At 36.8% G+C, this 144,179-nt stretch overlaps 1 long non-coding RNA gene across 2 annotated transcripts, besides 4 other annotated features; it reads left to right on the top strand.

Annotated features, from left to right (window-relative positions):
* Positions 30,536-30,830: an enhancer, noted in NCBI's record as "tiled region #14654; K562 Activating DNase unmatched - State 6:EnhF". NCBI's record gives its function as "activates a minimal TATA promoter and a strong SV40 promoter by Sharpr-MPRA in K562 cells {active_cell/tissue: K562}" and the evidence as "EXISTENCE:reporter gene assay evidence [ECO:0000049][PMID:27701403]".
* Positions 45,803-46,003: a silencer, noted in NCBI's record as "peak1870 fragment used in MPRA reporter construct". NCBI's record gives its function as "represses an SCP1 promoter by STARR-seq MPRAs in K562 erythroleukemia cells {active_cell/tissue: K562}" and the evidence as "EXISTENCE:reporter gene assay evidence [ECO:0000049][PMID:32103011]".
* Positions 45,923-85,893, top strand: LOC124902978 (uncharacterized). 2 transcript variants are annotated; one of them, XR_007063396.1, is made up of 2 exons: positions 45,923-46,152; positions 82,628-85,893. It is a non-coding gene; the product is annotated as an uncharacterized LOC124902978 (long non-coding RNA). The 2 variants fall into 2 exon arrangements; XR_007063397.1 differs by lacking the exon at positions 45,923-46,152 and adding an exon at positions 79,182-80,116.
* Positions 76,091-76,190: an enhancer, noted in NCBI's record as "active region_6702". NCBI's record gives its function as "activates an Ori minimal core promoter by ATAC-STARR-seq in GM12878 lymphoblastoid cells {active_cell/tissue: GM12878}" and the evidence as "EXISTENCE:reporter gene assay evidence [ECO:0000049][PMID:35858748]".
* Positions 81,456-81,515: an enhancer, noted in NCBI's record as "active region_6701". NCBI's record gives its function as "activates an Ori minimal core promoter by ATAC-STARR-seq in GM12878 lymphoblastoid cells {active_cell/tissue: GM12878}" and the evidence as "EXISTENCE:reporter gene assay evidence [ECO:0000049][PMID:35858748]".
* Positions 85,894-144,179: the final 58,286 nt, after the last annotated feature.

Raw genomic sequence — 144,179 nt, 5'->3', positions numbered from 1 at the left:
AGACATGGACTGGCAGATTGGATAAAGAGCCAAGACCCATCGGTGTGCTGTATTCAGGAGACCCATCTCACATGGAAAGACTAACATAGGCTCAAGATAAAGGGATGGAGGAAGATTTACCAAGCAAATGGAAAGCAAAACAAACAAACAAACAAACAAACAAAAAACAGGTGTTGCACTTCTAGTCTCTGATAAAACAGACTTTATACGAACAAAGATCAAAAGAGACAAAAAAGGCCATTACCTAATGGTAAAGGGATCAATGCAATGAGAAGAGCCAACTATATGCACCCAATACAGGAGCACCCAGATTCATAAAGCAAGTTCTTAGAGACCTACAAAGAGACTTAAACTTTAACACCCCATTTTCAATATTAGACAGATCAATGAAACAGAAAAATAACAAGGATATTCAGGATTTGAACTCAGTTCTGGACCAAGTGGACCTAATAACCCCTTTAACACCCCAGTGTCAATATTAGACAGATCAACCAGTCAGATAATTAACAAGGGTATTCAGGACTTGAACTCAGCTCTGGACCAAGTGGACCAAATAGACATCTACAGAACACTCCACCCCAAATCAACAGAATATACATTCTTCTCAGCACTACATCACACTTATTTTAAAATTGACCACATAATTGGAAGTAAAACACTCTTCAGCAAATGCAAAAGAACAGAAATCATAACAAACAGTCTCTCAGGCCACAGTGCAATCAAATTAGAATTCAGGATTAAGAAACTCACTCAAAACTGCACAACTACACGGAAACTGAACAACCAGCTCCTGAATGACTTCTGGGTAAATAACAAAGTTAAGGCAGAAATAAAGAAGTTCTTTGAACCCAATGAGAACAAAGACACAACATGCTAGAATCTCTGGGACACAGCTAAAGCAGTGTTTAGAGGGAAATTTATAACACTAAATGCCCATAGAAGAAAGCGGGAAAGATCAAAAATCAATACCCTAATATCACAATAATAAGAACTAGAGAAGCAAGAGCAAACAAATTCAAAAGCTAGCAGAAGACAAGAAATAACTAAGATCAGAGCAGAACTGAAGGAGATAGATACACAAAACACCCTTCAAAAATCAATGAATCCAGGAGCTTGTTTCTTGAAAATATTAACGAAATAGATTGACCACTAGCCAGACTACTGAAGAAGAAAAGAGAAAAGGATCAAATAGACACAATAAAAAATGACAAAGGGGAGATCACCAGTGATGCCACGGAAATACAAACTACCATCAGAGAATACTGTAAACACCTCTATGCAAATAAACTAGAAAATCTAGAAGAAATGAATAAATTCCTGGACACATGCACCCTCCCAAGACTAAACTAGAAAGAAGTTGAATCCCTGAACAGACTAATAACAAGTTCTGAAATTGAGGCAGTAATTAGTAGACTACCAACCAAAAAAAGCCTGGGAGCAGGTGAATTCACAGCCAAATTCTACCAGAGGTACAAAGAGCAGCTGGTACCATTCCTTCTGAAACTATTTCAAACAATAGAAAAAGAGGTACTTCTCCCTAACTCATTAAAAAAAAAATCAGGCCAATATCCCTGATGAACATCGATGTGAATATCCTCAATAAAATACTGGCAAACTGAATCCAGTAGCATGTCAAAAAGCTTATCCACTACAATCAAGTCAGCTTCATCCCTGGGATGCAAGGATGTTTCAAGATATGCAAATCAATAAATGTAATCCATCACATAAACAGAACCAGTGACAAAAACTACATGGTTATCCCAATAAATGCAGAAAAGGCCTTTGACAAAATTCAACACCCCTTCATGCTGAAAACTCTCAATCAACTAGGTACTGATGGAATGTATCTCAAAATATTAAGAGCTATTTATGACAAACCCACAGCCAATATCATACTGAATGGGCAAAAGCTGGAAGCATTCCCTTTGAAAATTGGGACAAGACAAGGATGCCCTCACTCACCACTGCTATTCAACATAGTATTGAAAGTTCTGGCCAGGGCAGTCAGGCAAGAGAAAGAAATGAAGGGTATTCAAATAGGAAGAGAGGAAGTCAAATTGTCTCTGTTTGCAGATGACATGATTGTATATTTAGAAAACCTCATCTTCTCAGCCCCAAATCTTATTAAGCTGATATGCAACTTCTGATTACTAAGCTGAAAGCAAAGTATCAGGATAAAAAATCAATGTGCAAAAATCGCAAGCATTCCTATACACCAATAATAGACAAATGGAGAGCTAAATCATGAGTGAACTCCCATTCACAATTGCTACAATGAGAATAAAATACCTAGGAATACAACTTACAAGGGATGTGAAGGACCTCTTTAAGGAGAACTACAAACCACTGCTCAAAGAAATAAGAGAGGGCACAAATAAATGGAAAAAATATTCTATGCTCATAGATGGGAAGACTCAATATCATGAAAATGGCCATACTACCCAAAGTAATTTATAGATTCAATGCTATCTGCATCAAGCTACCATTGACTTTCTTCACAGAATTTGAAAAAACTACCTTAAATTTCATATAGAACCAAAAAAGAGCCTGTGTAGCCTAAGCAAAAAGAGCAAAGCTGGAGACATCACACTGTCTGACTTCAAACTATACTACAAGGTTACAGTAGCCAAAACATCCTGGTACTGGTACCAAAACAGATATATAGACCAATGGAACAGAACAGAGGCCTCAGGAATAATGCCACACATCTAAAACCATCTAATTTTTGACAAACCTGACAAAAATAAGCAATGAGGAAAGGATTCTCTATTAATAAATGGTGTTAGGAAAACTGGCTAGCCATATGCAGAAAACTGAAACTGGACCCTTCCTTACACCTTATACAATAGATGCATAATCTATCCTGAGTGTATTAAAGACTTAAATGTAAGATGGATTAAAGACTTAAACATAAGACCTAAAACCTTACAAACCCTAAAAGAAAACCTAGGCAATACCATTCAGGACATAGGCATGGGCAAAGACTTCATGGCTAAAACACTAAAAGCAATGGCAACAGAAGCCAAAATTGACAAATGAGAGCTAATTAAACTAAAGAGCTTCTGCACAGCAAAAGAAACTGTCATCAGAGTGAACAGGCAACCTACAAAATGGGAGAAAACTTTTGCAATCTATCCATATGACAAAGGGCTAATATCCAGAATCTACAAGGAACTTGAACAAATTTACAAGAAAAAAACAAACAACCCCATCAAAAAGTGGGCAAAGGATATAAACAGACACTTCTCAAAAGAAGACATTTATGTGGCCAACGAAATTATGAAAAAAAAAAAAAGCTCTTCATCACTGGTCATTACAGAAATGCAAACCAAAACCACAATGAGATCCCATCTCACACCAGTTAGAATGGTGATCATTAAAAAGTCAGGAAACAATAGATGCTGGAGAGGATGTGGAGAAATGGGAATGCTTTTACGCTGAAAAGGATGTGGAGAAATGGGAATGCTTTTACGCTGAAAGGGATGTGGAGAAATGGGAATGCTTTCACATTTTTGGTGGGAGTGTAAATTAGTTCAACCATTGTGGAAGACAGTGTGACAATTCCTCAAGGATCTAGAACCAGAAATACCATTTGACCCAGCAAACCCATTACTGGATATGTACCCAAAGGATTACAAATTTTTCTGCTATAAAGGCACATGCCCACGTATGTCTATTGCAGCACTATTCACAATAGCAAAGACTTGGAACCACCCAAATGCCCATCAATGACAGACTGGATAAAGAAGATGTGGCACAAATACACCATGGAATGCTATGCAGCCATAAAATAGGATGAGTTCATGTCCTTTGCAGGGACATGGATGAAGCTGGAAACCATCATTCTCAACAAACTAACACATAACAGAGAACCAAACAGCACGTGTTCTCACTCATAAGTGGGAGTTGAACAATGAGAACAGGACACAGTGAGGGGAACATCACACACAGGGGCCTGTCGGGGGATTGGGGGCTAGTGGGGGATAGCATTAGGAAAAATACCTAATGAGATGATGGGTTGATGGGTGCAGCAAACCACCATGGCACATGTATACCTATGTAACAAACCTGCATGTTCTGCACATGTACACCAGAACTTAAAGTGTAATAAAAAATACGATTGCTGGTATCATTATAAGAGAAAAGAAAGATGTGAGATAAACAGACACAGGGGAGAGCCAAGTGAAGATGGAGGCAGGGGTTTGAGTGATATGTCTGTAAGCCAAAGAATGCGAGGAATTGCCAGAACCACCAGAAGCTAGGAGAGGTGCAGGGAATAGATTCTCCCTTGGACCTTTCAGAGGGAACCAACTCCACTGATGTCTTGATTTCAGACGTTTGACCTCCCAAACTGTGAGAATAAATTTTTGTTATTTTACTTCATGCAGTTTTAGGTAATTTGTTACAGCAGCTCTAGGAAACTAATACAGTGGGTGGTTTCTTTTTTTTTAAGGGGATATCACTACCAGATAACAGTTTGTAATTTCTACAAACAAGGAAATTATTCTACAAAACCATAAGATAACCATCAAAATCAGGAAATTAACATTGATACACACCATTATTATCTAATCCATTCAAATTTCACCAGTCATCCCAAAAATATCCTCAAGGGTAAAGAATCCAGTTCAGAATCACACTCTGCATTTCAGTGATGTGTCTCCTGAGGCTTCTAAATCTAGAACAGTTCCTCAGCCTTTCTTTGACTTTAATGACCTTGACACTTTTGAAGATTGCAGGCTAGGTGTTTTGTAGAATAACCCTAAATTTGGGGTTTCCAGTGTTTCCTTATTACATTCAGCTTATGCATCTTTGGCAAGAATGTTACAGAAAGGTTGTGCTCTTCTCATTACATCCTATTGGATAACGCACAATTCAATTTGTCCTATGTACAATCTTGTTCTCTAATCACTTGGTTAAGAGGGTTTCTGCCACAGTTCTCCAAAATTAGTAAAATTACTGATTTCCCTTTGTCATTAATAAGTATTCTATAGAGAATTACTTTAAGTCTATAGATATCCTGTCCCCCATTAAAGAATATATACTCATGGTTTCCTATTTTATTCAAGATTCATAATCCATGACTTTTATTTTATGTTCAAATTGTCTTCCATTTGGCCAGTGTGAGGCCCTTAATACTGGCTTCTCTTTCCTTTTAATGTGTCCACATGGTTCTATCAGCACTTTCTTTCTGGCACAAAAAGATGTTCCAGAATCATTTTGCTGATTCCCTACCCTAGCCTTGGAATCAGCCAAATGATGGAGAATGGTATAGGGATCTGAGTTCTAGGAATCCTTGAGGTTATTGATGTAGAGCTACTCCTGGGCCCTCCCAACACACACGTGCACACACACTCACATTAACATTTATATTTATACTATATACTACAGATGTATCTTCATCTATTTATATAGATTGAAAACCATGAGTTTGCACTGATATCTCTAATTCCAATCTAACAAAGCAAAGCTCCTTTTACCTTCTAGTTGTTTTTATTTTTCTTTTCCATACTTGGAATTTCCTTTTCCAAAGTTGAGAGATATAGTTTCTATTATCTTCATACATTTACTTATTTGCTCAATCTTTTAGTAACTAATCTCCCACAACTGCTGTCACTCTCTTCCCCCATGTATATACTCTTCACTGCTTTCCTGTACCAGACCCCCTCCCACCCTGTGTGTACACTCTGCTCATCTGCCTGGGCTCTGACATTCCTTATTGGGGAACTTTCTCACCTTGATCTCCTCACCTTGTTTGGGCTGGGCTGCTCTCTTGCAAGGACACTCCCTTACCCTGCCTGGGTCCTGACACTTCAGGTCAGCCTGCCCTGATCTCTTGCATAGATACCCTCCATAGTCTCCCCAGACTTCAATACCCCATATCAGCTCACCTCTATGTATGGACCTCGTCTTTACACTACCAGAGTTTTGACATACCTGTATTGAGTTGCCTCACCATGAGAATGCCTTCCTTACCCCACCTGGGGACTGACCATTCCCATCAAGCATAACACTTCTGTGCAAACTCTGGCACTGTGTGTCCAGGCACTCCCCCTATAGACACCACCTTAAATTGCTCACACTCTGATACCCTGTTCTGGGCTGCCTTCCTGGGTGATGCCCTCCTCAGCCTGCTAGGGCTCTACACCTTGCACAGGTTGTCCCTCCACAGGGAAGCCCTCCTCACCCACTTGCCCTCTGCAATGTTGGGCCATTGCAGTTACCCCAACTCTGGCATAGATGTCTGCCTTGAGCAACCCCACTAATGGCTTTGGGACTGAACTTACCATGAAGGAAGGATAAGGGAAGGAGAAGATGAAGAAGAAGGAGAGTCTGCTCTGTTAAAGATTAAAAACCTAGAAATTCAATTTGAAATGTTGAGATAAGTGTAATAGAATGAAAGGTGATCATTTTAATCTTCTCTTCCATTATTTATCTGGGAAGTAAAGGGAGTTTAGAAGAGCACTTGGGAATCTGCATTTTGTTCCTCTACCATGATTGCAATGTCTTTGTGTGGGGTGCAAAGAGGCTAGGGATTCCTCAGCATATTTACACTTTGGAGTCTATATATTTACAGTACTTAAAAAAAATTTTTTTTTTTAGACACAGAGTCTTGCTCTGTCACCCAGGCATAGCTCACTGCGGCCTTGAACTCCTGGGCTCAAACAATCCTCCAGCCACAGCCTCCTGAATGCCACAGCTGGGACTACAGGCATGTGCCACCATGCCCAGCCAGTTTCTATTTAATCAAGAATAATAAGAGAGAACTGTTTGGTAAAGCCATTATTTCTCTATACTCCATGATATTGCTATTTTAGATAGTTCTACTTTTTACTTTTCTTTGCCACAGACATGCACTTGATGCTCAGGGTCCTGTTCAGTTCTCAATGGTGTACCATATTGAACACTGACTTCATAGCTCTTTTTAGTTTATGTTTCTATAGTCAGCCATTGTAGGCCAAACCATAACTATTGGTCTGGAGTGGCTGAGATCAAAGAAACTTCCAACATTAGCTATATACTATGCCAACTTGAATTGAGGGAGATCTGTTAGGGTAGGCAAAAGCAATCATTAATTGTACCCAACCATGATCCAGTGGCAGAACAAAGACTATGGTTCCCGAAAATTAAAAAAAAAGCAATAAGCGATGAGCAAAAACAAACACATACATACATATGCGTATGCACACACACACAGACACACACACACACACACACAAAAAAAACTTTAAGAAAGGATCATCCTAGCCTTATGACACAGACTTCACACAGAGAGGCCTATATATTCCAAGCCAAACAAATAAAACTTAAAGAAATCTAGAGGTTCTTCTCTAAATCAGTGTTTTCAGTCTTTTTAAAAACTTTTTAAAAAATGTATCTCAACTAATACTCAGTCTATATTTCAAAATGTATAAGCATTTTTTCTTTTCTAAAACGTAATATTAAACTATGTATTAAATATATTTTTTTCTAATCTCATAAGCCTCTTGGTTATGAGACTTCTATCCCACCTTACACGCTCCATAACCCCTGGTAGTTTCTCCATCTGCTGAAAATCAGTGCTCTGGTTATCAAGTGGAAAACAGTATCAAATTACTTATATTCTTCAGCAATGATATTTGCATATTAATTGAAAGTTAATGATTAGGATTATTTAAGAAAGAAGTGAAAAATTTCAAATGCAAATTATTTAACCACATGTGAACTTCCAAGGGAGCTATAAATATATATTTATAAATATATATTTAAGAGCTATATGTACATACACGTATATATATAATTATATATCTAAGAGCTATATGTATAATAGTATACATATATACTATTATACATATATATATACAATCTTGAATTACCAGTGCCTTCTCAGATCAGCAAGTGTAATAATTACATGACTCTTATTTATACTTGGTTTGCCAGAGGGTGCCTAAGTCTCTCACAATCTCTTATTTCCAACACAGGAACTTTTGTTTTTGTTTTTGCTTTTAACTCTTAATTTATTTCTATTCTCACTAATCCCTATAGCTATTCTGGATCTTATTCCTTCTTTCAATCCTTCAATTACACCACTCCCTACCTCACTATCACCTAAAGACTTAATTTCTTACTTCATCTTGAAAATAGAGGCTGTCAGGCATTAACACCACGGTAGGCAGAAAAATGTCTCCCCAGAGATGTCCATAGCTTAATCCCTAGAACTGGTGCATATGTTGTCTCAAATGGCAGCAAAAGGAGTTTTGCAGATGTGATTAAGGGTGTAAACCCTGATATGGAGAGATTATCCTGGATTATCTAGGTGGGCTCAATCAAACCACTTGAGTCTTTAAAAGGAGACCTTTCCTGGAGGCAGCCAGAGAAATGCCACAATAGAAGATGTAGAAGAGATCTGAAGCATAATAAGTACTTGCCCTGCCATTTCTGACTTTGAAGCTGAAAGAAGGGGGCCACAAGGCAAGAAATACAACATTCTTCAGAAGCTGGAGTTGATTCTCAGCTGACAGCCAGGAAGAAAACCATTACTTCAGTCATAGAACTGCAAGACTGAATTCTGCTAACACTCCGAATAAGTAAGAGAGGATTCTGTCCTAGGGTCTCAAGAGAGAAACACAGCCCTGCCAACACCTTGATTTTGGACCTGTGAAATTGGAGCAGGGGAACCAGATGAGCCCATTGGATTTCTGACCCACAGAACTGTGAGATAACATGTTTGTATTGCCTAAGCCACTAAATTTGTTATGGTAGTAATAGGAAATAAACACTTAATTCTATCGCCTATGTTTTTGGTTTCATGCTTGACTATTTCAAGACAACATTCAGGGTAAGAAATATTATTTGATATCTACTCCTTTCTAGTTAATATCCAATAAAAATTATCTCTTCCTTTTCAGCTCTAATATTCTGGTTGAATACTTTACTTCAGCTTCTAAAACTCAATGGGGCTTTCTTAAAATTAATTTTCTTTATCTTATCTTAAGGACCTTTGTGAAAAGAAACATTGCAATGTTTCTGAGACTCATTTTTGGATAATCACAGAGTTCCAACTCTCTTCCCTTAAAATCTGTATGATTTCAACTAGTTCATCGAGCTGCACTCACTAGGGCTCAAACAGAAGGCAACTTTATTGTTTCTTACCATCCCCATTAAAGTCGCTCTGTTGGTTTATTCTTTTGCACTCATGGGTAAACTCTCCAGAAGCTGCCATAGCTTTTAAAAACACCGTCATATGTGAAAGCATAATTTCCTTTTTTTCCCCTAATGTAATCAGATATTGGTACCTTCTGGGTGAGCTAGATGACCAAATGCTTCTTTTATGGGGTGCCTCCGTGGGTCCCTTAGAGATCTTCTCTCTCAGATGTTCAGTTGCTATACTATACCACTCGTATTTCCTTTAGCTATCCAGATATGATTGCTCTCAAACCTCCGGACTCTGGCAATGTATCCTATTCCACTAGGGTTCAGCCCTCTAGGTGGTCTTCTTGGGTAAAACCTGTCAAGAGGGCTTATGGCAGTCTACCTACCATGGGTCATCTCTGGGCCATAAAAAAGATATACCTGTGCTCCACCATGCAGGGAGGCTCACCTTGCTCCTACTCAAATTTTTCCCCTTCCATTAATTTTTGGCAAAACTTGCCAATTGTTCAACTTTTCCAGATGGAAGTCAAGCTCTAGTCTCTGTGTTTTTTCTGAACTTCAGAGCTCATGGGCTAAGACTTTGAGTGGCCCTCTTGAAGTCTGCCTACTTTGACCTTCTTAATGGATGAAATTCAAATATCCAAGAACATGGGCAACTCTTTCTTGAAATAACCGTTACTCTCTGTTATGGACTGAATGTGTGGGTCACTGCAAACTTTATATGTTGAAGCCCTAATTCCCAATATAATGGTATTTGGAGGTGTGGGTCTTTTGAGGGTGTAGATGAGGTCACATAGGTGAGACCTCCATGATGAGGTGAATGCCATTATAAAAAGAAGAAAGAGGCCGGACACAGTGGCTCATGCCTGTAATCCCAGCACTTTGGGAGGCCGAGGCGGTCAGATCACGAGGTCATGAGATCGAGATCAGCCTGACCAACATGGTGAAACCCCGTCTCTACTAAAAATACAAAAGTTGGCTGGGCGTGGTGGCACACACCTGTAAACCCAGCTACTCAGGAGGCTGAAGCAGGAGAATTGCTTGAACCTGGGTAACAGAGGTTGCAGTGAGCCGAGATTGTGCCACTGCACCCCAGCCTGGTGATGGAGCAAGACTCCATCTCAAAAAAAAAAAAAAAAAAAAAAAAAGAAGAAGAAGAAAGAGAGAGCTCTTCCTGCATGCACACACCAGGGAAAGGCCATGCAAAAACATAACTAGGAAGAAGACCCTCATCAAGAACCTAACTGTGGTGGCACCCTGATCTCCGGCTTCCAGCCTTCAGAACCATGAGAAATAAATGTTTGTTACTTTAGTCACGCAGTCTATTGTAATGTGTTGTAACAGCCAGATCTAAGACACCCTCCCATCCCTTACCTCCTACTGAATTATTCTTTGATACAATCTGAACCAACACTGGCAGAACATTTTTTTTTTTTTTGCCACTTCCTTTATAAATGGCCCATCTTGCCTTAACCGTGGGAGTACTTGGCACTTACTGTTCTCAGCTTTGGGATCTTGGCCTAACTTCCCTGTGACAGTTAATTTTAGATGTCAACTCGACTGGATTAAGGAATACCTAGAGAACTGTTGAAGCATTATTTCTGGATATGTCTGTGAGGGTGTTTCCAGAGGAGATAGGTGTGTGTGATTGTGAACTGAGTAGGGAAGATTCACCCTTAATGTGGGGAGGCACCATCCAATCAGCTAGGGGCCTGATAGAACAAAAAAGGCAGAGGAAATATGATTTTTCTCTCTTTTTGTCTCCTGGAGCTGAGACATCCTTCTCCTCCTACTCTTGGACATCACCAGAACCTGAGGCTCTCTGACCTTTGGACTTCAGTGCTTCTCCATACTCGGGTTCTTGGGTCTTTGGCCTCAAACTGAGTTACAGCATTGCTTGTTCCAGGGCATTCAGACTTGGACTGAGCCACGCTACCAGCATCGTGGATCTCCAGCTTGCAGAGGGCCTATTGTAGAACATTTCTGGCTCCATAATTGCATGAACGAATTCCCCCAATAAATCCCCTCTCACTGATCTATCTATCTATTCACCCATCCTATTGGTTCTTTCTTTCTTGAGAACTCTGGCTAATAACACTTCCAAATGGGAAGATCCATAATTTGATATCCTGTTAACATTTCACCAAATGCTCTGTTTCTATAATAATGTCTTGAAAAATGAAAGTTGAAGTTCCTCTGAAATTAACGTGAGTTCTAGCATTCTAAAAGTGAACAATTAGAAAGTATCCATCCATTGCCTAATCTTGCCATTTAGTTTTATTCAAGGAAGAGAACACACAAGACTATTTCCTGAGGGAGGCTTCCAGAGAAAGTTCTGCTGTCTGAGGGTTACTATTTAAGTAAACTCTTAAGTAACTATGAATTGTTTTAAAATCCAATGGATTAGAGAAAAGCTTGATGAAATCACTCTTCCAAATACATGGAATTTGCTACTGTTAGCTTAACAATTTTTCATTTTCAATACATATCTCATCCAAATAAAGGAGGTTTAAATCTTCAGTAGTTCTTTACCCAGATGCATGCTTTATGAGATCAGTGAATTGCTAAAGAAAACAGATGATTCATGTATAATATACATGTAGAACTTTATCCTGCTGAGAAATCAAAAGGGATTTACTACTTGAAAGACTCATAAGATGAAATTTTATTATAAAAGATGATGTATGTCATTACAAAACATGTTACATGAGGTCCCATACATGAGGGATGACTACAAAATTGCTTAAACCAAGTGTTCTTTATTAGAAGCTTAAAAAGCACAAAGTTGGCGCAGGCAATAAATAAAAATTAGAGGTTGGCTGTCACCCAGGAATACCTAGCTCAATGGCTGTGTCTTGAAACAAGATGTAAATAAAAGTAATTGCTAAAGCAAAATTCTATATTAGACACAGCTTTCCCACTAGACTTATACTATAAAATTGGAGATTATTTCTTCAGGTGAGAGAAATATGTCTAAATTATGCTTATTAATAATACTTCTTAAGATATGCAGCTTGAGCTAAAGAAAGAAATCATTGGTCCCAATGATATGATGCAAAGTGAAATATATAATCTAAAATAAAATGAATATATTCAAAATTAGGCATAATCAGGCAAGACAGAAGTAATCACACAGTATAGAGTACTTTGATGGTAGCAGATTCAAAGGCTTTTTAATTTGTCCAAATTTCAAAACTTGACTTACTGTCTGTCTCATGTCCAATTTCCTTAAGAGTCAAGGACCAATAATGTTTATCTGATAAATAATTTTATGCTAAAATGTCAATGATTGATTACAGCTTTATATCATTTTTATTTTGCATGATACCTTTGTAGGGTTTATTTTTCAGTTCTTTAAGTCCCTTCTGTAAAGATTATCACTGAATAATAAAAAAATTTAGTCACTTACCATGGAAGCTGGAAAGGAAGATGTTTTAGGGAAATGGTCCTTGGAGTAGGATACAGAGTATGCTTTCTTTGGAACACCCACTCTACTTGTGAGACCTTGGGTGATAAGAGTGATTAGAGTATAGACTCTAGAGTCAGAATGCATAAGTTCAAGTCCTCACTCTCCTACTCACTAGCTGTGTAAATGCAAAAGCTATTTCTCTCTGTGTCTCTGTTAAGGTAAAAAAGTGCCTACCACATAGAGTTCTTGTGAATACACAGTAATGTGATCTAAATGGTACCTAACCCATTCTGAGCACTATCTGCAGTCACCATTAAAATAATAATAACTATTATTATTATCAAATGAGACAATAACATGTAAGGGGCTTTGAACAGATGAATGCATAGTGAGCACATAAAAAGCTTCTGAGCTCCTCCTTTGTATGTATGTTTATGTTTATATTTGTACACATAGCCTGGTTCCTATTTAAGCATGTTTAATGAAGAGTCAGGTTTCCTAAGGGTTATCATAATTTTTCTACTATTTTAATCATTTATTTATTTAAAAAATTTACAGAACACTCAGCATATGCCAGGCACTATGCTAGCTATTAAGAATACAAGGATATTTCTTATCAACAACAGGAAAAGGGGTAAAGAGAAAAAGAGTGTCACAGAATGACAAAAAAAATCCCATAAAAAAGTGAAAAGTAAAAACAGGAAATCAAATACTACGTGTTCTCACTTATAAGTGGGAACCAAAGATTGAGTATACAAGGACATAAAGATAGAAACCATAGAAACTGGAGACAGTCAGAGCAGGGAGAGTGGGAGAGGGATGTAGGCTGACAAACTAACTATTGGGTACTATGTTCACTACCTGGGTGACGGGGTCCATACCCCAAACCTCAGCATAACATAATATACCCATGTAGCAAACCTGTACATATACCCCTGAATCTAAAATTTTAAATAAAGAAAAAGAAAAGCAGTGAGTAATAAATGATCTGCAATAACCATTTCTGAGCAAAGCTGCCCCGAGAATGAAAAAGAATTTGAAAGCTCAGACAGTACAATAAATTTTATTTAAAACATTAAAATATGTCCACTATATAAAAATAGGAAAGACCTAGGTATATGTGTAAGCAGGAGAGAAGAAACTGGCTGAGAGAGAGTACAGATGCCCCAAAAGAAGGAGAATGATTAAAGAAGGAATTTGCTTCAGGAATTCAGGAGAAAACATTAAGAAGGGCCACACACACACACACACACACACACACACACAAAATGCCAGAGAGATATTGAGATAAGACTGGAAGAAACGCACAAGTTGGACCCAGCTTGAAAGATCTCACTCAGCTAAATGCTGAGTGAGTATATGCTACGAGTTAAGATTAAATTTCAAGTAGAGGAAAGGAATCTGAAATGGCCTTCTAGGGAAGCCTAGCTGAGAGAAAAGAGCGATGAACTGAGAGTCCGGGGCTCTCAGTTCTAACTTGAATTTAGCGGATGGCTCTTGATTAGCCATTTACATTCCTCAAATGTAAAATTCAAGTATTGAACTCTGAGTCCTCGATACCCTGCCAACTTCAGAATACTACACAAATGATGATTAGAAGATTGCCACAAAACAGCAACATTTTAGTTGAAGTTGATCAGTGTGAAGTGGCAATAAATAAACGAGGACCAAAAATAAAAGTGCTTATCAGCTAATTTGAAGTTCCTATATAAATTGCTTACGGATCTTTGATGAGTTCGTAAAACTCATTTGTCCAGCTGTTTCTGAGTGAGGCCAGAAATCCTTTATAAACTCCATTTATCCTGGTAGGGTGCTGACCGATGCTGCACTGATAGTAGATGAGCAGGCAGAGTGATCCAGAAAATGCAGAATATCATTTTAGAAGACTGGCTTACATGTATGAGAGTCACATCTCACTTCCGGAAGGCATGTAATGTATGATGCCTGTATCATCTCAGTTATCTCATCTTCATTGGAGCCGTAGTACCCACAACTACCTTTTTGTTGGCAAGTGAAGAAAAATGCCCAGATTTATGAAGGATGTCACCATCAATTGATACAATTAGTTAGTGAAAAAGTCCTGGTTTGTAAATAATTATGGTCAGATATAGTGCTGTGGATATATGGGATAGTAGAAAATAAAAATCTGAAAAATAGTGGTTTATTTCTCATTCATGTAAAACAAATCCAGTGGTAGGCTTTTCAGGGAAGGATAGAAGCTTCACATTGTGAGGGACCCAGGCTCCTATCTTCCTGCTCTATTAGATCCAGTGGGGATCAGCTGGGGGTTCTCCTCCCTCCAAGCTTCACACAAGAATGCAGGCTGGCAAAGTCTCCACTGTCTGGAATGTAGATGGTTCCTGGGGCTAGAGAACAGAGCACAAGTTACTTCTATGCATTTCCACTGGCCCCTGGTAGTCACATGGCCACATCTAATTTTAAGGGGACAGGGAAATGCAATCTCATCATGTGCTTCGATGGAGAAGAACCAGAATATCTGTGAACAAGCCTATTGACTACCAGAGAGACCTTCCTTAGAGAACCAGTTAACTAAAATTATGAATCCAGATTTTAAAGGAACATATAAATGACTACCCAGGAAATAATCACGGTAAAGGCAAGGGGAAATCATCCAAAGGCAAAATAGGCTCTTCAGAATCACTATCTAATTATTAGTTTAAAATGCATATTTCTTGACATTAGCTCAAGTGAGTCTGATTCTGTTGGTTTGGAATGTGGCCTAGAACTCTTCCTTTAACAAACATGCCTACAGATCCTCAGGTGCTTAACCCACTTTGAGTAAAACTGCCTAATAGGAATTAGAACAGCTAAAATTAATTAACTAAAAAATGCAGACCAAACCAAATACTAATTCAAGGCATTTTTAATATGATGAAGATTTAGTTGCTTTCAACATTGTGAGATGAAAAATTAGTTTTTTCAATTATCCAAACCGATCATACATTCAGATAGGGAAATAATTCTGACTTATTCAATATTTAAAGAGATAGTTAGAAACATTTATCCTTTCTTGCTGGCCAAATTACTAACTACAGAAGATAGAAAGTGGTTATAAACACTAGCTTTGGTATTAGCAGACCCATATTTGAATCACAGATTTGTTTGAATTTGGGCATATTTATCCCTTATCTGAGGCTTAGTTTCCTCAAAACAAGGCTAACATTGCTTTCCTTACAGTTTTGCTTTGAGAATTAAATGAAATAATACCTGTGAAATACTTAGTACAAGCACTTGGTTAGTGCAACTAAAGAAGAAGAATAATTAATTTAATTATAAATTTAAAAGCTTCTTTCAATGGTTATTGTCAACCTATTGGATAATCTAAAGATTCTCTGAGTGCTAGTATAAAATAAATTCATGTTATTTAATCCAATATTGCCAGTTTAAATAAATTTCTGTGCTGCATACAAAAGCTTTAGAATAATTTAATTAACTTAGAATAATGAACTACTTTTTTAGGTGAAAGAGAAGATGCTCAACACAGAATAACATTAGACTGCAAAAATTCCTTTGTTAGGTAAACATTTTCCTTATAGAAGTATTCTTCTGATCTAAGTGCTTGCAAAATCCATGGTAAGCACAAATGTATATCATATTGCTGAGCAAATCTACATTACGGGTGAAAGGAAATAAAAGCTCTGAGTACTTTTTCAAGGTGTAAAACAGAGTCAGGTGTCAGCACAAGTAAGTAAATGCAGTTCCTGTCTGGGCAAGTGATGAATTGAATCAAGAACCGTGTAATCAAAGTGAACACTGATAATACTGCTGTTGTATGTGTATCCATAGAGGCTCCACCCTATGTGCTGGTATCAAATCTACATCAGATGGCAAGAGAAAAACATTAAGAACTTGAAGCACAGCCAGTGCTGCTGCAACAAAGCTTAATGGCCGCCTTCCCACTGTGCTCAGCTGGTCATCTCCTAACAATGGTCGATAACAAAACCCAGATACCTCACCAGCTACTGTCCACTAAGCTAAAAAGGGCTGTCTATGAAGCAGTCAGATGAAATTCTATAAAAAGTCACTGAAGGAGAAACTTCAATAGTGCCACACAGATTGTTGTTGACTGTGGGGAGACAATCACAGCTGACATAAGAGCCAACCATAGGTGCGTGTAGTGTTTTGACAGTAATTAGAGATGAAGAGCTCACTTCCAGGAGAAGCTGTATGCAACCAGTGAGGCAAGAAAAACAGCAGAGGTGAATTTATAGAGAAGCAAATGAAGCTTGCGCTGGCATCTTTCAAGGCACCAGCAAGGGAGCTAGCACTGGGTTCATATGGTCATTTGTTTTTGTAACATTTTCAAAATTATAATATTTTAACAGCAATTGGTTGGGATCACAGTCTCTTTCCAATCCACTTTAGCCTTCCTCACATTTCGCCTTGTGTGGAGAGTGTGAGAGTAGTCATGGGCATTTCTGAGATCCAAGTACGGGGAAGCTGAGTTACAGATACATTTAGTTTGGCTTTAGCGAGATATATTTGTCACTTCTGTCTATAATTAAGTTCTCCCTATCTGTCCTGGTTCAGGAAAACCAGGAATACTCCTACTTGCTGTTGGGTAGACTTACCCAGAGTCTTAACATAAAGGTGTTTCCATTATAAACATGTTCCTTCCACAGAGATTGGAAGAATGTAGGTAGTGGAGGGAAAGGAGACTAGTTCTCTTGAAAATTCTTCCTGTTTGTTAGATATGCATAATTTTAAATGGAAGATTCGCTTCTTTAAAATTTCCAATCAAAATGGAAGTTCTGTGGTTTGGGGATTATATTTAAAAATGTAAGGAATAAAATTATAAAAGCATCATACACTTTTACGAGAATTGCAAGAAGTAGACTTTATCAGAATTCCTGTGATTTTAAAGCCCAAGCATGTACTAACAATATCAAACAATATGTCTGTTTATAAAATCTCAGGTTTTTTTAATTAAAAAATTGCATCGACCATACTATACAGGGAAACAAATCTTTCTAATATCTCTCTACCAAATATTATAAAGCATATCATGTGAAGAAACAAAGAATTTATAATTATAACATGTAGAGAAATAAGTTTTATAGCTGTTACAGGTAATTAATAAAAATATTTGTTATATTTTGTAATTTCTTTCTTGTTCTAAATATTCATTGTGTGCCTAATTTTGTATTTTTAGTTTTGTATTATTTTATTTTGAAAGGGCTCCCTTCAAGAATTCATTGACTATTGCTATCAGTGTTTCCAATCTTTTAAAATTTCTGTTCCCGCTATTGGTCTATTAATAGCCTGGTCTCCATATGGTGAGTAATGCCAGTTTTCCTAAGAGGAATATTTACATATGTATAAATACTCTGTATTATGTATCATTATATATCTTGGAAATTTTACCAAAGTACAAGGTATATATTGAAAAATGCATAGATCATAATGATACACCATGTAAATTTTCACAAGTTCCACAAACTGAACATATTCATTTAACCAGCTCCCAGTAGAAAATTAGCAGAATCTCAGATTATCCTGTGGTGCTCCCTTAAGTCCCTCCACTCCCAACCAGCGGATAGCCACTATCATGACTTCTAATGCCATAGATGAATTTTGTCTCTTTCTGAACTTTGCATAAATAAATCACACAATGCATACTCACTTGTGTCTGGCTTCCTACTCTTAACACTGTGTTTGTGAGATTCGTCTATATTGTTGTGTGTAGTTGTAGTTTGTTTAGTCTTGTAGCTGTATAGCATTCCATTGTATAACTTATAATTTATTTATGGGTTGTACTATTGATGAACATTTGAGTAGTCTTCAGTTTGGAACTACCACATATGGTGCTGTTATGAATACTTTTGCACAGGTATGTGAACACATGTACACATTGCAGTTGGTATATATACAGTACTGAATTACTGGCTTATAAATATCATTAAATTTTAAAAACAAAATTAATTGCCACAAGCATATTATTGTATCTTTGAATTTTAAACCAAATTAAAAATTCTATGAGTTGTTGAATATTATAATTGTACTATTAAGTTTAAATTGTACTGTGACTATAGCTATAAGACGATGCCCATGGTACTTTGAATGGCAACACTAGCAAAATAATATTCTAAGGAAGAGGGACAGGTTTTGGGGGACAACTAGCAGTGTCTGTAGCATAATATAGACTACAAATTGATTACTATATCACCCATGAATTTAGCTCAGACTCAAACACAAATTTAGTTCTTTAAAAATAGAAAGTCCATTTATCTGTAAATGGGGCCTGATTTTAAAAATTTTAAAATAAAAATAAAAACTGTGAGTCCATTAAACCTCTTTTTCTTTATAAATTAACCAGTCTCAGGTATGTCTTTATCAGCAGCAGGAAAAAGGACTAATACACTACACAAGAATTTTTTTTCCTGGCACAAAAAAGCCTGAATTGTGAGCCAAAAGATGAAAACTGTTAAGGAGACATAGAGGGGAATCAAAGAAATGTGGGGATGATTATGGAAGGAATTTACCCTTATTACTTCAAAATAAACAAATTATCTTTTCATACCCAATTTGTCTGCTGCTCTGTAAGTCAAATTAAAAGCATCAGAAAGGTGAGGACATTTAGTCTATTTTACATATAGGAAGTGCTCAATATATGTTTGTAGAATAAATAAATGGTATCTAATTTATTTCTAATGTTTCTGTAACTTCAAGATTAAAACAATCTGTAGATTAGAATCTCAAGATCTCTGCTTGCATATTTCTCATTCCTTTGTCTGCAACAGTCTTTGTTTCTTGATCTTTCTGTTTCCCTGCCTTCATCTTAATTTAACCACTATAAAGTTTGTCTTTATTCCAAGTTCATTTTGTATCTTTTGGCATCTCTTGATTGTCTTTTTCTATTTCAGGTCATCTATACTCACAAGTTAGACTAGTATGCTTCCTTGTTATAGTTTCCAAACCTATAAACACAGACTGATCCCTCTTTCTAAACCTCAGTCCCACATATGAAACTGTTTGCAATGGATATTTACATGTTGGAGTCCTGTGATCACTTCAACCTGACCCTTTAATATCTCCCTAAAATTTGTTGATCTGCTAAATTCCCTTTTATAGTCTTGAGTACTACCACAATCCTAGTAACCTAAGCTCTAAACCTTGGAAACCTCCTTACCTTGGCCTTTGTTAGCATTTGATTTAGGAATATTTTGCGTGTAGCCCTATGTGTTTAGAATTAGAGATTTGTAATTATAGTATATCTTTTTTCTACTTCTTAAAATTTACAGTAAAGAAATGTCACCCTCTCAAAATGTCTGCAAAAATGTGGGAGCATATTTAACCATACCCCCTGAATCATGTATTGACCTATCCTTGTGGCATATGTCCCCAGTACCAAAGGCCACTGATAATTCCTTTGGAAAGCGAACTCCATTTCGGTCATTGGAAAATAATATTTTGACAAAGACCGAGGAATTGTCCTCACATATCAAACCCTGCCTAGGAATGTCAGTATTGAAAAACACTTTATATTAGAGCTTTGTTAGAAAATCTGTAGCCAGTTCATTAAATCACTCCTCAAATTCTTGGCCATAGCCCCCCAAAGCAATTGCTTATTTTCCTCCTCTCACTTCTACCCTTTTTCCACTGCATCTTCTAATCCCCTCACTCGCGTACTTGCATTCCTTACATAAACTCTACTTGACTCTGGTGTATGAAATTGTGCTGCATTTGGTTTGTTATTAACTTGAGAGTTTTTATTATTTCTGACTGATTGGACAATTTAACACAAGAATTATCTGTTTTTTGAAGGTTTCAGTGAATCTACTCATAAGACTCTGAGCTTGCTCCCTTTTTATGTATTCTGATGCTATATTGTTTCAGTTAATTAAATTTTTTGTAGTTGAATATAATTTATTGCCAATTTTGTCCAGTGTTTCTTGTCTTCCTATGAAGACAAGCTATCTTGGAAGCTATCAGTTTTCCTCTGAGTGTCACTATCAGACACATAATCTACAGCCCCTTAGATCCTGCCTCCCAGACCTCTGGCTTTCAACACAGAGTCCATAATCAAATGTCTCAAGAAGAAAGAAGTTCCACTGAGTGGAAAATAATTATATTCTGAATGGGTCTCCTGTATACAGCATATAATTGAATTTTTTACTTTTTAAATTTTGTTTAATTTACTTTGAGAGTCGTTTTTTACTTGGGAATTTCATTTATTCACATTTATTGTAGTCCCTAATACTATACTTTTTATCCTACCATCTTACACTTCACATTTTACACAATTTCTTTTTTTCTCCCCATCCTCATCCTTTTTTTTTTTTTGTATTTTTTTGGGCCTTCTTTTTTTATTCCTAACTTCTGCTGACTGAAACGCATTTTACATGCTCCTTTTTCACTTTTAGTGGTTTGGAAGTTCTAAATGCTTAAATAATTCAAATTATTTTCATTGTGTGTCTTAATTTCTTAAGATATAAACGCAAACTTTGTTTTTCAGTGAAATAGACACATAATAACTATTTTCCCTCTTCTGAAAAAGAAACATCATTAACATGCCTTTATTTTGCCTCTTCTCCCATCTCTCACTTTTTTTTTAATTACTAGACTTTATGTTTAAGAGCAGTTTTATCTTTACAAAAAATTTTGTTCCCATATATCAACTAAACCACCCCCCACAGTTTCCATGTATCATTTTGTAATTATGCTTATTCATTATTTATTTTATGAAATGCCCTTTTTCTAGGAATTCATTTTGTAATAAACTACACTGAAATTGATGTCCAAATTGTCAATAATTGCTTAGGGTTAATAATAAAATCCACTGATTTTTTGAAATTCATATGCAGGAATGTATACAATATATACCATGTCTTCTTTTTGGATTAATTTTGAAACTGATTTTGAGTTCATCAAATACATCTTGTCTAATTTTTTTCTTGAAAATGCACGTGAAAAATCTGTGGCTTTTCATGCCCAATAAAATTCTTATGTTACCCAAATATCTGCAGAAAAATTGGCTGGGTATAGTGTCATAGTTATAAATCTTTTTTTCCTTCAGGACATTGACGCCGTTATTGCATTTCTTCTAGAAATTATTGTGAAGAATGAAAAGTACTGATTCTTAGCTATTTGCTTTATTTTTTTTGCTATGGAATCTTTAAAAATGTAATGCTTATTCTTGAAATTCAAAGGTTTCGCCAGGATGTGTCTGAATATACATGTATTTCAGTATTCCTGTTGAGTACATCAAAGAATTTCCATTTCAATACTTGGATCTTTCTTCAGCTCAGGAAATTTTTTTTCATTAGTTATTTCTACCTCCATGTTTTATTCTTTCCTCATTTTTTCCATTCTTTTAGATGCTTATTAAATTTCCTGGCACTGTTCTCCATGGCTCTTAATTTATTTATTTTTAATATTTTCTATCTCTTTGCCTTCTATAGGTTCTGGACTTTATCATCCACATTATTAATATGACCTTCAGCTCTATCAGTTTTGTTTTTGGTTTTTGTTTGTTTGTTTGTTTGTTTTTGCCTTTGATATAAGGTTTTCTTTTTTTAAATTATACTTTAAGTTCTGGGATACATGTGAAGAACAGACAGGATTGTTACATAGGTATACATGTGCCATGGTGGTTTGCTGCACCCATCAACCGGTCATCTACATTAGATATTTCTCCTAATGCTATCCCTCCCCTTGTCTTCCACCCCCCGACAGGCCCCAGTGTGTGATGTTTCCCTCCATGTGCCCATGTGTTCTCATTGTTCAACTCCCACTTATGAGTGTGAATATGCGGTGTTTGGTTTTCTGTTCCTGTGTTAGTTTGCTGAGAATAATAGTTTACAGCTTCATCCATGCCCCTGCAAAGGACAGGAACTCATCCTTTCTTATGGCTGCATAGCATTCCATGGTGTATATGTGTCACATTTTCTTTATCCAGTCTAAGATTGATGGGCATTTGGATTGGTTCCAAGTCTTTGCTATTGTGAATAGTGCCGCAATAAACACATGTGTGCATGTGTCTTTATAGCACAATAATTTATAATCATTTGGATATATACCAAGTAATGGGATTGCCAGGTCAAATGGTATTTCAGGCCTAGATACTTAAGGAATTGCTACACTGTCTTCTACAATGATTGAACTAATTTACACTCCCACCAACAGTGTAAAAGCATTCCTATTTCTCCACATCTTCTCCAGCATCTGTTGTTTTCTGACTTTTTAATGATCACCATTCTAACTGGTGTGAGATGGTATCCCATTGCGGTTTTGATTTGCATTTCTCAAATGACCAGTGATGATGAGCTTTTTAAAATATGTTTGTTGGTTGCATAAATGTCTTCTTTTGAAAAGTGTCTGTTAATATACTTTGTCCACTTTCTGATGGGGTTTTTTTTTTCTTGTAAATTTGTTTAATTTCCTTGTAGATTCTGGATATTAGTCCTTTGTCAGATGCACAGATTGCAAAAATATTCTCCCATTCTGCAGGTTGCCTGTTCACTCTGATGATAGTTTCTTTCGCTGTGCAGAAGTTCTTTAGTTTAATTAGATCCCATTTGCTGATTTTGACTTTTGTTGCCATTGCTTTTGGTGTTTTAGTCATGAAGTCTTTGCCTATGCCTATGTCCTGAATGGTATTGCCTAGGTTTTCTTCTAGGGTTGTTATGGTTTTAGGTCTTATGTTTAAGTCTTTAATCCATCTTGAATTAATTTTGTATAAAGTATTTTGTATAAGTGTAAGGAAGGGGTCCAGTTTCAGTTTTCTGCATACGGCTAGCCAGTTTTCCCAACACCATTTATTAAATAGAGAATGTTTCCCCATTAATTATTTCTGTCAGGTTTGTCAAAGAACAGATGGTTGTAGATGTGTGGTGTTATTCCTGAGGCCTCTGTTCTGTTTTATTGGTCTATACATATATTTTTTGGTACCAGTACCATGCTGTTTTGGTTACTGTAGCCTTGTAGTATAGTTTGAAGTCAGGTAGCGTGATGCCTCCAGCTTGGTTGTTTTTGCTTAGGATTGTCTTGGCTATACAGGCTCTTTTTTGGTTCCATATGAAATTTAAAGTAGTTTTTTTCAAATTCTGTGAAGAAAGTCAATGGTAGCTTGATGGAAATAGCATTGAATCTATAAATTACTTTGTGCAGTATGGCCATTTTCATGATGTTGATTCTTCCTATCCACGAGCATGGAATGTTTTTCCACTCGTTTGTGTCCTCTCTTATTTCCTTGAGCAGTGGTTTGTAGTTCTCCTCGAAGAGGTACTTCACATCCCTTCTAAGTTGTATTCCCAGGTATTCTGTTCTCATTGTAGCAATTGTGAACGAGAGTTCACTCATGATTTGGCTCTCTGTCTATTATTGGTGTATAGGAATATGTGTGAATTTTGCACATTGATTTTGTGTCCTGATACTTTGCTGAAGTTGCTTATCAGCTTAAGGAGTTTTTGGGTTGAGACAATGGGGTTTTCTAAATATACAATCATCTTATCTGCAAACAGACAATTTGACTTCTTCTCTTCCTATTTGAACACTCTTTATTTTTTTTGCTTGCCTGATTGCCCTGGCCAGAACTTCCAATACTATGTTGAATAGGAGTAGTGAGAGAGGGCATCCTTATCTTGTGCCAATTTTCAAAGGGAATGCTTCCAGCTTTTGCCCATTCAGTATGATATCGGCTGTGGGTTTGTCATAAATAACTCTGATTAATTTGAGATGTGTTACATCAATGGTTAGCTTATTGAGTGTTTTTTGCATGAAGGGGTGTTGAATTCTATCAAAGGCCTTTTCTGCATCTATTGAGATAATCATGTGGTTTTTATCATTGGTTCTGTTTATGTGATGATGGATTATGATTATTGATTTGCTTATGTTGAACCAGCCTTGCATCCCAGGGATGAAGCCAACTTGATCATCATGGATAAGCTTTTTGATGTGCTGCTGGATTTGGTTTGCCAGTATTTTATTGAGAGGGTTTTTGCATCAGTATTCATCAGGTATATTGGCCTGAAATTTTGTTGTTGTTGTCGTTGTGTCCATGCTAGGCTTTGTTATCAGGATAATGCTGACCTCATAAAATGAGTTAGGTAGGAGACATTCTTTTTCTATTGTTTGGAATAGATTTAGAAGGAATAGTACAAGCTCTTCTTTGTACCTCTGGTAGGATTCGGCTGTCAATCTGTCTGGTCTGGGGCTTTTCTTGGTTGGTAGGCTATTAATTACTGCTTCAATTTCAGAACTTGTTATTGGTCTATTCAGGGATTTGACTTCTTCCTAGTTTAGTCTTGGGAAGGTGTATGTGTCCAGGAATTTATTCATTTCTTCTAGATTTTCTAGTTTATTTGCATAGAGGTGTTTATAGCACCTGATGATAGTTTTTATTTCTGTGGGATCAGTGGTGATCTCCCCTTTTATTGTGTCTATTTGATTCTTTTTTCATTTCTTCTTTAGTAGTCTGGATAGTGGTCTATCTATTTTGTTAAGCTGTTCAAAAAACCACCTCCTGGATTTATTGACTTTTTAAAGGTTTTTTTGTGTCTCTATCTCCTTCAGTTCTGCTCTGATCTTAATTATTTCTTGTCTTCTGCTAGCTTTTGAATTTGTTTGCTGTTGCTTCTCTAGATCTTTTAATTGTGATGTTAGGTTGTCGATTTTAGGTCTTTTCCACTTTCTCCTATGGGCATTTAGTGCTATAAATTTCTCTCTAAGCACTGCTTTAGATGTGTCCCAGAGATTTTGGTACGTTGTGTCTTTGTTCTCACTGGGTTCAAATAACTTATTTATTTCTGCCTTAATTTTTTTATTTACCCAGTAGTCATTCAGGAGCAGGTTGTTCAGTTTCCATGTAGTTGTGTGGTTTTGAGTGAGTTTCTTAATCCTGAACTCTAATTTGATTGCACTGTGGCCTGAAAGACTGTTATGATTTCTGTTCTTTTGCATTTGCTGAAGAGTGTTTTACTTCCAATTATGTGGTCAATTTCAGAATAAGTGCAATGTTTACTGAGAAGAATGTATAGTCTGTTGATTTGGGGTGGAGAGTTCTGCATATGTCTATTAGGTTTGCATGGTCCAGAGCTGAGATCAGGTCCTGAATATCCTTGTTAATTTTCCATTTCGTTGTTCTGTCTAATATTGACAGTGGGGTGTTAAAGTCTCCCACTATTATTGTGTGGGAGTCTAAGTCTTTTTGTAGGTCTCTAAGAACTTGCTTTATGAATCTGGGTGCTCCTGTATTGGGTGCATATATATTTCGAATAGTTAGTTCTTCTTATTGCATTGATCCCTTTACCATTATGTAATGCCCTTCTTTGTCTTTTTTGATCTTTGTTGGTTTAAGTCTGTTTTATCAGAGACAAGGATTGCAACCCCTTTTTTTGTTGTTCTTTTCCATTTGCTTGGTAAATCTTCCTCCATCCCTTTATTTTGAGCCTATGTTTGTCTTTGCACGTGAGATGGGTCTCTTGAATACAGCACACCAATGGGTCTTGACTCTTTAGCCAATTTACAAGTGTGTGTCTTTTAATTGGGGCATTCAGCCTGTTTACATTTAAGGTTAATATTGTTATGTGTGAATTTGATCCTGTCATTATGATGTTAGCAGGTTATTTTGCCCATTAGTTGATGCAGTTTCTTCATAGCGTGGATTGTCTTTACAATTTGGTATGTTTTTGCAGTGGCTGGTAACGGTTGTTCCTTTCCATGTTTAGTGCTTCCTTCAGGAGCTCTTGTAGGGCAGGCCTGGTGGTGACAAAATCTCTCAGCATTTGCTTTTCTGTAAAGGATTTCATTTCTCCTTCGCTTATGAAGCTTAGTTTGTCTGGATATGAAATTTTGGGCTGAAAATTATTTTCTTTAAGAATGTTGAATATTGGCCCCACTCTCTTCTGGCTTGTAGGGTTTCTGCAGAGAGATCTGCTGCTAGTCTGATGGGCTTCCCTTTGTGGGTAATTCAACCTTTCTCTTTGGCTGCCCTTAACATTTTTTCCTTCATTTCAACCTTGGTGAATCTGAGAATTATGTGTCTTGGGGTTGCTCTTCTTGAGGAGTATCTTTCTGGTGTTCCCTGTATTTCCTGAATTTGAATGTTGGCCTGTCTTGCTAGGTTGGGGAAGTTCTCCTGGATAATATCCTGAAGAGTGTTTTCCAACTTGGTTCCATTCTCCCTGTCACTTTCAGGTACACCAACCAAACGTAGATTTGGTCTTTTCACATAATGTCATATTTCTTGGAGGCTTTGTTCATTCCTTTTCATTCTTTTTTCTCTAATCTTGTCTTCCTGCTTTATTTCATTAAGTTGATCTTCAATCTTTGATATCCTTTCTTCTGTTTGATTGATTCAGCTATTGATACTTGTGTATGTTTCACCAAGTTCTTGTGCTGTGTTTTTCAGCTCCATCAGGTCATTTATGTTCTTCTCTAAACTGGTTATTCTAGTTAGGAATTCCTCTAACCTTTTATCAAGGTTCTTAGCTTCCTTGCCTTTGGTTAGAACAGGCTCCTTTAACTCTGAGTTTGTTATTACCCACCTTCTGAAGCCTACTTCTGTCAATTCGTCAAACTCATTCTCCATTCAGTTTTGTTCCCTTGCTGGCAAGGAGTTGTGATCCTTTGGAGGAAAATAGGCATACTCTGGTTTTTGGAATTTTCAGCCTTTTTGTGCTGGTTTTTCCTCATCTTCCTGGATTTATCTACCTATGGTCTTTGCTGTTGGTGATGTTCAGATGGAGTTTTTGCGTGGTCATCCTTTTCGTTGATGTTGATTCTATTGCTTTCTGTTTGTTAGTTTTCTTTCTAACAGGACCCTCTTTTGCAGGTCTGCTGGAGTTTGCAGAAGGTCCACTCCAGACCCTGTTTGCCTGGGTATCACCAGCAGAGGCTGCAGAACAGCAAAGATTGCTGCCTGCTCCTTCCTTTGGAAGCTTTGTCCCAGAGGGACACCTGCCAGATGCCAGCCGGAGCTCTCCTGTATGAGGTGTCTGTTGACCCCTCCCGGGAGGTGTCTCCCAGTCAGGAGGCCTGGGGGTCAAGACTGCCTTGAGAAGGCAGTCTGTCTCTTAGCAGAGCTCAAGCACTGTGCTGGGAGATCCGCTGCCCTCTTCAGAGCTGGCAGGCAGGAACGTTTAGCCTGCTGAAGCTGTGCCCACAGCCGCCCCTTTCCCTAGGTGCTCTGTCCCAGGGAGATGGGAGTTTTATCTATAAGCCTCTGACTGGGGCTACTCCCTTTCTTTCAGAGATGCCCTGCCCAGAGAGGAGCAATCTAGAGAGGCAGTCTGGCTACAGTGGCTTTGAGGTACTAGAGTGTGCTCCACCCAGTTTGAACTTCCTGGTGGCTTTGTCTACACTTTGAGGTGAAAACCACATACTCAAGCCTCAATAATGGTGGATGCCCCTACCCCCACCAAGCTCATGCATCCCAGGTTGACTTCAGACTGCTGTGCTGTCAGTGAGAATTTCAAGCCAGTGGATCTTAGCTTCCTGGGGTCCATGGGGGTGGGATCCACTGAGCAAGACCACTTGGCTCCCTGGCTTTAGCCCCATTTCCAGGGGGAGTGAACGGTTCTGTTTCACTGGCATTTCAGGAACCACTGGGATATAAAAAAAACCTCCTGCAGCTAGCTCGGTGTCTGCCCAAACAGCCATCAGTTTTGTGCTTGAAACCCAAGGCCATGGTGGTGTAGGCACCTGAGGGAATCTCCTGGTGTGTGAGTTGCAAAGACCATGGAAAAAGCACAGTGTCTGGGCCAGATAGCACAGTTCCTCATGGCACAATCCCTCATGATTTCCCTTGGCTAGGGGAGGGGGTTCACCAACCTCTTGTGCTTCCCAGGTGAGTCAATGCCCCACCTGGCTTCTGCTCGCCCTCTGTGGGCTGCACCCACTGTCTAACCAGTCCCAGTGAGATGAACCAGGTACCTCAGTTGGAAATGCAGAAATCACCTGCCTTCTGCGTTGGTTTTCACTGGGAGCTGCAGACCAAAGCTGTTCCTATTCGGCCATCTTGCCTGAGAATTCTCTATCAGTTGTTTTTTCACCTATATGTATATGTATGTGTTGTGTACTTATTTTTTTTTGGCAATCATATTTTATTTTCTAAGAACTCTACTTTAAATTCTCTTATTGTATCTTTTTTTCCTGGCAGCTTGTACTTGACTCATGGCTTTTAAAGCCTCTTCAGTCTGTCTAAGAATGAATTAAAATGTTTAAATTTTCTATAGCTGAGCTGTTCTATTGGATTTTCTTTAATGCTGTTGCCTTTTCCTAAGTTATTTTGTTCTTATAGATTTGCAAATGGAAGACTGGGTTGATTAGTTACCTACATGGGTTTTCTTAGAAGTTTTATATGTCTGATTCTTTACCAGCCCATCCCCCAAAATAATGAGAAATCTGGTTAGACTCTGAAGTTGAAAGGGCAATATTATGCTGGCTGATGGGCTCATGGGCAGAAAGCTGGCAAGGAAGGCAGGACTTCTCTCATATGCTGAGATATGAAAGGAAATAGAACATTACAGTGTATTTCACTGCAGTGTTGAGCCATTTATTCTCTCCCGCCCTTATTCCATATCTGTGTGGGTTTAAAGTCACCCAGGATCTGCATCATTTTGTTTTTAGCACCAAGGTCATGTTGAGATTTTACCAACTGTCTTAGCCCAGCAGATTTTCTGCTTTGTTTTGAAAGCTATCATTAGGTTTATACTCAGAGGCAAACATTTCAGCCAGCTGCCCTACATAGAACTGATCTAGTTTTCCACAATCCTTTAAACGAATTATTACACTCCTCGTCCTATGACGAGTTTCTATTCTTAGGCTCCTTTAGTCTGACATGAATTCTGCAACTCTCCCTGTGCTTATTTCAGGTTTCTCAGCTTTGATTTTTTCTTTGTCAGTCAGAGTCCTGAACTTTCTCTAGTCTGCTGCTTCAGCCTTTTACTTTTAAGCAGTATGGTAGATTTTGAAAAATATATCTCTTCTGTTGTTTCAAGAAATGTTGGTGCTTCCAGAAGTCTATTTCAGTTTCTTGTGTTCACCACACAAAATAATTTGGAAGCAAGACCACAGTGAAAGTATAGAAACTCTATTGCAGAGTGAAAGCAAGTACACACTCAAGAGAGGAGTGCATGCATGCTCAAAAGAATGAGCCGCATGCCATGTGGTCAGGGCTCATGTATTATATGGATAAGCATGATGAAGGCACAGAATATTCTATAATTAGGGGAGGGGCTTTCCAGGAAATGGGTGAGCAACACCTGGAATGGGGGTACCACCCTTTTCTTAACTAAATATGGTTAATTAGAAAGTGTCATGGCATCAGGTGCATGATAGGAGTGGGAGGCTTCCCCACAGAAATGTTATGGTAATGGGGCATAGTGAAGCCAAGGATCAACAGTGAGTAATTTTCGGTCACCTTGGATTTAACCAGTTGCCACCCAGTTTATTTTTTGTTATATTCTTTTTTTTTTTTTTTTTTGAGACGGAGTCTCTCTCTGTCGCCCAGGCTGGAGTGCAGTGGCGGGATCTCGGCTCACTGCAAGCTCCGCCTCCCGGGTTCACGCCATTCTCCTGCCTCAGCCTCCCAAGTAGCTGGGACTACAGGCGCCCGCCACTATGCCCGGCTAATTTTTTGTATTTTTAGTAGAGACGGGGTTTCACCGTTTTAGCCGGGATGGTCTCGATCTCCTGACCTCGTGATCCGCCCGCCTCGGCCTCTCAAAGTGCTGGGATTGCAGGCGTGAGCCACCGCGCCCGGCCTGTTATATTCTTATCTGTGCCTAAAGCAGGATGTCTGCAATCTCTTCATTGTTATAGTCTGTTGTAACAGTTTCTTCCTACTGGGGAGATGGGTCCTTATGCTAACCTGTCTAGGCCCACTTGTATTGCTTTTAGCCGCCTGCAAATAATCATGCCCATTTGCTAACTGCCTGCCTCATTGAAATGCAAAGAAAGTAAATGCATATAGTTGCCCACTATCTTGAATCAAATTTACATTTTGTGTCCCCAGATGTAACTCATAATCTCACATTCCACCAAACGCCCATACATACAGAGGCAGTTAACTTTTCTACGCTTTTTATTTGCAGTGCTTTTGGCTTTCATTTTACACTGTCATGGTCACAAACTTAGTCAAAGCCTGCATGCATAAGGATTTTAGTAGTTCCCTGTTTTACTTATGCCTAGTCATTTCCTCCCCCAGATGTCTCAGCATATCACCCAGGGCTGCAGCATGATTTCTGTGGGCCACAAACACTTTTCCCCTGTCCAGGAAAAAAATTAAAAATTAGATTTTATGATTCTATTGCTATAAAGATAAACATAATCTAGTCTGTATTCATTATTAAGTATTAATTATTACGATTATATTCATTTGTCCTTCTCACTTAAAATATTATAAAACATTTGAAATGTGCTAAATGTACTTTGGGCTCTAGAGACTGTGCCTACTGTGCTTAATGGATAACTTAGCTCTGATAATATCCCTAGCTTAATCTTCACAAAAACGTCCTTTCCTTTATGTCAGCGCATGTGCCTGCACACAGGTGCGTGTGTGTGTATAAATACCATCGGCTCTCTACTACGTGTAAGATAAGCAGATTTTGAAAATATCCTTCCCAGTCAATATTGAAATCCATCATAATTCATTCTCAATTATTTTTCTAGGCAGACCTCTCATAGCTTTTCATCCTGTTCTCTACCCTAGTTAACTTTCTGACCTCCTGAACAGGATTAGAACGTTATGACTTCTATTCATATGCCCCTGGTGCTCCTTGGGTGTAAACCCCAACCCCAGCCCCCAGCTTCTGCCTTACTTACCAACCTTATTGACTCTGGAGTCAGTATCTATGTTCACACTTACTAGCTTATACAAGTCATATAACCTTAATTTGCCTCCATTTTGTCAACTATAGTATGTGGGAAATAATAGCTCCTACTAAAAGGGTATGGAAGGATTAATGCAATGATTAAAAACAAAAAGTAATACTTATTGAGCATTTACCACGTGCCATGTACTCATCTAAGTATTCCGCATACTATTTGTGTAAACAGCTTAACACAGTGCCTGGCATGAAGAAAGTATTCAGTTTAAAAATTATGTTATTTTCCTATAATATTACTCTATATGGCAAATGCTGCTAAAAAACAAAACTTTCTCTAGAACTTCAGCCACAGGAGTAGCTTTCTCCTCTGACTCCTGTAATATATATCATGTACACTCTTCATTTGGTAGTTGTCACATACTACTTAAAAACAGGAATATTGCTTATAAGTCATCTTTGCATACCTTGTACAATTTGCCACAGAGCCTTGCAAATTGCAGAAGTCCACTATATATTTGTTGATTGATTGCTTAATTGATTATATGATTTCTTCATGTCCGGCAGCCAAAAGTCCACTCAGCTGACATATATTGGGAGAAACGGTGAAGTCAGCAGCAAGGTCAGCAGTGAGGTCAGCAGCAAGGTCAGCAGCGAGGTCAACAGCAGCCCATCCTAAACGAAAAACCAGCTTGCAATTTTCCATTCATCGAGCTCTACTATTAGCAACTCTTCCACCTCTATATTAGTGTGGAATCAAATCTGGAATTGTGCATAGTCTCTTATGTGGCTACTGGAAAACTGTTTTTCTACCATCTTTGTAGTGCTAAGCAAAGCCACCTGAGAGGAGAGGGCAAGTGGCAGATTTAGTAATACAATTTGCCCCTTACAGAGTATAATTTGGCACCAAAATAATTCCCTTAATCAGAAGACACAGAAGTTGAAATACCACTATTAGTCATCGGTATCACCAAAGATTATTTTGAGTTTCTGCCTTTGGGGTAGTTATAAAGTCTCAGAGACGTCTAACAGACAAATTTTTCTGAAAACACTAATGATTTGTTTTCTCCTGGATGTGTGGAGCGGAGCACTGAGAACTGGGGCAGGCAGGGAGGTCAGAGGGCTTCATAAGAGAGAAGTGAGTTCAGCAGAAGATAGGCCTTGCATACTTCACCATCTGGTTTTGCTCACTGGTCACATGCCTCTTTGGAGTACAATGCAATCTAGCAGTTCTAAAACACAGGCCGTAGGCCAGAAGTTCCAGACCAAAGTTAGTAACTATGATCCCAAACTTCTTACTTTCTATGAAAACAATAAATATGGCTTTGGCTGCTGTAGATTGAAAGCATTAGGAATACTCAGACAACTTCCTCTGAATTCTTTTCACCTCTAGCTATAAAATTTTGAACAACATTTTATCATATTTTCACTAGATGTATGTAAAAACTAATTATTATTGACTGTTCTTTGCAAAATTTCTAAAGCAATGGACTGTATATTTGGTAATACTACTTGCCTCTATTATCTTGATAGCCACAAATCTTGTTTCTACTCTCTTGTGTTCAAATTCCCTCCAAAGACAGTCTAACCACCAGGTTTGTGTATGGATACAGTGCAAGCAGACAAGCTCAGAAACAGCCACCACTGAGAGGTGTTATGTGAAGGAGATATTTTATTGCAGTGACAGAAAATAAGGTGTGAGAGTAACACAGGTTTGGGTAGAATGTTGGCCCCATGCTTTGTGCCCTTGCACAAACCTTACAACTACTTAGAACTTCAATCATTCTATCCATCAATAGGAAAGCAATATATAACTTAGAGTGGCCTATGAGGATTAAATAGAATTATGATTGTGGAGCCCCTGGAGCAGTGTCTGGGATAGTTTCTTCATATATAGTGGTGGTGGTGTCTGTAGCAGCTTCCTTTAAGATTCTGCGAGGGTCTATAGGGAATGTCAAGGTGTAAGTAAGTCCCACTGCTCAAAAGGCTCCTGGACTAGCAGAGGAGATAATCACCATAAAAGGAAGATGCAGGAAGATGTTTACGTCTCTAATACTCAGAAATTGTTCCATGGAGTTGTTCATAACAGAGCCGAAACTCAACTGATAACCTGTTGTCTCATGGACTTCGGTTTTTCTAGACTGAATCAAGAGACAGCTGCAGCTTCCAGAGATAACCAGGGCCACCTCAATAGCTATGGTACCTCAGGGACCTTCCAGATGTTTCCATATCTCTGCCTGTGTTTGGTAACAAGCAGCTCCAGTGTCACAGGCAGCAGCTCACTGTGGCAACAAGGCACTATGGTGGATACCAATTACTTTCCAATACATCGTAATTAATCTGTTGCTAGTAACAGTTAAAGTTAAGTAAATGATTAACTTTTCTGCTGCCACTAGGGAGCAGACAGTCCTTGACCATATTACTAGGTTTCTTCCTGCCACCCTTCTTACCACTATTATAGCCCTCAGCATGTATGCAGAGTGTCACTGGCCACATACAGTGACTGCCATGTACAGGATAGCTACAGTAACAGAAGTCGCTAGTTAGAATTGAATTTCCAAACAGAAGTTTTAAAAAGCTCTAATCAAGCAGGGCGCAGTGGCTCACGCCTGTAATCCCAGCACTTTGGGAGGCCGAGGCAGGTGGATCACGAGGTCAGGAGATCGAGACTAGCCTCGCTAACACAGAGAAACTCCATCTCTACAACAAAATACAAAAAAAAAAAAAAAAAAAAAAAAAAAAAAAAGTTAACCGGGCGTGGTGGTGGGTGCCTGTAGTCCCAGGAGGCAGAGATTGCAGTGAGATGAGATTGTGCCACTGCACTCCAGGCTGGGTGACAGAGCAAGACTCCGTCTCAAAAAAAATAAATAAAATAAATAAAAAATAAAAATAAAAAGCTCCAATCGAAAATATTAGTTTGAAAGTTAGAAAGTCAGGTCCTGGTGGCCCAGAAAAACATGGTTAGAATTTCCATCCTGCTTTGTAGAGTTTGGCCTGGGAAGAGTGGATGTTTCTGACAGAGCGATAGAGAAGCAGTGGTGGAGTGAAGTGTCCAGGAAGCTGGACTGGAAGTCTGTGCCACTGAATCCTGGAACATCCCAGCCTGTAAATACTGCAAAAATATTTCTGAAACCTACAAAGGAAGTGTGCAGTTACTGACTGAGCTGGTGGCATCTCATGAAGACGAAAGGCAAAATCAACAGTTATGTGGCTGCAGCAGAGCAGAGAATACTATATACAGATAAGAATAAAAATGTCACTCATTTAGGGCTTGACAAGCAAAGAGCATTGTACTAAGTGCTTTCACATGTTATTTTTTTAAGTTAAGACATCAAGTGCAGTAGTGAAAATGGGGAAAGAGTAGGACAAGGAGTTTGATCTGTAATTGACTGAATAATCAATTGAGATAACTCACTACCTTCGGACCATCTACATATGTTATCTATTGACTCTTCACAGTAATCCTTCAAAGTAGCTGCTATTACCCCCTTTTTTACAGGTGAAAAAGCACCAAAAAATAAAAAGGTTAAGCAACCAGCCTGTGGCAGATAAGTAATAACAGAGTTAACATAGAGTTAACATCAGACACAAGGGTCTGGTTCAGGAACTTGCTCTCAATAACATCAGAACAATATCCCCAGGAACAAGGATTAATTCAGGGACACATCAGGGAAGAAGGAATGAAAAAGACTTGGATGGACTGAATTTGCTTAAAAGAGTATGCATTTTAAGTTACATGTGGCTAAGGTTCCTTGAAAAGGTAAGATGGGCCCATGAGCTAAGTAGCAGACAAGAGTACCATATTTTTGGAAAACCTAATTCTTGACTGTGAAAGTTCACACTTGCTATACCTATAATGTTATTTTTTTCTCATTTTATCTCATTTGCTGTCTTATTATGTATGACTCCCTACTTCATTATATTTTTTAGTTGTGACTTTAGGGTTTATAGTATATATCTTTAAGTTATTATGGTCTACCTTCAAGTGATACTATTCTTTTTTTTTTTTTTTGAGAGAGTCTCACTCTGTCTCCAGGCTGGAGTGCAGTGGCGTGATCTTGGCTTACTGCAACCTCCACCTCCCAGGTTCAAGCGATTCTCCTGCCTCAGCCTCCCAAGTAGCTGGGACTATTAGCGTGCACCACCACGCTCAGCTAATTTTTATATTTTTAGTAGAGACGGGGTTTCACCATGTTGGCCAGGACGGTCTCAATCTCTTGACCTCATGATCCACCTGCCTCGGCCTCCGAAAGTGCTGGGATTACAGGTGTGAGCTACCGTGCCCGGTGTAAGTATCATATAACAGCATACTTACATGTTACTTCTGCATGTGTTTTAACCCTTACGATACATTGTTACTACTTTTGCTTTAAACAATTAGCTTTTAAAGAGATTTTTAAAACAAAAGGAAAAAATGTCATTTATGTTTACTCATATATTTACCATTTCCTGTGCTCATCAATTGAATGCAGCTTTCCATCTCATATCATTTTTCTTCTCCTGGAGGAACCACTGTTGACATTTCTGCTGATGATCAATCATTTTATTGTTTTCTATATCGAAGGATGTCTTTTGCTTTCCTTTTTCAAATGTATTTGTGCTGTCTATAGAATTTTATGTTCATGGGATTTCTTTTTTCTTTCAATAGTTTAAAGATGTTTCACTATCTTCTGGCTCACATTGTTTCCAAGAAGAAATCTGTTGTCTTTCATCTTTCTTCCCACTCTGTACATAATGTATTTTCCCCTTCTGGCTGCTTTTATTTATTTGTTTATTTTATTTTATTTTATTTATTTATTTATTTTGAGACAGAGTCTCACTCTGTCAACCTGTTTGAAGTGCAGTGGTGTGATCTCGGCTCACTGCAACCTCCACCTCCTGGGTTCAAGTGATTCTCCTGCCTTAGCCTCCTGAGTAGCTGGGACTACAGGCATGTGCCACCAGGCCCAACTAACTTTTGTATTTTTAGCAGAGATGGGGTTTCACCATGTTGGCCAGGCTGGTCTCGAACTCCTGGCCTGAACTCATGTGCTCGCCTCAACCTCCCAAAGTGCTGAGATTATAGGTGAGCCACTGTGTCCAGCCCCTCTGGCTGCTTTTAAGATTTTCTTTTTATCACCACTTTTAAACTATTTGATTACGGTGTACCTTAGCAAAGTTTTCTTCTTATTTCTTGTACTCAGCATGCATTGACCTTCTTGGATCTATCAGTTTATAGTGTTTATCAAAATTGGAGAATTTTAGACCATAATTTTTCAAATATTTTTCTGTTCCTCTTCTTTCCCTTCTCATTGAGGGACTCCAATTTCACATATGTTAGGCCACTGGAAGTTGTCTCACACCTCTCTGATGCTCTGTCCATTTGTTTTCTAGTCTTTTATCCTCTCTTTAATTTTGGACATGTTTAATTGTTATGTCTTCAGGTTACTCATCTTTTCTTGTGGAGTGTCTAATTTGCTGTTAATCTCATTAAATGTTATTTTCACCTCAGATATTTTTAGGACTTCAATCTGGGTCTTGTTTACATGTTCAATCTTTCCTCTAGCTTCTTAAACACATAAAATGTCTATAATTATATAAAATAGTTACAATAACAGTTGTAATGCCCTTGCTTAATAATCATATCATTTGTGCAACTTCTGGATATGTTTCTATTGGTAGGTTTTCATCCACATTGTGAATCATTTCCATTTATTTGCATTGCTGGTAATTTTTTATTGAATGCTAGACATGGTAGTAAATTTTACCTTTGGGGGTACTGGATATTTTTATATTCCTATACATATTATCTGAGTCTTCATCTGAGATTCAGTTATTTATAAATAAATTCTAGTGTTTTATCGCACTGTAGGGTGACTATAGTTAATGATAATACATTGTATATTTTTAAATAGCTAGAGGAAAGGATTTTGAGTGTCTCCAAACAAATGACAAATGGATAAGCTAATTACTCTAACTGGTTATTATATTTTATATACATGTATTGAAATACCACTCTGTACCCCATAAATATGTATAATTAAGTTAAAGCCAAAATTAAAAATTAAAAACCAGAAAAAATTAGTTTGAATCTTCTGAGCCTTGCTTTAAAGCTTTGTTAGGCAGGAACAGAATAGCCTATAGTCTAGGGCTGATCCTGTCCCACCATTAAGGCAATACACTTCTGATTTCCTGATGTGCTGTGAATTGCGACATTTTCCACACTGGCTGTTGGGAAGACAAGCTTTTCCTGGGCCTTTGCAAGTTCCAAGAGTTGTTCCCCTGCTCCTTTTTGTTGGGTGGTGCCTCCACAAATTTGAAGAATTTCCTTCTTACATGTGCTGATTAGTAATGAGCTGAAGACTGGAGGGTGACCCTCTGCAGATCACTGGAGCTTTCTTACTCTCTACAATTTTCTCCTTTCTGGGACTTTGTCCTCAAAACCCTAACCAACTTGCCTTCCCCATACTCCTGCCTCTGTCTCCTCAACTCTGGGAGAGCTCTAAGCTCCACTTGGGTTTTCTCTCTCTTCATGGCATCATGAAAACTCTCTCTAGGCTGTAAGTTGGGGATCATTGTTCTGCATTACTTGGTGTCCAATGCCTGAACATAAATGTTTTATTTTTTGCTGGGTTGTTAGTAGTTTCCAGTAAGAGAGTAAATTCAATATCTTTTATTCCACCTTAGCTGAAAGCAAAAATCCTCCCCAATAATGCCACTTCTAATCCATTTTAGTCCTTCCCAATGGGAAAGGAAAGATGTTACATGCAGATGAAATACTCCCAATTTTAACTATGCATGTGCTATATATTGCACAAATGAACTTGTTGCAGCATATGCAGAGAGGCGAAAAAATAAAAGTTAGCCGCTGGAGTCAATGGTTGTTTTGTTATCTCTTTGAGCATCGTGCATCTAACTATAGAGTCTAACACTATCAGGGCCTTACTTCCAACCATAAGTTGTAATATTTATCCTGACATTTTGCCCTAACCGGCATTCATATTTGGTTATACAAATTCTTTCGTGTAGATGTCACATAATATCTTTCTACAAAATAATTTTGTAGAAAGTCTTTATTACTGACTGTATATATTATTAACCTAATTCAATAGCATGTACATTCTCTAAGGATTTACTAATGGGGTTTGACATACATCCTCCTTCATTACACCTTGTGTCAATTCATGGGCAACAGTGTCTTTAGACAATATTTTGATGCACTTGTAACTTCGATTTTTAGCTAAGTGAAAGGGAACTCCTTTTTAAAAACTAGTGGTTTCTGCAAAGAGTACAGAGAAGCTTAGCAGCCAAAGCACTTGTCAGTTATTCTTTTATACACTACAAGGGATTCATTTGATTCAATGGACTTAACTGAAGCAGAATATCTTTCATTTCAATGAATCCGATTTTATTAAGCCATAATTGTTAATTTTCCTGTAATTCTTCAAGCTACTGTATCATATTTGTGACATAGGTTTAACTATGTCATGAGAAAACTATTTTCTCCTTAAACTTTATTATGTAAAAATTTATTCCATTATTGAATATACTTTTATTACATATTAAAGTTAACTTTTAAATTAAAGCCAAGGAAGACTGTTTCAGCTCTGTAGAAAGAGGATTTAATAACAATCAATGGTAATATTTATTGAGCATTCACTATACACTCTGCATGTTATTAAAGGCTGTACATTCTTGTTCTGAATACTTATTTTGCAAAAACTCACTACAATTACATTTATAAACCTGTTATATATAAAAATCCAATGCCCGAAGACTTCTGTACATGCATCCATTTTTAACTCATTTCCCAATGTTTGAGTTCCGGCTGTTGCTATGTGTTAGGAAAGAGTGTAGTTATATGTAATCCTGGCTCCACTGCTTATTAATTTATGTGTTTTATGTCAGATACTGTTGCTGATGACATATAGATATTCATTTATATATAATTCTGTGAGTAATCATGTGAGGTGGCTACTATTAATTAAAGTAACTAAGCGATGTCCTAGTCAATGTTAGTGCTTAGATTTGAACTAGGCCATTGACATCTGTGCCTTGGACCAGAATAATAATGGCTAGTCCTGTTGAATATGTACTTTGTGTTAGGCGCTGTTCCAAGTGCTTTACGTACATTAACTCATTTAATCTTTACAACAGCTCTATAAGGTAAATACAAACATTAACCCCATTTTACGAATGAGGACACTGAAGCCCCAAGAGGTAAAGTAACTGTCCCAAATCATATGATTGAGAAGGGCAGAACCCCAGTCCAGACAGTCCCACTCCCTAGGCCGTGCTCTCCACCACAGTGCTTGCCTGCCTCCCTGAGCACGTTCCCTCCTTCCTCTAATGACTGCTGTACCTTGCATCAAATGGAATGGGCAGCCTCACTGTGTCTATCCTATTGGTGAGGTAAAGGCAAAGATTAAAAGCAAAGGATAATATGATATCACTATGTCCAAGCCAATCCCATAATCATAGAATTTTAAAATCTTAGATATTGTTTAATGCAATCTCTTCATTTTACTTATGAAGAAATTGAGCCCCAGCTAGGTTAAAAGTTTTGCCTAAGGTTAAATATAGATTTCAGATTTTTGTCAAGGCAGGACATTTGGCAGAGTGCTGGGTTCACTTGTACAACAAATATTGAATGCTCTTGCTCAACAAATATTTGCAGAATTGAATTGAAACCTGGAGTCTTTCTTGAGACTAAATTAGTGCAAAGCACCGTAGTTAGAAATGCTTTATAGATCTTGGTAGTGTTCACCGGCTTCTGCACCTAAGTAGTGGTTTTTCTAGAAACATGTTTAATAAATAATGGAGTCACAATGCTTACTGTTGCACTGATGTTCCCACACAATTTTCCATTGAGTTAACCTGGAGTTGTTTTATTTTTGTGTGATAGCCTTAAATCTCCACCATAGCAGAGAGGCTGCATTTTCAGAACAGCTGCTCCCAAGTTTAACAGATTCAAATCTATTGATTTTTTTTTTTGACAAGGTAAAGGGTATTACTGTACATTCAAGATAGACATGTGCTGAACTTTACTCCAGTAAAGTAGGGGAAATGTTTCAGAAAAGTTGGACCAGAAAAGCCATTCAAAAAGCCCAGCAAATTGAAACAATCTAAAAAAATAATTTAATAGAAAAGTTTTATTCTTCAGCAAGCATTGATATAATTTTCTCATGTAGGTAGCATATATTGATCTGAATGCTAATTTTTTTCTTTTTCTTTTTTGCTTATTGACGGAATTAGAAAATGCCTTTACTTTAATTTCTATGAAACTCAAGTGGTTTTAAAGATGTTTTAGATTATTATAATCAGATTACTTTCCCCTATCTTAATTAATATATTTTTTCAAATATTTACCTAATGAATAGTATCTTAGCATGGATGCACTCATATACAGTCTAAGTAAATAGAATATGGTTACATTAGTTTATTTTTGTTTCCTTGCAGACTATAGAATGGATATGATGTTATTTCAGCACAGCTTTAAAAACTGGAATTAGAGAACAGAATCTTAGTAACTCAAACATTTTAAAGTCTTGTCTCTTCTTATAGTCCATCATACCTTTAAGAAACATAGTTCATTTTAATCATAAATTTCAGAAGGATTTTAAAGTTACTGTTCCATCACTTAAAACATGTCCAGATTTTACTGGTCACCAATATTTTCATAGGTTTTGTTATCCAAAAATAGCAAAAAATACTACTAATAATACTCATATATACTAATCATACTAATGCATAAAGTACTATGCTATTTAAAGTAGTTTTTTTTTATAGGTAATGGTTTAAATTGTGGGAATGTAATGCTTCTGTCCTAGGGCTTTTTGGACAAAAAAAAAATGCTTGACTTCCATAAATAATATTTTTAACTTTTTCCCCGAAGATTTACTTTGAGTTTACTTGCTTTTTTTAAAAGATAGGTAAGTTATTTTGCACTATGTTGTAAGGAACTATAGTTTTTTATATAAAACGTTTTAATTTTAATTTTAATATAATTTGTCTAAATTCATTATATATAGTTTTTAATAATTCTTACTTTTTTTTCAAAACACATGACAAAAACATACCAGTGATGTGGCAAAATTTGATTAGGCAACTTACCAGTAAAGAAAATCTTCAAAGACAGTCTTGTATGCTTTTAATTTAGAATGGCAGGCTGTAAACCTCTGTGGCTATGAGCTCACAAGAGTTGTTAATTCATCAACCTGTTATTTGGTCAAATTGTTTTCTGAAAATTTCTGTGATAAATTGCAATAGAAACATACTATTGTTAAATTTAGAGACAAGATTTAAAAAATTATTACCCACCTCCCCCTCCCCATTCTTCAAATTGCTTGATTATCATGGAAGGTAGATTATTTGTCCTCTGAAAGCAAATGATGTTGAGTAAAAAATAAATGCAACCGTTTTATCAAATGGTTATTAACAGTGACCCTTTGTTCAGTTTAACATATTTGTAACAAAACAGGCACTGGGAGGAAATGCTTATTCCTTTAATAGAACCAGGATTAATAACATGAAAAACCCCAGCAAGTATAGAAAAACAACTTCTTAATGATATATAATTAATAAAGTATGCAAACTTATAACTCCTCCTTTAAGATGAGTTTGCCACTCATTAACTTCTACCAATAAGCTATTAGGCATGTAAAACTGTTTTGATAGGTCAATTTTTAAGACTTTCATTTGACTGATGACTGATGGCTTCACCAAGTTCATCTAATATACTAACATAGGACAAAACAAAAACTAGTATTTTGGAGAACTAAGAGTGAAATACATAACATATCATTTTATGTTCTCAAAAAATGAAGTTTAAATGTAATAGGTGCTTTAATCAAGAGAAATAAAAACCTGTTAGTTAAATAAACAAGTAACTATGTTACTGATTGAACTATCAGTACAATTATTGATCTTGATATATTTAGAAGTTAATTCATGACATCCAGATTTAATGACAATGTAAATTAAATGAACAAAAGTTCCAATCCCTTCAGTTTTTAAGGTTTTTGAATAACATTTTATTTTAAAGGTAGAAAACAAAATTATTTTTAAAATAAGCATATTTATATTTACATGATTTAAAAATGTTAATTATTGTAATAATAAGGATCACAAGTCATGCCAACAAATTTTCCCATTTTAGTATGTAATTCTTTGTTTTTTTCTAAAAGTGATATATAAAATTGAATTTCTGCACCGAAGAATATAATTAGAAACATGCCTTTTCACAGATGTGGACAGTGAGATGTAGAATACTGAGCCAAAACAACATGACCAAGGAGACATACACTTCTCAGTGGCAGGAGAGTATCTGACAGCAATAAAGGTTTACATGAATGAATATTTATTATGTCCCTAAGCACTTTACATGGATTATCTATGGTATAAGTAATAGTATTACCTCATTTTACAGAGGAGGAAACTGAGGCACTGAGTAGTACTTGCCTAAAGTGGTAGAGTGGAGCCTGAACCCAGGCACTTTCTTATTCTTAACAGTCATCATATCTTGTTTAAGGCTTTTCTACTTTGAATGGAATGTTAACTCTTTTATGGGAGGAACCACATCTAATATTTCTAACATATTTTTCAAATTGCCTTTCCTAGAACTGGTGCCTTGTAGATGTGCAATAACAATTTGTTTCTTAATTGATATTAGCGTCATCTAGGTACATAAGCAAAAACTCACTATGAAGATCATAGTTCAATTTCTAAAAAATGGCCTCACTGAAATGTATAATGTTACTTAAGTTTATCTCTTTAACATAACTATTGGGTGCTTTAAAAAATATCTGAAAGTGTAGCTGCACCAGAAACTTTCTGGAAACAATGGATATAAAACTTGCTTTAAGAAATATAGTGAAGAAGATAGATCTCATGTTAAGTGTTTTGATCACAATAAAAACAAACAAAAAGAAATATAGCAAAACATCAGAGACTAAATATTTTAAGTAATTCAAAATAAATTAAAAAAAATAAAAATTAATAACTAAGCATTATTATTTTATTATAATATTGACTGAATCTAAATTAAATGTCTGATATCCAAACTTCATTGAAATGGCTACCTGGAATAGTTCTGAAATTTGGGGCTGTTGTGAAATTTGCTATAAAGTATAATGTTTAAAAAAAAAGTACTTCCAACATGGTAGAATCATTTGTGCCCAAATCTCTTCTCCACCATCCTACTGTTGCCATGCATATGCCATCAAATTAGACTAAAATTCTCACTGTATACATAACTAAAAGATTCCATTGTAGAGTTAAGGAGTGGAAGGAGAGGGAAGAATGCAGGCTGAGAAAAAAGGAATCAGTATCTCTTAAAAGCAGTCAAAACATCTACATCATCAGAGAGCAGTCCTGTCTGCCTTTTTTGTTAGAGCATTGATTCATCATAGAAGCTAAAAGACACCTTCAGACATTAGAGAAGGATCTACTGGTCAGATAAGTTACTGTGGACCTTGGGGGAAGTAGATGATATCACTCCTGCCCAGGATGTTGGAACTAGGATAGAAATGGCTTGGGATGTGTTGATAAGTATAGCTCAACTGGAGCCAGTTTTTACCTACTGCATTCTTCCTTAGCCCAAAGGAAAGTAGTTATTTCCTAATGGTTTTTCAAAAAAAGTTTAATGTCATTAAATTCACAAAAGTTTTATATTCTAAATATTTGAGCTATTTATTGTATAACCAACCATTCCAAAACATATTGGCTTGAGACTACAATTTATTATTTGTTATGATTTTGCACATGGGCTGGGTCAGAGAGTTGGTTCCTCTACTCCCCAAGGTATCAACTGAGCTGATCATGTGACTAAATTCCACTGGTGGCTCAAATGAGGATGGAACACCAAGATGGCCCCACTCACATTGTATGGCAGTTGATGCTGACTGCTGTGTGTGGTGCCTCTCATCCTCCAGGGCCTTTCTTCCCATGTTACTTCCCCAGGTGCATAACCCAGGCTTCCTTACATGGTAGCTGGCTTCTGAGAGAGGTCAAGATGAGGAACTGCACAGCATCTTAAGGACTAGGCCTGAGAGTTACATATGTCCCCTCTACAACATTCTATGAGTTAAGGCAAGTCACCAGGGCCAACTCAGATTCAGTGAGTCTGATGAGATCAATAGAGAAGTCATATTGAAAAAGGACTTGTAGGATGGGAGGGCTTGTTGCTTTCATCTTTGGAACACTCCCATACCAAATAAAAGTAGTTGTGCAATAAATCTGAACTCTAGTTCAATACTATGCATGACTGTTTCCCTGTGGGGAATAGGATGAGTAATGATTTAGTCAGATGAGCATCTGCTTTCCATTGATGCAGTTCATTTTATTATGCAAATTCAGTGAATACAAAAGATATCTTCTTAGCCTTTGCATAAAAGTTTACTCTGAAGAGATCAGATAGGTCATTGAAGGCCCTCAATTCACTCATTTCTTCTTCTAATGAGTAAATACTGATAGACCACAAATTATAGGCTGTGTCAAGGGAAAAATCGAGGTCTGGCTAAAATTTTTATTACCTTGGTATGGCTTAGTGTTAATTTTCTCTAGCCAAAGTCATTAAATGAGCTAATATACCTATTTTGTATCACTAGGAAAATTTAAAATCAATAACTAGAAAAACAAAATAAAGCAAATAAAAGGCACTTTTTATGTATAATTATAGATTAAAATTAGGTGCATTTTTGTATGTGTTTTGTTTTTTGGCTGTTCATGATCTAAATCTGTTCATATGTCAAAGAATCCCTCATTATTCACATTTTGGTGGGGAGCGAAACTCAGCCTTCCCCTTGGCAGTTGACAAGGGTTACATATTATCTCTCCTGGCCATTAATGGCTGGATTGTTGGCACATGACCTAGGCCTGGCACAGACACACCAGCTCTAGAGGAAGTATGCAAAGATGCATACTTTCACTTAGAAATTGCTCATGGTGATGAGGATAAAGTGCAGAAACCCTGGGCATGTCCTTAGCTGAAGATGAATGAGGATGATCCAGGGTGAGGATGCCCCCAGACCATGCCTAGGTGTCCTGCTGCCCAGCTCCTTTAATTCCTGAGAAGTTTTTTAGCCTCAGGGGTTTTCTGAGTCTGGTTGTTTGGCCTTCCAATCTCATTTCAATAAATTATTTCTCTGCTTAAGTTATTTAGAACCAAGTAATATTGTAGTTTTACAACTATAAATTGTTCCACCTGACTAGGCAGGTGGAAAGTTTATTCATTTTACAAATAGTTATTGAAGAATTAATATGTAACAGGCACTGTACATACAGCATTAAAATAAATAAATAAATAGACAAAATCTTCTCCCCTCACAGAGCTGCGTTCTAGTCAGGGATCTGGGACAACACAACAGGAAGAAAACAAATAACAAATAAACAAGTCAAATGTACAGTATGTGATATTTACTATGGAATGCTCTGGAGAAAATGAAGCAGGGAAGGGGGACAGAGTGTTGGGGAGGGGCATTCGGTCAATGGGGGTTTTGACATTTTAAATAGCATGATTACAGGGCCTTCACCGAGAAGATAGCAGTTGAGCAAGGGAAGTAACTAACGGCTGAGTCAGAAGTGTGCCTGATGTTTCTGTGAAGAGAAGGAAGCCAGTGTGATTGGAGTAGCAGAAGAGACTAGAAGATGGGGATGAAGAAGGAATCGGGTGAGAGCAAAGGAAGGCCGTGAAGCCATTGTCAGAAATTTGTCCTTTATCCTGACTGAGCAGAAGAAACACTGAAGGATTTTGAGCAGAGGCATGTCTTGATTTCATTTCATTTTTAGAGGTATAGATAATTCAGGCTGCTATTTTGAGACTCGACTGAGAAGAGGTGTGTACTGGTAAGTGTAAAAGTGGAGAGACCACTAAATTACCTCAATACTTCCGGTTAACAGATATTAGGGACTTGGTCTAGAAACAGTGAGAATCGGATTTGTTTATTTGTTTTTTCCACTCTGGTTGCTTTTAATGTTAATTTAGTGAGTTTAGGAAATTAACAGTGGCTAGCTTAGTTTATAAAGCCTTTCTTAAGCCAATGTTTTCCCAAGAATCGATTTCTTATTAAAGAATACACTATAGTAATATATTTTCCTGTTCACTTTCTGGTTTTTGTCTTAAGGCTCCTGGACACACCGCCAAACTGTAGGGCTGGCTGGTATAGAAAGCAAATGCCCATGTGGCATCATTTTGGCTCCCTTAGAGAAACTCTCTGACTTGGGCTGAAATTCCCAAAACAAGGAAGTTATTACTCTGGAGTAAGGTCTTGAGAATGTATAACTTTGTACATGTACATGATCTAATAATTTATATTTGAATCACTAGAAACACATTAGTTCAAATTATGTAATGCCCAGAGGGCATTACAGATGAGGTTTAGGAAGAAAGGGGGAGAAAAGAAAAATTTCCAAAGGAGGACTTCTATGCAGTAAGAATATGGCTGGTGCAAATAAAAGAGGCCCAACAGGCATTTTGAAATTTTCAATATTCAGGCTAATGAGAAAGCGGTCCCCTCATTTGGGAGAGCAAAGAGAAAGAGAAACCACCAGGAAAATCTTACATCTTCCAAAATATCATCTAGAAAAGGGCTATCACACACAAATAAACCAATGTTACTTGCCAGGATCTCAGAATTTGCTGAAACAAATCCCTTCAAAAATTCAACCAGTATTGAAAAAGAAATATTATATCCTCTGCCCTTCTTTAGTACTCTCCCTCCCATTTTACAGGGATCCTGTAGAATTTCAAATCGGGAGGACTTGAAAACATTCAGCATTTACTAGAGGCAGATTTCAAAATCATTCCAGCCAAAGTGGAACTTGTGAGAAACTAGAGGATTGAGGACCAGGCAAGAGAGCCCTAATGAAGATGGAATGTGTGGTGGAAAGTCTTGCAGTCATGTAGTCTCCAAATAATATTTGCAAAGCTAAGTTTCTATTTGTGAACCCACATTTAATTATAGCTGAGAATACGTATGCCTCGGCCTTCTTACCCTAAAAGAAACATATCTAAAATTATTCTTAGTTTTTTGAATGTCTCGCAACAAAAATTGTCTTTGTGATCAATCCTTACTTCTTATGGTGCTTTCCACGGTCTCAGAACAGACATACCTGCCTACACTCTCCCTGCCAGATTGAAATACTAACTCAGTCAGTCAATATTTGCTGTACAGAGAGGCAGTGTAATGTGATAGAATGGCAGAAAATGAGTAAGTGGAGATACACAGGTGCTTCAGGCACAGGCGCAGGGATTCAAACTCTGACTTCTGTACATAAGAACTTTGGGACACTGGACAAGTCCCTCCATCTTTTTAAGCCTCAGTCTCCTCATCTCTAAAATAAAAGAATAATGCTTAGCTAACAGGATGATTATAAGCATCAAAAGGGATCATATCACAAGTACCTGGCACAATGTTGTTCAGTTAGGATGCATGTGACCGCCAGAAACAAAATTTTCAACAGCAAATGACTTCAACTCGAGGAATTTATTTTTATCCAAGAACAATAAATGCAGAGGCAGGGATTCTCTGGGTTGGTGCAAGAGCTGGATGGCATCAGAGGTGTAGGTCAATTTCTCTGTGATTCTCTTGACTGCAGTAGCTCCAGCTGTAACAGCCTTATATGACAATGTCCAAAGCAGAAGTGTGGGCATTTATCTTTGAATGTCTCTTATCAGGGAGAATCCTTCCCAGATGGCCAGTAGTATCCCTTCTGACACCAATAGCCTTCACTTGGTTACAAAACTATGTCTGGGTTGGAGGCAAAACTGGGTAAATGAATATTAAGTATTTTTCTTCTTTGTGTGGGGAGGGCAAAAGAAAAACTGGGCAGGACGTGGCAGTTGGGTTGAAAGGTAATGATGACCACTTCATGGTGCTTCACTTAGTAAGCACTTAAAAATGTTAATTCCTTTCCCATTTCTGTTGGCAGTGCAATATATCAGGTGCTGGCAGACACTTCCAGACCGCTCTACCTTCTGTCAATATAGCAGTGTGCTAGATTGCATCCTTTAATACCAAGCTTTCTTCCTGACTTATTACCTAGATTTCTATTTCTGAAATATAACTAAGCTGCCTAATATTAAAAGCAACAATAGCAATAAAAAAAAAACAACAAAGAAAACTGCTTCCTTTTCTTCCCAGGCTTACCTCTGTAGGCACAAGCTATAGTTAAACAAATGTACAGACATGAAAGAAGAGCTGGGGTTCCATGTTATTTTTTTGTCTTGAAATGTCAATAAAAGTGCATGGCTATTTTGATATATTTCCCAGATGGACTTTTCTTTGATATGTGATGTGTTATTTACTGCTCATGCCGGCCATATTCTTTTGCTGCATCTATTTCACATGAGAAGTGATATTTCTGTTGTTTAAAAAAAGGATATTAAGTATTTTTAAATAGATGCCCTTTCCCAGTTGCCATGTGGAAGGGCAAGATAATGGAGAATAGTGATCTGGGAGGAAGAACAGAGCTATTAAAGAGAAAGCATCAAGGAACAGTTAGACTTCAGAAATAGTAAGCTAGAGCCAGTCACTGTATTTAGAAAATGAAACTACTAGTATTTTGCGAAGATCCTAAAAAGAAAGCAAGGTACTCATTAAAATCAATTGATGGAAATGCATGTCTTAGAATCTGTACTTATAAAAGTACATGGACACTTTTAAAAGTAAAACCAAAAAGTAAGATGTGGACATACCAACACAAACAGCATGTGTAAGTGTATTCGGAGAGAGTGAGAAAATAATACAGACCAGACTGGGGACAAAGACTATTACTTTGACTTCAGGTCAAGGTAATAGTGCTTCAATACTTCAGGATTCTCACCAATTCTTTTTTTATTTATGGGAGAGTCTATATTTTATTGTTGATTTATTGATACATAATATTTTACGTATTTATGGGGTACATGTATTTGGTGACATGCATAGCATGTGTAATGATGAAGTCAGGGCATTTGGGGTATTCATCACCTTTAATATTTATCATTTCTGTGTGTTGGTAACATTTCAAGTCCTCTCTTCTACCTAGTTTGAAATATACAATATGTTTTTGCTAACTATAGTCACCCTAGTCTGCTATCATACATTAGAACTTATTTCTTCTATCTAACTACTAATTCTTTAGTGAGAAAAAACTGGAGATTACTCAACAGGACCTGCTGTAACACTATTATAGTTAGTTGCACATGAATCAAAACACTAAAATACATAAATGTAAATGTATGTGTGTGTATATACATAATGAATCTCTTAGCCATTGTTATATTTGCATTGAAGGACATTGCTTAACTATAGGAGTCAAATTTCTGAAAACTAATATGAGAAGAAAAGAAGTACCTTAAGAATTTTGTTTTAATCAGGCTAAATTCTGTTTTAGTGTGCTCCTTTTTCTAATAACACGAGGAATTTATGGTGTCAAAGAAGATATAGTTTTTATTTTTAGGATTGGGAAACTTGAATTTATTGGTAGCAAGGAAAAAGTCCACATTATTTGGTGATTATTTTCAAAATGCTTTCTGCATATTTAGTTTGTTCCTTCAAGTACATTATAAATATCTTAGGTTAGAAAATGATTCCTATTTGTTATTTCAATTCCATGAAGCACTCATTAAAACAGGCTGCATACAAAATTTGCTTAATACATTTTTGGACTGCTTATTATCACTCTGGTACTATGGTTAACTCATTCCTTCTCTTCAGTACGTGCAAGAATAATGTATTACTGTGTGTGTTTACATTGGTTTTACATTATTTCAGACACTACAAAATTAGCTTCTTGCTATATGTCTTATGGATATTCAGTTCTTTGAAAATGTGTTAATTAGCTTGTCCATCAACCACGTTGCCTTAAAGCCCATTGTTAGCAACTTTGGACATCCAATGACCTTTTAAGTAAAAAACCAATGGCCATGATTTATGGTATGTTAGATGCTATATCTAAACAGAGACGAAAAAAATAAAACCTTCGTGATTCTTACATGTCTTTTCCTCATTACTTTGTGTGTGTGTGTGTGTGTGAGAGAGAGAGAGAGTGAGTGTGCACACGTGTATGTGTCTATTTGTGTTTCTAGATTTTTATTCTCCTAAAGTGAACATAAATTTTGCCTGCAGAGGATTATATACCTAGCTGGGCATTCATTCATAGATCCGTTTCATATTAGGCTGAAGCCTTGGAATGCTAGTGGTGATCATCCAAACCTGTAGGATATGACATGCTGAGAGTCATCCATTCACTCCAATCACTTAGGATATCTCAGGGCTAGGTACCACATTACACCACAACCATATGATGAGAGATACAGGGTTTAAACATGGACAACTCCTGTTAAAACCTTTATCAATGTGTTCATCAACTCAGTAACCACAGAGTTCTGTCAACAGCTAAAAAGAGTTTAGAAAAAGAGGAAGAGCTTTGTTTGTTTACTCCTTTGCTGTGTACATCCAAAATACAATGGTGGGAGAAGATTTGTTCTAGTTTTTCCCAAAGATACTCCTTAGGGAATGCACTCAAAAGAACAAAATAGGTTTTCTATGACTCCACAGAAATAGAATCTGTAGTATTATTTTTGCTTAAATGTGATTAGGTGTGAACATTGCTTTGTTATTTGTTTCCTGATTCCAGATTTGGAATAAATAGCCCTTGATACAGGATTTGGAGAAGATTTTGGTATTAATCAATCATAGACTTCAGGAGATGATTTCAATAGGTCCTTTTCTGGAATTCTCATTTCAGTATAGAAACTGTATGGGCAGAATTTTTATTATTATTATTATTATTATTATTATTATTAGCCCTGTATTTGGAACATGTCTTCATTTTAACCTGCTCTAAATCAGCATGCAGGAATTCAAAAGAAACAAAACCACTAACAGCCCCTACTGGCATACACTGCAACTAATTCACAGATCCTGGTCCACATCAGCCTTCACACCTTACACTTTGTACAGTCTACTTTAAATGGACAAACAATCAACAAATCGTACTAGATCAATATTTAGACAAGCAAACTCCAGATAACTACTCTAAGTTCACCAGTGTTTATAGTAACTAAAGCAGCAACATGCATAAAATTGGGCACTGTTTCATGAGTTTGTTTTCTATTAAAAAACACACATACGATGATTGCAAAATGAAATGAAATTTGTTTGTTTTCCTCTTCTGTCTAGCATGGATATCAGCTGAGGGTTTGTTGGCTGTTTCTCATTCAAATGCAATAGAACCATTGTCCTTTGGTTTTCATCTGCTCCAAAAAAAAAAAAAAAAAAAAAAAAGGCCTGATTCTGCACAGTTGTGCGTTAGTATTAGATATATTCATGCCTCAACATACACATCCTTTCCTTTGTGGCAATACACATGTTCTATTTTTCATGAATGAATGTAATAAGGAAGTGATTAAACTCTAGTATCACAGCTAACTTTCCATTCCTATATATACTGCATTGTGCTTTAAAAGGGAAAAAGTTTTACAGACAGAATGCACTGATCCATGTCATGTAAAGGCAATGTCAGTGGAATGAGAGCCCTTGTTGGGAATCCTTTGGTCAGGAGGCAACAGCAAAGTAGTGGGGGCAGGGCCCTTTTCTGAATGCATCATTTTATCTTTTATACTCATTCATCTACACTTGTAGGGAGCACCTCTTCATAAATATCAGTTAACAGCTTAGATAGGAAGACAATGAAAGTGAAGAGCAGAATAGCAAAAATAAATGCCCTCAAGTTATGCTTTCCATCAGCATTTTTGAAAGAAAAATAAGACATATGAGCCCAATTATCTTTGTCAACTAAATACATATGAAAACTCAGAAAAAAAATATTGAATGCTTACAGTTTGCAAAGCTCTGTCCTTGGCTACATGAGAGACAGAGAAAGAAGAAAGTTGAGTCTAGAAGAAAAGGTTAGAATTTGATTATATATTTTCTTGTCCTCCAAGTGTTTCTAATGCTCTGTCATATGCATGTCCTGTCACTTTAGAAAGACAGCAAATTAAACTTTAGAGTAGACCTTGAGTGAATTGCCAAATATTTAATCACAAAGAGAAATAGTATACATTGTTCTAATGAGCACTGTGGAGGCTTCTAAAAACACATCCCAAATGAATAAAGTAAACAAAATATCTTATTTTGCTTTTACTTAATTGGATTTAAAAATTGTATCATTAAGAATGCAGATTTTTAACAAGTCAATCATATGCAATGTAAAATAAAATGCTAATAATCTTCTCCCGCTCCTCATCTTCATGAATTCAGTTTGTACCCTTCTAGAATTTTCTAGGGCATGTCAGTCTGGGAAATTTCTATGGCGGTGGAAATGTTCTGTCCCTACCACTCAGTAAGGTACCATTAGTCATATGCAATTATCAAGCACTGAAAATGTAGCTGATGAGACTGAGAAGTTATATTTTCTATTGTATTTAGCTTTACAAATTTATTTTTTATTTAGTTGTAAATTGACAAATTATACTTGTATATATTTATAGGGTAAAAAGTGATGTTATAATTTATAAATATTTACTCAGTTTTAGTTAATGTAAATTTAATTATTCACATGTGTCTTGTAGCTACCATGTTGGACAACACAGGAGCTAGAGTCTGTAAAAATATATTAAGGTTTCTTGTCATTTTATAAGAAATGAAGCACATTACACAAATTGCTCTGTGACCTAATTTTGTTTTACTTAAAATATGTCATAAACGTTCATCCAATTCACTATGTCTAACTTATTCTTTTTAAATAGATGAATAACTTTTAAATCCACAATTTATTCAGCAATTCTCCTTTTGATTAAAAGGTTTTCTTTGATTATTGCTGTTGTTTGGCCCATTCAAAATGCTTTAAGAGCCCAGTCTTGCACATATAATGGTACAAAGTCTTATTTTTGTGCGTATGATTATATAAACACATCTTGTCAAAGGCATGTACAGTTTTAATTCCAATAGCTATCACTACATTTCTAACAAAATCTTTCCAAACATATTGCAATAATGCACATTCCCATGAGTAATGAATTTGTGGAGTGTGATTTCCTCACACTCTTGCCAGGGCTAGATGTTATTAGGCTATTTATTTTTTGCCAATCTGAGGTCAAAAAACGTATGTCAATTAAGTTTTAATTTGCATTTCACTAACCACTGATAAGAATAAATATGTTTTAATGTTTGTTACTTAAAATATGTTGACAATTTCTCAATTCAGAATAATTATCTTCTGATTCTCTCTTAAAAGTAGAAGCCAGAGATCCTAAAGTAATTGTATCATAAATAATTTTTAAAGACAAGAATCACCTGAAAATACACAGTTAAGAGATCTAAGTTTCAGTTATATAATTACTATTACTGAATAATATGGTTTGCTATAGAACTAAGTTTTCAGCATCCAAAAGTAAAGAATAGCTATTAAAAAGAAAAATAAAAATTCAAGAGCAATATTTCTCAACATGTGGTCTGAGGATCACCTGTATCAGATCAATCAGGGTGCCTAGAAGCTGACTTCCTGGTACCCATTCTAGGCTCCTTAAACAATCATTTCTCACCTGGTACCCTGGGATCTGAATTTTCACAACTTCTTTATGTTATTTTATGCCTGGGATCTGAATTTTAACAACTTCTTTATGTTATTTTAAGCAACTAAGTTTTAAAACATTTAGTTTGAGGGACTCAGACAATGTAATAGTATTTTTATTTTTGCTTAAATCTAAGCGAGTTTGAATAATTGGGACAAAAAGTAATCTAGCTAGAAAGCTGTAGTCATGGAAACAAATTTCAAAATACTATAAGAATAAATTAAAAAGCTTTATGACACAAACACCAGTCTGTATTAATTAGTATTAAAGTGTTTGTAGGCATTTCATGGCTTTCCACGGATGGTCAACCAAATAAATATTAAAGAAACAATTTAAACAGACTTTTAATTTTATGACAAAACAACCACACAAAATATTTCCCTAACCGCTAATTTTAAATTACTATCAAAATAGATGTTATACACTAAAAAAGCATGGTAAAATTAAAGGATATTGTTTTAAATAATAAAGGGCTGAGGTTTGGATTTTGGGTTTTGCATTCACTTGGCTATCTGAGTCATTAGTCTTAATTTCATTTATCTGACTTCAGTTAAACAATGTGTGACAGGGGAATCATAATACCTATTTCAGAGTTATTTTGGAGAATTTAGTCAATTATAATCTATGAAAAGCACTTTGTTTACTGTGAAGTATTGATTATTAGCAACATTTTTAAATAGGATTTTTACACTTTGTTCCTTTGTTCCTACAATTAAAATGTCTACTGTCTCTCCATTCCCATACCTATTTTCCCCCTACCTCTATTCCTATTACTTTATTGTGCATCTTTAAGTGCCAAAGTCTCTCTAAAAGGAGGTTGCACTAAGAATGACAGTATATATGGGTATGGGACACATACTCATTTTAGGAATTGAAACGCTCATTCCAATAATCCCGATGGTTTTATTGTGGCTCAAAGGGTCTCTGAGGTTTGTGAGCGGTGTCACCTTACGAATCTGAACATATCCTTACAATGGACAAAAAACCAAACACCGCATGTTCTCACTCATAGATGGAAAATGAACAATGAGAACACTTGGACACAGGAAGGGGAACATCACACACGGGCCTGTCTTGGGGTTGGGGGAGTGGGGAGGGATAGCATTAGGGGATATACCTAATGTAAATGACGACTTAATGGGTACAGCACACCAACATGGCACATGTATACATATGTAACAAAACTGCACGTTGTGCACATGTACCCTAGAACTTAAAGTATAATAAAAAAAAAGAATCTGAACATATCCTTACAAATGTTCCAAATGAAAGCAAAATATCATACGCTAAAAAATAGCATTTTATGTAAATAGCCAAAGGTCATGTGAAGCTAAGGCTGGTAAATAAGGTTTGTAATCAAGCTGAAAAATATGGCATCAGGTTAAACATGAAATGTGACTAAAGTATGGAACTGATTTTTTCCCACATGGAAAGGCAGACTACGAAAGCACTTTCAAAAAAGGAATTCTAAGATAGTTTGCTGGAGCAAATCATACAATGTACAAATTGGTATCCTTATAAAGTAATGGTCATCTCTCTCAACTAGGCCCTGAATGCTGTCAAGCAATTCTATCACAGGATTTTATTCTGTTCATACTCCCACACTGTGTACACATTAGCTTTTCACACCTTCTTTACTCTCTTCAATCCATAATGCGGCCCCCACACCTTCTCATTCTCAGTAAATATTCTAACCTCTTTCTTCAAAGAAAATATGTCAAAAGATTGAAATTACCTTAACTTTCCATTTGCAAACATCCACAACTACTAGTGTAATAATTGCTCTCCATTCGTGCTTCCTCTCCCATTGCAGCTGTTAATGTGTCCTTCCTCCCCTTTAAGTCCCTGCCTTGCTCTCCTGCTCAGGATCCCGCTCTGCCACCTTTCAGAAGTCTTACCCTTTGCATACTTCTCCTCACTTGAATCTCTTTAACCTCTCCTGCCAGGCCGGATATTTCCTCTTTCTTAAGAGACAAAAGTCCCTTAACCTCACATTTCATTCCATTCATGATCCATTCTCCTTCTTTCTATACTCATAATTCTCTTAAAAAATTATCCACCTTAATGCCTCCATGTTCTCATTTCTTATGCATTTTTAAAACCATTCTACTTTGACTTCTGTCTGTATCACTCTACTGAAATGATCTTTGCTAAAGTTACTGATAACTAGAACAGCCACATCATTGAAACACTTTCAGTAGGACAGCAGGCTTCAATTAGGACAGTATTGGGCAAACTGGGACATGAGCTCTCTTATCTTAATGATTTACCTGTTGCTAAGTCTAATAATATTTTGTCTTCCTCTTACTTAGCCTCTCAGTTGGCCACTCCCTTGTTTCTAAAATACATACCTATGTCCTTAATCTTCTGAGAAACCCCTCCCATTTCTTTGCCCACTCCTTCTTTTTCTCCTAGTCCATTTCAGTCTCATTTACTTGACAATTAGATAGATGAGTTCTACAAAGCTTAGTTTTAGACACCATTCATGTCCTAATCTATACTCTCTGCTTAAGTAACTTCAACAATTTCCATGTCTTGGATTTTCATCTTTGTATCAATGGCTTTCAGAGTTAAATATTCAGCCTAGACTTCTCTGAGCATCACAGACACAGCAAATTCTCTAGTTGACAATTATAATTGGAAGTTTTACACGTGTGCTGAGACATGAGGGTATGACAACCAGACAAACAATTTGGCACCACTTCTAATTCATGCTTTTATAATACTTTTAATCATATTTTTCATAAGAGGAAGAAGAAATTATTTATTGTATTATTACACAGAAACAGTTATTTACTAAATTATTATATCTATATATTTTTTAAAAATTGACACAAACTCTTCCACATTTTTTTCTCTTGTAGCTTTTCAAACATCTTTATTAGAAACAATAAAAATATAAAGAAGTCTAAATAAAACTATTATAAGAATAGTAATTAATAGAATAAGCAAAATACAAGTTATTACTTAAATATAAGTTAAATATAAATGTTATTAATTATAGCCAAGTATAAGTAAGTATTAATTCTTACTAGTAGACAGCATGATTCTGCAAATTTTTATCTCAGAATTTCAACCAACTGACTTTTGTAGCACATCAACAAGGAGGAGATTGAATCTTAAAGGGCATTTCTTAGCCAGAGGGGTGGGTGCATGGATGTTTGGTTTAGTATTGTTTGTTAACCTTTACACTTATGTTTTTATACATTACATTTTATAACAATGCTACACTTGATAATAAAAATTAAAAGTATATATTTTTATGTAGACTGACTTTCCTTCTCCTCCAGCATGATTCTCTTTCTCTTATTTGGAAGGGAGGATAGAATGGGAGATTGAGCTCTTATTTCCCCATTTGGCTATCAATGAACACTTATGCATGGAATATCTTTGTTCTGATAAACACAATTTTTAAATGTCTTTCTTCCTAGTTGATTGGGAGCTCTATGAATTCAGGGATTGTGTCTGGCCTTTTTTTTTTTTTTTTTTTTTTTTTTTTGGTGTATTCCCAGTGCTAGGACCACACCTTGCTCAGCACTGTTGCCCTAAACCGGTCTGGCAATATATGGAATTTAGCCATGAAAATATTATTGAATAAATGCATTCCTCAAACATTTTATTCTAACCAGATTCAAAACCTGCAATTACTTCCTGCTTTCTCCATGACTTTGAGTAAGTTACTCTCTGAAACTCATTTTTCCTATTGTAATGTCTTATAACGATAAGGTTGTCCTGAGGATCAAATGTATTAAGTAAAATACCAGGCATGGAACTTGCCATCTAGTAAGTCCCAATAGTTCCATATCAGAGTTCTCTTGCAGTACTATTGAAATATCATAAAACCTGTCTTTAAAAAAGCTAGCTTTTTCCTATTAAATGAGATCTTTAGGCATTCTCTCATAGTTGTAATTTCAGTATAGAATTTAGCTATATGGGAAGACACACTAGCACCTAATCCCAACTATTTCTAAACAAAAGTGGCAATACAATTTAAGGATAATAAGAGGAAAGGCTTCAATAAATGCACCGGCTATCGCATTCCCCACACAGAAAGCGGGATTTGTTGTGGCAGTAGAGAAACACATCAAGGAACGGCCAGATTGCACCTTTTCCTATGTTTCACATTAGGTTGCAATAAACTTTCCACATCCACGAGGTATTATAACAACATGTCAAGGCAATTTTAGATTTAATGGTAGAATGCACATTCTAGTACAAGGGAGATAAACTTTAAGCTGGGCAGAATGAATGTCCTTTCTAGTTGAGAAGAAACAGGAGGCACCAAAACTTCAACTGTCATCAGAGCAAAGTAAAACAGTACCTGGATGTTTGGGGGATCCTTTGGCACTGCTCTGTAATGAGGAGGTGTAAGAGACTAATGCCAAACATATTGTTATAATTTTGTCCGCCAAAGGAAAAATTTAGCATGGTGTTAGCTGTGTTCTTTTTAAATGTAGCCCCACCCTTTCCTGCTTACTTTCTACAAGTTCAAAATTAATTAGGATCTCCTAGACCTGCTTATTAAATGAAAAAAACTCCATCAACAAAACAAAGTTTTAAAAGCTTTAATCATCCAGCAGCTAAAACTTCATGGTGGAGCTGTGTAATTTTTTTTTATTATACTTTAAGTTTCAGGGTACATGTGCACAACGTGCAGGTTTGTTACATATGTATACATGTGCCATGTTGGTGCTGCACCCATTAACTCGTCATTTAACGTTAGGTATATCTCCTAATGCTATCCCTCCCCGCTCCCCCCACCCCACAACAGGCCCCGGTGTGTGATGTTCCCCTTTCTGTGTCCATGTGTTCTCATTGTTCAATTCCCACCTATGAGTGAGAACATGCGGTGTTTGGTTTTTTGTCCTTGTGATAGTTTGCTGAGAATGATGGTTTCCAGCTTCATCCATGTCCCTACAAAGGACATGAACTCATCCTTTTTTATGGCTGCATATTATTCCATGGTGTATATGTGCCACATTTTCTTAATCCAGTCTATCATTGTTGGACATTTGGGTTGGTTCCAAGTCTTTGCTATTGTGAATAGTGCTGCAATAAACATATGTGTGCATGTGTCTTTATAGTGGCATGATTTATAATCCTTTGGGTATATACCCAGTAATGGGATGGCTGGGTCAAATGGTAATTCTAGTTCTAGATCCCTGAGGAATCACCACACTGGCTTCCACAATGGTTGAACTAGTTTACACTCCCACCAACGGTGTAAAAGTGTTCCTATTTTTCCACATCCTCTCCAGCACCTGTTGTTTCCTGACTTTTTAATGATTGCCATTCTAACTGGTGTGAGATGGTATCTCATTGTGGTTTTGATTTGCATTTCTCTGATGGCCAGTGATGATGAGCATTTTTTCAGGTGTCTTTTGGCTGCATAAATGTCTTCTTTTGAGAAGTGTCTGTTCATATCCTTTGCCAACTTTTTGATGGGGTTGTTTGTTTTTTTCTTGTAAATTTGTTTGAGTTCATTGTAGATTCTGGATATTAGCCCTTGGTCAGATGAGTAGATTGCAAAAGTTTTCTCCCATTTTGTAGGTTGCCTGTTCACTCTGATGGTAGTTTGTTTTGCTGTGCAGAAGCTCTTTAGTTTAATTAGATCCCATTTGTCAATTTTGTCTTTTGTTGCCATTGCTTTTGGTGTTTTAGACATGAAGTCCTTGCCCATGCCTATGTCCTGAATGGCATTGCCTAGGTTTTCTTCTAGGGTTTTTATGGTTTTAGGTCTAACACAGAAGTCTTTCATCCATCTTGAATTAATTTTTGTATAAAGGGTAAGGAAAGGATCCAGTTTCAGCTTTCTACATATGGCTAGCCAGTTTTCCCAGCACCATTTATTAAATAGGGAATCCTTTCCCCATTGCTTGTTTTTGTCAGGTTTGTCAAAGATCAGATGGTTGTAGATATGCAGCATTATTTCTGAGGGTTCTGTTCTGTTCCATTGATCTATATCTCTGTTTTGGTACCAGTACCATGCTGTTTTGGTTACTGTAACCTTATAGTATAGTTTGAAGTCAAGTAGCGTGATGCCTCCAGATTTGTTCTTTTGGCTTAGGATTGACTTGGTGATGTGGGCTCTTTTTTGGTTCCATATGAACCTTAAAGTAGTTTTTTCCAATTCTGTGAAGAAAGTCATTGGTAGCTTGATGGGGATGGCATTGAATCTACAAATTACCTTGGGCAGTATGGCCATTTTCACGATATTGATTCTTCCTACCCATGAGCATGGAATGTTCTTCCATTTCTTTGTATCCTCTTTTATTTCCTTGAGCAGTGGTTTGTAGTTCTCCTTGAAGAGGTCCTTCACATCCCTTGTAAGTTGGATTCCTAGGTATTTCATTCTCTTTGAAGCAATTGTGAATGGGAGTTCACTCATGATTTGGCTCTCTGTTTGTCTGTTATTGGTGTATAAGAATGCTTGTGATTTTTGTACATTGATTTTGTAACCTGAGACTTTGCTGAAGTTGCCTATCAGCTTAAGGAGATTTTGTGCTGAGACGATGGGGTTTTCTAGATATACAATATGTCATCTGCAAACAGGGACAATTTGACTTCCTCTTTTCCTAATTGAATACCCTTTATTTCCTTCTCCTGCCTAATTGCCCTGGCCAGAACTTCCAACACTATGTTGAATAGGAGTGGTGAGAGAGGGCATCCCTGTCTTGTGCCAGTTTTCAAAGGGAATGCTTCCAGTTTTTGCCCATTTAGTGTGATATTGGCTGTGGGTTTGTCATAGATAGCTCTTATTATTTTGAGATACGTCCCATCAATACCTAATTTATTGAGAGTTTTTAGCATGAAGCATTGTTGAATTTTGTCAAAGGCCTTTTCTGCATCTATTGAGATGATCAGGTGGTTTTTGTCATTGGTTCTGTTTATACGCTGGATTATGTTTATTGATTTTCATATGTTGAACCAGCCTTGCATCCCAGGGATGAAGCCCACTTGATCATGGTGGATAAGCTTTTTGATGTGCTGCTGGATTCGGTTTGCCAGTATTTTATTGAGGATTTTTGCATCAATGTTCATCAGGGATATTGATCTAAAATTCTCTTTTTTTGTTGTGTTTCTGCCAGGCTTTGGGATCAGGATGATGCTGGCCTCATAAAATGAGTTAGGGAGGATTCCCTCTTTTTCTGTTGAGTGGAATAGTTTCAGAAGGAATGATACCAGCTCCTCCTTGTACCTCTGGTAGAATTCGGCTGTGAATCCATCTGGTCCTGGACTTGTTTTGGTTGGTAAGCTATTAATTATTGCCTCAATTTCAGAGCCTGTTATTGGTCTATTCAGAGATTCAACTTCTTCTTGGTTTAGTCTTGGGAGAGTGTATGTGTCGAGGAATTTATCCATTTCTTCTAGATTTTCTAGTTTATTTGCACAGAGGTGTTTATAGTATTCTCTGATGGTAGTTTTTAATTCTGTAGCATCAGTGGTGATTTCCCCTTTATCATTTTTTATTGCATCTATTTGATTCTTCTCTCCTTTCTTCTTTATTTGTCTTGCTAGTGGTCTATCAATTTTGTTGACCTTTTCAAAAAACCAGCTCCTGGATTCATTGATTTTTTGAAGGGTTTTTTGTGTCTCTATTTCCTTCAGTTCTGCTCTGATCTTGGTTATTATTTGCCCTCTGCTAGCTTTTGAATGTGTTTGCTCTTGCTTCTCTAGTTCTTTTAATTGTGATGTTAGGGTGTCAATTTTAGATCTTTCCTGCTTTCTCTTGTGGGCATTTAGTGCTATAAATTTCCCTCTACACACTGCTTTGAATGTGTCCCAGAGATTCTGGTATGTTGTGTCTTTGTTCTCGTTGGTTTCAAAGAACATCTTTATTTCTGCCTTCATTTCGTTATGTACCCTGTAGTCATTCAGGAGCAGGTTGTTCAGTTTCCATGTAGTTGAGCGGTTTTGAGGGAGTTTCTTAATCCTGAGTTCTAGTTTGATTGCACTGTGGTCTGAGAGACAGTTTGTTATAATTTCTGTTCTTCTACATTTGCTGAGGAGAGCTTTACTTCCAACTATGTGGTCAATTTTGGAATAGGTGTGGTGTGGTGCTGAAAAAAATGTATATTCTGTTGATTTGGGGTGGAGAGTTCTGTAGATGTCTATTAGGTCCACTTGGTGCAGAGCTGAGTTCAATTCCTGGATATCCTTTTTAACTTTCTGTCTCATTGATCTGTCTAATGTTGACAGTGGGGTGTTAAAGTCTCCCATTATTATTGTGTGGGAGTCTAAGTCTCTTTGTAGGTCTCTAAGGACTTGCTTTATGAATCTGGGTGCTCCTGTATTGGGTGCATATATATTTAGGATAGTTAACTCTTCCTGTGAAATTGATCCCTTTACCATTGTGTAATGGCCTTCTTTGTCTCTTTTGATCTTTGTTGGTTTAAAGTCTGTTTTATCAGAGACTAGGATTGCAACCCCTGCCTTTTTTTGTTTTCCATTTGCGTGGTAGATCTTCCTCCATCCCTTTATTTTGAGCCTATGTGTGTCTTTGCATGTGAAATGGGTTTCCTGAACACAGCACACTGATGGGTCTTGACTCTTTATCCAATTTGCCAGTCTGTGTCTTTTAATTGGAGCATTTTGCCCATTTACATTTAAGGTTAATATTGTTATGTGTGAATTTGATCCTGTCATTATGATGTTAGCTGGTTATTTTGCTCATTAGTTGATGCATTTTCTTCCTAGCCTGATGGTCTTTACAATTTGGCATGTTTTTGAAGTGGCTGGTACCGGTTGTTCCTTTCTATGTTTAGTGCTTCCTCCAGGAGCTCTTTTAGGGCAGGCCTGGTGGTGACAAAATCTCTCAGCATTTGCTACGTGATGAATGCACAAGACTCAGTAGCCGATTTGATCAGGAAGAAAGGGTATCAGTGATGGAAAATCAAATGAATGAAATGAAGCGAGAAGAGAAGTTTAGAGAAAAAAGAATAAAAAGAAACAAGCAAAGCCTCCAAGAAATATGGGACTATGTGAAAAGACCAAATCTACATCTGATTGGTGTACCTGAAAGTGACAGGGAGAATGGAACCAAGTTGGATAACACTCTGCAGGATATTATCCAGGAGAACTTTCCCAATCTAGAAAGGCAGGCCAACATTGAATTTCAGGAAATACAGAGAATACCACAAAGATACTCCTCGAGAAGAGCAACTCCAAGACACATAATTGTCAGATTCACCAAAGTTGAAATGAGGGAAAAAATGTTAAGGGCAGCCAGAGAGAAAGGCTGGGTTACCCACAAAGGGAAGCCCATCAGACTAACAGCTGATCTCTCAGCAGAAACTCTACAAGCCAGAAGAGAGTGGGGGCTAATATTCAACATTCTTAAAGGAAAGAATTTTCAACACAGAATTTCATATCCAGCCAAACTAAGCTTCATAAGTGAAGGAGAAGTAAAATACTTTACAGGAGCTGTGTAATTTTTATGAGAGTATGAAATATTTAGATAGTCATTTTGTGTTTGCCTACTGTTTCTTAGGATTCCACCCCTTATAAACAATCCTTTCTCCAACCTCTTATAAACTCTGGTTATGCTTAAACTTAGAAAGCTGAAGCCCCAATTTCCTTTTTCTCCCTTCCTTCTCTCCAATTCTCTCCTTTTATTCCTTTCAACAAACATTTACTGAGCACTTACAGTTGGACACTTTGTTAAGATTCAATAAATAATCTTGTATTCTTTATAATAGCCTTAGGAGATAAATCATATTATAATTTTTCTCCATTAAACAAAAAAATGCTAAGAGAAATTAAGATTTAGAGATGGCAAGAAATTTGTTCAAGTTCACACAAGTAGGTAGTGGGGGAGTTGAGCTTCATCAAGTTAGCTACAGATTCTGTATTCTAACAAATTAAACAACACTGTCTCTCAGCTGTGTGCAAAGTGCATCAAAGTGTAATAACAAGATCAATGTTTTTATATATATGTAGAAGGTATGAGTCATCTCATAAATCTCAGAAGCCTGTCTCAGACATTTTTGCCAAGCATGCATTTTCACAGCAAGTCAGAGACTGGTTAAGTATTTTAATATGAAAGATAGGAAGTTTACCTTTCCAAAACAGTTCGCTGCAAGGCAGTTTGATTTTATGTAACATGCTTTCATTTTCTATGTTCGATTTGCAAAACATCACTTACTCTTTGATGATTTTTGAGGTCTAGGCAAGAAATGAAATGGTGAAGTTGCAGAGAGCTTAAACGTGTAATTAAGAATATCTTCGAGAGGGCTGAAAGGAAGTCATTTTTGCTGTATGTTTACCAGTTGCATTGCAAGGGTAGATTTTGGTATTGCTTAGCAGAAGACTCTTTTTGTTTTGTCTACATATGCCTATGTTGTCAATATTGTTTGAAAAAGTTTGCCTTAGCACAGAAAAAATGTCATACATTGAAATTTTTATTAAACCAACGTACCAGTAAAATTCAGATGTTAACACAGATTCTCCAGACATGAAATAAACATAAGTATTTTTTATTTCTTATCCATCCACTGATATTACAAATTATACAGGATGAACATATGTATGAAAACATATGTATTCCCTTAGAAAAGGTTAGTAACTTTTGGACTGTTGACAAGATTATGCATGCAGTAACTTGTGGTTACAATTTTAAGTGACATTAAATACTATCTTGTAGAACTTAACCTATATTGCTCAGGAGAAGTGTGATCATTCTAACTCATCCCTGGCAAGAAGGTATTATACGCATAGCTTTATTTCTTTATTTCTTTATTAAGAATATTAGGTGCAAAAGGCATTGTGGTTTTGCCATTAGTTTAACCGCAAAAACTGCACCAACTTAATACCATCTGTTGCACATTTCGAAAGACTTTCTTGAGGCTTTGTCCTGTATTAGAAGCAAGCTCCAGCAACTCCAGTTATATAAATGATGCCACAGTTATATAAGGTTCTTTATTTTTCAACAAAGCACAACATCCTTATACTACAGATGAAATTATTGTGGGAAATTTAAGATTGCACAGAAGATTAAGAAGTAGAACCTCAAAAAGGATTACAGGAAAGTAAATAATTTAGAGTAATACATCTTTCTTCTCACTTTTGTAATTTTACATAGTAGTTGTTGCTTGGGTTTATATTGTTTATTATTAAGGCTAAAATATATATACTTTAATATGGAATTAATGCCACAGATATGGGAGTATATTCATTTATATATATATATATATATGCATGTTAGTAGCTTGTTTCTTAATGAAGTACTAGTAGATATTTTTTGAATTTTGTTTTTTGGTTAGTCATCATTCAAGTTGAAACCTTGTCACACACATCTCTAGTCCATTGGCACGTAAAATTATTGTTTTGTTCGAATGACTCAGTAAATCAGGAATTTGTGTCATCAAAGGTGTGTTAAAGTTGCTCTGGAAAAAAAATAAGTCAATTCTCTATACCAGGAAAAATTACATTACATATGTATAGTACTGTAAAATGAGTAGGAGCACCATAGCTAGACATACATGGGTTCAACTTCCTCCCTGGCCAATTTTTAGCTGAATTACCTTGAACCTCAATTCCCTCATCTAAATTGGGATAATAATTTGTATCATATAGGAGTGACATGAAGATGCATGGGAGATGAAATGAAAATTAAAGCAGATCCAGAGATAGAATAGCCAAACATGATGATGATGATAAAGGCTATTATTATGAACTATGTGACAGGCACTGCATCAAGGGCTACACATACACATTTAAATCTCTCAACAACCCCATTAAGTAGCTTTTACTATCCCAAACTTACACAAGGCAAATAACATTCAAGGACATTTTAAAAAACTAGTCAAGGTATCACCATTATTAGTTGACCATATGGGATTATTGAACCCATGCCTTTGTGATACCAAAAGTTGAGCTTCTTATTACCATACTTATACAAAACCTCAGGTGCAGTATCTGGGATAGAATATATACTCAGCAAAAGTAGACTAGTTCTGTGTAAGTGTATGCGTATGTATTTTACTAGAAAAAAAGTATTTTCTCTATTGGTTATCCCATGTGAACTAGATTTTAAATGTCTTTACATTGTTATGTGACACATAATAAAATTACTGTTTCTTACTTCTATTATCTTAAATTATTTTTCAAATATTTCTTCAAATATATATATTTTTAATTTTTGTAGATTCGGGGAATACATGTTCATGTTCGTTGCATGGATATAATACATAATAGTGGCTGGGCGCGGTGGCTCACGCCTGTAATCCCAGCACTTTGGGAGGCTGAGGCAGGCAGATCACCTGATGCCAAGAGTTCGAGACTAGCCTGGCAAACATGGCAAAAACCCATCTCTACTAAAAATTATCTATATAAAAATTAGCTATCTATTATCTATATAAAATATTTATATAAAAATTAGCTGGGGGTGGTGGCACACACCTGTAGTCCCAGTTACTCGAGAGGCTGAGGCAGGAGAGGTGGAGGTTGTGGTGAGCTGAAATTGTGCCACTGCACTCCAGCCTGGGCAACAGAGCGAGACTCTGTTTCAAAACAAACAAACAACAACAACAACAACAACAACAACAAAAACATAATATTGTTGTACCCAATAGGTAATTTTTCAACTCTAACTCACCTTCTTCCCTCCCTGCTTTTGAAGTCCCCATGATTTCCTTCTGTATATTCATGTGTACTCATTGTTTAGCTCTCACTAACAAGTGAGCACATGTGGTGTTTGATTTTCTGTTTCTGAGTTATGTTACTTGGATATGGCTTCCAACTCCATCCACGTTGCTGCATAAGAGAGGATTTCATCGTTTTTTATTGTTGAGTAGTATTCCATTGTGTATCTATATAACATTTTCTTTATCCAATTATCCATTGATGGACACTTAGATTGATATCAATACTTTGCTATTGTGAATAGTGCTGTCATAAACATTAAGAATGCAGATGTCTTTTTGATATAATTATTTATTTTCCTTCAGGTAGATACTCAGTAGTAGAATTGCTGGGTCTAATGGTAGTTCTAATTTTAGTTCTTTAAGAAATCTCCATACTGTTTTCCATATAGATTGTACTAATTTACATTCCCACCAGCAGTGTAGAAGCATTCCTTTTATGCCACATCTTTGCCAACATCTGTTATTTGTTGACTTGTTAATAATATCCTGATGGGTGTGAGATGATATTTCAATGTGATTTTAATTTGCATTTCTCTGATGATTAGTAATGTTGAGCATTTTTTCATATGTTCATTGGCTACTTGAATATGCTCTTTTGAGAAATGTCTGTTTGTGTCGTTTGCTTAATTTTTAATGAGGTTTGTTGTTTTTCGTGTTGAGTTATTTGAGTTCCTTGTAGATTCTGTATATTAGACATTCGCTGGATGAGTAGTTTGCAAATATTTTCTCCCTTTCTATAGGCTGCTTGTTTCACTGTTGATTATTTCTTTTACTGTGCAGAAGCATTTTAGTTTAATTAAGTTCCATTTGCCTATTTTTGTTTTGGTTGCATTTGCTTTTGAGATCTTAGTCATAAATACCAATGTCCAGAAGAGTTGTCACTAGGTTTTCTTCTTTCTTCTTCTCTTTAGTAGGTTTTTACTGGTATTTTTGTAGTTTCAGATCTTACGTTTAAGTCTCAATCCATCTTGAGATAATTTTTATATATGGTGAGAGATATGGATCCAGCTTCATTCTTCTGCATATGGCTATCCAATTTTTCTAGCAACATTTATTGAATTGGATGTCCTTTAAGCATAGTATATTTGGGTCAACTTTGTTGAAGATCAATTAGCTGTTTGTGGCTTTATTTCGGGGTTCTCTATTCTCTTCCATTGACCTATGTGTCTATTTTTAAACCAGTACCATGCTACCTTGGTTACTATAGTCTTATAGTATAATTTAAATCAGGTAATGGGATGCCTGCAGCTTTGTTCTTTTTGCTTAGTATTGCTTTGGCTATTCAGGCTCTACTTTGGTTCCATATGAATTTTAGGAATTTTTTTTCTAATTTTGTTAAAAGTAACATTAATGATTTGGTAGGAATTGTGTTGAGTTTGTAGATTGCTTTGAGCCATATAGTCATTTTAATGATATTAATTTTTCTAAAACTTAAGTATGGGATATTTTTCTGTTTGCATCATCTATGACTTATTTCATCAGTATTCTGTAGTTCTCCTTGAAAAGACCTTTCATCTTCTTGGTTAAATGTATTCCTAGGTATTTTGTGTGTGTGCTGTTTGTTGTAAATGGGATTGAGTCTGGATTTGTTTCTCAGCTTGAACATTATTGGAGTATAAAAATGCCCTGATTTTTGTGTGTTAATTTTGTATCCTGAAACTTTACTGGAGTCAGTTAACAAATACTAGAGTCTTTTGAGTTTTTAAGTATAAGATCATGCCATCAGCGAACAGAGATAATTTGATTTCCCCTTTTCCTATTTGGGTGCTTTTTATTTCTCTCACTTCTCTGATTGCTCTGGCAAGAACTTCTGGTACCATGCTGAATAGGAGTGGTGAGAGTTGACATCCTTGCCTTATTCCAGTTCTTAGGGAGAATGCATGCAACCTTTCCACTTTCAGTAAGATGTTGGCTATAGGTTTGTCATAGATGGCTCTGATTACTTTGAGGTATGTTCTGTTGATGCCTAGTTGGTTGCAGGTTTTTATCATAAAGAAAATATTCTATTGAATGATTTTTCTGCCTCTACTAAGAAGATCATGTTTTCTGTTTTTAATTCTGTTTACGTGAATTTACACATATTGATTTTTTTACACATTTATTGATTTTTGTATATTGAACCACCTTTGCATCCCTATAATAATACTGGCTTGATCATGATATGTTATCTTATTTATGTGATGTTGGATTCAGTTTGCTAGTATTTTGTTAAGGACTTTTGCATCTATGCTCATCAGGGATATTGGCCTGTAGTTTTCCTTTTTTGTTGTGTCTTTTCCTGATTTTGGTACCAGGGTGATAGTGGTTTTGTAGATGAGTTAGAGAGCAATCCTTTCTCCTCAAATTTTTTTTGTTTTGTTTTTAGAATAGTTTTAGTAAGATTGGTACCAGCTCATCTTTGTTTGTCTGGTAAGGTTTGACTGTGAATCTCTCTGCTTCTGGATCTTTTGTTGTTGGAAGATTTTTTAAGATTACTGATTGCTTTTCTTTACATGTTCTTTGTTTAAATTTTCAAAGAACTAATTTTTTAATTTAATGATTCATTGCATCCTTATTTTCTCATTCCTTCTGCTAGCTTTAAGTTTTGTTTGTTCTTGTTTCTCTAGTTCCTTGAGGTATGACATTAGGTTGTAAATTTGACATCCTTTTAATCTTTTTTGATGTAGGCATTCAATGCTATAAACTTTTCTCATAGCACTGCTTTTGCTGTATCCTATAGGTTTTGGTATATTGTGTCTCTATTTTCACTCATATCAATTTTTTTTTATTTCTACCTAAATCTCATCATTTACCCAAAGCTTATTCAGGAGCAAGTTGCTTAATTTCCATGTATTTGTATAGTTTTAATTTTATTCTGATGTCATCCAAGATACTTCAAATAATTTTTATTTTTTGAATTTATTGAGGCTTGTATTATGACTAAGCATATAGATTATTGTGGAGAATATTTCACACATGGATAAGAAAAATGTATATTCTGATAAGAACAAATACTGTACTTGATCTTAGCCAAAAGGCTGGGAAGTAATAGAAAAATGTATATTCTGTGGTTGTTGGGTGCAATGTTCTGTAACTGTCTATTAGGTCCATTTGATCTAGAGTCCCGTTGAAGTCCAGAGTTTGTTGATTTTCTGCCTCAGTCATCTGTCTAGTGCTACCACTGAGGTGTTGAAGTCCCCTAATACTATTTTATTTCTCTCCATCTCTTTTCTCAGGTCTAGTAGTGTTTGTTTTATAAATCTGAGTGCTCTGGTGGTTGGCTCATACATATTTAGAATAATTATATCTTCTTGTTGAATTGAACTCTTTATCATTACGTAACAACTTTCTTTGCTTTATTTCACTATTGATTATTTAAAGTCTGTTTTAACTGTTATAACTATAGCTACTCCTGCTTTTTTCTGTTTGTTTGTTTTCTGTTTACATGGTATATCTTTGTCCACCCCTTCATTTTGAGTTTATGGGCCTTCACTTATTTTGCGGGTTTCTTGTGGACAGCAAGCAGTTGTATCTTGTTTTTTTAAATACAATTGACCTATCTATATCTTTAAGTGGAAAATTTAAGTCTTTTATGTTTAAGATTCATATTAATATGTAAGGTTTTCTTCCTGTCATAATGTTGTTACCTAGTTGGCTTTGTAATCTCAATGTGTAATTCCTTTATAGGATCTGTAAACTTTGTACTTACATGTGCTTTTATTATGGAAATCATTGTCCTTTCATTTCCATGTTTAGAACTCTTTTGAGCTTTTCTTGTAGGGCTGGTCTAGTGGTGATGAATTTGCCTTAGCATTTGCTTGTCTGAGAAAGACTTTATTTCTCCTTCATTTATGAAGCTTAGTTTGGCACTATATAAATTCTTGACTGGCATTTTTTTTTCTTTGAGAAGGCTGAAAATAGGCCCTCAATCTCTTCTGCCTTATAAAGCTTCTGCTGAGAAGTCCACTGTTAGTCTAATGAGATTTCCTTTATAGATTATTAGAGGCTCCCCTCTAGCTGCTTTTAGGATTTTTTTTTTCTTTCATCTTGACTTTGGATAGTCTGATGGCTATATGCCTTCATGAGATTCTTCCTGCAGAGAATCTTCCAAGTATTCTTTGAGCTTTTGTATCTTAATGTCTAGTTCTCTAGCTAGGCCAGGAGAGTTTTCTTGAATTATTCTGTCAAATATGTTTTCCAAAGTTTTTACTTTTTCTTCTCCCTCAGAAATGCCTTTTACTCATAGATTTGGTTGTTTTACATAATTCCATATTTCTTGAAGGCTTTGTTCATTATTAAACATTTCTTTATCTTTATTTTCGTCTGACTGGGCTAATTTGAATGACCAGTCTTCAAGTTCTGAAACTCTTCTGCTCAGTTTAGTCTACTCATAAAGCTTCCAACTATTTTTTGTAATATCATCAATAATTTTTTTATTTCCCAAAGTTCTGTTTTTTTAAAAAAACTATCCATGTCTTTAGTAAATTTTTCATTCATATCCTGAATTGTTTTCCTGATTTTTTGTGTTGATTTTCAACTTTTTCTTGGAACTCATTGAGATTTCCTACAATCCATATTTTGAACTTTTTCTCTTATTTCAGAGTTTTTATTTTGATTAGGATCCAAACTCATTTTTGATTAGGATCCATTGCTAGACATCTAATGTGATCCTTTGGGGATGTTGAAATGTTGTTTTTTGTTTGTTTGTTTGTTTGTTTGTTTGTACTGCAGGAGTTCTATGATGATTATTTCTCATCTGGAGAAGCTTGCTCTTCTTATTTTTGAATTTTCTTTTGTTTGGATGGGAATTTTTATTTATTTTTCCCCTTGAGGTGTGACTGTAATGTATGTTGTATATGATCACTTGGTTTCAATTCTGGATGCTTTCAAGGGGCCAAGGTTCTGGTATAAATTCCTTGGTTATAGATAGCTTTTCTATGTGTGGTGGCTTTCTCAAGTGCTGATTGTTGTAACAATGCATTGGGTATATGAACTGGCTCACTATTTTCTGTGGGGCTAAGAGCTGAGATCTCAGGAAGCGTATCTCATTCCCTAGCACTATGCCTTTCTGTAAGTGGGGTTTTTTTTTTTTTGATTATGCAGTTCAACTTTCAGTCCTGTAGGTGGCACTTACAAGTAAGAGCTGGCTCATTCCCAGATACCCCAATGATCAGTGGAAGCACCTACCCTGACTGGGGTGGTTGAGAGAGCACATGGTACAATGCTCTGAGGTATCCTCAGAGGTGGCAAGGAGGGGGCTGTATCAGTTCCCCATCCAATTCCCTATCACACCACTGTCCCAGAGCTTGCAGCCTTCAGTTCAGATAGACCCTGCCCTTTATCTCCAGGCTAAATGGAACTGAATTCTGCAGAAAATGCACATCCTGTGGCTACCCTGAATTGGCCTGGAGTGGAACCTCTTCCCTCAGCCCCAAACAACTCTGTGGCTGGCCAGCATTCAGCTGTAGGGATGCCATTACTCCACATAGGAAGAGGATGTTGAATCCTGCCCTTTGTGCAAGCCTGGGCTCGTGGGCACACTTTCAGTAGGGGTTTAGTAACCCCACATAGTCCTGGAGAAGCTATCTCCAGGTATACCCACTCCAATACCCAGTAGGAAAACCTGTGGCTGCATCCACAGCAGTGGATGGGGGGACAAGAGAAGACCCCCCACCTTCACATCTGTTCCTGGCCACTGGTGCTGCCTGTCTACTGAAGTAGAACAACATTCCTCCCTTTCAGAGATCAGCACTATGCCCTCATCTTCACTGGGATGGGCACAGTTACCTTCTGCTCACAAGCATGAGAGGGCTATCAGATGGGGAGAACACACAATCAGGTTTCCTTTGTCCTAAGGGGCACTTTGGCAGGCTGCATTGCCCCTTGCCCTATGGGTAGCTCATGCTAAGAGCCAGATCTTTGGGGATACCTCAGCTCCCCAGTCTTGCCAGTCTCCTGTGGTTGCCACAGTCAAAGTGGGCTCTAGGGAATGTTTGCAGGGGTTCTAGGATGGGAAGACATAACAGCTGATATTCTCCGGGCAGAATAGTGGCTGAAACTTTTAAAAGTCCTAGTTGATTCAAATAGAACTCTATTGGTGGCACAAATGTTACTTTTCTGACTATGTCTAGGACAAAGATGACAGTTTATGAGGGATTCATACAGAAAATTAAAGCATAATAGGTGACCAGCCCAGTACTGAATACTGAGAGCACCTGAACAAGAATGTTTCTAGCCTAACTTAAGTTTATGCAACCTGGAAAACAAAATTACTGATCTGAATTTCCAGTTGATGCTGAGATTCTGTCAGAAATTTATCTGTTCATGGTATGGAGTAAATTGTTCAATGACGGCCGGGCGTGGTGGCTCACGCCTGTAATCCCAGCACTCTGGGAGGCCAAGGCGGGTGGATCACGAGGTCAGGAGATCAAGACCATCCTGGCTAACATGTCTCTACTAAAAATACAAAAAATTAGCCGGGCATGGTGACAGGCTTCTGTAGTCCCAGCTACTCGGGAGGCTGAGGCAGGAGAATGGCGTGAACCCGGGAGGCAGAGCTTGCAGTGAGCCGAGATAGCGCCACTGCACTCCAGCCTGGGTGACAGAGCGAGACTCTGTCTCAAAAAAAAAAAAAAAAAAAAAAATTGTTCAATGTCATTAAACCATATGACTCTGTTGTTAAAGAAAACATCTCCTAAGGCAACACATTCAAAAATTAAGAAAAACAGGGATGATTTTTAGATGTCATTTTCAACAATTCTTTCATAGACATTTAAGATATATTTTATTTCCTAACACAAATAATGTGTTTCATTATTTGTTTGATAATCAGTTTAATCTTTGGCAACCTCCATTTCTGTAATTTATGACATCTGGTTAAAAAAAATCCCCAAGCAGCCAGGGAGCTTAGTCACAGATGTCAGCATGAAGTGGTAGTGAAAGCAAAGCGTTCTGACTTCAAAGGGTTAGGAAAGACTTGTAACAATGTAATAAAAAGAATAGATGCCACAGACATCATAAGTGTCAGAAAGAGCCAGAAACTCAGAAATGAAAATGTGGAGATAAATCAACATATGCTGGGTTTCAGTTTTCCAAGTTCCCTCCATCTTCAGCAACCATCCAGACACTAAGATGTGTTCTCATTCTTTATATCTGTGACCCAAATTAACTTTATCTCCAACAACCCCCTACTCATCCCTTCCTCCCACTCTACTCAAAACTTCCTTTCAATCAGTCAGAAAAGACTTTTACAACTTGAGAGTTTTATGAGTTGGGTTGTACTTTGTATTAATATTGTTCTCTTCCAAATTTATCCAGGAGTTTAGTATAAAAAATGTTATCAGGCATTTTTTAGGTCAGCCTCCATTGGTGTTGGCCCCATTCACAGGCTCTTTTTACAAAATAGACCCCGGTACATACAGGATGGCAAAGGCAAATGGTGATTGCTCTCTCCTCTGCATCCCTAGCAGTTCCTGGAAAAGGATTCTGGTTGGTCAAGGTTAGGTTTCATGCCATACCTTCAATTTGGGTCACTACTAGGGAGAGAAGGAACGTCTTGTAAAAGAAAAGAGGGAGGGAATTTGTTATCAGAAGAGCAAGAATGCTGGGCTTAGAAAAGCCAATTCCAAGAGACAATTTGAAAGAAAATTACTAGAAAGCTAGAGAACAGAGAGAGAACAGACTTTCCTTCAAGTGACTCAGATCCAAGGTCGGCAACAGGAGGATGCCGAAGTATTCTGTAAAACAGTGCTTTTTAAGAACCCTATTTTGCCAGATGTTTATCTTCCAGATTGAGGGCAGTGAAACTAGTGAGGTAAACAAGATAACAATAGCAAGAAGCCACTCATACCCATGAATACATTGGGAGAAGGTAATATTATTGGATACTAGAAGCTAATTAGTTTGACAGAAACAGAGATTCACAGAGAGAGTGGTTATGGGGCAGCAGCTGGCATCATGGTGAACGTACAGCCACAACTGGGATGCCTCCTGTAGCAGAGAGAGAAATTGTTCCCCAGTGTCACTCTTGGTTCCTCCCTGCAAGCCCCATACAGTATATCTCATTGGCTGAAGGTAGTCAGAAGCAACTGACAGATGTATAATTCATGTCCTCTGGGAAGTAGATGCCAAGATGAATTTAGATGTACAAGAGGTTTAATAGAGGTAATGCCTATGAAAGATAAAGTGGAGAAGGAAAAAGAGTATGTAGGGAAGGACTTGAGAGCTGATACTGAAATGAGGCTTATGAAAGGAATGGGGGCAGATCAAAGGACTGGGTAGTGAGAGCCCCAACTGTGATAGAGTTCTGAGAAAGACTTGATCAGCCCAATAGTTTACTCTGGAACATAGATTACAATTGAGGGGTCTTGTATTCCTCCATGCTCAGTCATTGAGGTTGGGGGCATCCTAAGTAGCAAGGGACCTCAGCTCCAAAGCTAAGGCAGATCCTGAAGGCACCACAGCTGGGTACTATTGGTGTCCTGACCTTCCTGTGGCAGAGTCACTCTTGAAGGGGGTATGGGCATTTAGGGCATCTTACCCTCTGTGGCTGCCACAGCAGGGAAGCCTAGAAAACACAGATCACTATGGTCAGCCTCTGCAACACTCAGCAAAGCAGGAGGAGAAAAGGAACAGATTTAAGTGCAAACAGGCTAATGATTGGCTTACAGGTGAAGAAAGTATCAGTTGCATGATTATATTCAATAATTGTAATATATAATGTTTTACCATGCTCAGATTCGGGAGCATGGATTTTAGGATTAAAACTGTCTGGTAACTCTAAGAAACCAACTTATCTTCACATATAACAAATCTTATGTTTAAGAATGCTAAGAACCCCTATGAGTAACTGTAACAAAGGAAGCTTTATTATGTATTACAGAATGCAAAGCTGGAGCAAACTTCACAACCCTTAATTAAGCCCATTTCTTCTGCAGATGTTCAAACAGCCTCAGATAGACTAGGTGAGATTCTCCAATTTATAAAACTTGTTTGTGACAGAAGTCAAGCTATATCCCCAATTTTTTTACTCTTGCAAAGAACTCCCATTAGGAATATAATAATGTTCAGCTTTGAATTTGAAAGTCAATGCTTAATAGTACTACACAACAGAAACTAGACCATTTTGTATTCAAATATTCTCTTGTGTGAGAAAGTAAAATTGGCCCAATTGTCCCATAGAATGAAGTTTACGGTCTTTTTCAATAAACATAGAAATGGATTCTCCTGGTCTTAAAACCTGAAACTTACATTGTCCAAGTTTCTTCCTCAGGAAATTGAAACTCAGGCCTCTGAAACTGTATCAAGGAACTAAAACTTATCAGATCACCACATCCAGATGAGACATCAAACCCTGTATTCATCATGATTGCTTCCTTACCCCTCTCTAATTCCTGTTTCCCCACATGTAGCTACATTCCTTCTCTGTTATATAAACCCCCGAATTTAGTTGGGTTGAGGAGCCTTTGAGATTTACCTCCCATCTCCTCAGCTGACATCACCCAATTACAGCTTTTCTTTCCTGGCAATACTCATTGTCTCAGTCATTGGCTTTGTGCACAGCAAGCAATGTGACCTACACTGATCCCCTGGCATTTTGATAAAAAATTTTGTTGTTCCTTGACTGTGAATGCATTGCTCATGGCTCAGCTGCTATGTGCTGGGAGAGTTTCAGAAGTTCTCCTAAGCAGCTGCCTGCCCATTTTTGGTCAGAAGTGGGTTTGGTTTCTCTCTCTTCGGATCCACCACTACCAGCCCCAACCACTCTCCTGATTGCCTAGGAAGAACAGCTATTGAAATTTGACATCTATATTTGGATAGGTGTCTTTTGTGGGTACCAGACAAAGGATTGCCTTCTCTCAGTCTGGGAAATTCCAAAGGAGTTACCATTTGCAGGTTGAACAAGCCCGACCAATGGAAAGAGGAAGCACCTTGACTATTTCAGTTTTGACACTCTTGTGGTTTGTTCATTGCTACAGATTGGATTGTGTTTTTGTGACAGTTTGTGTGTGTGTGTGTCATCATAATCATGGGAGGTTGGGGTTTGATCCCAGAGAGCAGCCCATTGGGGTGCATTCTTCAGAGTTGGCCAGAATGTAGTTGAGGGTTGATGGAGTAAGGGAAAGTCTTCAGCCATACTACTCTGAACATGCCTGATCTCATCGCACAAGGTCTTTGAATTGCAGAGCTTACAATTGGATTAATTTTGCTGTTGAATGGGAAAGTGGGATGGAGGTCTGTATATCTAGGCTTTTATGCTGCTGTTCTAAGCAGGATTGAGCCTGATTGATTAGTATCTTGTTCTATGGTGCTGATTAGTCTCAGTGTTCTTTGGAGGTTGGGGAGGTTTGGCCTTTAAAAATCAAACTGCTTTGGAAACTGCTTTACCCTAAACTTATGTTCACAGCCTCTATTGAATTACCTATTAGGGCAAACCAAATTCAGCCATGTGAACATGTTTATAAACCTGTGAGATTATATTGCTCTCTCATGGCTATACTTCTAAGATGAAAGCTATTGGGTCTTTGTTTTTATGTGAGTATACATGTCTGGATGTTATGTGTTGTTTTTACAGAGTACCAAATTGGCTTGTAAATAAAAGAGCAATCATAAATTAAGTAAATAAGTTCAAGCATTTTTCCAGTTCATGTCTCTTAAGTACATTTTTGTTAAATAAGCTGGCTTTAAAGTTATTGGTAAGATAAGAATAAAAATGTCTTCAGAATTGTCAGCATACATTTTTGTCCAGATTTTATATTTGTCTCTCCTAGATATTTTAAGGTGCCACTGTTTTTATAAAATTATAAACACAAACAAAAACAGAATTATCTTTGTGTGATTTTTTTGACAAGTAAGACTAATTTAATATTGTTGGTTCAATGAAAACAACAGCTGAATCTTCTGAGTTATCAGAAAAATACCCATGTGTTAACGTTCTTACACCTGAATATCAGGTGTGAACACCTGATAGTCACAGACTATAAAAAATGATTAATGAGGAGATAACTTGAAATGATGAGTAGTTTTGTCTAATATCTAATTTTCAGAAGTAATTCATATAAACTGTTGAAGATGAAAGAACTGAATACATGTAAATGGGATAAATGCTTATAGGTAAACTTTTTGTGGAATTTAAAATCTTAAAGTTATTTTGATTCAATAATAGATGTTTGTTGGATGTCTGGGTCATTTCTAAATAAGAAAGGGTTATAATATGGGAAAACATTTATAAAAATTGTGGAGTGATTTTATTTATAAAATGCTAGTAAACCTGATAGTTCAGGATTTCTTGGTTCCTGCAGTTTCACTAAAATTTAAGTTACTAAAATTTAAGTTTACTAAAAATAAGAATTCTACATATAAAGTGTGTCAAATCAGAAAGTGCAAGCATGTCATAGATGATCTGTATAAATCATGATATGGTTCATGAAAAGAGAATTTATGAAAGGAATTTCATATGTGATTAAGTTGGCTATAATTAAAGGGGAATTATTTAAAATAGTTTTCTAAAGATTGGTTCTCTATGTTAAAACATTATTTTCTTAAAATATTGATTTGATGTAAATAAAAGAGACTTCTATTTTGATTCTATAATCTTTCTTTTTGAAAACTTCTCATATTTGTATCTCAGAAGTGCCACTTGATTGTGTCTTGCTGCTTTCAGCTTTTTTTGCTCCTCTTGAAAAGGCCTGAAGTAACTCTCTCCTCCAACTTTTTCATCAGCTCTTGTATTTTTTTCCTCAAGTTCTAACTGCTATTGTGGCCTGATGTTAAAATGTTTATCTGAAAAGTCTATAAAAGCAGTGTTTTCCTCTAGCATAACTTGATTTCCCTGCTTAAGGTGCTATTTTTCTAGTTTCTTGTTTCCTCTATAATATTGATATTATGTTCACTCATGGCCCTGAACGCATTCTTCCTGTGTTTCATTAATTCAAGTACCCTTTCATCAGATTTGACCTCCAGGTTATCCAAATGGACTTCCCATGAGGAGATGCAATCACACTGTAGCAGGTCCTTCTTTCCCTTCTGGCTGCTGGCCTAACCAACAGATATTACATTTTATGGAGAGAATGTCTATGTCATTGTTATTAGGTTTTTGAATGCTTAGGAAAACTGAGATTTAAAAGAATTAAGGTTTTTTTTATATTCATGTAACTTTCTTTATTGCTTTTAAAGTCCTTGTGCTGTTATTAATATGTTATAGAGCTTTGAATCCTGGGTCTGAAAAGGGCACTGACACCCGCTAAATCTTGAAATTGACATCAGTTAAAGCCTTGTCTTCAAATATGGAGAAAGGGAACATCAAAATGAACTGCTTTCATGAGACACAGGGCCATAAATTAAAACAATCCAATCCCTGTAGACCCAGGGACTATCATAGAAGTGGTAGGTGCATGAGATTATAAGGGCCAATTTTGAGGGATGAAATTAGTACAGTTTTTTTTAATAAATGAAACCCCAATTCTACTACAAATACAAAAAAAAATAGCTGAGAATGGTGGTGTGCACCTGTAATCCCAGCTACTCGGGAGGCTGAGGCAGGAAAATCGCTTGAACCTGGGAGGCAGAGGCTGCAGTGAGCTGAAATCCCGCAACTGCACTCCAACATGAGTGACACAGCAAAACTCAGTCTCAAAAAAAAAAAAAAAAAAGAAAAAAAAGGAAAGAAAATTGTAAAAGGTTATAAGAGGTTTATGGAGATCTTATCTTATGGTCAAATTGATTAAAATTAGATTTATTTACAAGCCCTCATTACAATTAGCTTTAGCATTATTAATACACAATACAGAGGTAAATTTTTTCTCTTATGAACAATGTTTTTGTGTAATATTAGTAAGAGATAATAAAATATTTTCGATTAACTTTTGAGTAAACTTCCAAAAAATAAAAGAGCAGAGAGAGAAACAGATTTAATTGGCCTTATGCTGTCTTTATTAGGTTTTTTCTCGGGGGGAAACTCAGTCTACTCTCTATCAAAGAGTAATGGTTTTTGTTTTTTTGAAATCTTTGCGTTATCATTCTGGCTAAGTGGATTACTATTTTATGGTGACCTGTAATGCGATTTTATGACATTAAGTGTTTGAAACACTTAGATAAAACTTGAAACACTTAGATAAAAGTTTTGACATTTGCCAAACTTTCCAATATCAAAATTCAAAATTCTGAATTCCGTCTTCTTTTAAATCTCAGACTAACTTTTTGGACGCTGGGGTCCCTTGGGTCCAAAACTGCTTAATTTTCTTTGGGTTATATTTATATAAATATATAAATTTCCATATGTTTGTTAGTATGTATTCTGAAATTCTATGAGACTCCTAAAATTCTGATATATCATAGTATATGTCATCAATAGTAATTATGAGTGTTATATTAAACTGTTGTATGCCACAGAAATAATTAAATTTTCTTGTCAATTATATCTTTAACCATGGCTGTCCTAAGACTTCTGTCTTCCAAATTATTGTTTTACTCTGATTCCTCTTAAAAAGCAGTTTATAATCAGCTGAAGTCCAAAACTTGCTTCTTTAGGGGAGTTCATAAAAATGACTCTTGAATGCAGGTTTCTGACAACTTCTGAAGATTGCGCCATTGGACTAGAGAGAAAACTTCCAGGACTCTCATTGAAGAGGTGATGTATTCAGGAGAATTGCTGATCCAATATTAAGTAAAATAGGAGTTAATTACATGGACTGAACTAATATGGAACTGAAATTTTTATGCCTTTTTTATAGGAAACATTGCTGATTATTTGTTTTGTTTTTCAGAGTCAAGAAAACTTTTTTCTTTCAAGCTATTTATAGCCTTTAACAATTGGGTAGAGTATACTCTTGTAAACAAAATTTGAAGCATATTTATCTCTCTACCTGATTTCTACAGAATTCAGAAACTATTTGTGAATATTCCTAATTTATGGCAACATAGTTATTTGCATAAGTTAAATGAAAATCTTTTTTTAATAACAGAACAAAATTGGAGACACTGGTTATTTTTTACCAAGGCTTTTACTGAAATGACATATTTTCACATATAGGCAGACTGTTTTGAGAAACCAAATTTGACTATATAAAGTAATAAACGTCCCTTGGAAAGACTGACCTTGTACCTTGTCTATGTAGTTCCTCACAGGGTTCCTGACCTGTGGTATGTAAAGGATGTCACTTTCTGACAGGCCCAGGAATCTCAAGTTACTTTGGGACTTAGAGAAAAAAGGAATTCATACAGGTATTTTCAGACACAGATAAATCCTTGGCTGGTCTGGGCTCAAGAAGCCTTTAAAAGTCAATTCTAAGATTCCTTATGAAAAAGTTCCTGCAAAGTTGATTGAAAAGAACCTACGTAAACAATAATTCTTGCTAAACTTTATGCAAATAATCAGGACAAATACAATAAGACTAAAACATATATATATTTTTTGAGACAGAGTCTTACTCTGTCAGCCAGGCCGGAGTACAGTGGCACCATCTTGGCTCACTGCAACCTCTGCCTCATGGTTTCAAGCAATTCTCCTGCCTCAGCCTCCTGAGTAGCTAGGATTACAGGTGCATGCCACTGGACCTGACTAATTTTTGTATTTTTAGTAGAGACGGGGTTTCACCATGTTGGCCAGGCTGGTCTCGAACGCCTGACCTCAAGTGATCTGCCCGCCTTAGCCTCCCAAAGTGCTAGGATTACAGGTGTGAGCCACCTCGCCCAGTCCTAAAACATATTTTTGCAAATAAATTGGTTCTACTATGATTTGTCTTTGGTAAAAGTGAGGGACTGGAGAGACAACAATTATGTTTCAGAAGAAAAGTATTATATTAACCTTTGACTCATGGGTGGCCATATGGTCACCCATGGTATGGATCTGCAAATGTTCTGCATTCAGTTGTTAAAGGTAAAAGTTACCAGTAGGATTTAGAGATGCATGGATGCATAAGAAAACTCAAACTAATAAGGAAAAAGTAAAATATTATTCCCTTGTTTATTGTTATCTGTGATAGCTAAAACAAAAGTAAGAGAGTGTTGGGATGGCCTTGAGGCTGGACCAAGCTCAGATATGGGCCTGTCTGAGCTCAGATCACTAGCCTCAAAATTACCCACAAAAGAGGAAATTATGCCAGAAAGTAACTCTGAGACATGTGGTTTCTAACAAGATAGCTAGTGTAGGGGAAGGGCAAAACCAGGTAACTACTGAAACCAGAAGGTATAACACGAAGGAATTGTTCCATTTTGTAGATTGCTATCATCAACATTCTGATGAACCTTTACTAAAATGTATTGTGAAAGTTACTAACTTAAGAGCAATGTCTTTGGTTTTAAATGCTACAGAATGAAGGAGTATATTTGTGCAGGACCCACAGCTCACAATTGAACAATTGCAGATGGGTGTATATAATCCAGACACAGAGGACGTTATTCTCAAGAGAACAGCCAGCCTGGTGGACTGGATGGAAAGGCACTGCAAGATCTGTTTACTCTGAGAAAAGAAACTGTCCAGTTCCACCTATCAATGCCAAGTGGAGCACCCCAGATGAAGCAGTTGATATGCTTCATATGCAAGCCATGGGGAACTGGCTTTATGATGACAGCAGTATTAACCTTTCTTTTTGGCTTTTGGTTTTTTGCTCTCATGTTTTTTAAAGCATTTTAAGGGGTAATGAGTGCCTGACCACCTCCTTTCCTGTCTTGCCTGGAACATTGAATTGGCTATAAGTCTTTTGACTCTAAGTCTTCTGGCTATAGGGGTCCCAGCAAGGGACAGAATAGACCCCAAGTAGGTAGCCACACCAACCCAGCAAAGAAATGGAGCAAAATAAGAGACTGGACATCATTGCTGCCTCTGGCATATCTTGACCAAAAGGGGCTAACCTAAAAATAAAGTTCTAAGCACCCTATCAACTGAACAGACCTACTTGTGGCTAAGGGGACCCCAGTTTCCAAGAGATAAATCATACCTGGGAAAAATTCTTGCCCCCTGCCCTGCCGACGATATGAATAGCCTCCAGAAGTAGGTTGGGTCTTAGCTCCTTTGAAATGTTGTATGGAAGACCATTTCTCTGACCCCTGAAGATTTTTTCCTCCCCTGAAACAGAAACTAAATCATATGTAAAATGATTGGGAAATATATTAATAGTCTCTCTGAATTTGCTTCCAACAGGCACCCGTTTCCTACAGATGTGTCCCTCCACTCTTTGAAGCCGAGGGCAAAATCATGCTGAAGACCTAGAAATCCCACCAGTCTGAAGACCAGCTGCAACCACAATGGGTTAGCCCTTTTCAGGTGCTGCTGACCATTCATACTAATCTGTCAAGTTAGCTGGTGTTAAGCCATGGATTCTTCATACTTAGAGAAAACCAGTCCCTTTGGGATCCCTCCAAGGAAAACAGTGATTTTCTTGTGAACCCTCGGACCGGCTTAAGTTAACATTCAAAGTCCAGTCAAGGCCCTAGATAAGACTTCAGAAAGGGAACATGCACTTTTCAGGTTATTCTTCTCTCCCAAACCCTGGTTCTTTGCATGCAAGATATAATGAATTAGGAAGACTTTTTCATAGGCTTAGGATTGTTCTCTTGGATTCCCCAGGAGATCTGTTCCATATTCTTTGGTATTTTAAAATTTGGTCTATCTATCTTATTAATCATCCAATCTCAATGTGGCTTAAAATGTTCTTCTGAAACCAAATAAAGGTACAAAGACCATGGTGCTCCAACAAGCTGGATGGCAGCCAGGTACTCATGAGTACTGACAATTATAGGTGTGAAATTTTCATTTCTCATCATTATTCCAGGATGCCTCCTCTTCAGCATAAAGCAGCCAGAAAGATTGATGACCAGCTTCCCCAGGATTGAGGAACTGATAAGTGGAAAGAGGGGACTGAAACCACCCCAATTGTCCCGTAGAATTGATGTTTATGATCTTTTGGAATAAACATAGATATTGACCCTCATGGTCTTAAAGATTGAAATGTACATTGCCTGAGTTCCTTCCTCAGAAAACAAAAACTCAGGGCTCTGAGTATCAAGGAACTGAAACTCACCAGGTCACCACATCCAGACAATGAGACAACAGACCCCTTATTCATCATGATTACTTCCTTCCCCCTCCGTTATTCCCGTTTTCCCACATGTAGCTCCATTCCTTCCCTTTTATATAAACTCCCAATTTTAATTGATTGGAGAGGACTTGAGACTTATCTCTCATCTCCTCAGCTGATATCACCTGATTAAAGCCTTTCTTTCATGGCAATACTCATTGTCTCAGTGACTGGCTTTCTGTACAGCAAGGAACAGGATCTAGACCAAACCCCCTGGCATTTTGGTAACAAGGGGAATAAGAAACCTAGCCTTACTGACAGTTTATTTCTTAAGTTGACTTTATTAAAAGGTCAAGGAAAGAAAACTAGCCCAAAGAATAAATGAACATACCCACTTTATCACTTTGACAGGTTTAACAAATTCCTAATGAAGAATAATTTATGTGTTTGCTCAGGCATGGTGGCTTATGTCTGTAATCCCAGCATTTTGGGGGGCTGAAGCAGGAGGATTACCTGAGGCCAGAAGTTTGAGAGCAGTCTGAGCAACACAGTGAGACCACATCTCTACAAAAAATAAAAAAGTTAATTAGGCATGGTGGCATGCGCCTGTGGTCCCAGCTACTCTGGAGGCCGAGGTAGGAGGATCACCTGAGCCTGGGAGGTCAAGGCTGCAGTGAGCTGTGTTTGCACCACCATACTCCAGCTTGGGTAATAAAGCAAGACCCTGTCAACAAAAAAAAGTTAGATTTTTTGTTTGTTTGTTTGAAAAGTGTTAACCTAGGCACAATCTACAAACTGGCCAATTTTTGACTTTTGTAACTGTTGTATATACATCTATAAATATATTCTAAGTAGTTTTCTTATACAGAACAGCATAGAAAAAACACATTAAAAGTCCTCAGAATTATGAGTAATTTGTATAAAAATTTGTAATGACATTTCAAGGTAATTGTTTCTATTGGAATTGTAATAACATCTGATTGCAGCTTCCTTGAAGATTACTAAATATATGCAGTGCTATGATCCTTTGCTGGGTAAGCATTGCAGTTTCGTTGCTGCTTAGCTAGTATGAAATGTTGGATTGTAAAATGTCAATCGTGTAATATATTTGCTTATAAATAGTTACACTCTCAAATGTTGCAGTTTGTTTAGTCCACTAAAGACAGACTATATGCCATTATTGAAAGAAATCTTAGGAAACCTGGCTCCAGAAGATATTCAAACATACACATGCATTATTATCTGCCAAATACTACTAGATCTTGTGGAAATCTTGGTGTGTTAAATTTTGTTACAAAAGATATACAAGGACATAAAAGGCTAAAGTTACAGAACTGAAAGATTGGATCAGTGTCTTAGAAGCAGGGTTATTGTAACTTTTGTTTTTTGAAGGATAACTTGCAGACCATGCTAAGTGAAGTACTTAAGAAACTTTAATGAAGTGGAAACTGAAAGAAAATGACATAAAAACATAGGCACCATTTAAAGTCCTTAAAAAAAACTCAATAGGCCGGGCGCAGTGGCTCACACCTGTAGTCCCAGCACTTTGGGAGGCCGAGGCGGGCGGATCACGAGGTCAGGAGATCGAGACCATCCTGGCTAACACGGTGAAACCCCGTCTCTACTAAAAATACAAAAAAATTAGCCAGGCGTAGTGGCGGACGCCTGTAGTCCCAGCTACTCGGGAGGCTGAGGCAGGAGAATGGCGTGAACCCGGGAGGCGGAGCTTGCAGTGAGCCGAGATAGCGCCACTGCAGTCCGGCCTGGGCGACAGAGCGAGACTCCGTCTCAAAAAAAAAAAAAAAAAAAACTCAGTAGAAATTTTGCAAAAATACAACCACAGCAACCCAATGAATAAATATGTATTTAATGATTGCCAACCTATGAAAATATTTTATAGACTCTATCTCCAAGCAAGAGCCACACAGAACAGAATTAAAGTTTCTGCATCTGAAAGGCTGATAAAAAGTTAAAAACACTACATTTGTCTTCAAAAGTAAATTTGAATAGTGGTGGTATTTAGGAGAACAGCCATTAAAATCATACCATAAAATGTTAAATGATATTGAAAATTCATTTTAATGCATAGTTGTAAAATAACTTCCAAGTATATGCTTCCATAATATGCACTTTCAACCAAGGCTGTAAAGTAATCTGAAGGTTACAAATGTATTTGGTGCACCAAGATTCAATTTATATTAGTCCATTCTTGCACTGCTGTAAAGAAATACTGTCATATTTTACCAAAATATTCAGGTAATCTTGAATGTATTGCCAGCATACCATTTTATATTTTGAAGATGATTGGTAAAATCTGAGTATCTTATAGATTTTAATATGTCAACAAGACTATTTAATGGGAAAAATAAAAGCCTTCAATGATTTACAAGTCATGAGAATTTTTTCCTAATGGTTTATCTAGGTGGAATGTGTAATATAGTTTTAAATTCCACATCAGGCCCTACAAGGCAATCTTGAATATCCAGAAAATCACAATAATAGAGTTTCTGCAGTCCTAGTGTTTGAAAAATTGACATGTATTTTTGTTTTCCTAAGATTTCTTACATTTAAAAAAACACCTTTTATCATTTCCTTCCAATTTATAATTTGATTTAGTCCTTTCAGATAAAGCATGACAACCAAACTTTGATGTAACAGTACTAGCATATTTCCATCCTTTGATGGTTGGTACTTTGTGTCATTGAATATATATTTTGTGCTTTTTTATTAAGCATAAACTCTGCTGGATGTGCAGGAGGGAATTACAGCTCTATTCTACCCCTTCCTTTCCTGTCCCTTCATAAAATTCCTGTGAGGAACAGTGTCACTATGACAGATCAGGTTTTAGAGTATTTTAGTTTTTCCTATGTCTAGGGAGCTATGTCAAGTTAAATGTTAGCAAGCTAAATTTTGGCATGCAGACATGAAACTTTCAGATGATCTCATGAGATAAAGTGAGATAACCTTAGGGATAGCTTTCTCCTGGATTTGACATATGCTCTCATTTGTGCACATGTGACTTTTAATGGCAGGGTGGTTTAATCAGGAAAGTCTTCGTTACAACATAGTAGTAAAAATAATCCCAATTTCAGTCGCTTAAACAACAAATATGTGTTTCTCACTCACACTACATGTCCAGTGCAGGTCATTTGGAGGCTCTGTTTGTTTCTCTAATTCTGCAACACAGACTGATGGAGCTGCCACCATCTGAATACATGCTCTATAATCATAGAAAACAATGTGGTAATTCATGCATTAAGTTTTAAAATTGCTTCCTGAAAGTGGCGTATGTCGGTTTACATTTCACTGGCCAAAACAAGTCACATGCCTGTTCCTAGGTTCAAAAATGGGGAGAAAGTGCCCTCCTATCCTGAACCCAGAAGATGAAAAGTTTCAAATATTTCACAAATACATCTGACAACTACTATAATCATTCTTTCAGAGAATAAGTAAATTACTTCTTGAGCTCTGTGACTGTGGCAATTGAAGTAGATGGCAACATCAGAGCCACTTAGAGTTACATACTCAGGACTTTGAGCCACTTAGTATACATGTTGATGTGCAGAATTGCTTTATTATGACTATAATTCTATATTTAAAGTGACAGCCTACATGACAGTAGAGATAAAATGGTTAAATAGTCATGTAACTATTATAGTCAGAAGCAGTATTTAATAATATTGATGATGAAGTATGAAGACATATTTGATATTCTCCAATAGGAAGTCCTTTTATTGGTGAAAATTAAACTAAAAGCTGGTCTCCTCTCCAAAAGGACTTGAGATAGAATCCAGTCCACTACCTAAGGTCAAGTAGAAATTAGAGGCAGTGATCAGAAGGTGCTCAGAAAGGGTCATAAAGTAGCAAAATTCTACATATTCAGATGACAAGATCATTCCTAGTTAATGGGTAATTGACTGAAAGCATTTCACACAGCAGGTGAGATTAAGCTGTCATAATAAAGATTTGATGGCATTGGTTATTGCTGAGGGTAGGATTATGGGTGATTGTTAATTTCTTCTTTATATCTTTTGGTATTTTTCAAGCATTATAAAATTAAAATGTATTTTCTTAGAAAAAATGAAATAACCAATTGATAGGCCCTCTTTTTTAAAATTTGTAACGCCTCTTAAGGGTCTTGATATAAAGAAATGACAATTTAAATACAAAATGTGTTGAGGCATTTCTATGGTTTGAATGTGTCCCCCAAAGTTCACATGTCAGAAACTTGATCCTCAATGCAGCCGTTTTGAGAGGTGTTTAGGCCATGACGGCTTTGCATGAATGTATGCTGATATTGTGGGAGTGGGTTCATTATTGTAGGAGTGGATTCCTTATTAAAAAAAAAAAAAAAGTTTGGCCTTTTTTTGTCTCTCTCTCTCTCTGTTGCCCTCTCTTTGCCCTTTCCACTTTCTGTCATGGGAGGATGCAGCAAGAAGGTCCTCACCAGCTGCCAGCCCCTAATTTTGGACTTCCAAGTCTATACAATTGTTAGCCAATAAATTTATGTTTATTATAAATTACCCGAACTGTGGTATTTAGTATAGCAGTATGAAACAGAGTAAGACAGAAAATTCATACCAGAGAAGTAGGGTATTGCTAAACAAATACCTGAAAATGTAGACACGGCTTTGGAACTGTATAATAAGCAGAGGCTAGAAGAGTTTGGAGGAGCAGTCTGGGAAAAGCCTGTATTGCTGTGAACAGAGCTTTAAGGACAATCCTAGTGAAGAGTCTGAAGAAGAGAATTGTAGGGGAAGTATAGAACTTCTTAGAAATTATTTAAATGGTCATGGTCAGAATGCTATTAGAAATATGGACAGTAAATGTCATTCCAATGAAGTCTCAGACAGGATTGAGGAATATTTTATCGGACACTGGAATCAAGGACATCCTTATTACAAAGTTAGAAAGGACTTGGCTGAATTGTGTCCTAGGGCTTTATGGAAGACAGAATTTAAGAGCAATGAACTAGAATATCTGGCAGAAGAAATTTCTAAGCAAAATATTGAAGGAGCTATGTGGCTTATTTTAGCTGCATTCAGTAAGATGATAGTGGAGAGAAATTATTTAAACACATAATTAATAATTAAAAGGAAAGCAAGGCACCTGTAGTCCCAGCTACTCAGGAGGCTGAGGCAGGAGAATGGCGTGAACCTGGGAGGCAGAGCTTGCAGTGAGCTGAGATCACACCACTGCACTCCAGCCTGGGTGACAGAGCAAGACTCCATCTCAAAAAAAAAAAGGAAAGCAAAATGTAAAAATCTGGAAAATTCTCAGCCTGGCCATGTAGAGAAAAAGAACACATACAAGGGTGCAGCCAAGCAATCCTGTGATTAAAAGGATTAGCATGGACAGAAGAAAGCCAGGTGCTATTTATTAAGATAATGGGAGGAAGATTCCAAAGGCATTTTAGAGAACTTCAAGGCTGTCCCTCCTATCACAGGCACAGAGCTCTAGGAGAGCAAGATGCTTCAGGGCTTATATCCTGGTTGCCCACCATGAGCTCACTGCCCAGAGCCACCTCAGGACTCTGCTCCACATATTCTGGCACAAGTTCCTTGACTACCTCAGCTGTGACTCAAATGGCCCCAGGTGTGGCTTGTTCTGCTTTTCTGGAAGGCTTAAGCTGTAAACCAGTGATGTCCACGTGGTGCTAATTCTGCAGGTATGAAGAATGCAGAAGCTGGGTGAGCGTGGGTCTCTCCACCTAGATTTCAAAGGATGTTGTAAACAACTGGGTCCCCAGGCAGAAACTTGATGCAAAAGTTGTAGCCACTACAGAGAGTGCCCACCAGGGCAATTCCTAGTGGAGCCATGCGAGTGGGGCCACCCACGATACTCAAAAACTATAGTGCTATCAGCATGCAAAACCAGTCGGAGACAGCTGCAGGCACTCAACTGCAACTCATAAGAACTGTTGCTACACCCAGCAAGACCACAGAGACAGGGTTTCCCAAGGTCTTTAGGACCCAATTCCTACAACAATGTGTCCAGAAAGTGGTACATGGAGTCAAGGAAGATTATTCCTGAGACAAGATTTAATGTTGTTCATCCTGTTGGATTTTAGACTCACTGGGATCAGGTACCTCTTTTTTCTTGTTTATTTATTTCTTTTGGAATGAGAATGTCTATTTTATGCCTGTCCCACCATTGCATAATAGAGTCTCCCCTAATCCCTGGTTATGCTTCATGCAGTTTCAGTTACTCATGGTACAAAAATAGGTGAGGACAATGTAATAAGATCTTGAGAGAGATAGAGAGAGACACCCTATTGACATAACTTTTATTACAGTATATTGTTATAGTCTATTTTATTGTTATAATTGTTAATCTCTCACTGTCTGATTTATAAATTAAACTTTATCGTATATATGTATTTATAGGAAAAACATAATATGTATAGGCATCAACTGGAGGTCTTGGAAAGTATCCTCCAAGAATAAGGGGGTGGGGGTCACTGTATTTTAGATGTAGATAACTTGTTTTGATTTCACAGGTTTACAGCTTGAGGGACATTTGCCTCAAGATGAATTGTGTCTTGAGTCTCATATCTGATTTAGATGAGATTTTAGATTTTGAACTGTTGAGCTGATGCTGGAATGAGTTAAGATTTGGGGAGCTATTGGAATGAATTGAGTGTATTTTGCATGTGAGAAGGACATAAATTTCAGGGGCCGGGGAAGTATGCTCTGGTTTGACTGTGTCTTCCAAAGTTCACGTGTTGGAAACTTGATTCCCCCATGTGGCAGTGTTGAGAGGTGAGGACTTTAAAAGGTGATTAGGCTATGAGGGCTCTGTCTCATGAATAAATTAATGCCATTATTATGGGAGTGAGTTTTTTTAATCACAGGAGTGAATTCCTGATAAAAGGATGAGTTTGGCCCTCTTTTGTCTCTCATTTTTTCCCTCTCTTTGCTATTCTTCCATGAGATGATGTAGCAAGAAGACCCTCACCAGACACTGGCCCCCTGCTCTTGGGCTTCCCAGCCTCCAGAACTATGAGTGAATAAATTTATGCTCATTTTAAATTATCCAGTCTGTGATATTCTGTTATATCAGCACAAAACAGACTAAGAAAGACACAGAGAAGAGTCTGTAGAATTTAGAGAGAGAGATACGGAGGGAGAATTTCTTTATCCAAACAAGAGTTTTCACAAAATCCCTTAGTGGAGTGGGATTAGATGTTATATCAGACCTCTGTTACTTGTTAATTATAGTAGTCTGTAAACATTTATGTTTCCATTAACAGTATAGTAAAATGTCAATAATTCTAATTCCGCAAAGTTGGCTTCATCATTTACAATAATTTGTTATCTTTGGCAAAAGCATAAATTAACAAATCTCATCTAGATATTGTTACATGTTATACTTTGCATCAGCTGAACTCAAATGTACACTTATAGCCAAAGCTTACAGCTCAGAATATGACAACAAGGACAAAGAGAGAGATCTGAGCCCTGGCCCTTGGCAGTGTCCTGGGAAATGGCAAGCTTTAGAAAGAAGTGGCTGTGAATCCAAGAAAAGGGTGGATCTTAGACATTGAGGCTCATGGCCTCAATTAGCAAAGATTTATTTGCTCAAGCATCACCTGAGAGAAGCAGAGCAGCCTCTCTTTAAGGGGCTAGGCAGCATGACAGTAAAAACCTCTTTACCCATTTATATGAGAGGTTGCAATTTTTGTGTGTGTGTAAAAAATCAGACCTTGGCCATGACCTTGAGCAGTAGGCTATAAATAGCTCTCACAAGCTTAGCATTGCAATAATGGAACACTAGCCATAAATGGGTTAATTAAATTAAGAGACGAAGATGAGAGCCTTTTCCTTATTTTATGGGCACTGCATAAGCCTCCACAGTCCTGATGTGCCTCTAGAGAGGAGAGTCCTCCTCCAAAAAATATGAGTTTGAATTTCCTCACTCTACAGAATGAATTGAGATCTCAGCAACAGATTTTACTCAATACATGGAAATGTGATATTCCTTGCATACTTGATATCACGAAGTAAGATTTTACTTGATTTATTTGTCTACATATTCATCTGTTTACTCATTCAAAATTACTTATTGAGTACTTACTATGTATTAGGCATGCTATATGGTGCTGGCTATATACAATCATGCACCACAAAACAATGTTTCAGTCAACAATGGACCACATATGTGACGGTGGTTCTATAAGATTATAATACCACATATTTGTGTGTGTACATATATGTCTTCGTGTGTGTACATATATATTTGTGTGTGTGTGTATATATATATATATATATATGAGTTTTTTAATCACAAAGGTGAATTCCTTATAAAAGGATGAGTTTGGCCCCCTTTTGTCTCATATATATATGTATGTGTATATATATGTGTATATATATATGTATGTGTATATATATATATATGTATGTATATGTATACACACACACAGTAACAAATACTTACCAATGTGTTACGCTTGCCTACAGTATGAAGTACAGTAATATGCTGTACAGGTTTATGGCCTAGAAGCAATAGGCTATACCACAAACCCTAGCTGTGTAATAGGCTATATCATCTAGGTTTGTGTAAATACTGTTCATTCTATGATGTCACACAATGATGAAATCACCTAAAGACACATTTTTCAAGATGTATCCTCATTGTTAGGGGATAGTAATAAACAAACCAGCCATGTCTCCTACTTTCATTGTGCTTAAGGTTAATAGAAAAAATATAAGTAACAAGTAAATAGCTTATATTAGTGCTTTGAAAGAAAAGAAGAGGAGATCATGGGAGAGATTAAGGAGGAGGACATGCTTTAGAATAGGAGGTGGCACCCATGGATATCTAAGGATGCAATGGCACCAGTGATGTAGAGTGAGGGAGAAAGATGTGCCAGTAGAGGCAAGAGCTGTGGCAGGAAGGAGCTTGGCACGCCGAAGACCTTAACAGACAGAGATCAATGTAACTAGAGAACAGTGAACAAGGGGCACAGTGGCATGGGATGTAGGTGAAAATTACACAAAGTCTGAATTTTGCAGGGACTTACAAGTCATGCTAAACATTTTGGTCTTTATTCTCTGTACAAGAAGAAGATTTTAAAGAATTTTAAGCAGAGAAGTAATGTGATTAGAGAAATGGTTTAAAATGATCATTCTGGTTGCTGTGAGAAGAATGAAAAGGAAGAAGTTTAAGAGGGCAAGTGAGTTGGCCTTCTCAGAGGGCAAATTTGGACACTCCTGTAGTGGTATAATCAAGAGGTGATAAAGACTTGGACTATGGTAGTGATCAGGGAGATGGAAACATATGCTCTGGAGATAAAATTGACCTAGCACCAGGGTTGGGTGAGTTGGTTAGGAGAAAAATGATTTCCATATTTTTATTTGGCCAATGATACTGCCATTCACTGCAATGAGGTCCATGACAGAGGCATTCACTGAGAAAGTTAGGCTGGGAGAGAAGTTGAAGTATTCAGGGGTGGAAAAAAAGGGGTTTGGCCTGGGTTTGGCTTGGGAAATGTTAAGTTTGAGACCTTTTTGAGACTTTATGTTCAGATTTCAGGATGGCATTAAGACATACTGGCCTAGAGGACAAACAAGATTCTAGCTGGAGATTCTAAATCTGAGAGTCTTGACATAAATGTGATATTTACAGTCACAAGTGTTGATGAGATCACTTAAAAGGAGGTATATAAGGAGGAGAAAAAGGAGTGTGTTTGGAATGTCAACAAACCATATACAAACTGTCAGGTGGATCAGAGAGATACAGTCATGAGGATCAGGTGTGGTATCCAGAATAATGCGGAAGGCGGATTGAAGTCTGTGCCAGGAACAATGGTAATGGTGGGAGACTTAACAAAGAGTGAGTATAGCTGAAGGAGCACGGGAACAGAAAGTATATGTGTCAGGTGTGAGGAAGAAAATACATTTTGTAAGTTATGAGAACTGTAGAAGAGTGAGTTGAGCATAGTTTGTGATTTTAAGGGTCTCTAAAAGTATTAGGGCAGTGGTGGCTGCTGCATGCAGACTTGAGGGCTAGGCAAAACAGTAAGGTCAAGTTGTTTGGAACAAAAGGCTACAGGGCGTGGTCCCGGCCCTTGTGTAACAATTCTGACTGCACAGCCCTGCACTTCCAGCCCAGCTGTGGGTAATGAAAAGGGTTGGGATGAGTCAGGGAGAGCTAGGGTGGCTTCAGTCTCTAAAGCTGTCTTCAAGGAACGGAAAGAGGAATGGAGAAAGGATTTAGGATCTATGGGGTCAGCTAGGTTTCCTTTTGTGAGTTTATATAATGGTTTTGTTAAGATGGCGAAACCAGGCATCCAAAATCGAAAGTATCCAACCATGCCTAGGAAGGAAAGGAGTTGTTGTTTTGTAGAAGGTGTTGGGGTTTGAGAGATCAGTCGGACACGATTGGCAGGGAGAGCATGTGCATTTTTATGAAGAATTATGCTGAGGTAGATTACGGATGGAGAAGAAATTTGAGCTTTGGAGGGGGACACCCAATATCCTTTGGAGAATAAATGCTGAAGGAGCAGAAGGGTGTCTTGTTGAGAAGATTCAAAGGAGGGGCTACAAAGAAGAAGGTCATCAATATATTGAATAAGGTGAGAAGCGGAGGGGTGGAAAGAAAGTAAATCATGAGAAAGAGCTTGGCTGAAGTAATGAGAGCTGTCCCTGAAACCCTGCGGCAGCACAGCCCAGGTAAGCTGCTGGGACTGATGGGTGTCAGGGTCAGTCCAAGTGAAAGCAAAGAGAGGCTGGGATGAGGGGTACAGGAGAATAGTGAAAAAAGCATCTTTAAGATCAAGAATGGAATAGTGAGTTGTGGAGGAATGTATTGAGGACAAAAGAGTGTATGGGTTGGGCACCACAGGGTAGATAAGCAAAACAATTTGGTTGATAAGGCACAGATCCTCAACTAATCTGTAAGACTTGTGAGGTTTTTGGACAGGTGAAATGGGGGAATTGTAAGGAGAGTTTATAGGTTTTAGAAGCCCATGCTGTAACAGGCGAGTGATAACAGGCTTTAATCCCTTTAAAGCGTGCTGTGGGATGGGATACTGGCGTTGAGCAGGGTAAGGGTGATTAGGTTTTAATGGGATGGTAATGGGCATGTGATCGGTTGCCAGGGAGGGAGTAAAGATGTCCCATACTTGTGGGTCAAGGTAGGGGGATACAAGAGGAAGACGCAAAGGAAGCTTTGGGTTGGGAAGAAGAGTGGCAATGAGATGTGGCTGTAGTCCAGGAATAGTCAGGGAAGCAGATAATTTGGTTAAAATGTCTCGGCCTAATAAAGGAACTGGGCAGGTGGGGATAACTAAAAAAGAGTGCTTAAAAGAAGGTTGTCCAAGTTGGCACCAAAGTAGGGGAGCTTTAAGGTGTTTTGAAGCTTGGCCGTCAATACCCACAAAAGTTATGGGGGCAAGGGAAACAGGCCCTTGAAAAGAAGGTAATGTGGAGTGGGTAGCCCCCATATCAATTAAACAGGGGACAGACTTACCCTCCACTGTAAGAGTTACCTGAAGCTCGGTGTCCGTGATGGTCCAGGGGGCTTCCAAGGCGATCGGGCAGCGTCAGTCTTCAGCCACAAAGCCAAGGAGATCTGGGAAGGAGTCAGCCAAGGAACGTTGGGTTTGGGCTCCAGGGGCTTTAGGAGTGGCGGCGATGTGAGTCAGACAGTCTGACCTCCAGTGGGGGCCCGCACAGACAGGGCACATCCTAGGAGGAATCCCAGGCTGCAGGCACTCCTTGGCCTAGTGGCTATGCTTTTGGCATTTGAAGCAAGGCCCACGAGGATGTTTTGAAGGAGCCCCTGGGAGCTGTGACTTGGATGTTCTGAAGTTCTTGTATGCTGGAGACGTGGTTGTGGGCTGTCTTACAGCGGAGGCAAGCAGCTGTAACTCAGAAATGCATTGCTGTCTGGCTACCTCCTCTCCATTATTGTACACCTTGAAGGCGAGGTTAATTCCTGTTGTGGGGTTTGAGGGCGAGATTCTAACTTTTGAAGTTTTTTCCCAATGTCAGGAGTGGATTGGGTGATAAAATGCATATTAAGAATAAGACCGCCTTCTGGCCCTTCTGGGTCTAGGGCGGTAAAGCGTCTAAGGGTTGCTGCTAAGCGGGCCATGAACTGGGCTGGGTTTTCGTCTTTACCTTGGGTAGTTTCTTTAAGCTTGTCATAATTAACAGCTTTGTAAGCTGCCCTTTTAAGCCCTTCAGCTAGGCAGGAAATCATGTAATCTTGCCTAGCTATACCTGTGGAATCTGCCTGATAGTTCCATTGGGGATCCTCTCAGCGAACTGCTCTAATGCCTTCCTGGAGGTCTGGTTCTTGAAGCCAGCGGTTATCAGCATGAGATTGGGCTAGAGAAAAAACTCTTTCCTGTTCATCTGGGGAGAGGGTAGAAATCAGGATAACATTTAAGTCACTCCAGGTTAAATTGTAGGACAGAGTTAGATATTGGAATTCCTGTATATATTTAGTGGGGTCTGATGAGAAAGGGCCTAAACGCTGACTGATCTGAGAGAGGTCTGATAGAGAAAAAGGTACATGTACCCTGACTATGCCTTCAGCTCTAGCCACCTCTCTAAGAGGAAATTGTTGGGCAGGTGGGGAAGAGCTAGTCACGGAACTAAACTGTAAGCTGGACCGGGTGTGAGGAGGGGAAGTGATAGAAGGATTATAGGGTGGAGGAGCGGAAGCTGAGGGAGAATTGGGACTTAGCTCGGCCTGGCAATGAGCAGCTTGGGGAGAAGGGGAGAGGTCAGATGGGTCTGTAGAAAAGGAAGACTGGAAAGACTCAGCGATGCTTGGGGTTGGGACAGAGGGGACAGGCGGGAGGGAAAGAAGGAGGATTTGGGAGGAATCGCATTGGGAACAGAGACTAGGGAGGGAATGAAGTGGGAAAAATGCCTGGATGTAAGGCACCTCAGACCATTTGCCCATTTTTTGACAAAAATTATTTAGGTCTTGTAGGATGGAGAAATCGAAAGTGCTGTTTTCTGGCCATTTAGAGCCATTGTCAAGTTTGTATTGGGGCCAAGCAGTGTTGCAGAAGAAAATAAGACGCTTAGATTTTAGGTCAGGAGAGAGTTGAAGAGGTTTTAAGTTCTTAAGAACACAGGCTAAGGGAGAAGAAGGAGGAATGGAGGGTGGAAGTTCATAGGTGGATCTTTCTCACGGAGCAAAGAGCAGGACAGGGGATTGATCTCCCAAGGGAGGTCCCCCAATCCAAGTCGTGGCACCAAATTTCATGCACATCCGTGTGAAGAGACCACCAAGCAGGCTTTGTGTGAGCAACAGGGCTGTTTATTTCACCTGGGTGCAGGCCGGCTGAGTCTGAAAAGGGAGTCAGCAAAGGGAGATAGGGGTGGGGCCGTTTTATAGGATTTGGGTAGGTAAACGAAAAAGGGGAGTTGTTCTCTGGTGGGCAGGAGACGAAAAAGGGGGGTTGTTCTCTGGTGGGCAGGAGTGGAGGTTACAAGGTGCTCAGTAGGGGAGCTTTAGAGCCAGGATGAGCCAGGAGAAGGAATTTCACAAGATAATGTCATCAGTTAAGGCAGGAACAGGCCATTTTCACTTCTTTTGTGGTGGAATGTCATCAGTTAAGGCAGGAACCAGCCATCTGGATGTGTACATGCAGGTCACAGGGGATATGATGGCTTAGCTTGGGCTCAGAGGCCTGACACAAACCTTTCTAAATTTCCAGGGAAGAGAAGACAATTTACAACGCATTTTAATATAATTCTGATAAGTTAAACCAAAAAATTAGAATGAAGCAGAAGAGTATAATCTGTTTTGACCTTGACAAGAAAGCTTATTTAAGCACAAATACTTCCTTTTCCATGGATGTCAATGTCACTTAGGAAATTCCAAAAGATTTTCTAGAAATTAGTGCATTTAAGGAGTTGACACACTGGGGAGTAAATGATAATTTACCATGATAGCCAACTCAAATTAATTATTTATCATGCATAAATAAGATGTTAAATTTTCCTTTTCAGATTAACAGCAGTGGCTTTGTTTTCTGGCTCTGTAAGGCTATTAAGCTACAGGAAAGACTTTACTTTTAGAGCATGAGAAAATAAGATATTGGAAGAGAATTCCTTAGGTTAAAAGAGTTTATTTAGAAAGTTAAAGTATTATTGCTGAACATGAAGACTATTATGTTAATTACTATCTTCAACTGTTTAATGTCAATAAAAACCTTTCCATGTTTCTCAAGAGTACTTCCAGACAGAGCACTACATGTAATTTTGAGGAAGTATTAGGCAGAAAATTTTAGATGTTTCCAAACATTTGCAGCCAGGAAATCTCATAGGGTAGAAAACCTCCTACTACATTTGTCATATTAACATCCAATTATGCACAGAGAAAAGACAAAGAAACACAGTAAATTGGAGAACAATGTGTGTTCAGCATAGCACACATGTATTACCAACAGGATTAAATATCATAGATTAGTTAAAGCTTCTAAGTACTCTTTCATGGAAATCTGAAGAAAGGCATGCAGTAAAAGATAAATAAAACAAAACTTAGAGTTTTACAAAAGGATTTGAACTCATGAAAATACAAAATGGAGCATCATCTCAACTAATAAGTTATCTGGATCATGACCTTCTCTTATACCTAACACAAGACTAGAAATATGAAGGACTTGTATGTGTTGTAAACATCCTCAAGCTGTGAAAGTTCAAAAAAAGAACAAATCAGAATGTATGAGTGAAAACAAAGTTCTTTTAAAAGTAGTACATTTGGGTGGATCATCTTGGTAGATCTTTCTCTTGAATTGGCTTATCTTTTAAAACAAGAGAAGCTTTAGCTAAACTGACAAAATTAAGACATCTCAATTTGTAGACAATTAGACCCTCTATTTGAAGGAACACTGTGACTAGAGAAAGAGACAATGGATTTTCATTTGAAAAATGCCACTTTTATTTTTAAAATGAAGTAAATGTCAAAGACATACTGCTGGGGTCATGTCCTAGAAAAGCACAACCTCAGACTTCATACCTAGATTTAAATAAAGGGATAGTCAGACATCTAAGCACAAAAGGTGAATGTGCCAAAGTTCTGGGTCAGGTCCTCCTTGTCTCTCACCTAGCCTGTTGCAACTGCTTCCTAAGGAGCTTTTCACTTTCCCTGAGAACTGTGCTTCTTTCAGAGCTTCCTCCTGGTCAAACCTTGTCTTGAACTTTCTAATCCTGCTATTTCATTTAATCAGGTTAGATCATCTGGGAATAATCATGTCCTAAATCTTTACTTATTGAAATCTTATTCAGCCTTCAATGTTCTGCATAAAGAATAAATGCCCCGTATTCCTCACTGTTAGAAATAATTTTCCTGGCACTTTCCTGTATAACATCTTCATCAACGGCAGCAGCATTTTTCAGGCACCTACTTTGAGCCAGGCATTGTGCAAGCTAGACGTGTTAAATTCTTTTTCTAATTGCCTCCAAATCCCAGCTATTTCCCTCCATAGTAAGCCTGGGTTGTTACTCTGCAAGATTATAAGTTCTCTCTAAGCAGAAGCTGAGCTTTATTTACCTTTATATCCTTTAGCGTGTAGTAGAACCCCTAGCCTTGCACAAAATGGAGTGTTGGTAAATAGTGATTGAATGTGGAACCCTCTTTTCATCTTGTTTCTCCTAATTAACATTATGAACTATCAAGTACTCATTCAGAATAGACAATGCAGTATACCAAAAAACATTTTCATAGCCATTTATTTGTTCATGGCTGGATATTTGAAATCTTTGGAGAATTGCACGTGGCTTGGTTAGCTATAGTTAACAGCTCATTGAGTTCCTTCTGTTGATGCAGGGAATAATGCAATGGGTGACTTGGAGCTTGGATTTTGGTCTAACTAAAGTTGAGATTGTGACAGTTAGCAAAGCTTATCCACCAGAGTGGGTCTGAATGGTGGAAGCATGGGAAAGAATGTATTTGCCTTCCCTAGAGGGAGAAGGAGCCTCAGTGGCAAGAAACAGTGACTTGGAAACTCCTTAATATGGCATTCAGGGCCTATAACGATTGGGCCCCTTTTCACCTCCCTAGGTCATGGTGCCAACTTTCTGTGTTCTAAGCTCCAATCATAATAAACAATAGCATTTGCATTCCTCTGAACAAGCCAAGCTCTCTCTTATCTCAGGGGTTTGGTCGTGCTGTTTCTCAGCCTAGTACTGTAATCGGCACTCTATTTGGTGACAAATATTTACTTTTATAAATCATAACTGTGCTTAATGGGATCACATCAAGTTAAAAAGCTTCTGCACAACAAAGGATGCAATAAACAAAGTGAAGAGACAACCTACAGAATGAGAGAAAATATTTAAAAACTACGCACTTGACTAGGGAATAATAACCAGAATATGTAGAGTTCAAACAGCTCTATAGGAAAAAATCTAATCATCCCATTTAAAAAATGGTCAAAAAATCTGAATAGGCATTTCTCAAAAAAAGACATCCAAATGGCAAACAGGCATATGAAAACATGCTCAAAATCATTGATCATCAGAGAAACGCAACTCAAAACTACAACCATAAATCATCTCATCCCGGTTACAATGGCTTTTATCCAAAAGATAGGCAATAACAAATGCTGGCAAGGATGTGGAGAAAAGAGAACTCTTGTACACTGTTGGTGGGAATGTAAATTTGTACAACCACTATGGAAACAGTTGGACGCTCCTCAAAAGCTAAATCATATAATTCAGCAGTCCCGCTGCTAGGTATATATACTCAAAAGAAAGAAATCAGTAAATCAAAGAGATAATATACTCCCATGTTTATTGCAGCACTATTCACAATATCCAAGATTTGGAAGAAACTGAAGTGTCTGTCAACATATAAATGGATAAAGAAAATGTGGTATATATATACAGTGGAGTACTATTCAGCCATCCAAAAGAATAAGATTCTGTCATTTGCATCAACATGGAAGGAACCAGAATTCATGTTAAGTGAAATAAGCCAGGCATTGAAAGACAAATTTTACATGTTCTCATTCATTTGTGAGAGCTAAGAATTAAAACAATTGAACTCATGAAGATAGAGAGTAGAATGATGGTTACCAGAGGCTGGGAAGTAGGTAGTGGGGGGTGATAGGGGAAGTAGGAATGGTTAATGGGTATAAAAATACAGTTAGATAGAATAAATAACATCTAGTCTTTTATAGCACAACAAAATGACTACAGTCAATAATAACTTATTATTCATTTTAAAATAACAGAGTATAATTGGATTGTTTGTAGCACAAAGGATAAACGCTTGAGGTGACGGATATCTTATTTACCTTGATGTGATTATTATACATTGTTTGCCTTTATTAAAATATCTCATGTACCCCATAAATATATACACCTACTATGTACCCACCAAAATTAAAAAAGAATTTTTAAAAAATCAAAACCGTGTTTGTTCAACAATCCTAAATGCAAAATTTTTACAACCCAGAATAGAAAGGCATGTGCCCAGCTCTGGTCCTATTGAGATTATTCCAGGATTCTGAAGTCATTAGGAAGGAGACACTCAGAAAGAAAGCTCAGACTCTCTGTCTCCCAACATCTTCATCACAAGAATTTAAAATTTATCACACAACCTGGAATTATGAAGATTTTAGACTTTGACATAATTCTTAAAGTAGTGGTGAGATTCTTCAGCATCCAGTATGAATAAGGAGTTGGTTAGAGAAAATAATGTGGCAAAAGATGTTCTTGTTAAACATTCAAGTTAAACTTCTCATATAGAGCATCCCGGGCATTTACTAACTCATGGAAATGCTTGAATGAGCATGGATGAATGATTCTAGCCAGAGCTTATAATTTAGTATAGTTAATTTGTCACTCTTGAAGGTAGTAACTTGTTTTTCTATGCAATAAAAAGAGTGGGAAGGTCACTGGGCTCCTCTACTTTTCTTCCAGAAAGAAAGGGAAAGAAAACAAGCTAAAGATGATTGAGTGATTGTAAGAAACAAAGCTGTTGGTATCAGAAAATAAGAGAAAAAAGGACAAGGGATAGTGAAATTTGCATACACATAAAGTGGATAATCCATTCCAGTCTAAAATCAGCATCATTAAATAGTTTTTCAGTTATGTATTCTTATTCATAATCTAATTAGTTTTAAACTTTGATTCCACTTGGAAAATTTTAATCTGTCTCCAAGTTTTCTTTTTATGTTATTTGGAAAGGTTTTTCTGAAAAGTCTTATAAATTAGTAAATACATTTGGTTTTCTCAAAAAAAAAAAAAAAGCTGCAGTGACAAGTTTCCAGTGCATACTTATTTTTGCTGCAGGTATGATAAAGCATATTTTGAATGTGATCTGCATAGCATGTCAGGAAATAGGTCAGTCTCCCTAATGTTTTATAATGTCCTAAACCAGTTAACCATGTGTTGTCCAAAAAGTAAAACAGAAAGTAGTCTATTTGAGAGACAAAAATACAAACAGCAATTCTGCATGAATGATAATTTCCCATGCAGTCCTACAGATTTATGGTTATTTTTAGATCTTTTCCCAGAATAATTTGTAGTTTAAGTGGATGAAGTTTATAACTATGGGAAATGACTTGCTGTATCTTTCACTGTGAAGTCTTTTCCTTTTCTTTCTTCACTCATTTGAATAAAAGAGGATATGTATAAGTAATGCAGATAGCATTTGAGCGGGAAGCTGTGATCTTCACTGATTAAGCATCACAGAAATAATTTTTATGCAGCACTTGATAACAAATTATGCTTTTGCACGTATTACCACAACCATTCTTAGAACTGATGCCAATGTTTAGTAATAATCAAGTAAAGAATCTGTCTTACAAAAAATAAAACAAAACAAGAAATAAAAATAGCAACAAAACAAATCTACCAAGATTTGTATAGAGAAGAGCTCATAAAGAAAATAATCTTCGGATGAGAATGAATAACAAAAAAGATCCCTTCTTTCCCCTTAAGAAACTTTTTTCTTTTTCTTTTCTCTCTTTTTTTTTTCTTTTTTGGTTCTTTCAGTTGGATTCCTGCCTGGCTGTCAGGGTGGGAGGAGGTGTGAAGGTTACATATAAATTCCAGAAAGTCCTCTTCTTTTCTATCCTTATTGAACGTTTACTTTGGCATGACTAAGTCCAAATAACCTTGCCAAAAAGAGCTCTGTAATTAAACTCTAAAGAAAAAAAATACCTGGCATTTCCACATTTTCATGGCACATTTTCAAAGCTGTGCCAAAGGAAGAAAAGCAAACAATATAACAAACAACAACAAATAACCTTGATAGAGCCCCTTACCCTAACAAAAATTGCCCACGAGCTTCAACCATGTCAATACAACTTTGCAAAAGCCATTGCTGATGTCTCCCTCCAGCCCCTTGTCTCCTCAAGATTTTGTGATTTGGTCTTTACCTCTCTAACTTCATTTGGATAACTGCTTTTATCTTGTTCTGTTTTGGTGCCATAAGCCCTCTTGCTCCAATGCCCTGAAAAGGCTCATCTGAAATGATACTTTCTCTCTTTTTATCCCACTCTGCCTTAGTTTAACCACTGCTTATACTTTAGCTATGAGGCCAAATGCCCAGTCCCTCAGAGAGGCATTTCTTTATACTCCATGAACATAGTCTACACTAGGTAACCTTCTGTCTGGCTCTTATAATCCATATAGTCATTAACATAGTTTGGATATCTATCCCCTTCACATATGTTGAATCACAATTGCTCCCTCCACTTCACTTTCCACCATGAGGGCAAGCTTCCTCATCAGAACAAAATTCTGGTACCGTGCTTCTTGTACAACCTGCAAAACCTTGAGCTGAATAAAGTATTTTCTTTATAACTTACCCAGTCTCAGGTATTCCTTTATAGCAATAGGTACCCCCCACACCCTGTTCCCAATCCACAGTTTAGATTTCTAAAATTTCAGTTACCCACAGTCAACTGCCATTAAAACAAATAAATGGCAAATTCCAGAAATCAACAATTCATAAGTTTTAGATTGCATGCTTTTCTGAGTTATGTGATGAAATCTTGCAGTGTCCCACTCTACCCTGCCTGGGACATGAATCATCCAGCATATCCACACTGTCTGTGCTACCTGTCCCTTAGTCACTCAGTAACCCTCTTGGTTATTAGAACAATTGTCACAGTATCACAGTGCTTGTGTTCAAGTAACCCTTATTTTACTTAGTAGTGACCCTAAAGTGCAAGGGTAGTGATGCTGGCAATTTGGATATGTCAAAGAGAAGCTGCAAAGTGCTTCCTTTTAATTAAAAAGGTGAAAGCTCTTGACTTAAGAAAACAAAAAAAATTGTATACTGAGACTGCTAAGATCTACAGTAAGAACAAATCTTATGTCCACGAAATTAAGAAGGGAAAAAGAAATGTATGCTAGTTTTGCTGTGGAACCTCAACTACAAGACTTACAGCCACAGCCCATAGTAAGTGCTTTGTTAAGATGGAAAAGGCATTGAATTTGTGGATGGGAGACATAAACAGAAATGTGTTCTGATTGACGGCAGTCAGTTTCAGTACTATCCTTGGTTTCAGGCATCCACTGGGGATCTTACAACGTATCCCCTGCAGATAAGGGGATGTCTTTCCAACTTAGTATTTAACATAGCTTCTAATTATACATTTACTTGTGAAATATTTGGTTAATGATTTTTTTCCTTCACTAAACTGTAAGATAAATGAAGAGAATGACTGTGTTTATTTTTCCATCACTATATCCATATAGTGGGTATAGTGGGTATACCCATAAAACCTAATTAGTATATGTTACATAACTGAATGGATGGATGGATAAATAAAATAAGAATGGATGGGAACTCCCCTGCTAGATGCATTCTCTAGTCTCAGCTATGTGAAGGTATCATGATACTGTAGGACAACATTGTTCAATAGAAACATGAGCCATAGATGTCATTTTAAACTTTCTAGTAGCAACATTTTTTTTTAAAAAAAAGAAGAAACAGGTGAAATTGATTTCAATATTATATTTTCATTAACCTAACAGATTCAAAAGGTTATAATTCCCTTGTTTAATCAATATAACATATTTTAATGATCTATTTTACTTTGTAAAATATTAAATCTAAAAAATCCTATGTATATTCTATAGTTCCTGGCCTACTCAATTTGGACTGGCTGCATTCCAAATTCTCAATAGCCACATGACCTGACAATAGCCACATGACCTGGCAAAGTCCAGTGAAGCAGAACTGCCAGAAGTTTATGTGCATAAAGAAAGATCCTAGAGAGTAAGGCAGAATTCATTGCAAGGGAGAGTTGAAAACACTGATTCAAGATTGGTTTGGGTAAAAGGGGAGGAGGTTTTTTAAAAAAAAAAAAAAAAGTTTTTTTCCTGGAATTTGAGAGTGCCACACGAGAAGAGATAAAGTAGAAGAGGGCCATGGGGAGAGGGCTAAAATGGAGAGGCTATAGCAACAGCTCTGACAAAGAGCAGAATAAATGGAGGAGGACAGGGTGGTATGCTGGACATCCTGAACAGGCTGAGAGGGATCTGAGGGATGGTTAGAAAGCTCAAAAGTTTCTTAATTGAGTCAGAATTTAGCATATTATTTGTTAATGTTATTTTTCCCTGAGAAAATGTGCTGGACAAAAAAAAAAAGTGTAGTGTTTTTAAAATCCATCTATTTTAAAATCTATCTATTTTAAGACCTAGTTTTGAATATGTGATTTGATAGTCTCTGTTTTAAGACTGGGGAACATAGTGAGAACCCTATCTCTACAAAAAATAGATTGAAAAAAAATTAGCCAGGTGTGGCAGTGCACACTTGTGATCCCAGCTGCTTGGGAGACTGAGGTAGTAGGATCACTTGAGCCCAGGAGGTCAAGGTGGCAGTGAGCATTGATCGTGCCACTGCCTGGGTGACACACTGAGACTCTACCTGAAAAAAAAATAGTAGTTGTTTTAGAAGATACCTTGTGCCTGGATTCTCAAGTATATAAGAGGGATAATTATATCTAACTGAATGGCTGGATAAATATTACATGAGATAATGCCATATTTTCCCAATATAGTACATACTTCCTGGCTTGTCTGTGGAATTGTCCCACTTTTAGCGTAGAAAGTCCCACTGCCTGAGACAAGTTGGAATGGCTGGTTACCTTATTTACATGTGAGATAAATTTTATGGGAATCTTTTAAATTTTAATAATTATATATGTTTATGAATATGTTTATTTTAAAATAGGGTTTTTACACATGAAACGTGCCAGTTATTATTATGTAAATTAGGGACAAAGTGGGTAGGCCCCTGTGTATCCAATTTAGACAACAACATGAGTAATAGGCACAGTGTTTGGGCACGCCTGTAAATATTTTAAGCCTTTAAAAACTGAACTTTTAGAATAACTATTCAGAAGTGTTGATAATGGATATGATGTGTGTCACTGGTGAAGATTTTCATGTACTCAATTTCCATTTACATTGTTTGAATTTCCTTTAGATTTTGTTTTGTTTTTCCTTTTTTTTAAGGCAATCTAGAAAAAACATTAGTTTTAGTGACAAAAATGTTCATGATAGTAGATGAGAGACTGGGGTTTGGGAAGTGTATTAGTTCATTCTCATGCTACTATAAAGAACTGCCTGAGACTCGGTAATTTATAAAAGAAAGAGGTTTAATTGACCCACAGTTCTGCATGGCTGGGGAGGCCTCAGGAAACTTACAATCATGGATGAAGGGGAAGCAAACATGTCCTTCTTCACATGATGGCAGGAGGGAGAAGTATGAGAGCTGAGTGAAGGGGAAGCCTCTTAAAAAACCATCAGATCTCGTGAGAACTTACTCACTATCCACAAGACTAGCATGGGGGAAATGCCCCCATGATTCAATTACCTCCCACTGGGTCCCTCCCATGACACGTGGGGATTATGGGAACTACAATTCAAGATGAGATTTGGGCAGGGACACAGAGCCAAACCATATCAGGAAGTATTGAGAAAATGTGTATATAAAGCATCTTTCACAAGGCCTAGTCTATTACAGATGCTCAAGAAGTGTATTGTTCTATCTTCCTCTTTCTTCGTTGTTTGTAAGGGAACTTTGTAGAAAAGAGATGCTGAAATTAGGCAAATCAAGGTTTGAATTCTAACACTGCCAATGACTGATTGGTAGACTTGAAGGATGTTATGTAGTTCTTCCAGGACTCTATATAACAGTGGATAATGGGATTCACTTCAAAGTATCATGAGGGTCCCAGGAGAACACTGGTATAAGCAAAACAATTACATAAATTAGGGACTTGGTAAATATAATCCCTTCTTTTTCAATTTTTAAAGGTAAATTAAATAGATGATTCTGTCTATTCTTAATATTTTCTTCATTCTCTATAATTCAGGGAAAATGTCACACCTCTTCTAGTGTCTTCCTCCAGCTATCAAGCATTAACTGAAGTATAATAGCAGCTGGGACTATTAGAACAAACCTAAACAAAACAACTCAAATATAACATACAAAGCCCAATACAATTATAACAGGTATAACCTTGAAATGAGGTAATATGTTCCAGTTGCTGGAAAAAAAAATATAGATTCAAATAGTTTGATTCTGTAAGATATTTTCCCAGTGATTCTAAAAAAGGCACATTCTCTTGTCTTCTGCCTTAAAAAATTTTCATACATAACAGTACACTCTGATAACTTTGTTCCTGAGTAAAGGAGAGAGAGAAGGAAAGCAAAAGAAAGAAAAAAAGGAGGAAGAGAAGGAAAGGGGAAGGAGGAGAGGAAAAGAAAGAGGTGGGTCAAAAGGAGGAAGAGGAGGAGGGAGAAGAAGAAGACAGCAGCTAATATTTATTGTCTTCTATGTAACAGAAAACTATGCTAGTACTTGATAAAAACATTTCAAAATATTATGATTACATCCAATTCAAATTTATACCAAATCTATAATATTAGTACGCATCTGCTCTTAGAAGTTAAAAGAAAAGATAGGGAAGTCCCAAATGCTTATAATAATATCTAATTGTTTAATTACAAACTCTTTTAGCTACAAATATTTTAAAATATATTTGTATTCTTAGTCCCAAGGTTTTGTTATTTTTAACTTTCTTATAGTAGTAGTTTTATAAAACCAGTTCTCTTTATTGGTATTAAACACTTCTTAGAGTAATGTAAAACTGTTACTTATGATATAAATAGAAAATAGTAAACCTCATGCATTTTAAATCATAAGATTACACTTTTCACTTTACACTTCAAATATGCCTACTTCTATCACTATAAAAATAAGATAGAAATCTCACATTTCTATTTCAGAAGGACAGGCCTTTTGTTTAAGAGTTTGGAATCCCTTGGCTAGTCTCTATCTAGGACTAAGTTTCCAGGACAATTAAGCCTCAGTGCCGTAAGATTTTTCATCACGTATCATGAATTAACTTATCTTCTATGCATCTAGAATTGTCCAAACTATGTGCCACCTCTAGGAGAATTGAAGATAGTTGCTCAAACATTGGTGTAGCATTTAATTATCTTACAGAATGCTCATTGAAAAAGTCTTCTCAACTGAGAAAGGTTTTTGAAATAATATTATACTTTGAAAATCATGTTGCCAGTAAATAAGAGATGAATGCCATAAAAGTGATGTTAACTAGCATAGGAAGTTTATATAAAGTGAGGAAGTAAAAATCTAAAACATTTACTGTAATTTTACCTCTTATCTCCCAAGGGCACTGACCTATAAGAGAAATACAAATTTAGAAATTTCTTAGAAAGTAATTTTAGTGGTTTTTAGAAAATCAAATACAAGAATACATGTTTATATTACTAGTTTTTTCCCTTTCTTAAAGCAGTTCTCAACAACAGTGAAACTAAAGAATAAGAAAAAAAAAAGGAGCAATATAACAATCAAATATCAGTTTCAGTATATGACTGACCAAAGAGACTGAAAAGAGAAGACAGAAACCTCCCCACCACGCACAAATTCCTATATATACAAGTTCTGAATCACACCCACTTTTTTTGCTATTGGGCAGAACTGTCATCCATTTAAGCACCAGGTATATAGAAGGTAATCTAAGCCTGCGGTCCCCAAACTTTTTGGCACCAGGAACCATTTCGTGGAAGACAATTTCTCCATGGACTGGTGTGGGGGAGAGATGGTTTTGGGGTGAAACTGTTACACCTCAGTTCATCAGGCATTAGACTCTCATAAGGAGCACTTAACCTGGACACCTCACATGCGCAGTTCACAATAGGGTTTGCACTCCTATGAGAACTGTGTAGACCAGCTCCTAATAGGCCACAGACTGGTACTGGTCCTTGGCCCAGGGGTTGGGAACCCCTGATATAAGCCTATATTGAGTGTAAATTCTACTCACATTTTCCCTACTAAGAATCATCCCTCAGCAACTTCATTCTGGTAATCTGCTACACTTTACTCAGCATAAGAGGACCCAGCTAAACCTATTATTAGAGAAAAAGAAATGCACAATTGGCAGAAAAGAAACAAAATTGGGAAGAGAGCATTCTAGTCAATTGTAGTTTTATGAACAAAAGCATGACACTATAAGAGTGCATGAAAATATAGTCAAGTGCAATTAAATAATTAAATGCAGAGGTAGTTGGGTAGGGTAAGGACTAAGTAGGAGCCAGATACTTGTTGATTGGATGAAGAAGTGATGTGCTTTGAACACAATTCTTCATATATGACGGGCAGACTGATAGTTGTCTCCCTAAATCTGTGCTTCTCTCTTTCATCGGCACATGGCCAGTTAGCTAGAGACCGTATTCTTCAGCCTCCCACACACCCAGGTGCAGTCACATGAGTGAGTTCTCACGAGTGGAATGTAGGTAGAAGTAATGTGTACAATATGAAAACTTGATTTAAAAAAATTGCTAATATGAATTTACTAATTGCAATGGTTAATTTTATGTGTCAAATTGACTGAGCCATGGGGTGCCGAGATATTAGGTCAAACATTATTCTGGATGTGTCTGTGGGGGTGTTTTGGATGAGATTAACAATGAATCAATACACTGAATAAAGCAGATTGCCTTTCCCAATGTGAGTGAGCCCCAACCAATCCATTGAAAGCATGAATGGAACAAAAAGCTCAGCCCTATCGCGAATAAGTGGGAACTCAGGCCTTTGAACTCAGACTGGAACTATACATAGCCTCTTCTGGGTCTCCAGCCTGCTGACTGACAATCTTGGGCTTTGTCAGTCTCCATAATTGCTGAGCCAGTTCCTTATTTTACACACACACACACACACACACACACACACACACACACACAACACACACACACACACACACACACACCCCTACTTCTGTTTCTCTGGAGGACCCTGACTAATACACTAATTTTCTCCTTCCAATGGCCTCAAATAATGTGGATATCATGGTGGCAAGTCAGTCTTGACGGTCTAGCTGAGGACACACCCTAGAGGATGAGAGTTAACCAAATGAAAGAAACCTGGGTGTGTGAATGACCTTGTAAAAAAGGAGCTGCCCTACCTGCTTATGCCTGTTGGATTGTTACAGGAAAAAATAATCTCTCTTATTAAGCCATTTAATTTGGGGATATCCTTATTACAACATCTTAACTATTACCTTGACTAATATAATGGAACTCTGTTGAAGAACTTCAGCAAAGACAAGGACATAATTGGATGTTTTAGAAGACTTATTTGGGTAGCCACATGGAGGATGGCTTAGAAGAAGGAGTGACCAAAGCAGGGAACCAGATAGAAGGCCAACCCTTGATGATTGTATCTCCTAAATATTTCAGAATTTGTAAATGCTATTGCCATTATCTCTGTGCAATTTCCTCATCAATTACCTAAAAGTTCTCAAGCATCTTCTACAGGATTTTTTCTGCCTATGTTCTTGACTCCCTCAAATCTATCTTTGGAGGAGGGCATTAACACGGTATTAATGCATCTGCAGATTTTTGTCTAAAATATAACGTGACCATGCCCTTTATCTAATTAAAATTCCAAACAGTTTTGTCACCTACGGAATTAGGTTTGAAACGTGTTTGCTTGGTTTATTTCCTAGAAGAATTTTGAAAAGCATTGTAAACCTTTCACATTTCAAAGCTGACATCTACATTTTTTATCTTTATGGCCGTAAAGATATAATTTCTAAAATATTGAAAACTGATATATCACTCATTTAAAAATATCAATAGAGTTAAATAGCATGGTGATTTGACACCAAGATTCATACACTAAAAATTTATAGACAGACTTTTATTTGAGTCAGAAATTTTATACAATTCCTTTTGCTTCTTAAATTTGTATTTTTATCTCTTTCGATATGAGATTTTAGGTAAAATATATTTTTAAGTATCAAGGACTTTTTTATTATCTCGAGGGTCTTCTCTGTAACAAAAAATTATAGAAGTTAATTTTTTAATTCTTGTGGTCAAAAGACCTGTGTCAAATATGTCTTCTGGTTTAATTATTATTACAGTTATTAGTAAACAATTGGCCAAACTTCTGTACTAGAAGTTTTGATAATTTCAAAACAAAAAGTAAATGTTATTGGAATGCATATATTGATGAGATAGGCAAGGCTGCCTCTTCTCAATTTGTTTATATATTTGATAATTTTATTTATCTTATTGTTAGAATGAGCTAGGATTCAAATCCAGTTATATTCTAGTTTTCATTTTTATGAGCATAAATCCTAAGAAACGTCAGTTGCATGAATAAATGGGAATGAAATAAAACTTTGTTAAAGCAATTTAACTTAATGCTTTAAAACTTCCAAGTAACATGCAAAAGAAATCACATGCCAATCTATCGTCAAAAATAATTTATAATCATCTAACATTTGACAACTAAATTATTTCTTTCTTAATTTAATTGAAAGCCAAAATTTTTAAACCATTTGACATCAAAATTATTTTTTACCCAGTTGTTAGAGTCACTCAATTTCTGAGTTTAGAGGAATTCTATCAAAAAGACTTTACCAAAACTTTTCAAATAACTTAATTATATCCATTATGCTTCCACTAAGAGGCACCTTACTTAACCTAATACATTCAAAAGCAGTAGGAGAAATCTAAATATTATTAATATAAATATATATTTGCCAAAACTACATAAGTTTATCATGTCACGTTTTAAAATGCCATTTTTGTCAAAACATTGGAACTATAAATTTCATTCATTTTTTGAAAAATGGTCACCATATAAATGAATAGGCAAAATCAATCCTAATGGTCAAGCCAATCAACCAATTCAGACCTACATTTCCTAGAAAATGTCTAACTTCATTTTTTACTACAATAAATAATGTAATATGCCTTCTTACAACATCCGCCTGTCTAGTAGTTCTATTATCTCTGTCATTTCATGTCTATATTGACTTCATATTCACCTTGTTATGGTCTATAATTTCTTGCTTTTGCATGTTTTTCAGTTTTTTTCATGAGATTCTAGTCATTGTGAATATTATGCTGTTAGTGTTGGATTTTGTTTTGTTTTAGTAATTCTTTAAATATTATGGGGCCTTTTTTGGTTTGGTGGACACAAGTTACCTAAAAATGGTTTGATCTTTTCAAGACTTGCTTTTAAGCTTTGCTAGGTGTTCCCCAACAGGGACTGAACAAGTCAGTCTAGGGCTGACTTGGCCTCATTACCTGGGCAATGCCCTTCTGAGGATATCATTCAATACCCCATATGGTAAAAGGCTCGGTTTGGGCCTAGTGATGGTGGTCCTACTTGTCCTGTGGCCTGGAAAAACTCAAGGCAATAAGATGGGGCAATTCTATGATTCAACTAACTTGCTTCCTCTTCTAAGGAATTACTCTTCTGTACTGCCTGTTTTCCAGTGTGTGAAAACAATTGTTTCATATATTTCTTTTTTTTTTTAGTTTGTTTAAATTACAGGGCAGGGATGGGAGGGCATTCTACTTCCTGCAGTTTTATCATTACTGGACATGGAAGTATCACTTCCTATTCTTGAATGTATCTCAATTCAGAAAATCTCAACAGAGGCCAAAACACCCTGCTTCTAATCTCATGTATCATTCTTAGCAAAAATTTATATAAGACAGTCAAACATATGAGTCAGTACCATGGTTTGATATTATTATCTGAACAAGGCTTTCTATATTCCAATACTTTAAATTTTCTATATTTTGGCATCCTGAAGGTTTTATTTTTGATAAGATGTACCATTTAAATATTTGGATGTGTAAATAATATTTTGTATTACTCAGGGTCCAATCAGGAGAAAGAAGGTAATTTGAATAGGTATTGTATGAGAAAAGAAATATTAACTATTTACAGGGAATCAGCTATTAAAAAGAAATGACAGTGAATGTTAAAGAATACCATGGGGCTGAGGAAGAATACCAAAGAAAGCAATAAACTTGAAAAGAGGCCCCTTCCCTAAGCTAGGATTCAGACCTCACTGGAGAAGTTCTGGTTGCAGCATACTGGATGGGGGGAAAGTTAACAGGGCTGTCCTAAGTCAGAGCTGGTCCACAATCACTGGGCCAAGGCTGACAGAGAGGAAAATACAGCCTGGGACTGGCATGCTCAAATATAACACCACTATGTATCTGCATGCTGCTGGCTGCAATAGCAAACTGAGAATAGGTACACCTAATCCAGAGAAGAAACCCTCCTGCACTGTTATTCCACCTCACTCTACTGGCAAAGGAAAAATGTCTATAAGATTCAGCTCCAATATCACCATCGGGGCAATGAAGGGTGAATTTGGAGTTAAGAAACAATAATGTAAATGAATCATGCCATTGTTTCTTTCTTTCCTTCTTTTGTTCCCCCGCCACCCTCAGTGGAATTATGAAAGGAGGTAGAAAATTGAGCCAGCACGAATGGTTTGACCCCAGGTATGTTCTCAGGCTGATCAACTCTATAGAAAGAGTAATTATGGAAATTCTCTCTCTTGCTCCTGTTCTTGCCATGTGAAGTGCCTGCACCCTTCCACCACGAGTAAAAATTTCCAAAGGCCTTTTCAGAAGGTGAGCAGATGCTGGTGCCATGCTTGTACAGCTTGCAGAACCAGGAGCCAATTGAACTGCTTTTCTTTTCAAATTACATAGTCTCAGGTATTTCTTTATAGCAAGGCAAGAAGGGCCTAACATACACTCCATATCATATAGTTAGCTATTGCTCATCCCTTTATATCTCATTTTAGGAATCACCTTAACTAGAAAGCTTTTCCCTGCCTTACTTAACTGAATGTAATTAAATGTCCCTCCTCTGTGCTTCCCCAATATTAACCATTCATCTCTATCAACACTTGTCACCTTGTATGTTTTAACTATACTATTTCATTATTGTTTACAAGTACTGTGATTATTAATCTGCTTATGTCCAGTATCTAACAAAAACATGGTTTTATTTTATAAAAACATAAAATAAATGAGTCAACTGTAATTATCCAGGAAATATTTATGGAATCTTGAAGAACATTGTGCAAGAGATGTATCCAATAGAGATGTAAAATACAAGTTTAACAAAATTTGATGATAAATTAGGGAGGTATGGAAGATAATAAATGCAGAAATGCTTACATGCTTTCTAATGTTTTTCTTTAAGTAAATGACTAGGTAGAGGTAATATTGTTAGAGTAAGACAACCCAGGAATAGGGACAGATGTGGGCGTGGGGAATAGTAGAGTACATAGATTATATATTGCTTTATAAAAAAACAAAAAAAAAACTAATGGCTTAAAACAGGGATCAGCACACTTTTTCTGTAAAGGATCAGATAGAAACTATTTTAGGCTCTGTGAGCCATACAGTCCCTATCACAACTATTGAACTCTGCTTCTATAGCACAAAAGCAACCAACAGCACTGCAAGAACAGGCAGGGGCTGTGCGTTGCCATCCCATGTCACTACAGTCATTCTATCAGCTCACCTGGGAGGAGAGGTATAAAATGGCCTCATTTATAAAACTAGGAGTTATGCTGGCTTTTATCTTCATCACCTGGTATTCCTCTATGTGTTTTCCCATCCTTCAATAGGCTAGATTGGTTTTCTTACAAGGTAATGTTCCAAGAGAGTAAAAATGTTAACTACTTGGCCTCCTAAGGACTGTTGTCATAGTTGCACAACATAATTTCTGCCATGTTTTATTGGTCAACATGAGGCACAAAGTTGGCCAAGTTTAAAATGATAGGGAAAACAGATTCAGCTTCTTGATGGTGGCAGCTGAAAAATATTGTGGCCATATTTTACATCTGCCATAGGGAGGCATAGGAATTTGGAGTTTAGAAGAAAGTGGAAGTAAAAAAATATATATCATGTATTAATAGCTATCAGTATATGTATTATAACTAAAATTATGAGAATGAATAAGATTTTTTGGGAAAACTAAATACACACACAAATATTTATTTGTCTCCATGTATCTTTCTCTCTCTCTCTCTCTCTCTCTATATATATAACATATATAAAAATATATTTATATCATGTATTTTATGATGGAAAAAACCTCATTAAATATCAACAGAAATAGATTATGAAAGCACAATATTGAGTGACAAAGTCAGAATTTTATGCAAATATGAGAGAATATATATAATTTCTTTTTTGAGACAGGGTCTCACTCTGTCACCCTGGCTGAAGTGGCATGATCATGGCTCACCGCAGCCTCAGCCTCCCGGGCTCAGATGATCCTCCCACCTCAGCCTCCCAAGTAGCTGGGACTACAGGCATCCACCACCAGGGTTGACTAATTTTTGTATTTTCTGTAGAGACAGGGTTTTGCCATGTTGCCCAGGCTGGTCTCGAACTCAAGCAATCCACCTGCCTTGGCCTCCCAAAGTGCCACCGCTTACAGGTGCAAAGCCACTGCACCCAGCCTATAAATTTTAAATATATTAAATCTACACATTGCTTTTGCACAATTAATAATAACTAATACATGTAACTCCTCTATGTCATGCCCTCTTCTAAGCACATTTTGTATACTAACTCTATAATTATTGAAACTTCTGAGTTTAGTACACTAGTACAACAATCCTTTTTGATATAAAGGATAAACTTGATGCAAATAAAGGTCAAGTACTTGTCCAAGACCACATGGTTACATGACAAAGCTAGGAATTAAACCCAATGTAAAAATGTGTATTGGATGTAGCTCAACTACTGGATAGTTGCTGCCTTAAGACAGGAAGTAATGGTAGTAAAAGATGGCAAGAAACCAAAGTAATTATACTATTTATCTGTATGTAGATAAATAGAAAAAATAGATAGATAGTATAGCTTTTCCAGCAAAAAAAGACCAGAAACAATTATCAACCAACCTGCTTAAGAATGATTAATATTTCTAGTACTCAGATTGTGCTCTTAAAATACCATTTCTCCATATGAACTGTAAAGTAGTTTTTTTCCAATTCTGTGAAGAAAGTCATTGGTAGCTTGATGGGGATGGCATTGAATCTACAAATTACCTTGAGCAGTATGGCCATTTTCATGATATTGATTCTTCCTACCCATGAGCATGGAATGTTCTTCCATTTGTTTGTATCCTCTTTTATTTCCTTGAGCAGTGGTTTGTAGTTCTCCTTGAAGAGGTCCTTCACATCCCTTGTAAGTTGGATTCCTAGGTATTTTATTCTCTTTGTAGCAACTGTGAATGGGAGTTCACTCATGATTTGGCTCTTTGTTTGTCTGCTATTGGTGTTTAGGAATGCTTGTGATTTTTGCACATTGATTTGGTATCCTGAGACTTTGCTGAAGTTGCTTATCAGGTTTAGGAGATTTTGGGCTGAGACGATGTGGTTTTCTAAATATACAATCATGTCATCTGCAAACAGGGACAATTTCACTTCCTCTTTTCCTAATTGAATACACTTTATTTCTTTCTCTTTCCTGATTGCCCTGGCCAGAACTTCCAACACTATGTTGAATAGGAGTGGTGAGAGAGGACATCCCTGTCTTGTGCCAGTTTTCAAAGGGAATGCTTCCAGTTTTTGCCCATTCAGTATGATATTGGCTGTGGGTTTGTCATAAATAGCTCTTATTATTTTGCAATATGTTCCATCAATACCTAGTTTATTGAGAGGTTTTAGCATGAAGGGCTGTTGAATTTTGTCGAAGGCCTTTTCTGCATCTACTGAGATAATCATGTGGTTTTTGTCATTGGTTCTGTTTATGTGATGGACTACGTTTATTGATTTACTTATGTTGAACCAGCCTTGCATCCCAGGGATGAAGCCTACTTGATCATGGTGGATAAGCTTTTTGATGTGCTGCTGGATTCGGTTTGCCCAACTGAAAAATAACCCACATTGCCAAGACAATCCTAAGCAAAAAGAACAAAGCTGGAGGCATCATGCTACCTGACTTCAAACTATACTACAAGGCTACAGTAACCAAAACAGCATGGCACTGGTACCAAAACAGAGAGATAAACCAATGGAACAGAACAGAGGCCTCAGAAATAACACCACCTGTCTACAACCATCTGATCTTTGACAAACCTGACAAAAACAAGAACTGAGGAAAGGATTCCCTATTTAATAAATGGTGCTGGGAAAACTGGCTAGCCTTATGTAGAAAGCTGGAACTGGATCCTTTCCTTACACCTTATACAAAAGCTAGTTCAAGATGGATTAAAGACCTAAATGTTAGACCTAAAACCATAAAAACCCTAGAAGAAAACCTATGCAATACCATTCAGGACATAGACATGGGCAAGGACTTCATGACTAAAACACCAAAAGCAGTGACAACAAAAGCCAAAATAGACAAATGGGATCTAATTAAACTAAAGAACTTCTGCACAGCAAAAGAAACTACCATCGGAGTGAACAGGCAACTTACAGAATGGGAGAAAATTTTTGCAATCCATCCATCTGACAAAGGGCTGATATCCAGAATCGACAAAGGGCTAATATCCAGAATCTACAAAGAACTTAAACAAATTTACAAGAAAAAAACAGACAACCCCATCAAAAAATTGGCAAAGGATATGAACAGACACTTCCCAAAAGAAGACATTTATGCAGCCAAAAGACACATGAAAAAATGCTCATCATCACTGGTTGTCAGAGAAATGCAAATCAAAACCACAGTGAGATACCATCTCACAGTTAGCATGGCGATCATTAAAAAGTCAGGAAACAACAGATGCTGGAGAGGATATGGAGAAATAGGAACACTTTTACACTGTTGGTGGGACTGTAAACTAGTTCAACCATTGTGGAAGACAGTGTGGCAATTCCTCAAGGATCTAGAACTAGAAATACCATTTGATCCAGTGATCCCATTACTGGGTATATACCCAAAGGATTATAAATCATGCTACTATAAAGACAGATGCACACATATGTTTATTGCAGCACTATTCACGATAGCAAAGACTTGGAACAAACCCAAATGTCCATCAATTATAGACTGGATTAAGAAAATGTGGCACATATACACCATGGAATACTATGCAGCCATAAAAAAGGATGAGTTCACGTCCTTTGTAGGGACATAGATGGAGCTGGAAACCATCATTCTCAGCAAACCATCACAAGGAAAACCAAACACCACATGTTCTCACTCACAGGCGGTAATTGAACAATGAGATCACTTGGACACAGGACAGGGAACATCACACACAGGCACCTGTCATGGGGTGGAGGGCAGGGGGAGGGATAGCATTAGGAGAAATACCTAATGTAAACGATGAGTTAATGGGTGCAGCAAACCAACATGGCACATGTATACCTATGTAACAAACCTGCACATTGTGCACATGTACCCTAGAACTTAAAGTATAATAATAATAAATAAAAAATACCACTTCTCATGAAAAGAAACTGGGCTTAGAAAAATGGGTGACTCTTGATTCCAGGCTTGTGTCAGAAAACATGTACAATGAATGTGAAATAACTTGACTACCAGATAGTAAGGATATTCTCAAAGGCTCTACATCATGTCAAAAGAAAGCCCAAACCCCTCAGCCAAAAATGGGAAAAATGAGCTTCAAGAAGGATAATAATTGCAATAGATTAAAATACGTCAAATGGCTGGTCAGGGTGGCTCACACCTGTAGTCCTGGCACTTTGGGAGGCCGAGGCAGGTGAAGGGCTTGATTTCAGGAGTTCAAGACCAGCCCGGGCAACATGGTGAAATCCTGCCTCTACCAAAAATACACACACACACACACACACACACACACACACACACACACAAATAAAAAAAAATTAGCCAGTCATGGTATCAAGAGCCTGTAGTCCCAGCTACTCAGGAGGCTGAGGTGAGAGGATCGCATGAGACCAGGAGGCGGAGGTTGCAGTGAGCCAAGATCATGCCACTACACTCTAGCCTGGGTGACAGAGAGAGAGACCCTGTCTCCAAAAATAAAAATAAAATAAAATAAAATACATCAAATGTGCTTAACCCTTATTTTCAAAATAACAGGTAAAACATTGTGCATCCTTGAAGATTGCCTGAGAGACAGTTCATTTTCTTGAAAACTGATAAAATAAGGGAAACAATTGAGCCGGTAGTCTGTCTTTCCTTTGTTATATCAATACTATAGTATCAATAGTTTGTCATATCAATAGTGTCTTTCCTTTGTTATATATAGTAAACAAATAGCTGATGAAAGGAAGTTTCTTTTTAAAGAAGTGAATCAGGTAACCAATGCAGAACTTATCAGAATATCACCATTTGCAACACCAGTCAAGTAATAGATCCATGCAGTTACCAATGACTGCTAATATCACCAAAAGAGAGCTATCCAGATATTGTATAACTCCTTAGAGAAGTATATCACACCATCTGTAAACAATCTTGTCAAAAACATAAAGCAATCAGATCAAGCCTCTATATCTAATTACCAATTTGCAAAGTACAGAGAAATATATTAAATGAAACTATTATATGGATGGATGAACAAAATTTGGGCAGAGAGCAAAAGACATTACACAACATGCATTAGGTTTCTTACAAAAAGTATGGTTACGTTAAAAAAAGGAACCTCCATTTTCTGGCCTTGGAATGTAAGAAGCTGGAAGTCACCACTGTCTCACAACAAGTGAAAAGCTGAGCAAATTGAAAAATCAACAAACTTTCTGAGAATATTCAGAGAAATGAGGTCATAAGGCAAACTGCTGCCCCCAAAAATTGAAAGGCCAACGGGCAAATAGAGAGAGTTACAACACATCAAAACAGGAACCCATGAACACAAACCTCCTCAGAAACCAGTGCAAAAGTGGGGAAACCTGAACTGTAATTGATGAATTGCTGGAGGCTTAGTGTGGATAGATCTGAGAGAGAAAACTCCAGGGGGACCCAGTCATAGGTGTGACCCTACCTTTTGTGACTTTTACCTACAAGAGTGTGAAAAGATGCTCATAGTGAATATCAGGCAGGGGGAATTATTTAACCAGAGCCTAACATGCTGAGGCTTTACCAGAGCCTAACCAACCTGAGAAATTAGATACAGTCAACTGATCTTTGACAAAGGAGCAAAGGCAGTACAATGGAGAAAAGATAATCTATTTAACAAATGGGACTTGAATGACTGGACATCCACCTGCAAAAAAAAAAACAAAAAAAAAAAACTGAATCTGCACTTAGACTTTACACCCTTCACAAAATTTAACTCAAGATGAATAACACATCTAAGTGTAAAATGCAAAATCGGAAAACTCCTAGAAGATAATTAAGAAAAAAATCAAGATGACCTTGGGTTTGGAGATGATTTTCTAAAATACAACAACACAGGCACAATCCATGAAACAAATAATTAATACACTGGACTTTGTTAAAATTAAAAATTTCTGCTCTGGAAAAGACACTATCAAAAGAATGAAAGGCAAACAACAGACTGAAAGAAGATATTTGCAACATATATAGCTGATAAAGCATTGTTATTAAAATATACAAAGAATTATTAAAATTCAACAATAAGAAAACAATTTGATTAAAAAATGTGCCAAAAACCTTGAGATACCTCAACAGGAAAGATATACAGAAGGCACATAAGCATATGAAAAGATGCTCCCTATCATATGTCATCAGGGAAATGCAAATTAAAACAGTGAGATACATTGCACATCTATTAGAATGGCCAAAATCCAGAATACTGACAATACCAGATGCTAGCAATGATGTGGAACAACAGGAACTCTCATTCGTTGCTGGTGGGAATGCAAAATGATACAGCCACTTTGAAAGTCAGTTTGGTAGTTTCTTACAAAACCGAACATACTCTTACCATATGAACCAATAATTACACTCCATGCTATTTACTCAAAGTGATTAACAACTTATGTTCACACAAAGCCTGCACGCAGATGTTTATAGGAGTTTTATTCATAATTGCCAAAACTTATAAGCAACCAAGATGTCCTTCAGTAAGTGATTCGATAAATAAACAATGGCACATCCAAATAATGAAATATTATTCAGTGCAAAAAAGAAATAATACATTATCCTGGGAGAAGACATGCATATGTTGGGTGGGGAGTATGTGGGAAATCTCAGTACCTTCTGCTCAATTTTGCCATGAACATAAAACTGTTATAAAAAACAGTCTATTAAAATATAAAAAGGAATCTAGAAATTAAATAAAGGTCACTCCTTATTTGAATCCTGAATAAAAAAATAAATTAGCAGGGGAATAAAATGGATGGGGTATTAGATTAAATGAAATTGCCCATAAACTGATGCTCTTTGAACTTGGGTGATAGAAATATGAGGTATATTATAGTAGTCTACTTTTGTATAATTGAAATTTTCCACCAATAAAAAGTGAAACCATTAAACAAAAAAACACACACACACAATACATAATTAAGCTATAACTTATAATAATAAAATAAACACACTTGATTCTGCTACCCATTTTATCAAACCAATACTGTTACACCCAGCTGGTGTTTCTCTCTGATCTCTTTCCCTTTAGCTCCATCCCAAGTGATAACTATTATCCTGAGTTTTTTGTGATTACCTAAAGTTTCCATCATCATCATCATTATTATTTTATTGTTATTTTTGAGCTTCATAAAAATATTTTCAGCAGGCACAAGGGCTCACATCTGTAATTCCAGCACATCGGGAGGCCAAAGTGGGAGGATCGCTTGAGGCCAGGAGTTCAAAACCAGTATGAGCAACATGGCAAGACCCTGTCTCTATAAAAAATACAAAATTAGCTGGGAAAGGTGGTGCGTACCTGAAGCCTGGCTACGTGGGAGGCTGAGGTGGGAGGATTGCTTGAGCTCAGAAGGTTGAGGCTGCAGTGAGCCATGACTGCACCACTGCACTCGGCATGGGCAACAGAATGAGACCCTGTCTCACAAATTAAAAAAAATAAAATAAAATAAAAATATTTTGATAGTTTAAGTAATCTCATGAAATTTGTTTTTTCACTCAACATTATGATTCTAAACTTCATTCACATAGTTCATTTATTTCCTTTATGAGAATGCTTAATATAGAATCATAATTAGAGATTTCAATATCCAGGATTAACTAAATCAAAAACTTCTAGAGAGCAGAGACTGTGATTCTTCACCAGTTTTGTCATCTAGCAAAAGGCAAGCTACATGGTAGATACTTAATAAGTGAACATTTAATCAACAACTAAAAAAAGAACTGAAAAATGTTTGTATGAATAAAACAATTTGTGCTTCAGTTAAAAAAAAAGAACTGAATTATTACTAAGATTTTAAGACTAATTATTAGAAAAACTATTAAAAGGCAGAGATTAGAGACTCCTGTACTAGATGCAATTGTGCATAGGCCCTTCACTTGTTGGACTCAATGTCTTCCATTTTGAAATTATAACATGTAGCATTAAAATAAATATTTACTCAAAGAATAATCTTCTCATTTTTAGGATTCAATTACATAGGATTCAAGTGCTGATTTTTATATCCAGTCCAAAAAATTACATAAATTACATATCACTGAAATAAATAATTTTATAGGGTTAATTGAAAACTGACAGACGGCTGGCACTAAAATTGATGCTGAGAAGTCAAATCTGATGCAAGAAAGATTAGTCTTCAAAAGAAAAAAGAAAAAAGAAAAGAATGCTACCTAAGCTCAACCATTTCTCTTTTTCATTTAAGAAGGAGTTTACACTTGGAATAGAGGCCAATGATTTACTAGTTTAAGTTTTCTCTCAACAGCATTCTGGTTAGTCTCAGCATTCAAACACAACAGCTTCATTATGCAAACCCAAGCATCATGCTTTATTTTTATCACTTTTAGGAAACTGTAATGGAATGAATTTAGAGAAGGAAGACTAATATCCTCTCTGACATTATTGTTGATGAAAGCACTTCACTTCTCTGCAAGGAGCACAAGTCTTTGCCAACAATGGCTATTGAGTCTTTAGATAAAGTCTTATAAAAAGTTCAGAGGAGAAATAATGAGCTACAATTTAAATCCAGCAACTGGAACCATTGCCCAATATTACTAAGAGGTCTAAAGTCTCAGGAAAATTTGTTCAACCTAAACATAAAAGTTAGGCACATTTATCTATTAAATATTTCCAGTCTTCTTTTCAGATGTGGTTATCCAGTGATACCATATTATTTTGTTCTGCTTCTTTTAGAAATATAATTTTTTTGCTTTCAACGAATTGAGGGGTGGGAAAAGACAATATTAGGCTTGGAATGCTTATTCTTTTTCAGCTATACATGTATTTTTTGCCAGGTATAATTATGGACATAAAAATACATGTGAGTCTCAGAAACTATCAGGTAGTGAGCCGATGACAAATAGTTTATTTTCTTCCTTTGGTCCTTATTTATGTTTGCTTACTACTTTTCATGGTATTGATGGTTAGAGAATCAAACCTGCCAAGTTAAATAAAAGTGTGTCACAGATTAGACCTTGTTGTAGTTCCTTACCATACAACATGACAAGAAATGGTAAGGACATGTTATATAGAGCTGAAATAAGACTGGTGGTCATTGGAATAACCGCAATAAAGTATTGTCACTTAATGTGGAGTTTCTCAGTGGGTCTAAGATGTTGACATTTATTCCTGTTGGGGGATTTTGAAGAGCTGAGGTAGTCAGACCTTAGACATCAAGCAACTTCATCAAATTTACTTCAGTATGTCACACTGATATAACCATATTCTCTATGTGTCCTTATATGAAAATGATTGTAAAGCCCTGGCCTAATGTAATAGAATTAATCCAAAAAACTTTCTTAATAAATTAAATTTACATTCCTAAGTTGTTATTAGCTTTCATTGTTATTAATTGACTATAATAATAATAATAATAATATTTTTTGAAACGGAGTCTCACTGTCACCTAGGCTGGAGTGCAATGGCATGATCTCGACTCACAGCAACCTCCACCTCCCTGGTTCATGTGATTTTCCTGCCTCAGCCTCCCAAAGTGCTGGGATTACAGGCATAAGCCACCATGCCCGGCAGACTATTATAATTATTTTTGAAGTAAGTGTACTGCTGGTATATATAAATTCCAAAAAATTTTATATAATTCAATAAATATTGATATTAAAATATAATAATGCTACACATAGGCCTGAGAGATATATTCTATTTTATAATTCTTATTACTAGTTGGCCAGAGATACCTTATTTATCAAATTAATTTCTTATAAATAAAATATTGATCTACAGAAAGGAATACAGAATAAATACATAAACAAATATAAGATACTTTTTATTATGTAAATTACTTTAAAAGATAATCAACTGTTTAAATCTAAAATAGTAACAACATAGTGTGGGGTTTCTAATAAATGAAGATTAAAGCATATGATAGCAATAACACAAAGACCCAGAGGAGGGAAATGGAAATATACTATAAGGCTTTTACTAGTTAAAAGTAAGCTATACTAAATGAAAGATGAGCCATAGAGCACTCATTAAATAACACAACAAAGAGTTGTAAATAACCAGACAACAAAGAAGATAAAAATAATTAGTTGATACTAGATTAATTCAAAGGAATGCAGATACTTGGGGGAAAAACACATGGAATAAGTAGAAAACACACAGCAAAATTATAGATTTAAACTCAATCATATCAATCATCACATTGTGAATGGTCAAATCATAATTAAATAAAAGGTAAATTGTCAGATTGGAATTTAAAAAAAAAAAAAGCATGACACACCTTATGAGTTGAACTGTGTCCTTCCAAAAAGATACAGCAGCTCCCGTTATCCTCAGGGGATACACTCCAAGACCTGCCATAGTTGCCTGAAGCCACTGATAGTACCAAGGCCTATATAAACACTTATCATGCACTGTGGCTATAACTTGTGCAGTTAGCAGTGCAACCGCAAAGAAACTATCACAAATTTCTTTTCTCCTCTTCACAATTTCATGGATACATGATTGGTTCTTTTCATAGACCTTAGCAACTTCCGCATAAAATGTTTTCTTTCCTTAAGTCAAGAACTTTTACCTTTTCACTTAAAGCAGTTTAGAGCTTCTTTTTGGCATATGCAAATTGCCAGCATCACTACTTGAGTTTGGAGCAATTATTAAGTCAAATAAGGGGTTACTTGAACACAAACACTGTGATCCAGGACAGTGAATCTGATAACCAGGCAGGCTACTAAGTGATTTGGGTAGCTTAGATGGTGTGGATGATTCATTACCTGGGTCAGACGGATTTGGACAGCATGACATTTCATCATGCTACTCAGAGCAGAGCACAATTTAAAATTTATGAATTGTTTATTTCTGGAATTTCCCATGTACTATTTTGGAACCATGGTTGACTGTGGATAGCTGAAACCATGGAAAGCAAAACCATGGACAAGAGAGGACTACCATATATTGAAGTCCTAACTCCCAGTACCTCAAAATGTGATCTTATTTGGAAATAGGTTCTTTGAGAGGTAATCAAGTGAAAATGAAGCCATTTGGGTAAACCTTCATCCAAAATGATGGGTGGCCTTCTTAAAGAAGGAAATTTGGATGAAGGCACAGACAAACACAGAGGAAAGATGATGTGAAGATACAGGGAGAATGTCATCTGAAAATGAGGACAGAGTGATACATGTGCAAACCAAGGAGTGCCTGAGGCTACCAGAAGCTAGCAAGGAACAGTTTCTTCTCTAGCACATTACAAGAGAATGTAGCATTTCTGACATCTTAGTTTAAGACTTCTGGCCTCCAGGACTGTAAGACAAGAAATCTCTGTAATTTTAACACCTCATTCTCAGTAATTAAACAAGTAGAGAGATAATTACCAATGATGTAGAAGACTTGAATAACATTATCAAGCAATTATCAAGACTTGAATAACATTACCCATTGAAATTTACAGAACACTACAGCCAACAAGAGCGTAATACATACTCTTTTTAAGTGCACATGGAAGCTAACTCCTATTCTGAGTCATAAAGGAGGTCTCAACAAGTTTAAAATGACTCAAGTCAAAGTATGTTCTCTGACCACAATTGTATTACATTTGAAGTTAATTACAGAAAGTTACTTAGAAAATCTCAAGATATTATGAACTAAACAACAGAACTCTAAATAACCCATGACCAAACAGGATCAATCCTATAAATGCATGTTTGACTTAACATTGGACATTAATCAACATACTTCACCATATTAAAAAAATAAAAAGGAAAATTATATAATTATCTCAATAGATGCAGACAAAGCATTTGACAAAATCTCATAGCAATTTCTATAAAAGCTGTCAGCAAACTAGAGATACAAGAGAACTTCCTCAACCTGATAAAAGGCATCGTATTCATTTCTTCTGCTACCATAACATACCAAAAATTTAGTGGCTTAGAATAACACAAATTCACAGTTCTGGAGGCCCAAAGTTTAAAAGAGGTGGGCAGGGCTGTGTTCCTTCTAGAGGTTCCAGGGAAAAGTCCATTTTCTTACCTTTCCCAGGCTTTAGAGGGTTCCCTCACTCCTTGGCTTATGATCTCTTAGTACTTCTTCCATCATCACATTTCATTCTCTAACTACACCACTACTCCTTCCTACTTAAAAAGGCCTCTGATTATATTACGCCTAACTTGATAATGCATTATAATCTTCCCAACTCAAAATCCTTAAGTTAGTCACATCTGTAAATTCCCTTTTGTTATGTAGGGTAACATAGTCATAGGTGCCAAGAATTAGGACATGGACACTTGTGGGGAAGTGGAGGAGCATTATTCAGTCTACCACAGGCATCTATGAAAAGCCTAAAACTAATAACATTTTTATGTTGAAATACTGGGTGATTTTCCCCTAAGACCAGGAGAAGGTGAAGATGTCTGCCTTTATCACTTATATTCAAATTGTAGCAGAGTTTCTAGCCATTTTGCAATATTACATGAAATGGAAATAAAAGGCATCCAGATTGGAAAGAGATAAGTTAAGCTCTCTTTGCAATTAACATAATTGTCTGTGTAGAAAATCTAATGGAACCTACAAAAATGCTGCCACAATTATGAGTGAGTTTAGCAGGTTTGGAGGACATAAGAACAACATAAAAAAATTGTATTTATATATACTAACAACAAACAATTGAAAACTAAAATAAAAAAGAAATAATATTTTTGGAAAATAGAATCAAAACTATAAAGTACACAGGAATAAAACTAACAAAAGATGTGGAAGAACTACATACTAAAAACTACAAAATACTGTTGAGAGGAATTAAAGAAGACCTGGAAAAATGGGAAGAAACACAGTGTTCGCAAATTGGAAGGCTCACTATTATGAGGATGTTAACTTTTCTAAAAACAAAGTATAGATTCAAAACAGTTCAAGTTAAAATACCAGCAGGATTTTTTGGTAAAACTTTATAAACTGATTCTAACATTTATCTGGAAATGCAGAGCGCCTAGAATAGCCAAAACAACTCTGATAAGAAAGTAAAGCTAAGACACTAATACTACCTGATTTCAAGATTTATAATAAAATTACAGTAATCAAAATAGTATGTTATTTGCATCCAGACAGAGAAGTAGATTAAAGGAATACAATAGAGTACATAAATAGACCCACATCCATACAATCAATTGATTTTCCACAAAATTTCGAAAGCAATGTAATAGATAAAGGAGAGCATTTTCAACAAGTGTGCTGGAATAAATATGAAAAATAAATTTTGTTCCATGACCTTCATCATATACAAAAGGTAACTTAAAATGGATCACAGACTGAAAGTAAAATCTAAAACTATAAACATTTTGGAAGTAATCATAGAGGAAAATCTTTGTGACCTTTGGTGAAGTAAAAATTTTATAAATATATTAGCAAAAACATGACTCATTAAAGTAAAAATTGACAAACTTGACTTTCCCAAAATTAAAAATGTTGCTCTTCAAAAACAATGTTAATTAAAGAATGAAAATATAAGCACAGACTGGGAGAAAATATTTGTTAATCACATATGTGAAAATCGGTTTATATTCAGAATATATAAAGAACTCTCAAAACTCAGTAAGATGAAAATAAACAAATACATTATCAAAACTAGAGAAAGCCTTGAAAAGAAACTCACCAAAAAGATAAACAGATGACAAACATAACAAACACATGAAAAAATATTCATCACCACTCATTAGGAAAGTACAAATTAAAACAATGTTGATATACTATGAAACACCTATTAGAATATATGAAATGGAAAAGACTGATCATACCAAATGTTAATAAACTTGTGGAGCAACCAGGACACACATTGATATTGGAAATGTAAAATGGTACTGGCACTTTGGAAAGCAGTTTGGCAGGTTTTTTTTTTTTAAGTTAACCATACACTTATTATATTATCCAGACATTGTACTCTGAGGTATTTACTTCATGATCAATGAAACCATATGTACACAAACAGACTTGTAAATGAATGTTCATAGTAGCTTATTTGTAATAGTCCAAATAGGAAACAGCCCATATGTCCAATTGTAACCAAGTAATTTAGCTTCAAAAAAAATTTTTTTTAATTTTTCCTTTCTCATTTTTCTCCTTTTTCCCCAATCTCAAGATGTAAACTTGAAGGAACCTGCAGAAGCCTTTTCCTTAGTCTTTAATATAGCCTTGAAATGTACTTCAAAATTCTACTCCCTTCCCTTTCTACCTTATGCTCTCTTGTCTTATGCACATTCATCTAATTGTATGCTTGTTAAACTCACACCATGCACACTTATCTCGCTATATGCTTGTTAAGTTCCAGAGGCCAATTTAAAATGAACCAAGCATAAAGGCCCAGCTGTGGAACTCTCCCCCTCTTAAAGATTGCCCCAAGATGTATAATCTACAATCCAGATGCTGTCGAGATGGTATCAGCCCGTTGCTCCAGGGTGACCATAACTTAAGATAGGTGTTGGAACAAGACACATGGCCCCTGAATCCTGCAAATCTCCTGCATGCCTCTCCTATCAAGCCTTCTTTTTTTAAACACCTGCCCTCAGTCTAACCTTTTGAAGCAGTTTCTAGAGGTGTAATCCAGCTTCCTCCTCACTGCTAGCTTTGGAAAACAAAGTCACTTTCCTTTCATGGAACTTCATCCTTGTCATTAGCTTTTCAAGCTGCGAGCCGCTGAGCCTGTGCTTTATTACACATCAACGGGTGAGTGGATAAATATGTTCTGATGTAGCCAGACAATGGATTACCACACAATAATAAAAAACAGATGAACAATTTATATAAATGAAATCGTGGGTGAATTCTAAAATAATTTTGCAGAGTGACAAAAAAATAAAATGCGCACATTATCATTTCATTTACTAAAAATTCTACAAAATATCAACGAATCTATAATGATAGAAATCAAATCTGCAATTGCCTGGTGATGATGCAGGTGGAGGTAGAGGGATATATTACAAAAGGGCATGGTAACACTTTCAGAGGCAATAAATATGCTTATTATTGTGATTGTGGTTGTGGTTTCATTGGGTATATACATATGAGAAAATATTAAATTGTACACTTAAATACATGAGTTGATTGTATGTCAATTATACCTCAATAAAGCTATTTTAAACCAAATAAACTAAACTCTTTTAACAGTTTTTTTTTAACCTCTCTTATTCCAAAAGCTAAAAGTCATGTTAAAATAAATAGTAATTGTGCTTGTTTGTCTTGTACATGAGAATTTAGATTTATATCCAGGATTTTTTTGACCTCAAAAGTCATGCTACCAGATGTTAACCATGGATTAGATTCCACAAAACATAAATACTCATGGTATTTTTGAAAGATGAATCTGAAACAAATCTGAAACAAGTTTAACTTAGTGACACTTAAAGAAGTGCTCAGATCCATGTGCTTATTATTTGAGGATTCTTAGACATTAGAATCTCTCATGCCTGAACGCATTTATTGACTGCTTTAAAATTTAATAAACAAAAATAATAGATCTGTTGCTAAGAAGATCAAGAAAGAGGAGTTCATGAGGGTAGGAAGAGACAATTAACAGTGAAGTTTACTTATAAGCACAAAAAGGTAATATTTCAGATGTTACTCTATAATAAAAATTCTTAACCTGTCATTCAAGAACCCCGAAGAAGTCCAGGAATGGGCTCAAAGAAATGTAAAAAATGTTTCACAGATACATTTATTTTTCCTCAGTAGAGGATCCATCACTATTATCAAAACATTGATGGACTTCATAATATAAAATATTAATAACTACTCAATACTCAATCTATGTCAAAAGAATATAGAAAAATCTGATGGAAAGATTCCACCCTGATCTTCTATTATTGATTAATATGGTCTTATAAAAATCAGCTAGATGATTTTTATGAGCTTTGCAACACATATTGTCACTGTGAGTTTCTTTCACAAGGAAAAATAGGCCCCTGGCAAAGGTGTTCATTTTGCACATTAAATGCTAGCCTTGCTGAACAAAGAAAATGAAACCAACTCAGTCTTTTCCAATCAGTTCTTCTGTCATCAAATGTATAGAGTTATCATATTTAGTGATGTCAATCGTTTAAGCAATTATGTCAATATTTTTATTGCAAATATCCTGTTGTGACTGACAACACTCGGTGAATTAATGAAAGCCAGCTAATTTTGTTAAAAGTAGCCATTTACTCAACTGAACCATCTACATATATTTCAAGTCCTTAGAAAATTTTCATAACAACTTTTTAAAACGTTTTTAAATGATGATGGTAAAAGGAAAATAGAATTATGCTATGTCAAACAATGCCCCCAGTTAACAGGCAAGATGAACTCCCTGACTCATCTGGGAGTAAAAGCAGACCCAAGACACCAAGGCAGTGTGAGGGAGCAGTCACACTCTCTATGTCTTTAGAAAGTATTACAAAACCTGTTTTTCTACAAGCAAGTCAAAGAACAGTTACTGGAAACAACTGCAGCTGGAAATTCCCCAGCTGACTCCAACAGAACACCTGGCACTATTGTACTGACCACCTGGAACCAGCCATGTAAGAGAGACTAGTGATTTGGGGCTTAAGGACTGTTCCTCAGAATCCTCTCCCTGCCCTGCGGTTTTTGCCTCTATAAACGCTGACTCTCCAACCCCACCTCCTTGTGCACTGAATGACGCATCTCCCCAGTCTTCAGTCTGAGTTTAATAGAAAATAAAACTCTCCCTTTTTTCTCCAAAGATATCGTGGTCTTTTGTGAATGGCTATGTGTTACAGAAATCTGAGTGAGCTTTAAATAATCTGGCCTTTGTTTCTTCAGTTGTTCTCTAACATTTTCCTTTTCCTCCATTGCAGTAATGTATAGCTATCACAATTATGATAATCTTTTTTTCTGAAAAATCTTAACACATTGATCAATTAAACAATTTATCAGTGAAACAAAATATTAAAAATGAGAACTGTCCCAGAAACTTGAAGTTTCTGCAAATCATTCCCCTCCAATCAATTATATGTGTAAATGTCCAGATGCTAAGAACGTATTTCCTGTATAGTGCTATTATTTGCATGTATATTTCCATCTCCCTCTTCTATCCCAAAATGTTCTAAGCTATGTCTTAGAAATGAGCTGAAAAACTGACTAGAACACAATTGTAATGGTTCTGTTTTTAAATCATTATACTCAGTATATTCCTCTCAATATTCTTTGAATTACCCTCTATCCTTTATCACTTTTCTTCAATCCTTGTTTTTACCGCAGTTTTAACAGCATTTTGATTATTTTTCATTTTTTTAAGTCATCTTCTTGATAACCAGAGACCTCTTCTCTGAGAGAGCTGTAGTGTTTTCTCAGCTATGCTTTTACTTACTTCATTTCTTATATTCAACTGTAGCCTCCCTACCCTATCTCTTCCACCTTGAGAGCCAGGGAATGAGATTCTACTCAGCTGCAGAGCCTCACTTGTTATGACATTAACATGTGTTGCTTTTCTGTTCTTTGTCAGGCTGAAATATATAACACAGGGAAAATAATTTGTTGATTAAATTATCTCAGAGGAGAGAAATGTGAAGTTTGTAGCAACTGACTTCATTAAAGTGAATCTAAAAGTATTGTTTACCAGAAATGAATGAATAAATAGCCAAGAAAACTACAAACCCAAACAAATGCCTCTTCAAAAGCAATCTTACAAAATCATTTTTGTTTAATTATTTTTTAACATTGCAGAGTATTTTGAATCTTTTGTTCAATGACACAGAACATAGATGTGTTCATTTAGGACGTTTCATTCAATCACAGATACTTGCTCATGGCAGATTCCACTGATCTATCACCAGATTCTTTCTTTCTTGGGTCATCAAAATGTGAATGTACAGTGATCTGATGAATCTTTATATCTGTTTCACAAATATTTAATAATGATTACTTGCATTTATATATACAAAGCTCTATATATTCAAGGAAAGAAGTGATTCTATGCTCTTTTGAAAAGAGCAACAAAGGATGGAAAGCTGTTCCTGCTTTGCAGGCTGGTTTCTGGGGAAGTGAGCAATAGGTAGAAAGGGTATGACCTGACTCTATTCCTAGTCTATCTCAGAGACAGGAAATCCCAAGGATCTTTTTGCACCTAAAAATCAGTCCTGGGTTTAGCAATACAAAAGCCATGGTGAGATTTTTTTGAAAAGATTTATCCAGTTTAGATTTTCTCCCATGAGGTTAAATAGACTCCTTTTTCTTACAAATATGTTATGGAGAAGGAGAGCGTGCCTGAGGTTCCAGATATTTCAGATGCTGTCTCCAGCATGGTTACTTTGTATATCACTGGTTTCCTGAGTGTCATTATAGTCTGTTTCTGGAAATTATCACTTCTTGACCACTTCATCCACCATCTAATCCATATTATGGGATGAACACATTTAAGACTACTTTCATCTATGCAATAAGAATTTTCCCCTCTTTCAGTTTCCATTGGGAAGATAACCATCCAAACCAGTACAACAGAGACAAATTCTGCAGGAAGGTCACAACAGTATCACTGCAGATTCTCATCCAGTTCTGGCCCCAAAGCTAATTTGCAATCAAATTACTGTGTTAACCATATCCATGACTCTTGCTCCTGAAATATGAAGACCATTTTCAAAGTATGGTTTTGAGGTAGGAGGCAGGAATCTTCAGAGGCAGGGCTCAGACATCAGGCAAAAATTAAGGACTAGCTAAAACAGGTCAGTGCGGAGGTGGCTTTCCATAAGACACGCCCACCACTGTGCCATGTCAGGTGACCATTGCCACAGCAACACTTGGAAATTACCGCCCCTTTCCGTAGCAATGACCCAATGACCTGGAAGTTACCTCCATCATCCTATAAATTTCTGCATAAACCTCCCGTTAGTTTGCATATAATTAAAAGTGGGTACAAATATAAGTACAGCACTGCCTCTGAGGTGCTATTCTGGGCACACTGCCTATGGGGTAGCACTGCTCTGCAAAAAGCAGTGCTTCTGTTGCTGCTGTACACTGCCATTTGAAAAAAACTTGCTGTTTAACACCACCGGTTCATCCTTGAATTTTTTCTGAGTGAAGCAAAGAACCCTCACAGGCTAAGCCCCAATTTGGGGGCTTGCCTGTCCTGCATCAGTTTCTTTTGATCACCTCTCCCCGGTATTCTCATCTTTCTATTATTCTACACTCACTTCTCTGTAAATCTTAAACAAGACTATTTTTTTTTCTCTCCATCTTTCCTCAACCATGCAATGGAATAAAGCCCTCTTAACCTCTATTAAAAATTCCAAAGGAGTCACACTCATTTTAAACTCTTTCTCCAAAGCTCTTGACACCCAGTGAGGGCATGGTGCACTTCTAAAAGTGATAGCAATTTGAGTCTCTTGGACACTCCCAGTCATTGAGAATTTGGACATTTGGTTCAGAGTCTGTCTCTTAAACATAATTTTGGAATCATACTGGATGATTTCAGCATGCATATGAAAAATGCATCCAACATTGTAATTTCACAATTATTTGCCTTTAAAATGAATAAACTGTACCTGCATGTTATATCAGGAACACAAATAAATGACCACACCTGAGATGTTGGTCAGCATTCAGGACTATTCTACCTATAAACTGTTAGTCTTCAATATCCTGTCCTCAACCAAACACTCCTACCATTCTCCTGTCTTACCTCCTCCTTTTCACTAAACCTACCCTTTCATTTTATTATTGAACTGAAATAGTCTATTAAATCTCCACTATCCTAGAGTTTCTTGACCAATTTCTCACCAAACTTTCTTTTTTTATTGAATGCAAATCCATGGAAAATTATTTGAAGTATTCTCTCAATGTACCATCAGCTTCCTAGCCTCCTTATTCTCCTGCAATCCTGCAAGCTGGCTTCTTACTAGAATTATCAATGTAGCTTAACAAAATCTGACAACCATGAATACGAATATCTGTGCCACTACAAATTTACTGTAGCAAGTCATAGGTGGACCCACAGGGTTGCTTGACAATTATCCCATTGTGCTTGGTTATCTTTCTTTTCCATTCCTTTCCACTGGCATCGCAAACCTTTATTTTGCCTGTAATAGAGGCTGGGTGATAAGATGGGGAATAAACATATAGTCTTCTAGAGCATACGCTGGATGGTGGATTCCTGGTGTTCACCTTCTTATTCTACATCATAACTTACATACATATTACACATATAACTTTGTTTATAAAATAGCATATTAATTTTAAAAAGAAACTCTCCTCAAATCCTCTGCATATTCCCTACTTCATGCAATTTTAACACATGACCTTATCTCTAACATCTCAGAGAAAACAGAGGTGTCAGAGAAAAATGCCTCAACTTCTCATTACAAAAGCATTCATATTTGCCATCATTCAGGTACAAGGTATTCATTCTCCTTTCCTAAGACAATTTTTCCAGCTCTGCTCTTTCATACCTCATTCAGGGCTTTGTTTCAAGCTCTACCAATGATGCAATCTCTCTCCCTCCTCCATCCCCTTTCTCTTTGAGATCCTTCCATCCAGACTGTAAATATGCTCAGATATCTGTAGTCTTTCAAAACCAAACGGTTCCTTCAACTGTTCCTTCTCTCATTCACTATCTTCACTTCCCTACTACCTCAACTCATTAGTCAGACTCTCAGTATCACAATTTTATGCAAAGTGCTTCTTCCACAGCTGTCAATTCAATGGATATGCTGTGTATCTTCCAATGCTTCTTCCAGTGCTCTATTCATTGGGCATGCTTTGTATCTTCATTTTACTGACCTCTCTGCATAGCCCTTGGCATTGTTTATAATTACTTTCTTCTTAAAACTTTCTTTCATTGACTATTTGTTATTGCATGTTTCTACTTCTTAACTCCTGCATGCCACATTCTCTAATGCCTGTCTTATTCACATCTGTCATGCTCTCCTTAAGTGATCTCACTCACTTCTCAGTCTTTAATATCCCTTTCCAAGTCTGCAGCTCCACCCAAAACCTTTCTCATGAATATTAGTCCTGTTTAATTGCTTGCCTGTAGGTATATGACAAAAGAAACAAGCTCTGCATATTCAAAGATTAATGATTTTTTAATGAAATTCTGTTCTTCCTACTGTATGCTAGTCATCACTAAGATTCATCTACTCACTAAAGTCTGTATATCTAAAAGTTGTCCAAGAGTGTCTCTATTTCATCACTCCCCACCCGTGGTCAATGCCTCATTAATTCTTGCAAACCTATTTTCTCATTTTCATCTCTGACACCATAACCCTAATTTGATTCATTATAATTATTTTCTGTAACTTCGTAAAAGGTTCCAAAACTCAGCCCCAATCCCTTTCCAATAGAATTGACTTTTATATGTCTTAATTTGTATGATTTTCTTGCATAACTAAAGTCAGTCTGGTACTAATTGTTTTAAAAAGCATATGAGCAGCCTTCAAAAAGCATATTTGTTTTCAAAAAGCATATTTTCTGAGACTTTGCTTATCTGACCATGCTTTTCTCTTGTTTGTTGTTGATATGGTTTGGCTGTGTACTCACCCAAATTTCATCTTGAATTATAGCTCCCATAATTCCCATGTGTTATGGGAGGGACACAGTGGGAGGTAATTGAATCATGGGGGCAAGTCTTTCACATGCTGTTCTCATGATAGTGAATAAGTCTTATGAGATTTGATGGTTCTATAAAGAGGAGTTCCCCTGCACATGCTCTCCTTTTGCTTGCCACCATGTAAGACATGACTTTGCCCCTCCTTGCCCTCCACCATAATTATGAGACCCCCCAAGCCATGTGGAACTCTGAGTAAACGAAACCTCTTTTCTTTACAAATTACCCAGTCTCAGGTATATCTTTATTAGCAGCGTGAGAACAGACTAATACCCTTGTTAAAAACAACTTAGCAGGGTGCTAAAATCTAGATCAAAGACATTTCCTCTCAAGTATCATAGGGGCTGCATACCACAATTTAAAAAGCACATGTTTTGGAATCAAGTAAACTTACATTAGATTTTATTTCTATAACTTTATGGCTATGAGATTTTGGTCATGCTCTGTGTCTGAATCTCAGTTTCTACAAATGAGGATATATTACCTACCTCATAGGGTTGTTGTTTGAAATAAAGAGATAAAATATGTAAGTATGTTAAATGCAGCAGGCATTCAAATAAATGATATGATAAATATTTTTATTATTAGATGTTTCTTGTTATTCTGGTACTTAGGGCTGTACAAGCAGTCTGAGTATACTCTAATTCCTGTTCTGAGGGTAAGATTTTGGTTGCTTGTTCTTTTAGTCATTGTTTCTATGCTGGATAAAAAGAGGACTTTTAACTTATGACTGCACCTCAAAAAATAATATATCTAAATGTATATATTTTAATGGATTTTTTTCTAGAATGTAGTGAGCTCTTTGAACAGATACCCAGATCCTTTTTCAGCACAGAAAATTGTTTTTTATTTATGCTTCTTTTAATTGCTTATTCTGATTTTACTGGTGATATGGTTTGGCTCTGTGTCCCCATCCAAACTCATCTCAAAATGTAATCCCCATTTGTCAAGGGAGGGACCTGGCGGGAGGGGATTGGATCATGGGGCTGGTTTATAACAGTTTAGCACCATCCTCCTAGTGTTGTCTTGTGATGGAATTCTCATGAGATCTGGTGGTTTAAAAGTGTAGTGCTTCCCCGTTTTGCTCTCTCTCTCCTGCTGCAATGTAAGTTGTGACTTGCTTCCCCTTCATCTATGATTGTAACTTTCCTGAGGCCTCGCCAGCCATGTGGAACTGTGAATCAATTAAACTTTTTTCCTTTATAAATTAACCAGTCTCAGGTAGTTCATTATAGCAGTGCAAAAACAGACTGGTACAACTGGTTTTTATTTTTGAGATTTTTTTGCAGCTAAATGTACTCTCTGTATACTGACTCTATATTCTTTGTACACCATGTCTTTTATCTTCACTATCACAATTTTCTTATCTTTGTTCTCTCTATATATGTTCTGTGAGAGCTTTGGAAGTTTATACACTGATTTAATTTTCTACAATATCTTTTACTGCTTCTTTAACTCTGCAGTGGATTTTATCTATGCTATTTTTCTTATTTTTTAGAAATCCTTACTTAGTCTTCTCTCTTTTTATCTCTTTTTAACCTCTTGGTAATGTCCTTTTAATGCGTCATGTTTTCCCTTTATAATTTTCTGCTACTATTTCAAAAAGGCCAAGACTTCTTGCATTCTATTAAGGATGTACACTCATTTTCTAACCCATATGATAGACTGTATGTTAGGTTGTGTTTGAAATACTCTTTCCCCATGGTTTTGGATACTGTTTTTTCAAACCAAATCTTTTCAGATTTGTATTTGTCAACAGACAGGTTATGTGGATTGCCTCTGGTTCAATTCATACATTCTTGGATAATGATTAAATCTATTTCTCAAATCTACAGCTGGAGAGAAAGTTAATATAAAAAGCTCTTGGATAAATTCTCAGTTTTTTGCGAGAATATTCCTTGTTCAGCTATGTACCATTGGGACTGCTACTTATCCTTGATATGATTTGGATTTGTGCCCCTGCCCATATCCCATGTTAAGTTGTAGTCCCCAGTGTTGGAGGAGAGGCCTGGTAGGAGGGGATTGGATCATGAGGGTGGATTTTCCCTTACTATTCTTGTTATAGTGAGTGAGTTCTCACAAGATCTGGTTGTTTAAAAGTGTGTAGCAATTTCTTCTCTCTCTTCCTCCTTCTCCAGCCACGTAAGTCGTGCCTACTTCCCATTCACCCTCCTCCATGATTCTAAGTTTCCTGAGGCCTCCCCAGACATGCTTCCTGTACAGTCTGTGGAATTGAGTCAATTAAACCCCTTTTCTTTATAAACTACCCAGTCTCTGGTTGTTCTTTATAGCAATGAGAGAATGGACTAATACAGAAAACTGGTACCAGAAAGTGGGGCATTGCTGTAAAGATACCTGAAAATGTGGAAGCAGCTTTGGAACTGGATAATGGGTAGAGCCCACCCCTCGCATCAGTGTTGCCTGGATGTGACACATGGAGTCAAAGGAGATTATTTTGGGACTTTAAGATTTAATGACTGCCTTGCTGGGTTTCAAACTTGCACAGGGCCTGTAGCCCCTTGGTTTTGGCCAATTTATCCCTTTTGGAATGGGGGTAGTTAGCCAATGCCTGTACCCCCGTTGTATTTACTGAAGTAAATTTTTTTTTCTAATCACTTCAACTTTCATATATTTGACAAAGATTCCTCCCCAAATCTGACTCTAGGTAGTCTATGGACCTTAGTGTTTAATATTGCTTTGTAACATTTTCTCCCATTACCTTCGTAAATGTTTTAGTGGAAAGTAAGGGAAAAGACATTGGAGACTATCAGACAAATGCCATGTAACTAAAAATTCCAGATGAGATCATTTTTTGATTGATTCTTTTTTTAATTTCTTGTTAAATGTATTAAGGATTAGTTCAATCTCTGGTTAGACACCTTATTCAAATGCATTCAATTTATTCAAATTATGTTATTTAAAAGCATCTTTGATACTTGGTGGTCTTGAAGTTCCTAAATTTCTTTGATGTCATTCTGGTGTTCTTATCACATGTTACTGTCAAGAATCATATTGCAGAAATAACAAAGAAGAAAAATACATCAGAAATTTCACAGCATCTGATAGGCTCACTTTTGTATAGTTTTCCAGTTGAATTAATAGTTTTTTTATTTTTGAAAAAAGGTTGGAAAAGTAATGAATGCATTTTAGACAATTCGTCTGATCAGCATTGTGCTAAGTGCCTTCATGTATCATTCCCTATTTAAGTCTTTAAAAGAGAGGATATCTAACTATCATTATTACAGATGAGATAAAATGAGCCTCAGAGAAGTCAAGTGAGCTGTTCAATGTTATACTGTTGGTCAGTGTCCAGCTAAATTTGCAGCCTAGCTCAAATCTCAGTGGCTGCTGAGTCCCTGGCTCCAGCACACCATGATAAACGTTTAGTATCAGGGTGAAAACAACTGACACGTTTATATTTTGTATGCTGTCTTTAAACAAATTCTTAACCAGACACAAACAACAAATGGGTTACACTGATGCCAGCATTTTAAGATTTTTGTTATTCTGCCTTTTGCCGAAAGTTCGGTAAAGCAAATAGTTACAATAAAATACTTTTGAAAATATCTCTGCTCTCTCATAATACATCATAAACTGTTTATAAAATTAAAACATTTGAGTCACAACTTCCTGCTTGTTGTGTAATAATCTACTGTTTGAAAATAGTTGTTTTGATAGCTGGAATCTATTATTAATCATTTTGAGAAGACAGAGGTTTCTAAGTGGAAGGAATTTGAAGGAATGTAAGTTTATGGGCCTATGCCTACCCTCTAGAAATGCTAAGGATTCTACCTCCTTATTACACAAGCCATAAAGTCATCAACTATAGCTTCCAGCAGGGTGATACACCACTGTGCTCTGCTGGCCGTGAAGCCTGCAAGGAATTGGGCTCAAGTCCTATTTTTCAGGGAAGCTGGAGTAGAATTAACAGGAGTACATGGGCAAAACATGGATTAAAACTGTAGCCCTAATGGTGGATAGGAAGCAACAATGAGAAACAGTCACCAAAGAAACTCAAGAAAATACAGGCTAGTTATGGGCCAAATAGAGATAACTTATGGGAATTAAGTGAGCTGCAGAGCTGAGTCATTCCAGGAATTCTGCCTGAAAATGAGACAGGAGAGAACAAGGATATGGTTCAGCTACAGGGAAATAAACATAGGACAAGTATCAATAGACACAGACTCAACCCAGCTGGCTGAGTCAGTCAGAGTCATGTCTTCCCACCACAAGTGCTCAGGATTGGAAAAGCAAAGAAACTTTGGGTAGTAAGATGCAAAGCAAGGGAACTTATATCACTCTCTCCATCCACAATCTCATTATTATCATCACACACACACACACACACACACACACACACACACACATTACAGGCAAACAGATTTTGCAGAAACATGCTTGTTCTTTTACAATGTTAGGAGATGGACAAAACAGGACAGGTCTTGCTACTATTCATCTTGTTCAGGCATTTTTTAAATAAGAAAATCAAGCTTCTTGCAGCAGCTTGGATGCTGATAGTCAGTACTCACTGGATCTTCTTATTTGAGTATTTCCCCTACACAATAGGAAAAAGGGGACCTTTCTCTATAGGCTTAAAAAAGATGCAGAAAGTTTTCTGACTTAAAAGTACAACCCATAATTAACATAATTAATTTTAGAAAAATAAGAGAGACACTGATATGTGTTCATGGTCTATTATATGTAGGGTGGTCATGCAATTACGTATAAATAAGATATGTCATCTAATAGACAGCTAAAACTTAGGCATAAATAAATTTCAAAATACTGGTAACTTAGAATCACGTAATAATGTGATTCTGATGTTAACTGTCAATCCCTCCTGATAAAGATAATTGGTGAAACTTATTAGCCATTCATTATTCCTCTTTTACTTCTCACATTAGTTGCCTCTGTGACAATGCATTCTGGACTATTACTAGAGGTGATATACAAATTACAGCTGTTTCTATGTCTCTAAGTTAAACATAAGGGTCCAAAAAATTAAAAGTGTAAGAACTAATGTCACCAGTGGTGGTTCTCTTGATTTAGCCATGCCTTTCTATTGGCTACAACACAGATTCCTGCAAATACAAGGTTCACTTTCTTTTGAGTAGCTTCCTAGAAAATACCTGTAATAAAACAACTTCTTAATGTTTCCTTAGAATGTTGTCCACAGGTCTTTCTGACTGTTGATGAAAAGAAACCATTAAGGCCAAGATCTTTAAAACAGACTCTCTCTTCTTCATCCCTAAAACACTTTGCTCCATGGTTATTTAATTTAATTAAAAATTGAATATATCTTTGAGAGTAAAAGTTATCCAAATCAATGTTGTGATTTTGCTGTTTAATAGTTCTGTGTATACTGAATTAGCTGTAGGAATTAGGGGACATGGAAATGTATTAATATTTCCCCTTCAGAGTTATTCGATAATAGCTTTCAAATTTTTAAGTGTACATGCCCTGACATTTCTGTTTTCATAAAATTTTTCCTCAAATATATACATACAAATTCTTTGTTTTTATTTTTTTTAAATTTCTCACACTACATGGCTGTATATACAAATTCTTAAAGATTACATATAAGCACATGTATTGCAGTATAATTGATAAGTTGAAATCCATCTAAATGCCTATAATAGAGATTTGGCATATTAATTGCAGGAACCTTGCAATAAAATATTAGCAATTTTTAAAAGAATAAGGTAGATTCTGTAAGAGTCAATATAAAAAGACAACCAAAATATATTAAACAGAGAAAACAAAGCCTAAATTCCCATGTAAACTACAATCACAGTTATGTTTAAACATACATGTCTATGAAAATGCTTGTATATACATAAAACATTTCTAGAATGATATAAAAGATATGGTTTATAGTGCTTATCTCTGGAGAATATCTTAAAGGTGAAAGGAGGAAAGGATGATTTTGATGCATAAACATCTTTATTGTTTGACATTGTTAATTTTATATTATTTTTATTAAAAGTTTAGTATATATTTTCCATCCTACTGACCAAAGAGGTTGACAAAAGTAAGCACTCCTAATACCAAAACCCTTAAAGAGAGGGGAAAAAAAGTCTTTTTATGGTTGAAGTGATCCAAGACAGAAATAGTGGCACCAATTTTCCATGCTACCTTCTCCCAATTTTGAATTCATGAATGATCTTCTCAAGTTTTAGACATCCTTCAAGAGATGGCTATGATTGAAAATGCAGATTGTGTCAATTACACTTTTAGACCTTGACTTGTGCCTTAGTTTCCTAGGGCTGCCATAACAAATTAGCACACACCAAATGGCTTACAACAGAAATTTATTCCCACCCCCAGTTCTGGAAATTGAGAGTCCATAATTCAGGTATTGGCAAGACCATGCTCTCTCTGAAGGCTCTAGGTGAGAGTCTTTTCTTGCCTCTTCCAAGCCTCTGGTGATTACTGGTAATCCTTAGCATTCCTTGGCTTGCAGTTGCATTATTACAATCTCTGCCTCTGTCTTCACATGGCCTTCTCCCCCATGTCTGTCACTGTGTCTCTTTTCTTCTTATTGGAACAACAGTCAGATTAAATTAAGGCCCATACTAACCTAATATGACCATGTTTTAGCTTGATGTAATCCCATGATACAAAACCCTGTGACTAAATAAGTTCACATTCACAGGAATTGGAGTTTAGGCCATATATATATATATATATCTGGGAGACACCATTCAACTGCTACAACTTAATTGTTTTAGATTCTTCATTTTAAGTTGTTTATTCCATGGAATGAATTATAAGGGATTGTATAGGGGTAAGTGTAGCAGCTGAATTAGCAGTGTTGTTTCCACAACTATCTCAATTTCTGATGGGGCTTGATATGGTTTGCATCTGTGTCCTCCCCCAATCTCATGTCGGATTGTAATCTCCAATGTTGGAGGAGGACCTGCTGGGAGGTGATTGGATCATGGGAGCAGATTTCCCCCTTGCTGTTCTTGTGATAGTGAGCGAGTTCTCACGCAATCTGATTGTTTAAAAGTGTGTAGCACTTCCCCATGCTCTCTCTTCCTCCTGCTCTGTCCATGTAAGACATGCGTGCTTCCCCTTTGCTTTTGACCATGATTGTAAGTTTCCTGAGGCCTCCTCACCATGCTTCCTGTACAGCCTGTCGAACCATGAGCCAATTAAACCTCTTTTCTTTATAAATTACCCAGTCCCAGGTATTTATTTATAGCAATGTGAGAACAGACTAATACAGGGCTCAAAGCCTTTTACAACTGTACTCTCCATCCTCCTCATGGATGTTTATCTCACAATGTATTTATTAATATCTAAAAAAACAAAGGCTTATTTTTTATAAGGCCTAATGTTTCTGCCCATTCAGAAGAATGAAAGAGTTTATTAGTCTGGCTCAATCACTTTATATAATTTAAGACAAAACTATTTAGTAATACTCAGAGACTAAAACATTTTTAAATCTAAAATATGCTAAAGAGAACAGGTGATCTCTGATGTAGTGTTAAATATACTCATATATGAAACTAAATACACAGATCAGGACTCTTACTTCTCTGTTAACAAGAGCAAAGAGTCATAACATCATAGCTTAGAAATTTCATGATATATACAAGCCAATATTGACTTTAAAAAAATTTTTTTATTATACTTTAAGTTCTGGGGTACATGTGCACAATGTGCGGGTTTGTTACGTATGTATACATGTGCCATGTTGGTGTGCTGCACCCATTAACTCGTCATTTACATTAGGTATATCTCCTTCAAGAAGGGATGATCACAAAGGGCCATTTAAGTACACACCACATAAGTGAGCCTTATAAAGCTTGTCTCTTATGTGAGTGTATTAGTCAGGTTTCTCTAGAGAGACAGAACTAATAGAATATATATATTTATATATGTGAGTTTATTAAGGAGTATTAACTCACATGATCACAAAGTCCCACAATAGGCCATCTGCAAGCTGAAGAGCCAGGTAGCCAGCCAGAGTTCCAAAGCTGAAGAACTTGGAGTCCGATGTTTGAAGGCAGAAAGCATCCAGCACAGGAAAAAGATGTAGGCTGGGAGGCTAAGTCAACCTAGTCTTTTCTTGTTCTTCCACCTGCTTTTATTCTGGCTGTGCTGGCAGCTGATTAGATTGTGGCCACCCAGATTAAGGGCAGGTCTGCCTTTCCCAGCCCACTGACTCGAATGTTAATCTCCTTTGGCAATACCATCACAGACACACCCAGGATCAATACTTGGCATCCCTCAATCCAGTCAAGTTGACACTCAGTATTAACCATTACAGTGAGTTTGCTGAGTTAAAATCTTTCCACTCTTTAACTTTGAGAAATCATTTTGGCTGCTTAATTCTATGAATATACTGGGGCTCCAGC

This window comes from Homo sapiens, chromosome 12 (genome assembly GCF_000001405.40).
Source record: "Homo sapiens chromosome 12, GRCh38.p14 Primary Assembly".
Classification (NCBI taxonomy): Eukaryota; Metazoa; Chordata; class Mammalia; order Primates; family Hominidae; genus Homo; species Homo sapiens.
Note: the sequence above shows the minus strand (reverse complement) of the source record. Positions and strands in the feature narration are given on the sequence as shown.